The sequence below is a fragment of the Narcine bancroftii genome, chromosome 3, assembly GCF_036971445.1.
Source record: "Narcine bancroftii isolate sNarBan1 chromosome 3, sNarBan1.hap1, whole genome shotgun sequence".
NCBI lineage: Eukaryota > Metazoa > Chordata > Chondrichthyes > Torpediniformes > Narcinidae > Narcine > Narcine bancroftii.
In genome coordinates this window covers 2,308,731-2,448,216 of record NC_091471.1, presented here as the reverse complement: position 1 = coordinate 2,448,216, position 139,486 = coordinate 2,308,731, and the positions used below count along the sequence as shown (strand labels likewise).

At 54.7% G+C, this 139,486-nt stretch overlaps 1 protein-coding gene across 9 annotated transcripts; it reads left to right on the top strand.

The window, feature by feature from the left end:
- Nucleotides 1-28,286: 28,286 nt before the first annotated feature.
- Nucleotides 28,287-133,987, top strand: idh3b (isocitrate dehydrogenase (NAD(+)) 3 non-catalytic subunit beta). Of its 9 annotated transcripts, XM_069923363.1 has the most exons (15): nt 28,288-28,525; nt 46,445-46,684; nt 46,809-46,898; nt 63,292-63,483; nt 77,148-77,257; nt 115,304-115,411; nt 117,212-117,332; nt 117,575-117,635; nt 117,807-117,939; nt 122,310-122,443; nt 124,546-124,648; nt 125,000-125,146; nt 131,443-131,537; nt 131,805-131,865; nt 133,487-133,987. In XM_069923363.1, the coding sequence occupies exons 1-15, from the start codon at nt 28,312-28,314 to the stop codon at nt 133,562-133,564; spliced, it is 1,887 nt and encodes a 628-aa protein (XP_069779464.1). In that variant the 5' UTR covers nt 28,288-28,311; the 3' UTR covers nt 133,565-133,987. The 9 variants fall into 9 exon arrangements, with proteins under 9 accessions (XP_069779466.1, XP_069779464.1, XP_069779465.1 ...); XM_069923365.1 differs by lacking the exon at nt 63,292-63,483 and having other exon boundaries at nt 28,287-28,525; XM_069923364.1 differs by lacking the exon at nt 117,807-117,939 and having other exon boundaries at nt 122,270-122,443.
- The last annotated feature ends 5,499 nt before the right edge of the window (nt 133,988-139,486 follow it).

Here is a 139,486-nt window from a genome sequence, read left to right as displayed (position 1 = left end):
GGAAGGAGTCGTGGAGGGGAGGGAGTCGTGGAGGGAGGGAGTCGTGGAGGGAGGGAGCCGTGGAAGGAGGGAGGGAGGGAGTCGTGGAGGGGAGGGAGTCGTGGAGGGGAGGGAGTCGTGGAGGGGAGGGAGTCGTGGAGAGAGGGAGTCGTGGAGGGAGGGAGTCGTGGAGGGAGGGGAGGGAGTCGTGGAGGGAGGGAGCGAGTCGTGGAGGGAGGGAGGGAGTCGTGGAGGGAGGGAGTCGTGGAGGGAAGGAGTCGTGGAGGGGAGGGAGTCGTGGAGGGAGGGAGTCGTGGAGGGAGGGAGCCGTGGAGGGAGGGAGGGAGTCGTGGAGGGAGGGAGTCGTGGAGGGGAGGGTGTCGTGGAGGGGAGGGAGTCGTGGAGGGGAGGGAGTCGTGGAGAGAGGGAGTCGTGGAGGGAGGGAGTCGTGGAGGGAGGGTTGGGAGTCGTGGAGGGAGGGGAGGGAGTCGTGGAGGGAGGGAGCGAGTCGTGGAGGGAGGGAGCGAGTCGTGGAGGGAGGGAGGGAGTCGTGGAGGGAGGGAGGGAGTCGTGGATGGAGGGAGTCGTGGAGGGGAGGGAGTCGTGGAGGGAGGGAGTCGTGGAGAGAGGGAGTCGTGGAGGGGAGGGAGTCGTGGAGGGGAGGGAGTCGTGGAGGGGAGGGAGTCGTGGAGAGAGGGAGTCGTGGAGGGAGGGAGTCGTGGAGGGGAGGGAGTCGTGGAGGGGAGGGAGTCGTGGAGGGGAGGGAGTCGTGGAGAGAGGGAGTCGTGGAGGGAGGGAGTCGTGGAGGGAGGGTTGGGAGTCGTGGAGGGAGGGGAGGGAGTCGTGGAGGGAGGGAGCGAGTCGTGGAGGGAGGGAGCGAGTCGTGGAGGGAGGGAGGGAGTCGTGGAGGGAGGGAGGGAGTCGTGGAGGAAGGAGTCGTGGAGGGGAGGGAGTCGTGGAGGGAGGGAGTCGTGGAGGGAGGGAGTCGTGGAGGGAGGGAGTCATGGAGGGGAGGGAGTCATGGAGGGAGGGAGTCGTGGAGGGAGGGAATCGTGGAGGGAGGGAATCGTGGAGGGAGGGGAGGGAGTCGTGGAGGGAGGGGAGGGAGTCGTGGAGGGAGGGAGCGAGTCGTGGAGGGAGGGAGGGAGTCGTGGATGGAGGGAGTCGTGGAGGGGAGGGAGTCGTGGAGGGAGGGAGTCGTGGAGGGAGGGAATCGTGGAGGGAGGGAGTCGTGGAGGGAGGGAGTCGTGGAGGGAGGGAGTCGTGGAGGGGAGGGAGGGAGTCGTGGAGGGAGGGAGCGAGTCGTGGAGGGAGGGAGGGAGTCGTGGAGGGAGGGAGCGAGACGTGGAGGGAGGGAGGGAGTCGTGGAGGGGAGGGAGTCGTGGAGGGAGGGAGTCGTGGAGGGAGGGAGTCGTGGAGGGAGGGAGTCGTGGAGGGGAGGGAGTCGTGGAGGGAGGGGAGGGAGTCGTGGAGGGAGGGGAGGGAGTCGTGGAGGGAGGGAGCGAGTCGTGGAGGGAGGGAGCGAGTCGTGGAGGGAGGGAGGGAGTCGTGGAGGGAGGGAGCGAGTCGTGGAGGGAGGGAGGGAGTCGTGGAGGGAGGGAGTCGTGGAGGGGAGGGAGTCGTGGAGGGAGGGAGTCGTGGAGGGAGGGAGTCGTGGAGGGAGGGAGTCGTGGAGGGAGGGAGGGAGTCGTGGAGGGAGGGAGTCGTGGAGGGGAGGGAGTCGTGGAGGGAGGGAGTCGTGGAGGGAGATATCGTGGAGGGAGGGAGTCGTGGAGGGAGGGGAGGGAGTCGTGGAGGGAGGGGAGGGAGTCGTGGAGGGAGGGAGCGAGTCGTGGAGGGAGGGAGGGAGTCGTGGAGGGAGGGAGGGAGTCGTGGAGGGAGGGAGTCGTGGAGGGGAGGGAGTCGTGGAGGGAGGGAGTCGTGGAGGGAGGGAGTCGTGGAGGGAGGGAGTCGTGGAGGGGAGGGAGTCGTGGAGGGGAGGGAATCGTGGAGGGAGGGAGTCGTGGAGGGAGGGAGTCGTGGAGGGAGGGGTGGGAGTCGTGGAGGGAGGGGAGGGAGTCGTGGAGGGAGGGAACGAGTCGTGGAGGGAGGGAGCGAGTCGTTGAGGGAGGGAGGGAGTTGTGGAGGGAGGGAGGGAGTCGTGGAGGAAGGAGTCGTGGAGGGGAGGGAGTCGTGGAGGGAGGGAGTCATGGAGGGAGGGAGTCGTGGAGGGAGGGAGTCATGGAGGGGAGGGAGTCGTGGAGGGAGGGAGTCGTGGAGGGAGGGAGTCGTGGAGGGAGGGAATCGTGGAGGGAGGGGAGGGAGTCGTGGAGGGAGGGGAGGGAGTCGTGGAGGGAGGGAGCGAGTCGTGGAGGGAGGGAGGGAGTCGTGGATGGAGGGAGTCGTGGAGGGGAGGGAATCGTGGAGGGAGGGAGTCATGGAGGGAGTGAGTCGTGGAGGGAGGGAGGGAGTTGTGGAGGGTGGGAGTCGTGGAGGGAGGGAGTCGTGGAGGGAGGGAGTCGTGGAGGGAGGGAGTCGTGGAGGGAGGGTGTCGTGGAGGGAGGGAGGGAGTCGTGGAGGGAGGGAGTCGCGGAGGGGAGGGAGTCGCGGAGGGAGGGTGTCGTGGAGGGAGGGAGTCGTGGAGGGAGGGTGTCGTGGAGGGAGGGTGTCGTGGAGGGAGGGTGTCGTGGAGGGAGGGAGTCGTGGAGGGAGGGTGTCGTGGAGGGAGGGTGTCGTGGAGGGAGGGAGTCGTGGAGGGAGGGAGTCGTGGAGGGAGGGAGTCGTGGAGGGAGGGTGTCGTGGAGGGAGGGAGGGAGTCGTTGAGGGAGGGAGGGAGTTGTGGAGGGAGGGAGGGAGTCGTGGAGGAAGGAGTCGTGGAGGGGAGGGAGTCGTGGAGGGGAGGGAGTCGTGGAGAGAGGGAGTCGTGGAGGGAGGGAGTCGTGGAGGGAGGGGTGGGAGTCGTGGAGGGAGGGGAGGGAGTCGTGGAGGGAGGGAGCGAGTCGTGGAGGGAGGGAGCGAGTCGTGGAGGGAGGGAGGGAGTCGTGGAGGGAGGGAGGGAGTCGTGGAGGAAGGAGTTGTGGAGGGGAGGGAGTCGTGGAGGGAGGGAGTCGTGGAGGGAGGGAGTCGTGGAGGGAGGGAGTCATGGAGGGGAGGGAGTCGTGGAGGGAGGGAGTCGTGGAGGGGAGGGAGTCGTGGAGGGGAGGGAGTCGTGGAGGGGAGGGAGTCGTGGAGAGAGGGAGTCGTGGAGGGAGGGAGTCGTGGAGGGAGGGGTGGGAGTCGTGGAGGGAGGGGAGGAGTCGTGGAGGAGGGAGCGAGTCGTGGAGGGAGGGAGCGAGTCGTGGAGGGAGGGAGGGAGTCGTGGAGGGAGGGAGGGAGTCGTGGAGGAAGGAGTCGTGGAGGGGAGGGAGTCGTGGAGGGAGGAGTCGTGGAGGGAGGGAGTCGTGGAGGGAGGGAGTCATGGAGGGAGGGAGGGAGTCGTGGAGGGAGGGAGTCGTGGAGGGAGGGAATCGTGGAGGGAGGGGGAGGGAGTCGTGGAGGGAGGGGAGGGAGTCGTGGAGGGAGGGAGCGAGTCGTGGAGGGAGGGAGGGAGTCGTGGATGGAGGGAGTCGTGGAGGGGAGGGAGTCGTGGAGGGAGGGAGTCGTGGAGAGAGGGAGTCGTGGAGGGAGGGAGTCGTGGAGGGAGGGAGTCGTGGAGGGAGGGAGTCGTGGAGGGAGGGAGTCGTGGAGGGGAGGGAGGGAGTCGTGGAGGGAGGGAGCGAGTCGTGGAGGGAGGAGGGAGTCGTGGAGGGAGGGAGCGAGACGTGGAGGGAGGGAGGGAGTCGTGGAGGGGAGGGAGTCGTGGAGGGAGGGAGTCGTGGAGGGAGGGAGTCGTGGAGGGAGGGAGTCGTGGAGGGGAGGGAGTCGTGGAGGGAGGGGAGGGAGTCGTGGAGGGAGGGGAGGGAGTCGTGGAGGGAGGGAGCGAGTCGTGGAGGGAGGGAGCGAGTCGTGGAGGGAGGAGGAGTCGTGCAGGGAGGGAGCGAGTCGTGGAGGGAGGGAGGGAGTCGTGGAGGGAGGGAGTCGTGGAGGGGAGGGAGTCGTGGAGGGAGGGAGTCGTGGAGGGAGGGAGTCGTGGAGGGAGGGAGTCGTGGAGGGAGGGAGGGAGTCGTGGAGGGAGGGAGTCGTGGAGGGGAGGGAGTCGTGGAGGGAGGGAGTCGTGGAGGGAGATATCGTGGAGGGAGGGAGTCGTGGAGGGAGGGGAGGGAGTCGTGGAAGGAGGGGAGGGAGTCGTGGAGGGAGGGAGCGAGTCGTGGAGGGAGGGAGGGAGTCGTGGAGGGAGGGAGGGAGTCGTGGAGGGAGGGAGTCGTGGAGGGGAGGGAGTCGTGGAGGGAGGGAGTCGTGGAGGGAGGGAGCCGTGGAGGGAGGGAGGGAGTCGTGGAGGGAGGGAGTCGTGGAGGGGAGGGAGTCGTGGAGGGGAGGGAATCGTGGAGGGAGGGAGTCGTGGAGGGAGGGAGTCGTGGAGGGAGGGGTGGGAGTCGTGGAGGGAGGGGAGGGAGTCGTGGAGGGAGGGAGCGAGTCGTGGAGGGAGGGAGCGAGTCGTTGAGGGAGGGAGTCGTGGAGGGAGGGAGGGAGTCGTGGAGGAAGGAGTCGTGGAGGGGAGGGAGTCGTGGAGGGAGGGAGTCATGGAGGGAGGGAGTCGTGGAGGGAGGGAGTCATGGAGGGGAGGGAGTCGTGGAGGGAGGGAGTCGAGGAGGGAGGGAGTCGTGGAGGGAGGGAATCGTGGAGGGAGGGGAGGGAGTCGTGGAGGGAGGGGAGGGAGTCGTGGAGGGAGGGAGTCGCGGAGGGGAGGGAGTCGCGGAGGGAGGGTGTCGTGGAGGGAGGGAGTCGTGGAGGGAGGGCGTCGTGGAGGGAGGGAGTCGTGGAGGGAGGGGAGGGTGTCGTGGAGGGAGGGAGTCGTGGAGGGAGGGAGTCGTGGAGGGAGGGAATCGTGGAGGGAGGGAGTCGTGGAGGGAGGGAGTCGTGGAGGGAGGGAGTCGTGGAGGGAGGGAGTCGTGGAGGGAGGGGAGGGAGTCGTGGAGGGAGGGAGCGAGTCGTGGAGGGAGGGAGGGAGTCGTGGAGGGAGGGAGGGAGTCGTGGAGGGAGGGAGTCGTGGAGGGAGGGCGTCGTGGAGGGAGGGCGTCGTGGAGGGAGGGCGTCGTGGAGGGAGGGCGTCGTGGAGGGAGGGGAGGGAGTCGTGGAGGGAGGGAGCGAGTCGTGGAGGGAGGGAGGGAGTCGTGGAGGGAGGGAGTCGTGGAGGGAGGGAGTCGTGGAGGGAGGGAGTCATGGAGGGAGGGAGTCGTGGAGGGAGGGTGTCGTGGAGGGAGGGCGTCGTGGAGGGAGGGAGTCGTGGAGGGAGGGAGTCGTGGAGGGAGGGAGTCGTGGAGGGAGGGAGTCGTGGAGGGAGGGAGTCGTGGAGGGAGGGAGTCGTGGAGGGAGGGTGTCGTGGAGGGAGGGCGTCGTGGAGGGAGGGAGTCGTGGAGGGAGGGTGTCGTGGAGGGAGGGCGTCGTGGAGGGAGGGAGTCGTGGAGGGAGGGAGTCGTGGAGGGAGGGAGTCATGGAGGGAGGGAGTCGTGGAGGGAGGGTGTCGTGGAGGGAGGGCGTCGTGGAGGGAGGGAGTCGTGGAGGGAGGGAGTCGTGGAGGGAGGGAGGGAGTCGTGGAGGGAGGGAGGGAGTTGTGGAGGGAGGGAGTCGTGGAGGGAGGGAGTCGTGGAGGGAGGGAGTCGTGGAGGGAGGGAGTCGTGGAGGGAGGGAGTCGTGGAGGGAGGGAGTCGTGGAGGGAGGGGAGGGCGTCGTGGAGGGAGGGGAGGGAGTCGTGGAGGGAGGGAGCGAGTCGTGGAGGGAGGGAGGGAGTCGTGGAGGGAGGGAGGGAGTCGTGGAGGGAAGGAGTCGTGGAGGGGAGGGAGTCGTGGAGGGAGGGAGTCGTGGAGGGAGGGAGCCGTGGAAGGAGGGAGGGAGGGAGTCGTGGAGGGGAGGGAGTCGTGGAGGGGAGGGAGTCGTGGAGGGGAGGGAGTCGTGGAGAGAGGGAGTCGTGGAGGGAGGGAGTCGTGGAGGGAGGGGAGGGAGTCGTGGAGGGAGGGAGCGAGTCGTGGAGGGAGGGAGGGAGTCGTGGAGGGAGGGAGTCGTGGAGGGAAGGAGTCGTGGAGGGGAGGGAGTCGTGGAGGGAGGGAGTCGTGGAGGGAGGGAGCCGTGGAGGGAGGGAGCCGTGGAGGGAGGGAGGGAGTCGTGGAGGGAGGGAGTCGTGGAGGGGAGGGAGTCGTGGAGGGGAGGGAGTCGTGGAGGGGAGGGAGTCGTGGAGAGAGGGAGTCGTGGAGGGAGGGAGTCGTGGAGGGAGGGGTGGGAGTCGTGGAGGGAGGGGAGGGAGTCGTGGAGGGAGGGAGCGAGTCGTGGAGGGAGGGAGCGAGTCGTGGAGGGAGGGAGGGAGTCGTGGAGGGAGGGAGGGAGTCGTGGAGGGAGGGAGGGAGTCGTGGAGGAAGGAGTCGTGGAGGGGAGGGAGTCGTGGAGGGAGGGAGTCGTGGAGGGAGGGAGTCGTGGAGGGAGGGAGTCGTGGAGGGAGGGAGTCATGGAGGGGAGGGAGTCGTGGAGGGAGGGAGTCGTGGAGGGAGGGAATCGTGGAGGGAGGGGAGGGAGTCGTGGAGGGAGGGGAGGGAGTCGTGGAGGGAGGGAGCGAGTCGTGGAGGGAGGGAGGGAGTCGTGGATGGAGGGAGTCGTGGAGGGGAGGGAGTCGTGGAGGGAGGGAGTCGTGGAGGGAGGGAGTCGTGGAGGGAGGGAGTCGTGGAGGGAGGGAGTCGTGGAGGGAGGGAGTCGTGGAGGGAGGGAGTCGTGGAGGGGAGGGAGGGAGTCGTGGAGGGAGGGAGCGAGTCGTGGAGGGAGGGAGGGAGTCGTGGAGGGAGGGAGCGAGACGTGGAGGGAGGGAGGGAGTCGTGGAGGGGAGGGAGTCGTGGAGGGAGGGAGTCGTGGAGGGAGGGAGTCGTGCAGGGAGGGAGTCGTGGAGGGGAGGGAGTCGTGGAGGGAGGGGAGGGAGTCGTGGAGGGAGGGGAGGGAGTCGTGGAGGGAGGGAGCGAGTCGTGGAGGGAGGGAGCGAGTCGTGGAGGGAGGGAGGGAGTCGTGGAGGGAGGGAGCGAGTCGTGGAGGGAGGGAGGGAGTCGTGGAGGGAGGGAGTCGTGGAGGGGAGGGAGTCGTGGAGGGATGGAGTCGTGGAGGGAGGGAGTCGTGGAGGGAGGGAGTCGTGGAGGGAGGGAGGGAGTCGTGGAGGGAGGGAGTCGTGGAGGGGAGGGAGTCGTGGAGGGAGGGAGTCGTGGAGGGAGATATCGTGGAGGGAGGGAGTCGTGGATGGAGGGGAGGGAGTCGTGGAGGGAGGGGAGGGAGTCGTGGAGGGAGGGAGCGAGTCGTGGAGGGAGGGAGGGAGTCGTGGAGGGAGGGAGTCGTGGAGGGGAGGGAGTCGTGGAGGGAGGGAGTCGTGGAGGGAGGGAGCCGTGGAGGGAGGGAGGGAGTCGTGGAGGGAGGGAGTCGTGGAGGGGAGGGAGTCGTGGAGGGGAGGGAATCGTGGAGGGAGGGAGTCGTGGAGGGAGGGAGTCGTGGAGGGAGGGGTGGGAGTCGTGGAGGGAGGGGAGGGAGTCGTGGAGGGAGGGAGCGAGTCGTGGAGGGAGGGAGCGAGTCGTTGAGGGAGGGAGGGAGTTGTGGAGGGAGGGAGGGAGTCGTGGAGGAAGGAGTCGTGGAGGGGAGGGAGTCGTGGAGGGAGGGAGTCATGGAGGGAGGGAGTCGTGGAGGGAGGGAGTCATGGAGGGGAGGGAGTCGTGGAGGGAGGGAGTCGTGGAGGGAGGGAGTCGTGGAGGGAGGGAATCGTGGAGGGAGGGGAGGGAGTCGTGGAGGGAGGGGAGGGAGTCGTGGAGGGAGGGAGCGAGTCGTGGAGGGAGGGAGGGAGTCGTGGATGGAGGGAGTCGTGGAGGGGAGGGAATCGTGGAGGGAGGGAGTCATGGAGGGAGTGAGTCGTGGAGGGAGGGAGGGAGTTGTGGAGGGTGGGAGTCGTGGAGGGAGGGAGTCGTGGAGGGAGGGAGTCGTGGAGGGAGGGAGTCGTGGAGGGAGGGTGTCGTGGAGGGAGGGAGGGAGTCGTGGAGGGAGGGAGTCGCGGAGGGGAGGGAGTCGCGGAGGGAGGGTGTCGTGGAGGGAGGGAGTCGTGGAGGGAGGGTGTCGTGGAGGGAGGGTGTCGTGGAGGGAGGGTGTCGTGGAGGGAGGGAGTCGTGGAGGGAGGGTGTCGTGGAGGGAGGGTGTCGTGGAGGGAGGGAGTCGTGGAGGGAGGGAGTCGTGGAGGGAGGGAGTCGTGGAGGGAGGGAGTCGTGGAGGGAGGGTGTCGTGGAGGGAGGGTGTCGTGGAGGGAGGGAGTCGTGGAGGGAGGGTGTCGTGGAGGGAGGGTGTCGTGGAGGGAGGGAGTCGTGGAGGGAGGGAGTCGTGGAGGGAGGGAGTCGTGGAGGGAGGGTGTCGTGGAGGGAGGGAGGGAGTCGTGGAGGGAGGGAGTCGCGGAGGGGAGGGAGGGAGGGAGTCGTGGAGGGAGGGAGGGAGTCGTGGAGGGAGGTAGGGAGTCGTGGAGGAAGGAATCGTGGAGGGGAGGGAGTCGTGGAGGGAGGGAGTCGTGGAGGGAGGGAGTCGTGGAGGGAGGGAGTCGTGGAGGGAGGGTGTCGTGGAGGGAGGGGTGGGAGTCGTGGAGGGAGGGGAGGGAGTCGTGGAGGGAGGGAGCGAGTCGTGGAGGGAGGGAGCGAGTCGTGGAGGGAGGGAGGGAGTCGTGGAGGGAGGGAGGGAGTCGTGGAGGGAGGGAGGGAGTCGTGGAGGAAGGAGTCGTGGAGGGGAGGGAGTCGTGGAGGGAGGGAGTCGTGGAGGGAGGGAGTCGTGGAGGGAGGGAGTCATGGAGGGGAGGGAGTCGTGGAGGGAGGGAGTCGTGGAGGGAGGGAATCGTGGAGGGAGGGGAGGGAGTCGTGGAGGGAGGGGAGGGAGTCGTGGAGGGAGGGAGCGAGTCGTGGAGGGAGGGAGGGAGTCGTGGATGGAGGGAGTCGTGGAGGGGAGGGAGTCGTGGAGGGAGGGAGTCGTGGAGGGAGGGAGTCGTGGAGGGAGGGAGTCGTGGAGGGAGGGAGTCGTGGAGGGAGGGAGTCGTGGAGGGAGGGAGTCGTGGAGGGGAGGGAGGGAGTCGTGGAGGGAGGGAGCGAGTCGTGGAGGGAGGGAGGGAGTCGTGGAGGGAGGGAGCGAGACGTGGAGGGAGGGAGGGAGTCGTGGAGGGGAGGGAGTCGTGGAGGGAGGGAGTCGTGGAGGGAGGGAGTCGTGGAGGGAGGGAGTCGTGGAGGGGAGGGAGTCGTGGAGGGAGGGGAGGGAGTCGTGGAGGGAGGGGAGGGAGTCGTGGAGGGAGGGAGCGAGTCGTGGAGGGAGGGAGCGAGTCGTGGAGGGAGGGAGGGAGTCGTGGAGGGAGGGAGCGAGTCGTGGAGGGAGGGAGGGAGTCGTGGAGGGAGGGAGTCGTGGAGGGGAGGGAGTCGTGGAGGGAGGGAGACGTGGAGGGAGGGAGTCGTGGAGGGAGGGAGTCGTGGAGGGAGGGAGGGAGTCGTGGAGGGAGGGAGTCGTGGAGGGGAGGGAGTCGTGGAGGGAGGGAGTCGTGGAGGGAGATATCGTGGAGGGAGGGAGTCGTGGAGGGAGGGGAGGGAGTCGTGGAGGGAGGGGAGGGAGTCGTGGAGGGAGGGAGCGAGTCGTGGAGGGAGGGAGGGAGTCGTGGAGGGAGGGAGTCGTGGAGGGGAGGGAGTCGTGGAGGGAGGGAGTCGTGGAGGGAGGGAGCCGTGGAGGGAGGGAGGGAGTCGTGGAGGGAGGGAGTCGTGGAGGGGAGGGAGTCGTGGAGGGGAGGGAATCGTGGAGGGAGGGAGTCGTGGAGGGAGGGAGTCGTGGAGGGAGGGGTGGGAGTCGTGGAGGGAGGGGAGGGAGTCGTGGAGGGAGGGAGCGAGTCGTGGAGGGAGGGAGCGAGTCGTTGAGGGAGGGAGGGAGTTGTGGAGGGAGGGAGGGAGTCGTGGAGGAAGGAGTCGTGGAGGGGAGGGAGTCGTGGAGGGAGGGAGTCATGGAGGGAGGGAGTCGTGGAGGGAGGGAGTCATGGAGGGGAGGGAGTCGTGGAGGGAGGGAGTCGTGGAGGGAGGGAGTCGTGGAGGGAGGGAATCGTGGAGGGAGGGGAGGGAGTCGTGGAGGGAGGGGAGGGAGTCGTGGAGGGAGGGAGCGAGTCGTGGAGGGAGGGAGGGAGTCGTGGATGGAGGGAGTCGTGGAGGGGAGGGAATCGTGGAGGGAGGGAGTCATGGAGGGAGTGAGTCGTGGAGGGAGGGAGGGAGTTGTGGAGGGTGGGAGTCGTGGAGGGAGGGAGTCGTGGAGGGAGGGAGTCGCGGAGGGAGGGAGTCGTGGAGGGAGGGTGTCGTGGAGGGAGGGAGGGAGTCGCGGAGGGGAGGGAGTCGTGGAGGGAGGGAGTCGTGGAGGGAGGGTGTCGTGGAGGGAGGGTGTCGTGGAGGGAGGGTGTCGTGGAGGGAGGGAGTCGTGGAGGGAGGGTGTCGTGGAGGGAGGGTGTCGTGGAGGGAGGGAGTCGTGGAGGGAGGGAGTCGTGGAGGGAGGGAGTCGTGGAGGGAGGGAGTCGTGGAGGGAGGGTGTCGTGGAGGGAGGGTGTCGTGGAGGGAGGGAGTCGTGGAGGGAGGGTGTCGTGGAGGGAGGGTGTCGTGGAGGGAGGGAGTCGTGGAGGGAGGGAGTCGTGGAGGGAGGGTGTCGTGGAGGGAGGGAGGGAGTCGTGGAGGGAGGGAGTCGCGGAGGGGAGGGAGTCGCGGAGGGAGGGTGTCGTGGAGGGAGGGAGTCGTGGAGGGAGGGTGTCGTGGAGGGAGGGTGTCGTGGAGGGAGGGAGTCGTGGAGGGAGGGAGTCGTGGAGGGAGGGAGTCGTGGAGGGAGGGTGTCGTGGAGGGAGGGAGTCGTGGAGGGAGGGAGTCGTGGAGGGAGGGAGTCGTGGAGGGAGGGAGCGAGTCGTGGAGGGAGGGTGGGAGTCATGGAGGGAGGGAGTCGTGGAGGGGAGGGAGTCATGGAGGGAGGGAGTCGTCGAGGGAGGGAGTCGTGGAGGGAGGGAGTCGTGGAGGGAGGGAGTCATGGAGGGAGGGTGTCGTGGAGGGAGGGAGTCATGGAGGGAGGGTGTCGTGGAGGGAGGGAGTCGTGGAGGGAGGGAGTCGTGGAGGGAGGGTGTCGTGGAGGGAGGGAGTCGTGGAGGGAGGGTGTCGTGGAGGGAGGGAGTCGTGGAGGGAGGGAGTTGTGGAGGGAGGGTGTCGTGGAGGGAGGGAGTCGTGGAGGGAGGGTGTCGTGGAGGGAGGGAGTCGTGGAGGGAGGGAGTCGTGGAGTGAGGGTGTCGTGGAGGGAGGGAGTCGTGGAGGGAGGGAGTCGTGGAGGGAGGGAGTCGTGGAGGGAGGGAGCGAGTCGTGGAGGGAGGGTGGGAATCGTGGAGGGAGGGAGTCGTGGAGGGGAGGGAGTCGTGGAGGGGAGGGAGTCGTGGAGGGAGGGAGTCGTGGAGGGAGGGAGTCGTGGAGGGAGGGTGTCGTGGAGGGAGGGAGTCGTGGAGGGAGGGTGTCGTGGAGGGAGGGAGTCGTGGAGGGAGGGAGTTGTGGAGGGAGGGTGTCGTGGAGGGAGGGAGTCGTGGAGGGAGGGAGTCGTGGAGGGAGGGAGCGAGTCGTGGAGGGAGGGTGGGAGTCGTGGAGGGAGGGAGTCGTGGAGGGGAGGGAGTCGTGGAGGGAGGGAGTCGTGGAGGGAGGGAGTCGTGGAGGGGAGGGAGTCGTGGAGGGGAGGGAGTCGTGGAGGGAGGGAGTCGTGGAGGGAGGGAGTCGTGGAGGGAGGGAGTCGTGGAGGGAGGGAGCGAGTCGTGGAGGGAGGGAGCGAGTCGTGGAGGGAGGGTGGGAGTCGTGGAGGGAGGGAGTCGTGGAGGGAGGGAGTCGTGGAGGGGAGGGAGTCATGGAGGGAGGGAGTCGTGGAGGGAGGGAGTCGTGGAGGGAGGGAGTCGTGGAGGGAGGGAGTCGTGGAGGGAGGGAGTCGTGGAGGGAGGGTGTCGTGGAGGGAGGGAGCCGTGGAGGGAGGGAGTCGTGGAGGGAGGGTGTCGTGGAGGGAGGGAGTCGTGGAGGGAGGGTGTCGTGGAGGGAGGGAGTCGTGGAGGGAGGGAGTCGTGGAGGGAGGGTGTCGTGGAGGGAGGGAGTCGTGGAGGGAGGGAGTCGTGGAGGGAGGGAGTCGTGGAGGGAGGGAGCGAGTCGTGGAGGGAGGGTGGGAGTCGTGGAGGGAGGGAGTCGTGGAGGGGAGGGAGTCGTGGAGGGAGGGAGTCGTGGAGGGAGGGAGTCGTGGAGGGAGGGAGTCGTGGAGGGAGGGAGTCGTGGAGGGAGGGAGTCGTGGAGGGAGGGTGTCGTGGAGGGAGGGAGTCGTGGAGGGGAGGGAGTCGTGGAGGGAGGGAGTCGTGGAGGGAGGGAGTCGTGGAGGGAGGGAGTCGTGGAGGGAGGGAGCGAGTCGTGGAGGGAGGGTGGGAGTCGTGGAGGGAGGGAGTCGTGGAGGGGAGGGAGTCGTGGAGGGAGGGAGTCGTGGAGGGAGGGAGTCGTGGAGGGGAGGGAGTCGTGGAGGGGAGGGTCATGGAGGGAGGGAGTCGTGGAGGGAGGGAGTCGTGGAGGGAGGGAGTCGTGGAGGGAGGGAGCGAGTCGTGGAGGGAGGGTGGGAGTCGTGGAGGGAGGGAGTCATGGAGGGGAGGGAGCGAGTCGTGGAGGGAGGGTGGGAGTCGTGGAGGGAGGGAGTCGTGGAGGGGAGGGAGTCGTGGAGGGAGGGAGTCGTGGAGGGAGGGAGTCGTGGAGGGAGGGAGTCGTGGAGGGGAGGGAGTCGTGGAGGGGAGGGTCATGGAGGGAGGGAGTCGTGGAGGGAGGGAGTCGTGGAGGGAGGGAGTCGTGGAGGGAGGGAGCGAGTCGTGGAGGGAGGGTGGGAGTCGTGGAGGGAGGGAGTCGTGGAGGGGAGGGAGTCATGGAGGGAGGGAGTCGTGGAGGGAGGGAGTCGTGGAGGGAGGGAGTCGTGGAGGGAGGGAGTCGTGGAGGGAGGGAGTCGTGGAGGGAGGGTGTCGTGGAGGGAGGGAGTCGTGGAGGGAGGGTGTCGTGGAGGGAGGGAGTCGTGGAGGGAGGGTGTCGTGGAGGGAGGGAGTCGTGGAGGGAGGGAGTCGTGGAGGGAGGGAGTCGTGGAGGGAGGGAGTCGTGGAGGGAGGGAGCGAGTCGTGGAGGGAGGGTGGGAGTCGTGGAGGGAGGGAGTCGTGGAGGGGAGGGAGTCGTGGAGGGAGGGAGTCGTGGAGGGAGGGAGTCGTGGAGGGGAGGGAGTCGTGGAGGGGAGGGAGGGAGGGAGTCGTGGAGGGAGGGAGTCGTGGAGGGAGGGAGTCGTGGAGGGAGGGAGCGAGTCGTGGAGGGAGGGTGGGAGTCGTGGAGGGAGGGAGTCGTGGAGGGGAGGGAGTCATGGAGGGAGGGAGTCGTGGAGGGAGGGAGTCGTGGAGGGAGGGAGTCGTGGAGGGAGGGAGTCGTGGAGGGAGGGAGTCGTGGAGGGAGGGAGTCGTGGAGGGAGGGAGTCGTGGAGGGAGGGTGTCGTGGAGGGAGGGTGTCGTGGAGGGAGGGAGTCGTGGAGGGAGGGAGTCGTGGAGGGAGGGTGTCGTGGAGGGAGGGAGTCGTGGAGGGAGGGTGTCGTGGAGGGAGGGAGTCGTGGAGGGAGGGAGTCGTGGAGGGAGGGAGTCGTGGAGGGAGGGAGTGAGTCGTGGAGGGAGGGTGGGAGTCGTGGAGGGAGGGAGTCGTGGAGGGGAGGGAGTCGTGGAGGGAGGGAGTCGTGGAGGGAGGGAGTCGTGGAGGGGAGGGAGTCATGGAGGGAGGGAGTCGTGGAGGGAGGGAGTCGTGGAGGGAGGGAGCGAGTCGTGGAGGGAGGGTGGGAGTCGTGGAGGGAGGGAGTCGTGGAGGGGAGGGAGTCATGGAGGGAGGGAGTCGTGGAGGGAGGGAGTCGTGGAGGGAGGGAGTCGTGGAGGGAGGGAGTCGTGGAGGGAGGGAGCGAGTCGTGGAGGGAGGGTGGGAGTCGTGGAGGGAGGGAGTCGTGGAGGGGAGGGAGTCATGGAGGGAGGGAGTCGTCGAGGGAGGGAGTCGTGGAGGGAGGGAGTCGTGGAGGGAGGGAGTCATGGAGGGAGGGTGTCGTGGAGGGAGGGAGTCATGGAGGGAGGGTGTCGTGGAGGGAGGGAGTCGTGGAGGGAGGGAGTCGTGGATGGAGGGTGTCATGGAGGGAGGGAGTCGTGGAGGGAGGGAGTCGTGGAGGGAGGGAGTCGTGGAGGGAGGGAGCGAGTCGTGGAGGGAGGGTGGGAGTCGTGGAGGGAGGGAGTCGTGGAGGGAGGGAGTCGTGGAGGGAGGGAGTCGTGGAGGGAGGGAGTCGTGGAGGGGAGGGAGTCGTGGAGGGGAGGGTCATGGAGGGAGGGAGTCGTGGAGGGAGGGAGTCGTGGAGGGAGGGAGTCGTGGAGGGAGGGAGCGAGTCGTGGAGGGAGGGTGGGAGTCGTGGAGGGAGGGAGTCGTGGAGGGGAGGGAGTCATGGAGGGAGGGAGTTGTGGAGGGAGGGAGTCGTGGAGGGAGGGAGTCGTGGAGGGAGGGAGTCGTGGAGGGAGGGAGTCGTGGAGGGAGGGTGTCGTGGAGGGAGGGAGTCGTGGAGGGAGGGAGTCGTGGAGGGAGGGTGTCGTGGAGGGAGGGAGTCGTGGAGGGAGGGTGTCGTGGAGGGAGGGAGTCGTGGAGGGAGGGAGTCGTGGAGGGAGGGAGTCGTGGAGGGAGGGTGGAAGTCGTGGAGGGAGGGTGGGAGTCGTGGAGGGAGGGAGTCGTGGAGGGGAGGGAGTCGTGGAGGGAGGGAGTCGTGGAGGGAGGGAGTCGTGGAGGGGAGGGAGTCGTGGAGGGGAGGGAGTCATGGAGGGAGGGAGTCGTGGAGGGTGGGAGTCGTGGAGGGAGGGAGTCGTGGAGGGAGGGAGCGAGTCGTGGAGGGAGGGTGGGAGTCGTGGAGGGAGGGAGTCGTGGAGGGGAGGGAGTCATGGAGGGAGGGAGTCGTGGAGGGAGGGAGTCGTTGAGGGAGGGAGTCGTGGAGGGAGGGAGTCGTGGAGGGAGGGAGTCGTGGAGGGAGGGTGTCGTGGAGGGAGGGAGTCGTGGAGGGAGTGAGTCGTGGAGGGAGGGTGTCGTGGAGGGAGGGAGTCGTGGAGGGAGGGTGTCGTGGAGGGAGGGAGTCGTGGAGGGAGGGAGTCGTGGAGGGAGGGAGTCGTGGAGGGAGGGAGTGAGTCGTGGAGGGAGGGTGGGAGTCGTGGAGGGAGGGAGTCGTGGAGGGGAGGGAGTCGTGGAGGGAGGGAGTCGTGGAGGGAGGGAGTCGTGGAGGGGAGGGAGTCGTGGAGGGGAGGGAGTCATGGAGGGAGGGAGTCGTGGAGGGAGGGAGTCGTGGAGGGAGGGAGCGAGTCGTGGAGGGAGGGTGGGAGTCGTGGAGGGAGGGAGTCGTGGAGGGGAGGGAGTCATGGAGGGAGGGAGTCGTGGAGGGAGGGAGTCGTGGAGGGAGGGAGTCGTGGAGGGAGGGAGTCGTGGAGGGAGGGTGTCGTGGAGGGTGGGAGTCGTGGAGGGAGGGAGTCGTGGAGGGAGGGAGTCGTGGAGGGAGGGAGTCGTGGAGGGAGGGTGTCGTGGAGGGAGGGAGTCGTGGAGGGAGGGAGTCGTGGAGGGAGGGTGTCGTGGAGGGAGGGAGTCGTGGAGGGAGGGAGTCGTGGATGGAGGGAGTCGTGGAGGGAGGGAGTCGTGGAGGGAGGGAGTCGTGGAGGGAGGGAGTCGTGGAGGGAGGGAGTCGTGGAGGGAGGGAGTCGTGGAGGGAGGTAGTCGTGGAGGGAGGGAGTCGTGGAGGGAGGGAGTCGTGGAGGGAGGGAGTCGTGGAGGGAGGGGAGGGAGTCGTGGAGGGAGGTAGCGAGTCGTGGAGGGAGGGAGGGAGTCGTGGAGGGAGGGAGGGAGTCGTGGAGGGAGGGAGTCGTGGAGGGAGGGAGTCGTGGAGGGAGGGCGTCGTGGAGGGAGGGCGTCGTGGAGGGAGGGCGTCGTGGAGGGAGGGGAGGGAGTCGTGGAGGGAGGGAGCGAGTCGTGGAGGGAGGGAGGGAGTCGTGGAGGGAGGGAGGGAGTCGTGGAGGGAGGGAGCGAGTCGTGGAGGGAGGGAGGGAGTCGTGGAGGAGAGGGAGTCGTGGAGGGAGGGAGTCGTGGAGGGAGGGAGTCGTGGAGGGAGGGAGTCGTGGAGGGAGGGAGTCGTGGAGGGAGGGAGTCGTGGAGGGAGGGAGTCATGGAGGGAGGGAGTCGTGGAGGGAGGGTGTCGTGGAGGGAGGGCGTCGTGGAGGGAGGGAGTCGTGGAGGGAGGGAGTCGTGGAGGGAGGGAGGGAGTCGTGGAGGGAGGGAGGGAGTTGTGGAGGGAGGGAGTCGTGGAGGGAGGGAGCGAGTCGTGGAGGGAGGGAGGGAGTCGTGGAGGGAGGGAGGGAGTCGTGGAGGGAAGGAGTCGTGGAGGGGAGGGAGTCGTGGAGGGAGGGAGTCGTGGAGGGAGGGAGCCGTGGAGGGAGGGAGGGAGTCGTGGAGGGAGGGAGTCGTGGAGGGGAGGGAGTCGTGGAGGGGAGGGAGTCGTGGAGGGGAGGGAGTCGTGGAGAGAGGGAGTCGTGGAGGGAGGGAGTCGTGGAGGGAGGGGAGGGAGTCGTGGAGGGAGGGAGCGAGTCGTGGAGGGAGGGAGGGAGTCGTGGAGGGAGGGAGTCGTGGAGGGAGGGAGTCGTGGAGGGAGGGAGTCGTGGAGGGAGGGAGTCGTGGAGGGAGGGAGTCGTGGAGGGAGGGAGTCATGGAGGGAGGGAGTCGTGGAGGGAGGGTGTCGTGGAGGGAGGGCGTCGTGGAGGGAGGGAGTCGTGGAGGGAGGGAGTCGTGGAGGGAGGGAGGGAGTCGTGGAGGGAGGGAGGGAGTTGTGGAGGGAGGGAGTCGTGGAGGGAGGGAGTCGTGGAGGGAGGGAGTCGTGGAGGGAGGGAGTCGTGGAGGGAGGGAGTCGTGGAGGGAGGGGAGGGCGTCGTGGAGGGAGGGGAGGGAGTCGTGGAGGGAGGGAGCGAGTCGTGGAGGGAGGGAGGGAGTCGTGGAGGGAGGGAGGGAGTCGTGGAGGGAAGGAGTCGTGGAGGGGAGGGAGTCGTGGAGGGAGGGAGTCGTGGAGGGAGGGAGCCGTGGAGGGAGGGAGGGAGTCGTGGAGGGAGGGAGTCGTGGAGGGGAGGGAGTCGTGGAGGGGAGGGAGTCGTGGAGAGAGGGAGTCGTGGAGGGAGGGAGTCGTGGAGGGAGGGGAGGGAGTCGTGGAGGGAGGGAGCGAGTCGTGGAGGGAGGGAGGGAGTCGTGGAGGGAGGGAGTCGTGGAGGGAAGGAGTCGTGGAGGGGAGGGAGTCGTGGAGGGAGGGAGTCGTGGAGGGAGGGAGCCGTGGAGTGAGGGAGGGAGTCGTGGAGGGAGGGAGTCGTGGAGGGGAGGGAGTCGTGGAGGGGAGGGAGTCGTGGAGGGGAGGGAGTCGTGGAGAGAGGGAGTCGTGGAGGGAGGGAGTCGTGGAGGGAGGGGTGGGAGTCGTGGAGGGAGGGGAGGGAGTCGTGGAGGGAGGGAGCGAGTCGTGGAGGGAGGGAGCGAGTCGTGGAGGGAGGGAGGGAGTCGTGGAGGGAGGGAGGGAGTCGTGGAGGAAGGAGTCGTGGAGGGGAGGGAGTCGTGGAGGGAGGGAGTCGTGGAGGGAGGGAGTCGTGGAGGGAGGGAGTCATGGAGGGGAGGGAGTCATGGAGGGAGGGAGTCGTGGAGGGAGGGAGTCGTGGAGGGAGGGAATCGTGGAGGGAGGGGAGGGAGTCGTGGAGGGAGGGGAGGGAGTCGTGGAGGGAGGGAGCGAGTCGTGGAGGGAGGGAGGGAGTCGTGGATGGAGGGAGTCGTGGAGGGGAGGGAGTCGTGGAGGGAGGGAGTCGTGGAGGGAGGGAGTCGTGGAGGGAGGGAGTCGTGGAGGGAGGGAGTCGTGGAGGGAGGGAGTCGTGGAGGGAGGGAGTCGTGGAGGGGAGGGAGGGAGTCGTGGAGGGAGGGAGCGAGTCGTGGAGGGAGGGAGGGAGTCGTGGAGGGAGGGAGCGAGACGTGGAGGGAGGGAGGGAGTCGTGGAGGGGAGGGAGTCGTGGAGGGAGGGAGTCGTGGAGGGAGGGAGTCGTGGAGGGAGGGAGTCGTGGAGGGGAGGGAGTCGTGGAGGGAGGGGAGGGTGTCGTGGAGGGAGGGGAGGGAGTCGTGGAGGGAGGGAGCGAGTCGTGGAGGGAGGGAGCGAGTCGTGGAGGGAGGGAGGGAGTCGTGGAGGGAGGGAGCGAGTCGTGGAGGGAGGGAGGGAGTCGTGGAGGGAGGGAGTCGTGGAGGGGAGGGAGTCGTGGAGGGAGGGAGTCGTGGAGGGAGGGAGTCGTGGAGGGAGGGAGTCGTGGAGGGAGGGAGGGAGTCGTGGAGGGAGGGAGTCTAGGAGGGGAGGGAGTCGTGGAGGGAGGGAGTCGTGGAGGGAGATATCGTGGAGGGAGGGAGTCGTGGAGGGAGGGGAGGGAGTCGTGGAGGGAGGGGAGGGAGTCGTGGAGGGAGGGAGCGAGTCGTGGAGGGAGGGAGGGAGTCGTGGAGGGAGGGAGGGAGTCGTGGAGGGAGGGAGTCGTGGAGGGGAGGGAGTCGTGGAGGGAGGGAGTCGTGGAGGGAGGGAGCCGTGGAGGGAGCGAGGGAGTCGTGGAGGGAGGGAGTCGTGGAGGGGAGGGAGTCGTGGAGGGGAGGGAATCGTGGAGGGAGGGAGTCGTGGAGGGAGGGAGTCGTGGAGGGAGGGGTGGGAGTCGTGGAGGGAGGGGAGGGAGTCGTGGAGGGAGGGAGCGAGTCGTGGAGGGAGGGAGCGAGTCGTTGAGGGAGGGAGGGAGTCGTGGAGGGAGGGAGGGAGTCGTGGAGGAAGGAGTCGTGGAGGGGAGGGAGTCGTGGAGGGAGGGAGTCATGGAGGGAGGGAGTCGTGGAGGGAGGGAGTCATGGAGGGGAGGGAGTCGTGGAGGGAGGGAGTCGTGGAGGGAGGGAGTCGTGGAGGGAGGGAATCGTGGAGGGAGGGGAGGGAGTCGTGGAGGGAGGGGAGGGAGTCGTGGAGGGAGGGAGGGGGTCGTGGAGGGAGGGAGGGAGTCGTGGATGGAGGGAGTCGTGGAGGGGAGGGAATCGTGGAGGGAGGGAGTCATGGAGGGAGTGAGTCGTGGAGGGAGGGAGGGAGTTGTGGAGGGTGGGAGTCGTGGAGGGAGGGAGTCGTGGAGGGAGGGAGTCGTGGAGGTAGGGAGTCGTGGAGGGAGGGTGTCGTGGAGGGAGGGAGGGAGTCGTGGAGGGAGGGAGTCGCGGAGGGGAGGGAGTCGCGGAGGGAGGGTGTCGTGGAGGGAGGGAGTCGTGGAGGGGAGGGAGTCATGGAGGGAGGGAGGTGTGGAGGGAGGGAGTCGTGGAGGGAGGGAGTCGTGGAGGGAGGGAGTCATGGAGGGAGGGAGTCGTGGAGGGAGGGTGTCGTGGAGGGAGGGAGTCGTGGAGGGAGGGAGTCGTGGAGGGAGGGTGTCGTGGAGGGAGGGAGTCGTGGAGGGAGGGTGTCGTGGAGGGAGGGAGTCGTGGAGGGAGGGAGTCGTGGAGGGAGGGAGTCGTGGAGGGAGGGAGCGAGTCGTGGAGGGAGGGTGGGAGTCGTGGAGGGAGGGAGTCGTGGAGGGGAGGGAGTCGTGGAGGGAGGGAGTCGTGGAGGGAGGGAGTCGTGGAGGGAGGGAGTCGTGGAGGGGAGGGAGTCGTGGAGGGAGGGAGTCGTGGAGGGAGGGAGTCGTGGAGGGAGGGAGTCGTGGAGGGAGGGAGTCGTGGAGGGAGGGAGCGAGTCGTGGAGGGAGGGTGGGAGTTGTGGAGGGAGGGAGTCGTGGAGGGGAGGGAGTCATGGAGGGAGGGAGTCGTGGAGGGAGGGAGTCGTGGAGGGAGGGAGTCGTGGAGGGAGGGAGTCGTGGAGGGAGGGAGTCGTGGAGGGAGGGTGTCGTGGAGGGAGGGTGTCGTGGAGGGAGGGAGTCGTGGAGGGAGGGAGTCGTGGAGGGAGGGTGTCGTGGAGGGAGGGAGTCGTGGAGGGAGGGAGTCGTGGAGGGAGCGAGTCGTGGAGGGAGGGTGTCGTGGAGGGAGGGAGTCGTGGAGGGAGGGAGTCGTGGAGGGAGGGTGTCATGGAGGGAGGGAGTCGTGGAGGGAGGGAGTCGTGGAGGGAGGGAGTCGTGGAGGGAGGGAGCGAGTCGTGGAGGGAGGGTGGGAGTCGTGGAGGGAGGGAGTCGTGGAGGGGAGGGAGTCGTGGAGGGAGGGAGTCGTGGAGGGAGGGAGTCGTGGAGGGGAGGGAGTCGTGGAGGGGAGGGTCATGGAGGGAGGGAGTCGTGGAGGGAGGGAGTCGTGGAGGGAGCGAGTCGTGGAGGGAGGGTGGGAGTCGTGGAGGGAGGGAGTCGTGGAGGGGAGGGAGTCATGGAGGGAGGGAGTCGTGGAGGGAGGGAGTCGTGGAGGGAGGGAGTCGTGGAGGGAGGGAGTCGTGGAGGGAGGGAGTCGTGGAGGGAGGGTGTCGTGGAGGGAGGGAGTCGTGGAGGGAGGGAGTCGTGGAGGGAGGGTGTCGTGGAGGGAGGGAGTCGTGGAGGGAGGGTGTCGTGGAGGGAGGGAGTCGTGGAGGGAGGGAGTCGTGGAGGGAGGGAGTCGTGGAGGGAGGGAGCGAGTCGTGGAGGGAGGGTGGGAGTCATGGAGGGAGGGAGTCGTGGAGGGGAGGGAGTCGTGGAGGGAGGGAGTTGTGGAGGGAGGGAGTCGTGGAGGGGAGGGAGTCGTGGAGGGGAGGGAGTCATGGAGGGAGGGAGTCGTGGAGGGAGGGAGTCGTGGAGGGAGGGAGTCGTGGAGGGAGGGAGCGAGTCGTGGAGGGAGGGTGGGAGTTGTGGAGGGAGGGAGTCGTGGAGGGGAGGGAGTCATGGAGGGAGGGAGTCGTGGAGGGAGGGAGTCGTGGAGGGAGGGAGTCGTGGAGGGAGGGAGTCGTGGAGGGAGGGAGTCGTGGAGGGAGGGAGTCGTGGAGGGAGGGTGTCGTGGAGGGAGGGTGTCGTGGAGGGAGGGAGTCGTGGAGGGAGGGAGTCGTGGAGGGAGGGAGTCGTGGAGGGAGGGAGTCGTGGAGGGAGGGAGTCGTGGAGGGAGGAAGGGAGTCGTGGAGGGAGGGAGTCGTGGAGGGGAGGGAGTCGTGGAGGGAGGGAGTCGTGGAGGGAGATATCGTGGAGGGAGGGAGTCGTGGAGGGAGGGGAGGGAGTCGTGGAGGGAGGGGAGGGAGTCGTGGAGGGAGGGAGCGAGTCGTGGAGGGAGGGAGGGAGTCGTGGAGGGAGGGAGGGAGTCGTGGAGGGAGGGAGTCGTGGAGGGGAGGTAGTCGTGGAGGGAGGGAGTCGTGGAGGGAGGGAGCCGTGGAGGGAGCGAGGGAGTCGTGGAGGGAGGGAGTCGTGGAGGGGAGGGAGTCGTGGAGGGGAGGGAATCGTGGAGGGAGGGAGTCGTGGAGGGAGGGAGTCGTGGAGGGAGGGGTGGGAGTCGTGGAGGGAGGGGAGGGAGTCGTGGAGGGAGGGAGCGAGTCGTGGAGGGAGGGAGCGAGTCGTTGAGGGAGGGAGGGAGTCGTGGAGGGAGGGAGGGAGTCGTGGAGGAAGGAGTCGTGGAGGGGAGGGAGTCGTGGAGGGAGGGAGTCATGGAGGGAGGGAGTCGTGGAGGGAGGGAGTCATGGAGGGGAGGGAGTCGTGGAGGGAGGGAGTCGTGGAGGGAGGGAGTCGTGGAGGGAGGGAATCGTGGAGGGAGGGGAGGGAGTCGTGGAGGGAGGGGAGGGAGTCGTGGAGGGAGGGAGCGAGTCGTGGAGGGAGGGAGGGAGTCGTGGATGGAGGGAGTCGTGGAGGGGAGGGAATCGTGGAGGGAGGGAGTCATGGAGGGAGTGAGTCGTGGGGGGAGGGAGGGAGTTGTGGAGGGTGGGAGTCGTGGAGGGAGGGAGTCGTGGAGGGAGGGAGTCGTGGAGGTAGGGAGTCGTGGAGGGAGGGTGTCGTGGAGGGAGGGAGGGAGTCGTGGAGGGAGGGAGTCGCGGAGGGGAGGGAGTCGCGGAGGGAGGGTGTCGTGGAGGGAGGGAGTCGTGGAGGGGAGGGAGTCATGGAGGGAGGGAGTCGTGGAGGGAGGGAGTCGTGGAGGGAGGGAGTCGTGGAGGGAGGGAGTCGTGGAGGGAGGGTGTCGTGGAGGGAGGGAGTCGTGGAGGGAGGGAGTCGTGGAGGGAGGGTGTCGTGGAGGGAGGGAGTCGTGGAGGGAGGGTGTCGTGGAGGGAGGGAGTCGTGGAGGGAGGGAGTCGTGGAGGGAGGGTGGGAGTCGTGGAGGGAGGGAGTCGTGGAGGGAGGGAGTCGTGGAGGGAGGGAGCGAGTCGTGGAGGGAGGGTGGGAGTCGTGGAGGGAGGGAGTCGTGGAGGGGAGGGAGTCGTGGAGGGAGGGAGTCGTGGAGGGAGGGAGTCGTGGAGGGGAGGGAGTCGTGGAGGGGAGGGAGTCATGGAGGGAGGGAGTCGTGGAGGGAGGGAGTCGTGGAGGGAGGGAGTCGTGGAGGGAGGGAGCGAGTCGTGGAGGGAGGGTGGGAGTTGTGGAGGGAGGGAGTCGTGGAGGGGAGGGAGTCATGGAGGGAGGGAGTCGTGGAGGGAGGGAGTCGTGGAGGGAGGGAGTCGTGGAGGGAGGGAGTCGTGGAGGGAGGGAGTCGTGGAGGGAGGGTGTCGTGGAGGGAGGGTGTCGTGGAGGGAGGGAGTCGTGGAGGGAGGGAGTCGTGGAGGGAGGGTGTCGTGGAGGGAGGGAGTCGTGGAGGGAGGGTGTCGTGGAGGGAGGGAGTCGTGGAGGGAGGGTGTCGTGGAGGGAGGGAGTCGTGGAGGGAGGGAGTCGTGGAGGGAGGGTGTCATGGAGGGAGGGAGTCGTGGAGGGAGGGAGTCGTGGAGGGAGGGAGTCGTGGAGGGAGGGAGCGAGTCGTGGAGGGAGGGTGGGAGTCGTGGAGGGAGGGAGTCGTGGAGGGTAGGGAGTCGTGGAGGGAGGGAGTCGTGGAGGGAGGGAGTCGTGGAGGGGAGGGAGTCGTGGAGGGGAGGGTCATGGAGGGAGGGAGTCGTGGAGGGAGGGAGTCGTGGAGGGAGCGAGTCGTGGAGGGAGGGTGGGAGTCGTGGAGGGAGGGAGTCGTGGAGGGAGGGAGTCGTGGAGGGAGGGAGTCATGGAGGGAGGGAGTCGTGGAGGGAGGGTGTCGTGGAGGGAGGGAGTCGTGGAGGGAGGGAGTCGTGGAGGGAGGGTGTCGTGGAGGGAGGGAGTCGTGGAGGGAGGGTGTCGTGGAGGGAGGGAGTCGTGGAGGGAGGGAGTCGTGGAGGGAGGGAGTCGTGGAGGGAGGGAGCGAGTCGTGGAGGGAGGGTGGGAGTCGTGGAGGGAGGGAGTCGTGGAGGGGAGGGAGTCGTGGAGGGAGGGAGTTGTGGAGGGAGGGAGTCGTGGAGGGGAGGGAGTCGTGGAGGGGAGGGAGTCATGGAGGGAGGGAGTCGTGGAGGGAGGGAGTCGTGGAGGGAGGGAGTCGTGGAGGGAGGGAGCGAGTCGTGGAGGGAGGGTGGGAGTTGTGGAGGGAGGGAGTCGTGGAGGGGAGGGAGTCATGGAGGGAGGGAGTCGTGGAGGGAGGGAGTCGTGGAGGGAGGGAGTCGTGGAGGGAGGGAGTCGTGGAGGGAGGGAGTCGTGGAGGGAGGGAGTCGTGGAGGGAGGGTGTCGTGGAGGGAGGGTGTCGTGGAGGGAGGGAGTCGTGGAGGGAGGGAGTCGTGGAGGGAGGGTGTCGTGGAGGGAGGGAGTCGTGGAGGGAGGGTGTCGTGGAGGGAGGGAGTCGTGGAGGGAGGGAGTTGTGGAGGGAGGGAGTCGTGGAGGGAGGGAGTGAGTCGTGGAGGGAGGGTGGGAGTCGTGGAGGGAGGGAGTCGTGGAGGGGAGGGAGTCGTGGAGGGAGGGAGTCGTGGAGGGAGGGAGTCGTGGAGGGGAGGGAGTCGTGGAGGGGAGGGAGTCATGGAGGGAGGGAGTCGTGGAGGGAGGGAGTCGTGGAGGGAGGGAGTCGTGGAGGGAGGGAGTCGTGGAGGGAGGGAGTCGTGGAGGGAGGGAGTCGTGGAGGGGAGGGAGTCATGGAGGGAGGGAGTCGTGGAGGGAGGGAGTCGTGGAGGGAGGGAGTCGTGGAGGGAGGGAGTCGTGGAGGGAGGGAGCGAGTCGTGGAGGGAGGGTGGGAGTCGTGGAGGGAGGGAGTCGTGGAGGGGAGGGAGTCATGGAGGGAGGGAGTCATCGAGGGAGGGAGTCGTGGAGGGAGGGAGTCGTGGAGGGAGGGAGTCATGGAGGGAGGGTGTCGTGGAGGGAGGGAGTCATGGAGGGAGTGTGTCGTGGAGGGAGGGAGTCGTGGAGGGAGGGAGTCGTGGAGGGAGGGTGTCGTGGAGGGAGGGAGTCGTGGAGGGAGGGAGTCGTGGAGGGAGGGTGTCGTGGAGGGAGGGAGTCGTGGAGGGAGGGAGTCGTGGAGGGAGGGTGTCGTGGAGGGAGGGAGTCGTGGAGGGAGGGTGTCGTGGAGGGAGGGAGTCGTGGAGGGAGGGAGTCGTGGAGTGAGGGTGTCGTGGAGGGAGGGAGTCGTGGAGGGAGGGAGTCGTGGAGGGAGGGAGTCGTGGAGGGAGGGAGCGAGTCGTGGAGGGAGGGTGGGAGTCGTGGAGGGAGGGAGTCGTGGAGGGGAGGGAGTCGTGGAGGGAGGGAGTCGTGGAGGGAGGGAGTCGTGGAGGGAGGGAGTCGTGGAGGGAGGGAGTCGTGGAGGGAGGGTGTCGTGGAGGGAGGGAGTCGTGGAGGGAGGGTGTCGTGGAGGGAGGGAGTCGTGGAGGGAGGGAGTCGTGGAGGGAGGGTGTCGTGGAGGGAGGGAGTCGTGGAGGGAGGGAGTCGTGGAGGGAGGGAGTCGTGGAGGGAGGGAGCGAGTCGTGGAGGGAGGGTGGGAGTCGTGGAGGGAGGGAGTCGTGGAGGGGAGGGAGTCGTGGAGGGAGGGAGTCGTGGAGGGAGGGAGTCGTGGAGGGGAGGGAGTCGTGGAGGGGAGGGAGTCATGGAGGGAGGGAGTCGTGGAGGGAGGGAGTCGTGGAGGGAGGGAGTCGTGGAGGGAGGGAGCGAGTCGTGGAGGGAGGGTGGGAGTCGTGGAGGGAGGGAGTCGTGGAGGGGAGGGAGTCATGGAGGGAGGGAGTCATGGAGGGAGGGAGTCGTGGAGGGAGGGAGTCGTGGAGGGAGGGAGTCGTGGAGGGAGGGAGTCGTGGAGGGAGGGAGTCGTGGAGGGAGGGTGTCGTGGAGGGAGGGAGTCGTGGAGGGAGGGAGTCGTGGAGGGAGGGAGTCGTGGAGGGAGGGTGTCGTGGAGGGAGGGAGTCGTGGAGGGAGGGTGTCGTGGAGGGAGGGAGTCGTGGAGGGAGGGAGTCGTGGAGGGAGCGTGTCGTGGAGGGAGGGAGTCGTGGAGGGAGGGTGTCGTGGAGGGAGGGAGTCGTGGAGGGAGGGAGCGAGTCGTGGAGGGAGGGTGGGAGTCGTGGAGGGAGGGAGTCGTGGAGGGGAGGGAGTCGTGGAGGGAGGGAGTCGTGGAGGGAGGGAGTCGTGGAGGGAGGGAGTCGTGGAGGGAGGGTGTCGTGGAGGGAGGGAGTCGTGGAGGGAGGGTGTCGTGGAGGGAGGGAGTCGTGGAGGGAGGGAGTCGTGGAGGGAGGGTGTCATGGAGGGAGGGAGTCGTGGAGGGAGGGAGTCGTGGAGGGAGGGAGTCGTGGAGGGAGGGAGCGAGTCGTGGAGGGAGGGTGGGAGTCGTGGAGGGAGGGAGTCGTGGAGGGGAGGGAGTCGTGGAGGGAGGGAGTCGTGGAGGGAGGGAGTCGTGGAGGGGAGGGAGTCGTGGAGGGGAGGGTCATGGAGGGAGGGAGTCGTGGAGGGAGGGAGTCGTGGAGGGAGGGAGTCGTGGAGGGAGGGAGCGAGTCGTGGAGGGAGGGTGGGAGTCGTGGAGGGAGGGAGTCGTGGAGGGGAGGGAGTCATGGAGGGAGGGAGTCGTGGAGGGAGGGAGTCGTGGAGGGAGGGAGTCGTGGAGGGAGGGAGTCGTGGAGGGAGGGTGTCGTGGAGGGAGGGAGTCGTGGAGGGTGGGAGTCGTGGAGGGAGGGTGTCGTGGAGGGAGGGAGTCGTGGAGGGAGGGTGTCGTGGAGGGAGGGAGTCGTGGAGGGAGGGAGTCGTGGAGGGAGGGAGTCGTGGAGGGAGGGAGCGAGTCATGGAGGGAGGGTGGGAGTCGTGGAGGGAGGGAGTCGTGGAGGGGAGGGAGTCGTGGAGGGAGGGAGTCGTGGAGGGAGGGAGTCGTGGAGGGAGGGAGTCGTGGAGGGGAGGGAGTCGTGGAGGGGAGGGAGTCATGGAGGGAGGGAGTCGTGGAGGGAGGGAGTCGTGGAGGGAGGGAGTCGTGGAGGGAGGGAGCGAGTCGTGGAGGGAGGGTGGGAGTCGTGGAGGGAGGGAGTCGTGGAGGGGAGGGAGTCATGGAGGGAGGGAGTCGTGGAGGGAGGGAGTCGTGGAGGGAGGGAGTCGTGGAGGGAGGGAGTCGTGGAGGGAGGGAGTCGTGGAGGGAGGGAGTCGTGGAGGGAGGGAGTCGTGGAGGGAGGGTGTCGTGGAGGGAGGGAGTCGTGGAGGGAGGGAGTCGTGGAGGGAGGGAGTCGTGGAGGGAGGGAGTCGTGGAGGGAGGGTGTCGTGGAGGGAGGGAGTCGTGGAGGGAGGGTGTCGTGGAGGGAGGGAGTCGTGGAGGGAGGGAGTCGTGGAGGGAGGGAGTCGTGGAGGGAGGGAGTGAGTCGTGGAGGGAGGGTGGGAGTCGTGGAGGGAGGGAGTCGTGGAGGGGAGGGAGTCGTGGAGGGAGGGAGTCGTGGAGGGAGGGAGTCGTGGAGGGGAGGGAGTCGTGGAGGGGAGGGAGTCATGGAGGGAGGGAGTCGTGGAGGGAGGGAGTCGTGGAGGGAGGGAGCGAGTCGTGGAGGGAGGGTGGGAGTCGTGGAGGGAGGGAGTCGTGGAGGGGAGGGAGTCATGGAGGGAGGGAGTCGTGGAGGGAGGGAGTCGTGGAGGGAGGGAGTCGTGGAGGGAGGGAGTCGTGGAGGGAGGGTGTCGTGGAGGGAGGGAGTCGTGGAGGGAGGGAGTCGTGGAGGGAGGGAGTCGTGGAGGGAGGGAGTCGTGGAGGGAGGGAGTCGTGGAGGGAGGGAGTCGTGGAGGGAGGGTGTCGTGGAGGGAGGGAGTCGTGGAGGGAGGGTGTCGTGGAGGGAGGGAGTCGTGGAGGGAGGGAGTCGTGGAGGGAGGGAGTCGTGGAGGGAGGGAGTCGTGGAGGGAGGGAGTCGTGGAGGGAGGGAGCGAGTCGTGGAGGGAGGGTGGGAGTCGTGGAGGGAGGGAGTCGTGGAGGGGAGGGAGTCATGGAGGGAGGGAGTCGTGGAGGGAGGGAATCGTGGAGGGAGGGAGTCGTGGAGGGAGGGAGTCGTGGAGGGAGGGAGTCGTGGAGGGAGGGAGTCGTGGAGGGAGGGAGTCGTGGAGGGAGGGTGTCGTGGAGGGAGGGAGTCGTGGAGGGAGGGAGTCGTGGAGGGAGGGTGTCGTGGAGGGAGGGAGTCGTGGAGGGAGGGAGTCGTGGAGGGAGGGAGTCGTGGAGGGAGGGAGTGAGTCGTGGAGGGAGGGTGGGAGTCGTGGAGGGAGGGAGTCGTGGAGGGGAGGGAGTCGTGGAGGGAGGGAGTCGTGGAGGGAGGGAGTCGTGGAGGGGAGGGAGTCGTGGAGGGGAGGGAGTCATGGAGGGAGGGAGTCGTGGAGGGAGGGAGTCGTGGAGGGAGGGAGCGAGTCGTGGAGGGAGGGTGGGAGTCGTGGAGGGAGGGAGTCGTGGAGGGGAGGGAGTCATGGAGGGAGGGAGTCGTGGAGGGAGGGAGTCGTGGAGGGAGGGAGTCGTGGAGGGAGGGAGTCGTGGAGGGAGGGTGTCGTGGAGGGAGGGAGTCGTGGAGGGAGGCAGTCGTGGAGGGAGGGAGTCGTGGAGGGAGGGAGTCGTGGAGGGAGGGTGTCGTGGAGGGAGGGAGTCGTGGAGGGAGGGAGTCGTGGAGGGAGGGTGTCGTGGAGGGAGGGAGTCGTGGAGGGAGGGTGTCGTGGAGGGAGGGAGTCGTGGAGGGGAGGGAGTCGTGGAGGGAGTCGTGGAGGGGAGGGGGAGGCTGGGAATCCGAGCGCTGCCCCTTTAAAGGCGGGAAACTGGGCTGGGACTCTCTACATGAACACCCATGGCTGACAGTACAGAGCCACTTCCCAGCAGGACCATGCAGGTGTCTGAGCTGGGTGGTCAGCTCCTTGCCCTCGCCTCCCACCCCGTCTGGCCGCTGCTGGCAGCCCTCCTATATCTGTTGGTCCGGCTGCAGCAGAGGGGCTGGTGGAGACCGTCTCAGTGCAACGTGGATCTCACCGGCAAGACGGCGATCGTCACCGGAGCCAACACAGGTAGGGACACGGGGTGGATGGAGGGGGGGAGAGGTGTGGAGGGGGGAGAGAGAGAGATGGGGAAGGGGGGGGGGAGAGAGATGGGGAGGGGGCGAGAGAGGGATATGGAGGGGGGAGAGAGAGATGGGGAGGGGGGAGAGAGAGATGGGGAGGGGGGGAGAGAGAGATGGGGAGGGGGAGAGAGAGATGGGGAGGGGGGGAGAGAGAGGTGTGGAGGGGGGGAGAGAGAGATGGGGAGGGGGGGAGAGAGAGATGGGGAGGGGGGGGAGAGAGAGATGGGGAGGGGGGGAGAGAGATGGGGAGGGGGGGAGAGAGATGGGGAGGGGGGGAGAGAGATGGGGAGGGGGGGAGAGAGATGGGGAGGGGGGGGAGAGAGATGGGGAGGGGGGGGAGAGAGATGGGGAGGGGGGGGAGAGAGATGGGGAGGGGGGGGAGAGAGTGGGGAGGGGGGGAGAGAGTGGGGAGGGGGGGAGAGAGATGGGGAGGGGGGGGAGAGAGATGGGGAGGGGGGGGAGAGAGATGGGGAGGGGGGGGAGAGAGATGGGGAGGGGGGGAGAGAGAGATGGGGAGGGGGGGAGAGAGAGATGGGGAGGGGGGGGAGAGAGAGATGGGGAGGGGGGGAGAGAGATGGGGAGGGGGGGAGAGAGATGGGAGGGGGGGGAGAGAGATGGGGGAGGGGGGGAGAGAGATGGGGAGGGGGGGTGAGAGATGGGGAGGGGGGGGAGAGAGATGGGAGGGGGAGAGAGATGGGGAGGGGGGAGAGAGATGGGGAGGGGGGGGAGAGAGATGGGAGGGGGGGAGAGAGATGGGGAGGGGGGGAGAGAGATGGGGGGGGGGAGAGAGATGGGGAGGGGGGGGAGAGAGATGGGAGGGGGGGAGAGAGATGGGGAGGGGGGGAGAGAGATGGGGAGGGGGGGGAGAGAGATGGGGAGGGGGGGGAGAGAGATGGGGGGGGGGGAGAGATGGGGAGGGGGGGAGAGAGATGGGGAGGGGGGGAGAGAGATGGGAGGGGGGGAGAGAGATGGGGAGGGGGGGAGAGAGATGGGGAGGGGGGGAGAGATATGGGAGGGGGGGGAGAGAGATGGGAGGGGGGGGAGAGAGATGGGGAGGGGGGGAGAGAGATGGGGGGGAGTGAGAGAGATGGGGGGGGAGTGAGAGAGATGGGGGGGGAGTGAGAGAGATGGGGGGGAGTGAGAGAGATGGGGGGGAGTGAGAGAGATGGGGGGAGTGAGAGAGATGGGGGGGAGTGAGAGAGATGGGGGGGGAGTGAGAGAGATGGGGGGGAGTGAGAGAGATGGGGGGAGTGAGAGATGGGGGGGAGTGAGAGAGATGGGGGGAGTGAGAGAGATGGGGGGGAGTGAGAGAGATGGGGGGAGTGAGAGAGATGGGGGGAGTGAGAGAGATGGGGGGGAGTGAGAGAGATGGGGGGAGTGAGAGAGATGGGGGGATGTGAGAGAGATGGGGGGAGAGTGAGAGAGATGGGGGAGTGAGAGAGATGGGGGGAGTGAGAGAGATGGGGGGAGTGAGAGAGATGGGGGGAGTGAGAGAGATGGGGGGAGTGAGAGAGATGGGGGGAGTGAGAGAGATGGGGGGAGAGTGAGGAGAGATGGGGGGGGAGTGAGAGAGATGGGGGAGTGAGAGAGATGGGGGGAGTGAGAGAGATGGGGGTGATGAGTGAGATGGGGGGAGTGAGAGAGATGGGGGGAGTGAGAGAGATGGGGGGAGTGAGAGAGATGGGGGAGTGAGAGAGATGGGGGGAGTGAGAGAGATGGGGGGAGTGAGAGAGATGGGGGGAGTGAGAGAGATGGGGGAGTGAGAGAGATGGGGGAGTGAGAGAGATGGGGGAGTGAGGAGATGGGGGGAGTGAGAGAGATGGGGGGAGTGAGAGAGATGGGGGAGTGAGAGAGATGGGGGGAGTGAGAGAGATGGGGGGATGAGTGAGAGTGATGGGGGGAGTGAGAGAGATGGGAGGAGTGAGAGAGATGGGGGGAGTGAGAGAGATGGGGGGAGTGAGAGAGATGGGGGGAGTGAGAGAGATGGGGGGAGTGAGAGAGATGGGGGGAGTGAGAGAGATGGGGGGAGTGAGAGAGATGGGGGGAGTGAGAGAGATGGGGGAGTGAGAGAGATGGGGGGAGTGAGAGAGGTGGGGGGAGTGAGAGAGGTGGGGGGAGTGAGAGAGGTGGGGGGAGTGAGAGAGGTGGGGGAGTGAGAGAGGTGGGGGGAGTGAGAGAGGTGGGGGGAGTGAGAGAGGTGGGGGGAGTGAGAGAGGTGGGGGGGGGCGGGGCGGGGGGGGGCGGGGGCGGGGGGGGGGCGGGGCGGGGGGGGGCGGGGAGGGGGGGGGCGGGGAGGGGGGGGGCGGGGAGGGGGGGGGCGGGGAGGGGGGGGGCGGGGAGGGGGGGGGGCGGGGAGGGGGGGGGCGGGGAGGGGGGGGCGGGGAGGGGGGGCGGGGAGGGGCGGGGAGGGGGGGGAGGGTGTGCGAGCGGGGGGAGGGGGGGCGGGGGGGGCGTAGGAGGAAGTCTGTGTTGGGAATGTGTTGCAGTTGATGGTTAAGGATGAGCTTATGGAGGAGTGAGAAATTTGTGCCATTTAAATGGTGATTCTTTTTTAAATTCTGTATAATCCACGTTACTCATTTGCATCGCTTCTTTTTTTATTTGCGTTGATCTTGAACCCCAATATTTCTCCATATTCCTTCAATTTCTTATGTAATTCTTTTATTGATATTTCTGGTTCTGTTAAGTATACTCTAATGTCATCTGTAAATAAACTGATTTTATACTCCTTCTCCTTTATTTTTTTCCCTTTTATTTTATTTTCTGTTATTCTCAGTTCTGCCAATGGTTTTGAGTGAGGGAGACAATGGACATCCCTGTCTAGTTGACCTACTTAATTTAAATTGGTTCAATACATATCCATTTACTGTAACCTTCGCCAGTGGTCCATTATATAATGCTTTAATCCAATTAATATATTTTTTTGGTAGATTGAACCTCTGTAATACTTTGAATAAATAATTCCATTCTACTCTGTCAAAGGCTTTTTCTGCATCTAAAGCAACAGCCACTGCTGTTGGCTTCTTATTTCCTTGAACTGCATGAATTGGAATAATAAATTTACAGACATTATCCACTGTTAATCTTTTCTTAATAAATCCAGTTTGATCTTGTTTTACTATTTTTGGTTCACAGTCTGTTTGCTAATAATTTCGCTATTATCTTATAGTCTGAGTTAAGTCGAGATATTGGCCCATATGATGCTGGTGTTAATGGATCCTTCCCCGTCTTTGGTATTACTGTAATTATCACTGTCTTACACGAATCTGACAAGTTTTGTTTCTTTTCTCTGGTTCATTACTTCCAGGAGAGGAAGAATTAATAATTCTTTAAATGTTTTATAGAATTCTAATGGGAATCCATCCTCTCCAGGTGTTTTATTGTTCGGCACCTTTTTTAATGTATCCTGTACTTCCTCTATTTCAAATGGTTTTATCAGTTTGTTCCTTTTCTTGCAATTTCGGCAGTTCAGTTTTAGCTGAAAACTCTTCTATTTTATCATATTTCCCCTCGTTCTCAGTTTGGTATAATTGATCATAAAATGCCTTAAAGTTCTCATTAATCTCTATTGGGTAAAATACTCCAACAACTCCCACATCCAATATTACATTAACCCCAAATACCCCCCCCCCCTGAGTTGCCCCTTATCCCTTGCTGGGCAACCACAACTCCCCTTTCCATTTGGATTGCGATCCCGCTTGCAAGCATCAACTGATTTCGCAGTGACGGTTATTTCCCCCCCCGAAAACACTTTTTTTTAGACATATGACAAAGTTCTTCCTTTTTTTCCCCTTACTTAATTCCTTCCCTTTTCTTTTCCCTCTTTAGTTCTTTACATATACATTGTCTTTATATCTTTATATATACTTTATTGCCATTCTTCATTCTTGTTACAACTCTTCATCTCTCCTTCTGTCCTGCAAACATTCTGCAAATTCTTGTACTTCCTTCGGATCCGAGAACAGTCTGTTTTGTTCCCCGGGGATAAATATTTTAAGCAGGGCTGGATGTCTTAACATGAATTTATAACCTTTTTTCCATAAAATCATTTTCGCTGTATTAAACACCTTCCTCTTCTTCAAGAGTTCAAAACTTGTGTCTGGGTAAAAAAATATTTTTTGACCCTTGTATTCCAATGGTAACTTGTGTCTGGGTAAAAAAATATTTTTTGACCCTTGTATTCCAATGGTTTATTATCTTCTCTAACTTTATTCCTTGCCCGCTCCAGTATATTTTCTCTTGTATATCCCAAAAATTTTACTAAGATGGATCTTGGTTTTTGATGCGCCTGTGGTTTCGGGGCTAGTGCTCCGTGTGCCCTTTCTATTTCCATTCCTTCCTACATTTCTGTCGTTCCCAGGACCTTTGGGATCCATCCTTTTATAAATTCCTTCATATCTGTGCCTTCTTCACCCTCCTTCAGGCCCACTATTTTGATGATGTTTCGCCTACTATAATTTTCCAACATATCAATTTTCTGAGATAACAACTCTTGTGTCTCTTTAATTCACTTTCTTCCAATTTTCCTCTTAAGTCGTTCACTTCCATTTCTACAGCCATTTCTCGTTCTTCCACATTTTCTACTCTTTTCCCTATTTCTGTCATGACTAGTTCTAATCTTTGCATTTTATCTTCTGTTCTTTTCATTTTTCTTGCAATTCCACTAAATTCTAATGACAACCATTCTTTTAGTAATCTCATTTGTTCTTGGGGGGAAAAAAAGCTTTATCAATATACTGTCCATCTCTTTTACCTTCTATCTCTGTGTGAAGATCTAGGTCTTCTTCTTCCTCTTTTGTGTCTGTACCTGTGTTTGTGTCGTCGTCTTCTCTTCCTTGTATCTGTGTCTCTACTGACTTTCCTGATGAGTTGCTTGTCTCACTTTGCTGGGCCTCTTCTTGCTTGGCCTCTTGCTGTTGGTCCTTCTTCTGGGCTACTCATCTGTTGGGCCTCCTGCTGCTGCTCTTTCCTTTAACTCCCTCTCCTGCCACTTTCCTCTTCTTCCAGCTGAGAGCCCTGGTGTCGGGCATCCCTCAGCTGGTCGCGCTGTGGTTGCCCGCTCCTCAGCTGAGCACTTTTGTTAGCCATTTTTGCAGTGCAGTGGTCGTGGGGGTGGGGGGGGGGGGGTCGCGACTCCGCAGGGCTGACACCAACCTCTGAGATTGGGCGCTCTTCGCCACCATGGCTCCCTGTTCTTTCGTGCAGGTAAGGCCTTCTGCTTTAATTTCCGGTGTCTTTCCTTTTTCCCATTGTTTTTACTTTTTCCTTCTTAGGTGCCATTTTCTTTCTCTTCTGCAACTTTATCTTTTATTTCTTATATTTTGTAATTATTGAACTTTGTATTTTCTTTTTTCTTCTTTTCTGAAGAGGGCTGGTTTTACGCTACCGGCCACTACTCCATCACGTGACTCCTCCTCCTGCTCAAATTCTTTGAGGAGGTGACCAGCAGCTAGGTAAGGGAGAAGATGTGGGTGTTTGGATTTTCAGAAAGCCTTTGACAAGGAGCTGCTTGTGAGGTTACTTAAACAAGACAAGAGCTCGTAGTCCAACAGGAAAAACAACTAGTGTGGGGAGTGTCAGCTGACTGGCAGGAAGCAGAGAGTTGGAATGCAGGGATCCCATTGGCCGCTTGTTGCTAGCTCCGTGATAAGAAAGGGAGAGACGGGGATGGAGAGACAAGGAAAGAGAGACTGGTTGCTATGGAAATTCCAAAACGTCGACTATCTATTGTCTTCAACGGATGCTGTTGGATCTGCTGAGTTTCTCCAGCACTGAAGTGTTGCTCCAGGGTTCCAGTATAGTACGCTACAGCACAGTACATGCCCTTTGGCCCTCCATTTGGTACCATCCCATATCTTCTTCTTTGGCTTGGCTTCGCGGACGAAGATTTATGGAGGGGGTAAATGTCCACGTCAGCTGCAGGCTCTTTTGTGGCTGACAAGTCCGATGCGGGACAGGCAGACACGGTTGCAGCGGCTGCAGGGGAAATTTGGTTGGTTGGGGTTGGGTGTTGGGTTTTTCCTCCTTTGCCTTGTGTCAGTGAGGTGGGCTCTGCGGTCTTCTTCAAAGGAGGTTGCTGCCCGCCAAACTGTGAGGCGCCAAGATGCACGGTTTGAGGCGATATCAGCCCACTGGTGGTGGTCAATGTGGCAGGCACCAAGAGAAAAGGTACAAGGACCATCCCATATATTCCTTAAAAAAATTACTAAACCCTCCCCACTCAATAACTCTATATTTTCTTCCATCCATGTGCCTGTCTTCAGAGTCTCTTAACCATTCCTAATGTTCCAGCCTCCACCACCATCCCTGGCAATGCATTCCAGGCCTCCACCACTCTATGTGTGTTTTAAAAAAAAATTAAAAAAATGATCCCTGACGTCTCCCCTAAACTTCCCTCCCTTCACTTTGTACACACATCCTCTGGTGTTTGCTGATCCTGCCCTGGGAAACAGGCCCTGACTGTCCACCCACTCCATGCCTCTCATAATCTTGTAGACCTCTCAAGTCTCCTCTCATCCTTTTACGCTCCAAAGAGAAAAGTCTTAGCTCTGCTCACCTTGCCTCATAAGACATGTTCTCCAATCTAGGCAACATCCAGGTGAATATCCTCTGCCCCCTCTCCATAGCTTCCACATTCTTCCTGTAACGAGGTGACCAGAACTGAAGACCATTTTCCAAGTGGGGTCTCACCAGAGATTTGTAGCGTTGCCACATGAGCTCTCGACTCCTGAATTCAACCTCCCTATTAATGAACCCATAGACCTTATTAACTGTCCTAACTGTCTGCACTCCCTGTCCTTCAGGACCTCTCTGTTACTTCTTATCCCCCGGGGATCAGTCGAGGACCCTTACTTTCCAATCAGCAGTAGGCTGCCTCTTGTCAAACTGTTCTTGGACGTGAAACATTACAGTACAGGCCCTTCATCCCACAATGCTGTGCTCACCTCAAATTACTCCACAAAAATCTCCCTCCACCCATAACCCACTTTTTCTTACATTGATGTGCTTAAGGGTGTCTTAAATGCCCCTAATGTACCAGTCTCCAGCACTGCTCCAGATCCCCAGAACTTTTTTTATATAAACGCATACCCCTGATGTCTCCCTGAAATTGTCCTTCCTTCATGTTAAATAGATGTCTTCTGTTTGCTATTGTTGCCTTGGGAAACAGGCGCTGGCCGTCCACCCTATCTATGCCTCTCATAATTGTATAGACCTCTATTAAGTCCCCTCTTATCCTACGCTCCAGAGAGACAAGCTTGGTCAACCTTGTTTCATATGACACATGCTCCAATCCAGGCAATGTCCTGGTAAAGGAATGAAATGCGAAAGTCTGCAGACGCCGTGATTGTAGTAAAAAGACAGCTGCTGGAAGAACTCGGCAGGTCCCACAGCATCTACAGGAGGTGAAGATATATTAACGACATTTTGGGCCTGAGCCCTTCGTCAAGGTGTGAGTGACAGGCAGATGGCTGAATTAACCACCTGGTGGAAAGTGGGGGGGGGGGGTGGGGGGGTGGCCTCCAATGTCGAGGAGACCACAACCGAATGTAGCGGACGAACCCTGCAGATTCACAAGTGAAGTGTCGCTTTACATGGAAGGACTGTTTGGGGCCTTGAATGTTGGTGAGGGAGGAGGGGTGGGTGCAAGTGGAGCATCTCCAGAGGCCACAGGGGACGGTTGGTGGGAAGGGGAGGGGGTCACAGAGGGAGTGGTCCCCATGGAAGGCAGACTTAGGAGGAGAAGTGAAGATGTGTCTGGTGGTATCTGGTAAATCTATGCAAATCTGCATCCTTCCTGTAACGAGGTGACCAGAACAGAACACCATATTCCAAGTGTAGTCCGACCAAAGTTTTGTGGAGTTTCAAAGCACTTGAACATAAAGTCCTGATTTATTATTAGAGAACAGGCATGACACATAACCCTTTCCAGGCCGGATTTCTATTTATCAGTAACTGTGAAATGTATTCAAGGTAAAGATCTATATTCAAAAGAGAGAATGTAAACAAAGGAAGAAAGATAAATATTCAGTAAGTAATAAAGTGCACAAGTCTGAGTTGTTAACCGAGTCCCTGAGTGAGTTTGTCGTTGATGGTGGAGGGGGAGCAGCTGTTCCTGAACCTGGTGCTGCCAGTCTTGTGGCCCCTACACCTCTTTCCTCAGAATCCAAATTCATTGTCAGGAACAGGCCACGACATTTGTTGTTTTGTGGCAGAATTACAGTGCAAATATTGCTATAAATAACATTTTAAAAATGAATAACTTGGTGCAAAAGTTAGAGAAAGTGAGTTTGTGTCTGTGGTTCATTGTCCATGATCTGCTGGGTGCTTGTCTTCGGGCTCTTGTACCTCCTTCGTGATGTTAGCAGAGTGAAGAGGGCATGGCCTGGGTGGTGGTGGGGTCCTTGAGGATGGAGGCTGCTTTCTTAAGATGCTGCCTCTTGTAGACATCCTTGTTGGAGTGGAGACTGACCGAATAATAGGACTGGCCGAATTAACAACTCTCTGTTGAACATGACAGCACAGAAACAGGGTCCTCCTCGTCTGAGTTGAACTATTTTTCTGCCTAGTCCCACTAACTGGCACCCAGACCACAGCCCTCGATACCCCTCCCATCCATGGACCTATCCAAATCTTCAATGTTAAAATTGAGCCCGCGTTCACTACTTCAGCTGACGGCTCATCACACACCCCCACCTCTCTCTGAGTGAAGAAGTTCCCTCTAAACATTTCCCCTTTCATCCTTAACTCATGTCCTCTGGTTTGTATCTCACTGCCCTCAGTGGGAAAAGCTGACCTACATTTACTCTGTCTGCCCCCTCATAATTTTAAACACCTCTATCAAATCTCCCCTCATTCTTCTACACCCCAGGGAATAAAGTCCTAACCTGTTTAACCTTTCCCTGTAACTCAGTTCCTGAAAACCAGGCAACATCCTAGAACATCTTCTCTACAAGACTGGATGAACACAACCAATCACACACAAAGCCATGTTGACTTTCCCTAATCAGTCCCTGACTATTCAAATAATTGTATATCTGATGTCTTCAAACACCTTCCGATAAACGTCAGGCTCACTGGGCTATAAGTTCCAGGATTACTTTTGGATCCTTTTTTTAAACAACAGAACAAAGTGAGTTCCCCTCCAATTGTCCAGCACCTAACCTGTGGTCAAAGACATTTTAAATATTTCTGACAGAGCCCCTTCAGTTTCTACACTCTCAAGGTCCGAGGGAATATATTTTCAGGCCCTGGTGATTAATCCACCCTTATTTTCTTTCAGACAGCAAGCACTGCTGATAGGGAAGGTTTAAACTAGTTTGGCAGGGGGGTGGGGAACAGAGTGCGAGAGCAGTGTCAAGGGAGCATGGCCACCTAGATAGGAAAAATAACGATAACAAAGGTAGGATGGAGATTAAGGTAGAAGGTAGAAAAGAGAATGTATGTGAGGGTCTTTCTCTGAAATGCATATATTTTAATGCAAGAAGCATCGTGAACAAGGTAGATGAGCTTAGAGCATGGACAGATACTTGGGGTCATGATATTGTGGCAATTAGTGAGACCTGGCTACAGGAGGGGCAGGACTGGCAACTTAATATTCCAGGATACATTTGTTTTAGATGTGATAGAGCAGGGGGTAAAAAAAGGGGGAGGAGTTGCTCTGCTTGTTAAGGAGGACATTACTGCCGTGAGGTGGCAGGATGGTCTGGAGGGATCGTCCAGTGAGTCTGTTTGGGTGGAATTGAGGGGTGAAGGAGGCATGAGGGTGCTAATAGGGGTGTATTACAGACCACCAAATGGGCCAAGAAAATTAGAGGAACAAATTTGTAGGGAGATAACGTATATGTGTGAGAATCATAGGGTAGTGATCATGGGAGATTTTAACTTCCCTCACATTGATTGGGATACCCATACAGTTAGAGGGCTGGATGGGCTGGAGTTCGTTAAATGTGTTCAAGATTGTTTTCTGAATCAATTAGTAGAAGAACCGACTCGAGACAGTGCAATACTAGGTCTCCTGTTAGGAAACGAGCTAGGTCAGGTAGCGGACATTAATGTTGGAGAACCAATTGGGTCTAGTGATCATAACTCTGTTAGTTTTCGGGTAGTTTTAAGGAAGAGCAAGGAGGGGCCTAAAGTTGAGGTTCTGGATTGGAAAAGAGCAAATTTCAAAGGAATAAGAAGGGATTTGGGGAGTATTGAGTGGGACAGGATATTTTCAGGTAAGGATGTTAATGAAAAATGGAGGATATTCAAAAAAGAAATTTTGAGGGCACAGAGTAGATATGTCCCAGTGAGGATCAAAGGAAAGACTGGAAGTCATAGGGAGGCTTGGTTTTCGAGGAATATTGGAAATTTGGTTAGGAGAAAAAGGGAGGTGTACAAGAGGTATAAAGAGCAGGGAGCTGAGAGTTTGAAGGAGGACTACAAGGAGTGTAGAAGGAATCTTATAAAATAAATTAGAAAGGCCAAAAAAAGGCACGAAGAGGCTTTGGCAGACAGAGTAAAAATAAATCCGAAGGGTTTCTATAGGTACATTAAAAGTAAAAGATTAGTGAGGGATAAAATTGGACCCCTTGTAGATAGCGAGGGTAGGCTGAGTGAGAAGTCTGAGGAAATGGGGGAAATTTTGAATGATTTCTTTGCCTCGGTATTCACTAGGGAAAAAAATATTGAACCAGTTGAAGTAAAGAAAAATAGTGGGGAGGCCATGAAGCATATAAGGATAACCGAGGAGGTAGTGATGGCTGTGTTGCAAAAGATAAAGGTGGATAAATCTCCGGGACTGGACAAAATATTCCCAAGGACACTCAGGGAGGCTTGTGGACAGATAGTGGGGCCATTAACAGAGATATTTAGGATGTCACTGGTCACGGGGGTAGTGCCAAAGGAGAAATGGCTGATGGAATTTAATACAGATAAGTGTGAGGTGTTACATTTTGGAAAGGCAAATCTAAATAGGTCATATGCATTAAATGGTAGGCTATTGAGGAGTGCAGAGCAACAAAGGGATTTAGGAGTTATGGTAAATAGTACCCTCAAGGCTGATACTCAGGTAGATGGTGTGGTGAAGAAGGCATTTGGAATGTTGGCCTTCATAAATCGGAGTATTGAATTCAAGAGTAGGGAGGTTATGATGAAATTGTACAAGGCTTTGGTGAGGCCAAATTTGGAGTACTGTGGACAGTTTTGGTCACCAAATTATAGGAAAGATATAAACAAAATAGAGAGAGTGCAGAGAAGGTTCACGAGAAGGTTGACAGGATTTCACGGTTTGAGTTACAGGGAAAGGTTGTGCAGACTGGGGCTTTTTTCTCTGGAGCGTAGAAGATTGAGAGGGGACTTGATAGAGGTATTTAAGATTTTAAAAGGGACAGACAGAGTAAACATGGATGGGCTTTTTCAATTAAGAGTGGGGGAGATTCAAACTAGAGGGCATGGTTTAAGATTGAAGGGGGAAAATTATAAGGGGAACCATGAGGGGAAATTTCTTTATGCAGAGGGTGGTGGGGATGTGGAATGAGCTTCCGGCAGACATGGTCGAGGCGGGATCATTGGTTACATTTAAGGAAAGACTGGATCGTTACATGGATAGGAGGGGACTAGAGGGGTATGGACCGGGTGCTGGTCAGTGGGACTAGGAGGGTGGGGATTTGCTACAGCATGGACTAGTAGGGTTGAACTGGCCTGTTCTGTGTTGTAAGTGGTTATATGGTTACTTCCTCCTCTTTAATCTGTACAGGTTCCATGACCTCACTGCTTGTTTTCCTGACTTCCTACGACTCTGTGCCCATTTCCTGAGTGAATAATGATGAAAAACAAATTAAAATCTCCCCACCTCTTTCTGTTCCATACAAACCCGACCACTCTGATCTTCAATGGGACCAATTTTATCCCCTACACTCCATTTGCTCTTAATATACCTGTAGAAACCCTGAGGATTTTTCTTCACATTGTCGCCAAACCAACCTCATGTCTTTTTTCCTTCCTGATTTCTTTCTTGAGGTTTTCTTGCATTTTTTATTCTCCTCCAGTCCCTCATTTGCTCTGTGTGCCTCTACTTGTTCTACACCTCTCTGTTCTTCGGAACCCGATCTCCAATATCCCCCGAAAACCAAGGTTCCCTCTGCCTGCTAACCTCGCCTTTAATCCTGATGGGAACATACAAACTCTGTACTCTCAAAATTTCCCCTTTGAAGAACCTCCACTTACCTTGCACATCCTTGCCTGAAACAACTTATCCCAATCCACGCATTCTAGATCCTTCCTCATTTCCTCAAAATTAGCCTTTCTGCAATTTAGAATCTCAACCCGAGGCCCAGACCCATCCTTCTCCATAATTAACTTGAAACGAATGGCATTATGATCACTGGGCCCACATACTTCAGTCACCTGTCCTGTCTCATTCCCTAATAGGAGATCCAGTATTGCACTCTCTCGAGGTGGCACCTCTATATATTGATTTAAAAAACTTTCCTGAACACATTTGACAAACTCCAACCCATCCAGCCCTTTTACAGTGTGGACGTCCCAGTCAATATGTGGAAAGTTAAAATCTCCCTCAATCAGAACCTTATGTTTCTGAAATGCCAGTTGATGAAGTCGACAAAGACGATGTGGTCAAACAATAATCATGGCTTTTATTAGCAGAAACTCATGGTACAATAATAAAGTACAATAGATGCATATACAGTTATACCCAAAGGGAATGTCCTTAACAGTAGAGATAAGGTACAGCCAATGTTAGTACAGCAAGGCTCACCAGAGGGCGGAGACAGGTAGCTTGGCAGACATTTACCACAGTCTCCCCCCTGCAGAAGGGTTAAAATCAAAAGGACAGCTGCTAGGAAAGACTGAAGCAACCGATAATACCATGTTTGGCCTTGAGATACTCTAACAGCCAAAATACACTAGCAAGCAATGGAAATATAATGAGATGTTTTATGAATATGTCAGCCTATCAGGTTGTTCACGAATTCTGGTGATTCGTCTCAACATAGGTGGCTCCTTTGCAACCTTGGGAACTGGTACAGGTCCTGGATCTGTAGTGTGGGAAGGACTGACTTCTGGACCCGCTCCAGAATCACCAGCGTGAGGCAGTGGAGCCTCAGCATGGCCATCTGAAAGCTGACTAGGGGTCACAGGCTGGGGGTGGGGGGGTGAGTCCAACCTCTCAGGCTCACTCTGAGAAGGGGTGTGAGGAAGGGGCGAACCAGGCAAGGCCAGATCTCTTTGGGTACAATGTCAGTACTCCTGTCTGGGAATCTAACACGAGCGTAGTTGGGGTTAGTATGCAGTAGCTGAACTGGTTGGACTAAGGGGTCTGTTTTACGTGCCTGAGCGTGGCTGTTCAGCAGCACGGTTCCAGGCTCAGATAAACAGGCTGGCCAGTCCGTCACAGTTCCTGATTTCCTAGGAAAGGCAAACATATGTTCATGAGATGTTTGATTTGTGGCAGTACACAATAAAGACTGAATAGAATGTAGTTCCTCAGGCAGCACCTCCTGCCACCGGGTAACAGGGTAACCATGTGTTTTTAAAGGAAGATTAACAGTCTTCCAGACTGTAGCATTAGCCCTTTCAACCTGCCCATTGCCCTGCGGGTTGTAGCTCGTGGTACGGCTGGTGGCAATCCCCTTCTGTAGCAGGGCTCGCCACAGTTCAGCACTCATGAATGCTGAGCCCCTATCGGTATGAATGTAATTGGGAAAACTAAAAATGCTGAAAATTCTGTCGTGACTTAACGCCAGACGCTGACGAGACGTCAGGGCAGGGTATCGCAAAGGGAAACCTGGAATATTCGTCATTAAGTATACATTTGTGTTGTTGGAAGGTAACGGTCCTTTAAAATCTAAGCTAATCCTCTCAAAAGGTCGGGTTGCCTTGATGAGAGTGGCCTCTGGAGCTTTGACGTATTGCGGTTTGCATTCTGCGCAAACAGGACAGCTTTTAGTCAGTTTCCTGACTTCTTCCAGAGATTAAGGAAGGTCGTTATGTAGTGGAAGAATCTCATGACTCCTGGGTGGCACAGTCTGCTATGGATCTGTTTTAGCCCCTCCAGCTGCTGCCCAGCAGCAGATCGTCACAATGCGTCAGAGGGATCGTTTAACCTGCCCGGTCTGGACTGGATCTCATAATTATAAGTTGAGAGTTCTATTCCCCAGCGTGTCATCTTATTGTACGGTTCCCAAATTTGTTCAAATAATGTGACTTTATTTTTCAAATTATGTTATTTTTTCCAATGCAATACATTTATTCATTTCCATGTACCATTGCTGTATTCTCAGTCTCTCTTCTGACTTCCAGGTTGACATTATACATTTTTTTGCTACAGGTAAGGCTATCATAATAAATCTTTTTTGTGCTTCATCCAGTTTGAGGCCTAATTCTTTACTTCTTATATTACTTAGAAGAAAGATCTCTGGATTTTTTGGGATGTTGCTTTTTGAGATTTTATTTAATACCTGATTTAGATCTTCCCAAAACTTATCCACTTTCTCACTTACCCAAATTGCATGAACTGTTATTCCCATTTCCTTCTTACAGCGAAAACATCTGTCTGATACTGTTGGGTCCCATTTATTAACTTTTGAGGCGTGATATATAGCCTGTGTAACCAATTATATTGTATCATGCGTAACCTCGTGTTTATTATATTCTTCATAGTTTCAGAACATAACTTATCCCATGTTTCATTTTTTATCTTTGTTTAAATCTTTTTCCCACTTTTGTTTGGGTTTACAGCTTATTTCATCATTTTCCTTATCTTGCAGCTTGATGTACATGTTCGTTATAAATATTTTTATTATCACTATGTCTGTAATCACATATTCAAAGCTGTTTCCTTCTGGTAACCTCAGTCTGCTTCCCAATTTGTCCTTTAAGTAGGTTTTCAGTTGGTGGTATGCAAACATTGTACCGTGAGTTATTCCATATTTGTACTTCATTTGTTCAAATGATAATAAATTATTTCCCAAAAAACAATTTTCTATTCTTTTAATTCCTTTTCTCTCCCGTTCTCTAAAGGAAATGTTATCTATTGTAAAAGGGATTAGTGGATTTTGCGTCAATAGCAATTTTGGTAGTTGGTAATTTGTTTTTTTTCCTTTCTAAATGAAAAGCACCAGCTTTTCATCCCACTTATAAAGTATATGTTCCGGTACCTTCTCCCCTATTTTATCTAGCTCTTTCTTAGTCCAATCTAGTTTTTCCCTTGTCCGATTTTTAAAAAAAAAAAAAAAAAAAAAATCTGATAAATACCTTAATTGTGCTGCTCTATAATAATTTTTAAAGTTTGGTAACTGCAAACCACCTTGGTTGTACCTCTCTGTTAATTTATCTAACGCTATCCTTGGTTTCCCCCCCCCCCCCCTTTCCATAAGAATTTCCTTATTATTCTCTTTAGTTACTTCGCCGTCATTTGAAGTCGATTCAGCCTGCTTGTCTGACGATTCCCCCTTTTCACAGTTGTCTTCCATTCCTGCAGCCCCAGGACACATTTTCTTGGTGCTTTTCTTCTTCTTCTTATCAGTGGGAGTACTTTTGGCCTTACACGGTTTAGTGAAGTGGTCGAGTTTCCCACAATAGCTGCAGGTAGCAAATCGAGCCGGGCACTTCTGTCTGGGGTTCCAGCTCTTATCACAGAAGTAGCATTTTTCAGTTCACCCTTTTCTTTCCTTCCGGTTTCCAGCTCTCCTGGATGTTTCCTTTTCGGTTTCTAGCATTTCACTGGACCACATGGCACTTCTCAGTGTTTTGACTAGAGTGACTGCCTGGTCGTAGGTTAAGGGCTCCGTCTCAAGCAGCCTCTGTCGGATGTAACTGGAGTCAATAGGAACATAGGAACATAGGAAGTAGGAACAGGAGTAGGCCAAAAATGGCCCATCGAGCCTGCTCCGCCATTCAATACGATCATGGCTGATCTAATTTATGACCTAACTCCACCTACCTGCCTTCTCCCCATATCCCCTCATTCCTCTATCATGTAAAAATTTATCTAACCGAATTTTAAATATGTTTAATGAGGCAGCCTCAACCACTTCCCTGGTTAGAGAATTCCAAACATTCACTACTCTCTGGGAAAAACTATTTTTCCTCATCTCTGTCCTAAATCTACTCCCCCGAATCTTGAGACTGTGTCCTCTCATTTTAGTTTCACTGCACAGCTCAAAAAACCTTCCTACATCTATCCTATCCATACCCTTCATAATCCTATATGTTTCTATAAGATCTCCTCTCATTCTTCTGAACTCGAGCGAATACAATCCTAGACGATTTAATCTTTCATCCTAAGTCAACCCCTTCATCCCAGGGATCAACCTAGTAAACCTCCTCTGGACCGTCTCCAAAGCCAGTATATCCTTCCTCAAATATGGAGACCAGAACTGGACACAGTACTCCAGGTGCGGTCTCACCAGTACCTTATACAGTTGCAACATGACCTCCCTACTCCTGAATTCAATTCCTCTAGCGATGAAGGCCAACATTCCATTTGCCTTCTTAATAACCTGCTGCACCTGCAACCTAACTTTTTGCGATTCATGCACAAGCCCTTCCAAGTCCCTCTGCACAACAGCATGCTGTAGTTTTAAATAATATTCAGCTCTTTTATTTTTCTTGCCAAAGTGGATAACCTCACACTTACTAACATTGTACTCCATCTGCCAGACCTTTGCCCACTCATCCAGCTTAACTCTATCCCTCTGCAGACTCTCCACATCCTCATTACAATTTGCTCTTCCACTCAATTTGGTGTCATCCACAAACTTGGCTACACCACATTTTGTCCCCTCCTCCAAGTCATCAATGTAAATGATGAACAGTTGTGGGCCTAACACTGACCCCTGCGGCACCCCACTTACCACTCTCTGCCCACCTGAAAAACTCCCATTTATCCCGACTCTCTGCCTCCTGTCAGACAACCAATTTTCAATCCAGGCCAATGGACTTCCCCGGACTCCACTTTGCTGTAACTTACTGAGAAGTCTCTTGTGCGGCATCTTATCAAAGGCTTTCTGGAAATCCAAATATACAACATCAACCTGTTCCCCTCTATCCACTGCACCCATTATATCCTCAAAGAATCCCGTTGACAAAAGCATCCAGCTTCAAGGTGTTGTTGCACATTGACTGCCCTGACATCACATTAATTTGCCAGTGAGTCGAGGGCCAGTACACAGGCAGCATCACTTTCCCCGGGTTTCTGGCATCTAGTCAGCAACTGGTGTTGAGGAAGCACCACGTTCCGTGGCGCCGCATAGTAAGTAGTCGGACGTTCCCGGGCTATAGCCAGAGTGGTAGCTCATTGTGTTACGGCTAAAGGGACCTCACCCAGCAGAGAGTTCAGGTGGCCCCACTGTATCGCCTCATCGACCACATTGTTTCGAGCCATGTAGTAATCGAAACAAGCAATCCAGTGGTTGAAAATTTCTCTGGCCCTCAGGGCAGACTGTTCAATTATCAGCCACTCTGGCTTGAGGGCTGCATCCATTTCTGTTAATAAAATTGAAGTGCCAGCTGATGAAGTAGACAAAGACGATGTGGTCAAACAATAATCATGGCTTTTATGAGCAGAAACTCATGGTACAATAATGAAAGACAATAGATGCATATACAGTTATATCCAAGGAGAGTGTCCTTGGATATATGTAGAGATAATGTAGAGCCAATGTTAGTACAGCAAGGCTCGCCAGAGGGGAGACAGGCAACTTGGCAGACATTCACCACAGTTTCCTGTAGGTGGAGGGAGGAGGGGTGATGTGGATGTGGGATGAGGGAGGCTTGGAGGAAGGAGGGGGGAATTTGGGAGGGGTGGGGAGGGGGACCCTTCATCAGCCAGACAGGTGATGACGGACCATGCTGTGCCCAGGGATCGGACGCCATATCGCCCAGGACCTGGCGCAGAGGAATGCCCGTGTGATCCTGGCCTGCCGCAGTGAGGCTCGGGGTCGCAGAGCCGAGCGGGAGATCCGGGAGCAGACAGGCAACAGCAACGTCCACCTGTGTCTCCTGGACACCAGCAGCATGGAGTCAGTGCAGAGGTTCGCCGAGCGCATCCGGGGCGAGGAGAAACGGCTCGATATCCTGGTCAACAATGCGGCGGCTTCAGGTAAACCCCTTGCCCTACCCTCTGTGTCCTAACCCCCCACTTCTGTTGTTTCAGTGATGACTGTGTTCCCCCCATGGTTATTCATGATTCAGTGACAACTGTGTCTCCCCTCCACTCCTCCCAGGTCTGCCACCGTCTGTCACCGACGAGGGTCTGGAACGAACCATTGCCACCAACCACCTTGGGCCCTTCCTGCTCACCAACCTGCTGCTAGGTGAGTGGGGGGGTGGGGGTGCAGGGGGGAAGGGGGAGGAGGAATGAGTTGGGGAAGGTTGAGGAAGTAAAGGGCAATAGGGAGGGCATGGGATGGAGCGGGGGAGGGGGCAGGCATGGGATGTGGAGGGTCTGGGGTGGGGGATGTGTGGGAGGGGGGAGGGTGGCATCGAGGACTGAGATGAGGAGAAACCTCTTCACTCAGAGCTGTGAACTTGGGGAGCTCTCTCCCTCACCATCCGGTGCTCCAGCTGTGGTTTCCTTTACGTCAGAGAGACTGAGCGCAGACTGGGGGGATTGCTTCGTTGAGCTCTTCAGCTCTATTCCCCATAATATTGTGGATTCACCCCTGTGGCCACCCATTTCAATTCCCCATCCCATTCCCTTGCTGACACGTCAGTCCATGGTATCGTGCATGGCTAGACTGAGACGATCCGCAAATTGGAGGAACAACATCTCATCTTCCAATCAGGAGGCATTAACTCAGGTTTCCATTAAACCTCTCTCCCGGGTCTCTCTCCCTATCCCTCTGTCTCCTAACCCATGCGTTCTTGTTCATGTCTCAGCGAATCCAGTGGAAAAAGCCGACTTGCATTTACTCTCTCTATCCCCCTCCTAATTATTTATCTATGTATTGGTCGTCCTTTAGTTCGAAGAAGTCACATTGTTGCTCAGTTCATCTGTGTCCCAGTCTGGAAGCCCGAAGTCTAGCATAATGGGGACACTGGAAATCCATTTTATAATAACCGTGGCTGCTGCCTTGTGTCGCTGTTCACCGTTTTCCATCAGTTTTTGGCAATGCCTGTCCTCTAAACTGGTGTAGGCTTCTATCAAATCTCTTAATTTACACTCTAGAGAATAAAGTCCTAAAGTAAAACTTTCCCTGTAACTCAGCTCCTTGAGTCAATCTTCTCTGCACTCTTTCTAACATTGATATCCTTCCTGTAGTTCAGAGACCAAAACTGCACACAATTCTCCAAATTTGGCCTCACCAATGTCTGATACAACTTTACCATAACATCCCAATTCCTGTACTCCATACTTTGATTTATGAGACCACGATGCCAAAATCTCTCTTTACAACCCTGTGACACCACTTTCAGGGAATTATGTATCTGTATTCCCAGATCCCTCTGTTCTACCGCACCCTTCAGTGCCCGACCATTCACCGTGTACGTCCTTCCTTGGTTGGACATTCCAAATTGCAACACCTCACCCTTGTCTGCATTAAACTCCATCGCCATTTTTCAGCCCATTTTTCCAGCTGGTCCAGATTCCTCTGAAAACTTTGAAAACCGTCCTTACTGTCCACAACGTCTCCAATCTTAGTGTCATCTGCAAACTTGCTGATCCAATTGACCACATTATCATCCAGATCATTGATATAGACGACAAACAACAATGGTCCCAGCTCCGATCCCTGAGGAAAGATCCTTAGCGAAGGACTGGACACAGAACGCCACACTGGAGGTGGTGTCTCCGTGGGTGAGATCAGATGAATGGAAAGTGCCAGGGCTGCTGTGTTGGCTGCACGGCCACTAGTGTGGGCCCGTGGAGAGCAAGGAGCGTAGACACAGTGCTCCCATGGGGCACATTAAAGGGGCCGACAGTAGTTTTATTTAAAACCCCGTGACTGTGGGGTCTAGATCCAAGATGGTGGTGCCCATGAGTGGCAGCAGCCAAGAGGGGTTACAATCTGGGCAAGCGAAGTACCAGTGCAGGGTACGGTAAAACAGGAACACCCCCCCCACTGACCACCGGTTTGAAAAGGAGAAGCAGAGTAGATGGTAACCATAGTGACCAGTGAGTGGTTCTGTAGCTGAAGGACCCACAAAGACAGTGATGTGTAGTGATTTGAGGCGGACGGTCCCGGCGGCGGACGGTCCCGGCGGCGGACGGTCCCGGCGGCGGACGGTCCCGGCGGCGGACGGTCCCGGCGGCGGACGGTCCCGGCGGCGGACGGTCCCGGCGGCGGACGGTCCCGGCGGCGGACGGTCCCGGCGGCGGACGGTCCCGGCGGCGGACGGTCCCGGCGGCGGACGGTCCCGGCGGCGGACGGTCCCGGCGGCGGACGGTCCCGGCGGCGGACGGTCCCGGCGGCGGACGGTCCCGGCGGCGGACGGTCCCGGCGGCGGACGGTCCCGGCGGCGGACGGTCCCGGCGGCGGACGGTCCCGGCGGCGGACGGTCCCGGCGGCGGACGGTCCCGGCGGCGGACGGTCCCGGCGGCGGACGGTCCCGGCGGCGGACGGTCCCGGCGGCGGACGGTCCCGGCGGCGGACGGTCCCGGCGGCGGACGGTCCCGGCGGCGGACGGTCCCGGCGGCGGACGGTCCCGGCGGCGGACGGTCCCGGCGGCGGACGGTCCCGGCGGCGGACGGTCCCGGCGGCGGACGGTCCCGGCGGCGGACGGTCCCGGCGGCGGACGGTCCCGGCGGCGGACGGTCCCGGCGGCGGACGGTCCCGGCGGCGGACGGTCCCGGCGGCGGACGGTCCCGGCGGCGGACGGTCCCGGCGGCGGACGGTCCCGGCGGCGGACGGTCCCGGCGGCGGACGGTCCCGGCGGCGGACGGTCCCGGCGGCGGACGGTCCCGGCGGCGGACGGTCCCGGCGGCGGACGGTCCCGGCGGCGGACGGTCCCGGCGGCGGACGGTCCCGGCGGCGGACGGTCCCGGCGGCGGACGGTCCCGGCGGCGGACGGTCCCGGCGGCGGACGGTCCCGGCGGCGGACGGTCCCGGCGGCGGACGGTCCCGGCGGCGGACGGTCCCGGCGGCGGACGGTCCCGGCGGCGGACGGTCCCGGCGGCGGACGGTCCCGGCGGCGGACGGTCCCGGCGGCGGACGGTCCCGGCGGCGGACGGTCCCGGCGGCGGACGGTCCCGGCGGCGGACGGTCCCGGCGGCGGACGGTCCCGGCGGCGGACGGTCCCGGCGGCGGACGGTCCCGGCGGCGGACGGTCCCGGCGGCGGACGGTCCCGGCGGCGGACGGTCCCGGCGGCGGACGGTCCCGGCGGCGGACGGTCCCGGCGGCGGACGGTCCCGGCGGCGGACGGTCCCGGCGGCGGACGGTCCCGGCGGCGGACGGTCCCGGCGGCGGACGGTCCCGGCGGCGGACGGTCCCGGCGGCGGACGGTCCCGGCGGCGGACGGTCCCGGCGGCGGACGGTCCCGGCGGCGGACGGTCCCGGCGGCGGACGGTCCCGGCGGCGGACGGTCCCGGCGGCGGACGGTCCCGGCGGCGGACGGTCCCGGCGGCGGACGGTCCCGGCGGCGGACGGTCCCGGCGGCGGACGGTCCCGGCGGCGGACGGTCCCGGCGGCGGACGGTCCCGGCGGCGGACGGTCCCGGCGGCGGACGGTCCCGGCGGCGGACGGTCCCGGCGGCGGACGGTCCCGGCGGCGGACGGTCCCGGCGGCGGACGGTCCCGGCGGCGGACGGTCCCGGCGGCGGACGGTCCCGGCGGCGGACGGTCCCGGCGGCGGACGGTCCCGGCGGCGGACGGTCCCGGCGGCGGACGGTCCCGGCGGCGGACGGTCCCGGCGGCGGACGGTCCCGGCGGCGGACGGTCCCGGCGGCGGACGGTCCCGGCGGCGGACGGTCCCGGCGGCGGACGGTCCCGGCGGCGGACGGTCCCGGCGGCGGACGGTCCCGGCGGCGGACGGTCCCGGCGGCGGACGGTCCCGGCGGCGGACGGTCCCGGCGGCGGACGGTCCCGGCGGCGGACGGTCCCGGCGGCGGACGGTCCCGGCGGCGGACGGTCCCGGCGGCGGACGGTCCCGGCGGCGGACGGTCCCGGCGGCGGACGGTCCCGGCGGCGGACGGTCCCGGCGGCGGACGGTCCCGGCGGCGGACGGTCCCGGCGGCGGACGGTCCCGGCGGCGGACGGTCCCGGCGGCGGACGGTCCCGGCGGCGGACGGTCCCGGCGGCGGACGGTCCCGGCGGCGGACGGTCCCGGCGGCGGACGGTCCCGGCGGCGGACGGTCCCGGCGGCGGACGGTCCCGGCGGCGGACGGTCCCGGCGGCGGACGGTCCCGGCGGCGGACGGTCCCGGCGGCGGACGGTCCCGGCGGCGGACGGTCCCGGCGGCGGACGGTCCCGGCGGCGGACGGTCCCGGCGGCGGACGGTCCCGGCGGCGGACGGTCCCGGCGGCGGACGGTCCCGGCGGCGGACGGTCCCGGCGGCGGACGGTCCCGGCGGCGGACGGTCCCGGCGGCGGACGGTCCCGGCGGCGGACGGTCCCGGCGGCGGACGGTCCCGGCGGCGGACGGTCCCGGCGGCGGACGGTCCCGGCGGCGGACGGTCCCGGCGGCGGACGGTCCCGGCGGCGGACGGTCCCGGCGGCGGACGGTCCCGGCGGCGGACGGTCCCGGCGGCGGACGGTCCCGGCGGCGGACGGTCCCGGCGGCGGACGGTCCCGGCGGCGGACGGTCCCGGCGGCGGACGGTCCCGGCGGCGGACGGTCCCGGCGGCGGACGGTCCCGGCGGCGGACGGTCCCGGCGGCGGACGGTCCCGGCGGCGGACGGTCCCGGCGGCGGACGGTCCCGGCGGCGGACGGTCCCGGCGGCGGACGGTCCCGGCGGCGGACGGTCCCGGCGGCGGACGGTCCCGGCGGCGGACGGTCCCGGCGGCGGACGGTCCCGGCGGCGGACGGTCCCGGCGGCGGACGGTCCCGGCGGCGGACGGTCCCGGCGGCGGACGGTCCCGGCGGCGGACGGTCCCGGCGGCGGACGGTCCCGGCGGCGGACGGTCCCGGCGGCGGACGGTCCCGGCGGCGGACGGTCCCGGCGGCGGACGGTCCCGGCGGCGGACGGTCCCGGCGGCGGACGGTCCCGGCGGCGGACGGTCCCGGCGGCGGACGGTCCCGGCGGCGGACGGTCCCGGCGGCGGACGGTCCCGGCGGCGGACGGTCCCGGCGGCGGACGGTCCCGGCGGCGGACGGTCCCGGCGGCGGACGGTCCCGGCGGCGGACGGTCCCGGCGGCGGACGGTCCCGGCGGCGGACGGTCCCGGCGGCGGACGGTCCCGGCGGCGGACGGTCCCGGCGGCGGACGGTCCCGGCGGCGGACGGTCCCGGCGGCGGACGGTCCCGGCGGCGGACGGTCCCGGCGGCGGACGGTCCCGGCGGCGGACGGTCCCGGCGGCGGACGGTCCCGGCGGCGGACGGTCCCGGCGGCGGACGGTCCCGGCGGCGGACGGTCCCGGCGGCGGACGGTCCCGGCGGCGGACGGTCCCGGCGGCGGACGGTCCCGGCGGCGGACGGTCCCGGCGGCGGACGGTCCCGGCGGCGGACGGTCCCGGCGGCGGACGGTCCCGGCGGCGGACGGTCCCGGCGGCGGACGGTCCCGGCGGCGGACGGTCCCGGCGGCGGACGGTCCCGGCGGCGGACGGTCCCGGCGGCGGACGGTCCCGGCGGCGGACGGTCCCGGCGGCGGACGGTCCCGGCGGCGGACGGTCCCGGCGGCGGACGGTCCCGGCGGCGGACGGTCCCGGCGGCGGACGGTCCCGGCGGCGGACGGTCCCGGCGGCGGACGGTCCCGGCGGCGGACGGTCCCGGCGGCGGACGGTCCCGGCGGCGGACGGTCCCGGCGGCGGACGGTCCCGGCGGCGGACGGTCCCGGCGGCGGACGGTCCCGGCGGCGGACGGTCCCGGCGGCGGACGGTCCCGGCGGCGGACGGTCCCGGCGGCGGACGGTCCCGGCGGCGGACGGTCCCGGCGGCGGACGGTCCCGGCGGCGGACGGTCCCGGCGGCGGACGGTCCCGGCGGCGGACGGTCCCGGCGGCGGACGGTCCCGGCGGCGGACGGTCCCGGCGGCGGACGGTCCCGGCGGCGGACGGTCCCGGCGGCGGACGGTCCCGGCGGCGGACGGTCCCGGCGGCGGACGGTCCCGGCGGCGGACGGTCCCGGCGGCGGACGGTCCCGGCGGCGGACGGTCCCGGCGGCGGACGGTCCCGGCGGCGGACGGTCCCGGCGGCGGACGGTCCCGGCGGCGGACGGTCCCGGCGGCGGACGGTCCCGGCGGCGGACGGTCCCGGCGGCGGACGGTCCCGGCGGCGGACGGTCCCGGCGGCGGACGGTCCCGGCGGCGGACGGTCCCGGCGGCGGACGGTCCCGGCGGCGGACGGTCCCGGCGGCGGACGGTCCCGGCGGCGGACGGTCCCGGCGGCGGACGGTCCCGGCGGCGGACGGTCCCGGCGGCGGACGGTCCCGGCGGCGGACGGTCCCGGCGGCGGACGGTCCCGGCGGCGGACGGTCCCGGCGGCGGACGGTCCCGGCGGCGGACGGTCCCGGCGGCGGACGGTCCCGGCGGCGGACGGTCCCGGCGGCGGACGGTCCCGGCGGCGGACGGTCCCGGCGGCGGACGGTCCCGGCGGCGGACGGTCCCGGCGGCGGACGGTCCCGGCGGCGGACGGTCCCGGCGGCGGACGGTCCCGGCGGCGGACGGTCCCGGCGGCGGACGGTCCCGGCGGCGGACGGTCCCGGCGGCGGACGGTCCCGGCGGCGGACGGTCCCGGCGGCGGACGGTCCCGGCGGCGGACGGTCCCGGCGGCGGACGGTCCCGGCGGCGGACGGTCCCGGCGGCGGACGGTCCCGGCGGCGGACGGTCCCGGCGGCGGACGGTCCCGGCGGCGGACGGTCCCGGCGGCGGACGGTCCCGGCGGCGGACGGTCCCGGCGGCGGACGGTCCCGGCGGCGGACGGTCCCGGCGGCGGACGGTCCCGGCGGCGGACGGTCCCGGCGGCGGACGGTCCCGGCGGCGGACGGTCCCGGCGGCGGACGGTCCCGGCGGCGGACGGTCCCGGCGGCGGACGGTCCCGGCGGCGGACGGTCCCGGCGGCGGACGGTCCCGGCGGCGGACGGTCCCGGCGGCGGACGGTCCCGGCGGCGGACGGTCCCGGCGGCGGACGGTCCCGGCGGCGGACGGTCCCGGCGGCGGACGGTCCCGGCGGCGGACGGTCCCGGCGGCGGACGGTCCCGGCGGCGGACGGTCCCGGCGGCGGACGGTCCCGGCGGCGGACGGTCCCGGCGGCGGACGGTCCCGGCGGCGGACGGTCCCGGCGGCGGACGGTCCCGGCGGCGGACGGTCCCGGCGGCGGACGGTCCCGGCGGCGGACGGTCCCGGCGGCGGACGGTCCCGGCGGCGGACGGTCCCGGCGGCGGACGGTCCCGGCGGCGGACGGTCCCGGCGGCGGACGGTCCCGGCGGCGGACGGTCCCGGCGGCGGACGGTCCCGGCGGCGGACGGTCCCGGCGGCGGACGGTCCCGGCGGCGGACGGTCCCGGCGGCGGACGGTCCCGGCGGCGGACGGTCCCGGCGGCGGACGGTCCCGGCGGCGGACGGTCCCGGCGGCGGACGGTCCCGGCGGCGGACGGTCCCGGCGGCGGACGGTCCCGGCGGCGGACGGTCCCGGCGGCGGACGGTCCCGGCGGCGGACGGTCCCGGCGGCGGACGGTCCCGGCGGCGGACGGTCCCGGCGGCGGACGGTCCCGGCGGCGGACGGTCCCGGCGGCGGACGGTCCCGGCGGCGGACGGTCCCGGCGGCGGACGGTCCCGGCGGCGGACGGTCCCGGCGGCGGACGGTCCCGGCGGCGGACGGTCCCGGCGGCGGACGGTCCCGGCGGCGGACGGGGGCTTTGGGAACAAGCCTGGTGTGGGATGGAGTCTGTGCATGAGCCCGGCTTTGGATGAGGTTTGTGGGAGGTCCAGGCAGGGGACGGGATTGGTGCTGAGCTGGGCGGGGGACAGATTTGGGAATGGAAATGGTGGGGGATGAAATTGGATATGGACCCCGTGGGGCATGGGATTGGAGATCGACCCCGTGGGGCATGGGATTGGAGATCGACCCCGTGGGGCATGGGATTGGAGATCGACCCCGTGGGGCATGGGATTGGAGATCGACCCCGTGGGGCATGGGATTGGAGATCGACCCCGTGGGGCATGGGATTGGAGATCGACCCCGTGGGGCATGGGATTGGAGATCGACCCCGTGGGGCATGGGATTGGAGATCGACCCCGTGGGGCATGGGATTGGAGATCGACCCCGTGGGGCATGGGATTGGAGATCGACCCCGTGGGGCATGGGATTGGAGATGGAGAACACCCCTTGATTTACCCCTTCAGGGTAATGGTTTTGTTGATTCTTTTCTATCTGCTTTAGATTTGCTGGTTTTACGGGATGAGGACGTGAAGGAATTTGAATCCCCATTTACAGATTTTGAAATTAAGGAGGCTATACAGACTCTGCCAAATGGGAAATCTCCTGGAGATGATGGGTTTCCTGCAGAGTTTTATGAAGTTTTGTCCCCTATATTTATGGACCTGCTTAAACAGGCAACAGAAGAGGAATCATTTCCAGATTATTTTCCAAAAGCAATAATTACAGAAATTCCAAAGAAAGACAGAAACCCTTTGAAAGTAGCTTCATATGACCTTGCTCTGGTTAAAGAGAATGAGGCTATTGTTGACAGGAGCTACAGGCAGGTGGTCGCACAGGGGCCATGGGAGGAGGGGCAGTGGGTTACTGTTAGGAGGAGGAAAGGGAGGGGTCAGATTCATGTGCAAGCACCCGAGTCCAAAAAGCTCAGAAATTGGTACTCCACCTTGAGTACTGAGGAGAGGGATAGTCAGACTATGGTGGGCAGAGGTCTGGTGTCGACCTCTGTGGCCCAGAAAGGAAGGGATAAAAGGAAAAGGAAAAGGGTGAAAGTCGGGGGGGCGGATTCAATGGTTTGGAGGACTGACAGAGGTTTTTGTGGATGTGATAAGGAAATCCATATGGTGGTTTGCCTCCCTGGTGCCATGGTCTGGGATGTGACTATGCACGTTCAGAACATGAAAACATCCTAAAAGGGAAGGGTGAGGAGCCTGAGGTTGTGGTACATGTTGGTACCAATGAAGTTGGAAGGAAGAAGGAAGTGGTCTTGCAGAATGAGTATAGGGGGATGGGTAGGGAGCTTAAAAGAAGGACCACAAAGGGAGTAATCTTTGAATTGCTTCCTGTGCCATGTGACAGTGAGGGCAGAAATAGAATCAGGTGGAGGTTACGAATGTGGCTGAAGGGGTGGACTAAGAGACAGGGTTTCAAGTTCTTGGACCACTGGGACCTTTTTTTGGGGGAGATGGGATGGTGGGTTACATCTTAATCCCAGAGGGACCAATCTGGCGGGGCCATTTGCTAGAGCTGCCAGAGAGGGTTTACACTAGTATGGTTGGGGACAGGGTTTTAAATTAGGCAGGACAGCAGGGAGAGGGTTTGTAAGCTAAAGAAAGAGGCACGGTTAAATAATTTGAGGGAGGAACAGCAGGAAGTAGGAAAAAAGATGTTTTTGTGACAATTGTGAGAATGGTAGAGAGCAGGATAGGCAGAAGGTAGGATGTGGGAGTTCCCTGAGGTGTATTTATTTTAATGCGAGAAGCGTAGTAAGGAAGCTGGATGAGCTAAAGGTGTGGATTGACATGTGGACGTGGTTGAAGGAAGGTTGTGGCTTGCAGTTAAATATTCCAGGATTTTGCTGCTTTAGATGTGACAGAGTTGGTGGATTAAGAGGGGGAGGTGTGGCATTACTTGTCAGGGAGGATATTACAGCAGTGCTGAGGCAAGGTAGACTGGAGAGCTTGTCGAGGGAGACAGTGTGGGTAGAGCTGAAAAATAAGAAGGATGAGGTTACTATTATTGAGGTATATGGGGGAGAGGGAACTAGAGCAAATGTGCAAGGAAATAGATGAGATGTGCAGGAGAAGTAGGGTGGTGTTGGTTGGGATTTCAATTTTCCAACATAGATTGGGAAACGCAGTCAGTGAGAGGGCAGGATGGCTTAGTATTTATACAATGTCTTCAGGACTGCTTTTTACACCAATATGTTGAGATGCCAACTAGAGGGGGAGCAGTTTAGATTTGTTGTTTGGGAACAAAATAGGGCAGGTGACGGAGGTCATCTGCATTGGAGAGAACTTTGGATCAAGTGATCAAGGGTCCATTAACTTTAGCTTAATTATGGAAAGGGATAGGTCAGGTCCGAGGTTGAAGGTCTTCGAGTGGGGGAAAGACAAGATTTGGAGAAATGAGAAGGGATTTGCAGAGAGTTGAGTGGAATGATCTTTTTGCCAGAAAGGATGTAGAGAAAATATGGAGGGCATTTAGGGTTGAGATTTTGAGTGTACAGGATCTTTATGTTCCAGTCAGGCTGAAAGGGAAGACCAAAGGTTTGAGGGAGCCCTGGTTTTCTGGTGAAATTAAGAATTGGTTTGGGACAAGAGGGAGGCCTATACTAAATATAAAAAAAACAAGGGATTGAGATATAGGGTTGTTACTTAGATTGCAGGAAGAACCTTGAGGGAAATTAGAAAGGCAAAAAGAAGGTATGAGGAGTCCATAGCTAATAAGGCGAAGGTGAATCCTAAGGGTTTTTACAGATATGTGAACAGTAAAAGAAGGGTTAAGGATAGACTAGGTCCACTGGATGATGGGACTGGCGAACTATGTCAGGCACCGTATGAGATGGGAGAAATATTGAATGATTTTTTTTCTCGTCCGTATTCATGTGGGAAAGGGACATTGACCTATGTGAGATAAGAGAAGCCAAGGGCTTAGTTATGGAAAGGATAGGGATTAGTAAAGCGAGAGTTTTGGAGCTTCTAGGGTCAATTAAGGTGGGTAAGTCTCCTGGTCCTGATGGGATTTTTCTCAGGATGTTAACGGAGGTCAGGGAACAAAAACGGGGGCACTGACAGTGATTTTTCAAAGATCAGTGGAGGAAGGTGTGGTTCCGTGGGATTGGAAGGTTGCGAATGTAGTTCTGTTGTTTTAAAAAAGGCATTAGGTGTAGGCCAAGTAATTATCAGCCAGTAAGTTTGACTTCAGTGGTGGGGAAGGTTATGGAGGGTATGCTTCGAGATAGTACATACGCATATCTGGATGGGCAGGGATTGATTAGGGGCACCCAGCATGGGTTTGTAAAAGGAAAGTCATGTTTGACGAATCTTGTTGAGTTTTTTGAGGAAGTGACAGAAAAGGTGGATGAAGGTAGAGCAGTGGATGTGGTCTATTTGGATTTTAGTCAGGCTTTTGATAAGGTTCTGCATGGAAGGTTAATAAGGAAGGTTCAGTCACTAGGAGTTAGTAGAGAGATTGTGACATGGGTTCAGAGGTGGCTGGGAGATAGACAGCAGAGAGTCATGGTGGACAACTGTCTGTCAGGTTGGAAGCCTGTGACAAGCGGGGAGCCTCAGGGATCGGTGCTGGGTCCCTTCTTGTTTATCATTTATATAAATGATTTAGAGGAGGGTGTTGTTAACTGGGTAAGTAAATATGTGGATGATATGAAAATAGGGGGAGTGGTGGATAGTGAGGTAGATTTTTTTGGATTACAGAAGGATTTGGTTTGTTTGGAAGAGTGGGCTGAAAGATGGCAGATGGAATTCAACGTAGACAAGTGTGAGGTGTTGCATTTTGGTAACGATAACCTGAATAGGACATATACAGTTAAGAGGAGGGCATTGAGGCCCACAGAGGAGCAAAGGGACCTGGGGGTTATGGTACAGAGTTCACTGAAGGTGGATTCCCATGTAGACAGGGTGGTTAAGAAGGCATATGGTATGCTGGCCTTCATAAACCATAGTATAGAGTATAGGAGCTGGGAGATGATGCTGCAGCTGTTTGAGGCCTGGTTTGGAGTACTGGGCTCAGTTCTGGTCTCCAAATTATAGGAAGGATATAGATAAGGTGGAGAGGGTGCAGAGAAGGTTTACAAGGATGTTGCCTGTCTTACAGCATCTGGATTACAGGGAGAGATTAAGGAGACTGGGACTTTATTCATTAGAACGTAGACGACTGAGAGGGGATTTGATAGAGGTATTTAAAATTATGAAAGGAATAGATAGACATAAACAGACTCTTTCCCCCCCGAGGTCAGGGGAGGTTGGAACAAGAGGGCATGAGTTAAGGGTAAGAGGGCAAAAATTAGGAGAAATGTTAGAGGTGGCTTCTTTACTCAGCGAGTGGTGGCCGAATGGAATGATCTTCCAAATGAGATAGTTGCGGCAGGGTCCCATCTGTCATTCAAGAGAAGATTGGATGTGAGGGGGTTGGAGGGTTATGGGTGGAGAGCGGGAGGGTTGAGTTAGTGGAGTTGTTCAAGTGAACCGGTGCAGATTCAAAGGGCCGACACGGCCTGTTTCCGTGCTGTAGACGGTTATATGAATGTGGATTATAAAATAGTAGCTAAAGTACTAGCAAACAGACTTGCTAAATATTTACCACAACTGGTACATGTTGACGAGGCAGGTCTCATTAAGAATAGATATGCTTTGGATAATATTCTTAGACTGATGGGCTTCGGCCCATCAACCCAACCAAGCAATGATAGTCCCACTTTGACCGAGTGGAATGGCATTTTTTATTTAAAGGACTAGGAATAATTAAGGTTGGGCCACTTTTTACTGGTTGGATAAAGGCAGTATATAAAAATCCAGTTGCTAAGGTGATGACGAATGAACAAACTTCTTCTTTCAGTTTTATCGAGATCCACAAGTCAGGGTTGCCCATTGTCACCTGCCGTATTTGCATTGATCATAGAGCCGTTAGCTCAAGCAATTAGACAAAATGGTAAATATTAAAGGAATAAAAATTGCCAAAGATGAGGTAATAATATTAATTTATTTGCAGATGATGTGTTGATATATTTAACACATCCTGAACAATCTTTGAGACATTTGCAAGATTATTTAGAACAATATGGAGCAATGTCTGGATGCAAAGTTAATTGGGACAAGAGCAAAATATTACCAATTTCAGATGTGGACTGTACTGTACAAAAACAAAGGCGAGAAATCAGACTGCTCAAACTACAGGGGAATCACGCTGCTCTCCATTGCAAGCAAAATCTTCACTAGGATTCTCAAATAGAATAATACCTAGTGTCGCCCAGAATCACAGTGCGGCTTTCGCTCAAACAGAGGAACTACTGATATGGTCTTTGCCCTCAGACAGCTCCAAGAAAAGTGCAGAGAGCAAAACAAAGGACTCTACATCGTTGTTGACCTCACCAAAGCCTTCAACACCGTGAGTAGGAAAGGGCTTTGGCAAATACTAGAGCGCCTTAGATGCCCCCCAAAGTTCCTCAACATGTTTATCCAACTGCACGAAAACCAACAAGGTCGGGTCAGATACAGCAATGAGCTCTCTGAACCCTTCTCCATTAACAATGGCGTGAAGCAAGGCTGTGTTCTCGCACCAACCCTCTTTTCAATCTTCTTCAGCATGATGCTGAACCAAGCCATGAAAGACCTCAACAATGAAGACGCTGTTTACATCCGGTACCGCACGGATGGCAGTCTCTTCAATCTGAGGCGCCTGCAAGCTCACACCAAGACACAAGAGCAACTTGTCCGTGAACTACTCTTTGCAGATGTTGCCGCTTTAGTTGCCCATTCAGAGCCAGCTCTTCAGCGCTTGACGTCCTGTTTTGCGGAAACTGCCAAAATGTTTGGCCTGGAAGTCAACCTGAAGAAAACTGAGGTCCTGCATCAGCCAGCTCCCCACCAAGACTACCAGCCCCCCCACATCTCCATCGGGCACACAAAACTCAAAACGGTCAACCAGTTTACCTATCTCGGCTGCACCATTTCATCGGATGCAAGGATCGACAACGAGATAGACAACAGACTCGCCAAGGCAAATAGCGCCTTTGGAAAACTACACAAAAGAGTCTGGAAAAACAACCAACTGAAAAACCTCACAAAGATTAGTGTATTCAGAGCTGTTGTCATACCCACACTCCTGTTCGGCTCCGAATCATGGGTCCTCTACCGGCATCACCTACGGCTCCTAGAATGCTTCCACCAGCGTTGTCTCCGCTCCATCCTCAACATTCATTGGAGTGACTTCATCCCTAACATCGAAGTACTCAAGATGGCAGAGGCCGACAGCATCGAATCCACGCTGCTGAAGACACAACTGCGCTGGGTAGGTCACATCTCCAGAATGGAGGACCATTGCCTTCCCAAGATCGTGTTATATGGCGAGCTCTCCACTGGCCACCGTGACAGAGGTGCACCAAAGAAGAGGTACAAGGACTGCCTAAAGAAATCTCTTGGTGCCTGCCACATTGACCACTGCTAGTGGGCTGATATCGCCTCCAACCGTGCATCTTGGGGCCTCACAGTTTGGCGGGCAGCAACCTCCTTTGAAGAAGACCGCAGAGCCCACCTCACTGACAAAAGACAAAACACCCAACCCCAACCTACCAATTTTCCCTTGCAACCGCTGCAACCGTGTCTGCCTGTCCCGCATCGCATATGCAGCTGACGTGGACATTACCCCTCCATAAATCTTCGTCCGCGAAGCCAAGCCAAAGAAAAGAATATTATACATTGTTGCAAGACACTATGGATAAAGTAAATTTAGATAAATTTAAATGGGAATCATTGTGGGCCATGATCAGGCCGATTGGGAGATTGTGTGCCATGATCAGGCCGATTGGGAGATTGTGTGCCATGATCAGGCCGATTGGGAGATTGTGTGCCATGATCAGGCCGATTGGGAGATTGTGTGCCATGATCAGGCCGATTGGGAGATTGTGTGCCATGATCAGGCCGATTGGGAGATTGTGTGCCATGATCAGGCCGATTGGGAGATTGTGTGCCATGATCAGGCCGATTGGGAGATTGTGTGCCATGATCAGGCCGATTGGGAGATTGTGTGCCATGATCAGGCCGATTGGGAGATTGTGTGCCATGATCAGGCCGATTGGGAGATTGTGTGCCATGATCAGGCCGATTGGGAGATTGTGTGCCATGATCAGGCCGATTGGGAGATTGTGTGCCATGATCAGGCCGATTGGGAGATTGTGTGCCATGATCAGGCCGATTGGGAGATTGTGTGCCATGATCAGGCCGATTGGGAGATTGTGTGCCATGATCAGGCCGATTGGGAGATTGTGTGCCATGATCAGGCCGATTGGGAGATTGTGTGCCATGATCAGGCCGATTGGGAGATTGTGTGCCATGATGGTGTAACCAAGTTGCTCAATGTAAGATACAGTAAGGATAATTATAATTTTTTTTACATCAGTTGTATCTGACCCCTGAGAAATTGAAGAAATCTGGATTTAGTAATTTGGAGTTGTGTTTTAGATGTGGACATTCAGTTTGGCTTTGTGATAAGGTTCAACCATTTTGGCAAAAAATTAGAGAATTACTTCAAAAACTGTTTTAAGATTAAATTTTTATGAGATCTGAAAATTTTTTTGTTGGGTTATGTTGTTCTATTTAGTGATTTGGGGTTGGATAAGTTTTAGAGCTTTTTGTTTAGCATTGGCTGTAGCATGTAAATGTGTGCCAATTTTCTTGGAAGGATGACGTACAAGTGAATATCGTTTGTTGGCAATAATGAGTTGAGAGCTTGTATTTATATGTAACATAATTTTTATCTTCAGATGTGGTCGCCTTATTTGAAATGTATGGGTTTAGTCACATCTTAAATGTTGTAATTTTTTAAACTGTTTTTTAATGCTCCCCTTGAGGGGTTTGTTGAGGGTGGGTGGGTTGGATTTTTAGATTTTTAGTCTATGTATTCTTTGCTAAATATTTTGAAAAATTTTAAATAAAGTTTGGAAAAAAAAAAGATGTGGGATTCACACTGGAATGTTTTACATGCAGTTTGGTCTTATGACAAAGTTCAATCATTTTGAATAAAAATTAAAAACTTTTTGGAAGATTTATTCAAGGTTAAATTACTATTGGATCCATTAATTTTTTTGTTGGGCTAGAGACCATCTTTAACTTCTGGTTTCAGATGGCATTGGCTCGTCTGGTATTGCCGTTAGCGGGGAAATGTTTTGTGATTACGTGGAAGGATAATGTGGAATTGAATATAGTTTCTTTGGGCTTTAATGAGTTAAGTTCCTGTACTTATCTGGAGAAGATAACGTATAACTTGTTTAATAATTAATCTTTCTTTGTTAAGATGTGATCGCCTTAATTGAAATTTATGAGTTTGGAAATATCTTAATTTTTTTTCTCTCTGGTATTGTTAGTTTGGCACGTCATACGGCGTATGTCGTTAACTGATTAATGTTTTTTGGGCTCCCCTGGAGGGGTTAGTTGGGGTTGGTGGGTGGGGAGGGGGTGGGAGGGTGGAGTGGGGTTCATTGTTTTTTTTAATGTATGTATCTTAAATTTATAAATAAAGTTTTCAAAAAAAGGGAAATTTCATGCAAAATACGACACTTTTTAATCACGTGACACGAATCTCGAATCTCAGCTCAAGTGCTGAAGGGTTTCCGAGTCTGTCGCTACAGGTTCTGAGGGGGGCTGCAGAAAGGTAGGGGCCAATGTGGACATTTGGGAGTCATTGAAATTTCAGGGAATTCTGTCTCAAGCTTGCTCCCAATTCCAGGTCTGTTGAAAGAATCACCGAGTGCCCGGATAGTCAACGTCTCATCGATGGTTCATAAATGGGGGAAGATCGACTTCCGTCAGATGAGAGGCGAGAATGTGGAATGGTGTTCGTTCGACTTTCTGTACAACTGCACCAAGCTCATGAATGTGCTGTTCACACTGGAATTGTCCAATCAACTCCGACACACAGGTAGAGGCGGGGCAGAGGGCAAGGGGCAGGGGGGCTGCGGGAAGATCCTACCTTGGAGTTCTTCTCCAGTTAATGTTATGCAGTGGGTAAAAGAACCAAGACTCAGCGATTTCTTGGGTGGGGGGGATGGTGTGTAAGCTGTAGGGGAACCTGCAGACCAGCCCCTCTCCTGGCCCCACAGGGTGAGTTTGGGAGGCTCTGCCTGAGTTTTTGAGTGAGCAATGTGTGTCTGCACTGACACAATGAGGACTCCGAGACCTAGTGCTTTCTCATTCTTTAATACCATCAGTGAACATGGCTACTGACATACAGAGGGGGTAGGGGTGACATCATGACATGGGCTTGTACCCAAAACTCATGACAGCCGGATGGGTTTATTCCCAACACTCTTCCCCCTTGTGTAATAAATGTTGAATGGGCCCTCACTATGACCATTGCTACATCGGGCCCGTGACTTACCAGTGAGAATTAGGGTACATGGACTGCAGAAAGGCATTTAATAATTATGGGACATGATCCTTAAAGTGCTCAGGTGGTCTTCTTTCTCTCTTGGACCACCTTGGCATGCTATGTTGTACCGGTATTTGCTCGGGGCTGTTCTAGTTGAGACCTATAGATGGTCAGTCCGACAGTGACTCTTGGCCTTCACTGGCCTCCAGGGTTCTACGTGCTGGGCTGCTTAATGCAATTACTGGGCTATCTGTCTCCACTCCCCAACCCCCCCCACCCTTTCACTTGGCCAAAGGGGTTGGATTGCCGTGGTTGTGAGACATTTCGTGGACCTTAGTGTCAGACAATGCTCGTGATTGGTCAATGTGTCGTTTCCACAGTCTGTCACCCACTAGAACAGAGTATGAGCAGGGGCTAAACTTTTGTAGGATCACCCCTGCCACCCGTGGGTCTTTGTATTGACTGTAATCTTGTGCCAGTGCTCTCTCGCCCACTTCCAGTGCTCCAGGTAAAATTTGTGGTGATGTTGATTTTTCTAAACAGAGGCTCGGATCTGGGTGAACAGTAGACAGCCTTGTCCGCAGGTTGAGGCCAAAACTTAATTCTTCTGGGGTAATTTTTGTGGTAGAATGCGGTGTGTTTCTGTACCCCAATAGGAACTCTGCAATCTTGTGAGTCCAGGAGGCATTTAGAAGTTTCTTGGTTTTTGTTGCCTCCTTGAATGTTTGCACAAAACGTTCTGCCTCCCCATGAGTACTTGGGTGATAGGGTGTGGACAAAATGTCGGATATCATTGTTGCACAATAAATCTTTTCAAAGGTTCCAATGTAAATTGGGGTGTTGTTCGTAACTAATTCATGAGGCAATCAGGAGGTGGCAAAGAGAGCTCGTAGACAGTCAATCGTGGGATCTGCTTTGGTGTTTTTCAGCTGTGAAACTACTGGCCATTTGCAGTGTGCGCCCACCGCTATTAGGAAAGTCTCGCCCGTGAATGGTCCAGTGAAGTCGACATGAATCCGATGTCATTTCCGTGGGTTAGCTTCAGCCTGCAGCATTTTTGGCTGCATTGACTGACATACTTTCCATTCTCTTACTGTTGTTTCAATGGCATTATCTATGGAGGGCCACCAGACATGCATCCGGGCAGTGCCTTATTCATACCAGAGTTCATGGCGTCGTGTGGTAAGGTTTTAGATCTTCTGGGATGACTTCAAATTCGGGCCACCCATTAAGGGTGAAGTATAGGATCTTGCTTAATGTTGCTTCTTTTCGGGTTTCCTTTCTGATCATCAGGGCTGTAATGGGCAGTTATTGAAGTTGTTCTTGGTTGATGGCTGCTGCCTCGGCTGTCCATTTAATAATTTCTTCTCGTTCTGTCTCGGGTAGTGGTAGGCGTGATAAGGCATCTGCATGGTTGTTGAGTGTTCCTGGTTTATGTTTTAGATCATAGTTATATGCCGCTAGTAGCATGGCCCGTCTTTGAATTCTGGCCGCAGCTAATACTGGTCTACCTTTGTGTGGCCCCAGGATTAAAGAGGCTTGTTATCTGTGATCAGGGTGAATTTTTTTCCGTAAAGATATTGGTGGAATTTATTTTACACCAAAAATTATTGCCAATCCTTTTTTTAGTTGGGCGAAATTGCGTTCACTTAAGATTAATGTTCATGAAGCAAACGCTACAGGTTGCTCACCTTTTTCTGTGATTTGGGCTAGTACTGTTCCTAGTCCCACTGGTGAAGTATCCACGGTGGGTGTAACCTCTTTACTAGGGTCGTCGTGGAGCAGCACCTTATTTGTTGACGTTAGTATTTCCTTTAGTTGATCGACTGTGTTTTTAGTTTCTGTGTTCCAATATCATGTTTGATCTTTCTTGAGTAATTGGTTCAGCGGCCTACATAGTCATATGAGGGATATGTTTTCGGTTGTGATTAACAAGTCCGAGGAAGGACTGTAATTCCGATTTGTTGGTTGGGTATGGGGCCTTCTGTTCCTGCTGGATTCATTCGCACCCCCTCGTTGTCGATTGTAAACCCAAGATATGTTACTGAGGGGCACATGAAGATACATTTGCTCTTTTGTAATTGTAGTCTGGTTAAGACCTTTTCAAGGTTTTGTAAGTGTTCATTGTTGTTTTGGCCCGTGATGATGATATCATCTAGGGTAACACCCAACGGAGAGTCCACGTAGTAATTTGTCCATTGTTGCTTGAAAAATCGCTGAGGCTACTGAAATTCCGTAATGAATGCGTGTATAGGTGAATAGTCTCAGATGGGTATTGATTGTCATATTCCCTTGATTTTTTTTGTCCAATTTTATCTGTTGATTTTCTTTCTCTTTGGCTTGGCTTCGCGGACAAAGATTTATGGAGGGGGTAAATGTCCACGTCAGCTGCAGGCTCGTTTGTGGCTGACAAGTCCGATGCGGGACAGGCAGACACGGTTGCAGCGGTTGCAGGGGAAAATTGGTGGGTTGGGGTTGGGTGTTGGGTTTTTCCTCCTTTGTCTTTTGTCAGTGAGGTGGGCTCTGCAGTCTTCTTCAAAGGAGGTTGCTGCCCGCCGAACTATGAGGCGCCAAGATGTACGGTTGGAGGCGATATCAGCCCACTGGCGGTGGTCAATGTGGCAGGCATCAAGAGATTTCTTTAGGCAGTCCTTGTACCTCTTCTTTGGTGCACATCTATCACGGTGGCCAGTGGAGAGCTCGCCATATAACACGATCTTGGGAAGGCGATGGTCCTCCATTCTGGAGACGTGACCCACCCAGCGCAGCTGGATCTTCAGCAGTGTGGACTCGATGCTGTCGGCCTCTGCCATCTCGAGTACTTCGATGTTAGGGATGAAGGCGCACCAATGAATGTTGAGGATGGAGCGGAGAAAACGCTGGTGGAAGTGTTCTAGGAGCCGTAGGTGATGCTGGTAGAGGACCCATGATTCGGAGCCGAACAGCTCAGTGCGGACATTGGCGACTTCAGGGGTTTCTACGAGGCTCTAAAGGCTCTGTACGGCCCCTCACCCCAAGTCCAAAGCCGGCTGCGCAGCTCAGATGGCAAAGTCCTCCTCAGCGACAAGATCTCCATCCTCAACCGATGGTCAGAACACTTCCAATCTCTTTTCAGTGCCAACCGCTCAGTCCAAGATTCCGCCCTGCTCCAGCTCCCTCAACAGCCCCTAAGGCTAGAGCTGGATGAGGTCCTCACCCGGGAAGAGACATATAAGGCAACTGAACAACTGAAAAGTGGCAAAGCAGCAGGTATGGATGGAATCCCCCCAGAGGTCTGGAAGGCTGGCGGCAAAACTCTGCATGCCAAACTGCATGAGTTTTTCAAGCTTTGTTGGGACCAAGGAAAACTGCCTCAGGATCTTCGTGATGCCACCATCATCACCCTGTACAAAAACAAAGGCGAGAAATCAGACTGCTCAAACTACAGGGGAATCACGCTGCTCTCCATTGCAGGCAAAATCTTCGCTAGGATTCTTCTAAATAGAATAATACCTAGTGTCGCCGTAAATATTCTCCCAGAATCACAGTGCGGCTTTCGCTCAAACAGAGGAACTACTGACATGGTCTTTGCCCTCAGACAGCTCCAAGAAAAGTGCAGAGAGCAAAACAAAGGACTCTACATCACCTTTGTTGACCTCACCAAAGCCTTCGACGCCGTGAGCAGGAAAGGGCTTTGGCAAATACTAGAGCGCGTCGGATGCCCCCCAAAGTTCCTCAACATGGTTATCCAACTGCACGAAAACCAACAAGGTCGGGTCAGATACAGCAATGAGCTCTCTGAACCCTTCTCCATTAACAATGGCGTGAAGCAAGGCTGTGTTCTCGCACCAACCCTCTTTTCAATCTTCTTCAGCATGATGCTGAACCAAGCCATGAAAGACCCCAACAATGAAGACGCTGTTTACATCCGGTACCGCACGGATGGCAGTCTCTTCAATCTGAGGCGCCTGCAAGCTCACACCAAGACACAAGAGAAACTTGTCCGTGAACTACTCTTTGCAGACGATGCCGCTTTAGTTGCTCATTCAGAGCCAGCTCTTCAGCGCTTGACATCCTGTTTTGCGGAAACTGCCAAAATGTTTGGCCTGGAAGTCAGCCTGAAGAAAACGGAGGTCCTCCATCAGCCAGCTCCCCACCATGACTACCAGCCCCTCCCACATCTCCATAGGGCACACAAAACTCAAAACAGTCAACCAGTTTTTCCTATCTCGTCTGCACCATTTCATCGGATGCAAGGATCGACAACGAGATAGACAACAGACTCGCCAAGGCAAATAGCGCCTTTGGAAGACTACACAAAAGAGTCTGGAAAAACAACCAACTGAAAAAAAAACAACTTATCTGTTGATAGGCTTGTGACAAATCTAGTTTTGTGAATTTTTGCCCTCCATTTAGTGCTTGGAACAATTCTTCTGCCTTAGGCATGGGGTTTCGGGTATTTTGAGGGATGAATTGATGGTGATTTTGGAATCGCCGCAAATGCGAATCTTCCCATTTGCTTTTCGTATGGGTACGATGGGCGCTGCCCAATCGCTGTATTGTACTGGTTCTAATCTGCCTTCATGTTTTAGTCTGTTTAATTCAGCCTCCATTTTCCCTTCATAGAAGTGGGACTGTTCTGGCTGAAGAATTTTGGTTCTGCATTATCTTTTAATTGCAGTTTGGCTTGAAAACTTTTGATTTTCCCTAATTCTTGTTGGATAACCATGTGTGGTTGTTGAGGATTTGGTCGAGTTCTGGCTGGGAGGTGTCCGTGTGGTTTACATTTAGCATTGAACCGATTTCCAGCCAGTCTAGGGGAATGTGTTGTAGCCAGTTTCGTCCAGAGTGCTGGTCCTTGGGTATCTATGATATAGAGAGAGAGTGTTTTTGGTTCCTGTTGATTATATTGTACTTGGACGTACATTTTCCAAACTCTGATTCTGTCTCCTGTAACAGATCTTAGAGTTATTTCACTTGTTTTTACCGGGAAGCATGGTAGTAAGCGTTCCTTTACATGTAACGGCATTAGGGAGACCTCTGCCCCTGTGTCTAACTCCATCTTCAGGGGGTGTCTGTTTATTTTTAGCTGTATAAAGATTGCTGTGCTTCCCCCATTTATTCCTCCAATGTGTAATATCTCAGGAGCTGAAATTTCAGGAACTTGAAGGTCAGCTGTTGGGCTGCAATCATCCATCGTTGTTAGGTTGCCTCTCTCTCTCTCTCTCTCTCTGCAGTTGTTTTGACTTTAGCTGCCTGTTTATTTGCAGGCCACCTGCGCTTTAAAAGCAGACATTTAGCTTTGATATGTCCTTCTGCTTTGCAATGGTTGCATTTAGAATTTTTAAGAAACAGTTTTCTGGTTGTATTTCCCACAACAGAAGCATTGTTGCGGAAAGACCTCCGTCCAGAAGGTCTGGTTGACCGTCATCCAAGTTTTTAGCTGCCATTTCAGATCTGCAGGTAGTTCTGCATGCAATCTGAAACGTAATGTCTTCATCCATTCCTAATAATTTTTGCCTTGCTTGGCGATTTTCCAGCTCCGTCACTCATCTGTCTCATGGTGCCTGATTTAGAAACTGCGCGAAATGAGAGTGCTCCGCCAGTTTACGCAACGGTGCCAGGTATTCACTTACTGTTTTTCCTGGTCCTTGTTTCCTTTCATAGAATCATTGCCTTTCTGCCATAAGTGGTGGTTTGGCACTTAAATGGTTCCTTAGAGCTGTACATTATTCGTTGAATGTCTTCGTCCCTGGATTCTCTGGGGTCAGCAAGGACTTAAGGAGGTCGAAGGTTTTGCTGGCCCTCCTAGCTTAGTGTCATCTGCAAATTTGGAGATATTCCATCCAATCCCCTCATCCAGATCATTAATGTAAATTGTGAACAATTGGGGTCCCAGTACAGATCCCTGTGGCACCCCACTGGTCACCGCATGCCACTCAGAAAACGAGCCATTTATCCCAACTCTCTGTCTTCTACCTGCCAGCCAGTTCTCAATCCACATCAATACTTTGCCCCCGATCCCATGAGCCTTGATTTTGGAAGCCAGTCGTTTATGCGGGACCTTATCGAAGGCCTTTTGGAAGTCCAGGTACACCACATCCACTGGCTCTCCCCCATCTATTTTACCTGTCACCATCTCAAACAATTCCAATAGATTTGTCAAGCACGATTTACCTTTTGTAAATCCATGTTGACTCCGTCCGATTCCTTCTCTGCTAGTCATATGCTCCGCTATTACATCCTTAATAATGGATTCCATCATTTTGCCCACTACTGATGTAAGGCTCACCGGCCTATAATTCCCCGCTTTTTCTCTACCCCCCTTTTTAAATAGTGGGGTAACATTAGCTACCCTCCAATCCATGGGTACTGATCCTGAGTCTATCGAGTTCTGGAAAATAATTCTTAAAGCATCTGCTATCTGAATGGCCACTTCCTTAAGTACCCTAGGATGTAGATTATCAGGCCCTTGGGATTTATCGGCCTTCAATCCCTTCACTTTCCCCAAGACCATGTCCTTAGAGATGCTGATTTCTTTCAGTTCCTCCCTTGCATTAGTCTCTATGTTTCCCAACATCCTTGGGAGGTTATTTGTATCCTCTTTTGTGAAAACAGAACTAAAGTAAGAATTTAATTGGTCTGCCATTTCCATATTCCCCATTATATATTCCCCTGATTCTGACTGCAAGGGACCTACTCTGGATTTCACCAATCTTTTCCTCTTGACGTATTTATAAAAGCTTTTGCAGTCGGTTTTTATATTTGCCGCAAGCTTACTTTCGTAATTTATTTTTGCTCTCTTGATTAATCCCTTTGTCCTCCTTTGGTGCATCTTGAACTGCTCCCAGTCTTCAGTTGTGGTACTTTTTTTGGCCATTTGATATGCTCTCTCTTTGGACCCAATGCTGTCTCTAATTTCCCTTGTTATCCACGGTTGAGTCACCTTTTTTGGTTTATTTTTATGCCAAACCGGTATAAACGATTTTTGCAATTTCTCCATTAGATCTGTGAATGCTTTCCATTGTCTATCCACAGTCGACTCCCCCATAAACACCACCCAATCAATCTTACTCAACTCCCGTCTCATACCATCATAATTCCCTTTATTTAAATTCAGGACCTTAGTCTCGGTTTTAATTTCGTCACTCTCCATGTCGAGTGAGAATTCGATCATATTGTGATCGCTCCTACCCAAAGGGCCTCGTACAACAAGATTGTTGATTAGCCCCTTATCATTGCATAATACCCAATCTAAAATGGCCTGCTCCCGAGTTGGTTCCTCGACATATTGGTCTAGATAACCGTCCCGTAAACATTCAAGGAATTCCTCCTCCTCAGTATTTTTACTAATTTGGCTGGTCCAATCTATATGCAAATTAAAGTCTCCCATGATGACGGCTGTTCCCTTATTGCACGCTTTTCTAATTTCTCTTTTAATGCCTTCCCTCACCTCTACACTACTATTTGGAGGCCTCTATACCACCCCCACTAACGTTTTCCGCCCTTGCTATTCCTCAGTTCTACCCATATAGATTCGGCATCTTCTGAGTTAATATCCTTCCTGTCAATCGTGTCGGTCCCTTCTCTCACCATCAAGACTACCCCACCCCCTTTTCTTTCTTGCTGATCCCTCCTAAATATCGTATACCCCGGGATGTTAAGTTCCCATGCTTGCCCACCCTGCAGCCATGTTTCTGTAATCCCAATCAAATCATATTTGTTTATCTCAATTTCCACAGCTAATTCATCTACCTTGTTCCGAATGTTTCCTGCATTAAGATAGGGCGTCTGGGGGATTGTTGAGTTTACTTGGTCGGTACAAGATGTCATAATTATAGGTGGAGAGCTCGATCCTCCACCTAAGAATCTTATCATTCTTGATTTTACCCCGCTGCTTAGTATTAAACATGAAGGCCACGGCCCTCCGGTCTGTCAGTAAGGTAAAATGTTTACCGGCCAGGTGCGAAATCAGACACATCGCACTCCACCTGAATAGGGAAGGACTCCTCCACAGCATGCATCATGGCCTTTGCGATGTCTCCTCAGATCTGGAAGAATGCAGCAAGGGCTTCCGCCGATAACGGGAAAGTTGTGGACTTAATCAGGGGGTGGGCTTTATCGGCGTAATTGGGCACCCATTGTGCGAAGTAGGAAAACTGCCCCAGGCACCTTTCCAGCTCCATAAGGGGTCGCATGCGGTCGGGGTCCGGGGCTATGACACCAGGTGCCACAACACAACCGAGAAGGGCCAGACGATCTGTGTCGAACACACACTTGTCCTTATTGTAGATCAAGTTGAGAGCCTTGGCTGTACTTAAGAATTTAGCGAGGTTTGCCGTGGTCCTGTTGATCGTGGCCGCAGATGGTGACATTGTCAAGATATGGGAACGTCGCCATCAACTTGTGCTCCTCCATCATCTGATCCATGACCCTCTGAAAAGCAGTGACACCATTAGTCACACCGAAAGGCACCCGCAAGATGTGAAAAAGTTTATCCTCGGCCTCGAAACCCATGTAGAGCCGGTCGTTCGGGCGGAGGGGAGTTGATGGTAAGCCGACTTGAGGTTAATGGTCGAGAAGACTCTGTATTGTGTGACCTTATTGACCAAGTCGGCTATCTGGGGTAAGGGGTACGCATCCAATTGGGTGAAGCGGTTGATGGTTTGACACTAGTCAATCACCGTCCGGGGCTTGCCCACTCCCTCCCCCCACCCCCGACCATGAGGACCTGCACCCTCCAGTGGCTGGAACTATGATCCCCTCCACCAAGAGTTGCTGAACCTTCAGTGCTATAGCGCATACTCTTGGTGGCGATTGGCTTCCAGTCTGGGGTGAGGTTTGCAAATAGTGATAGAGGGGCCACTTGCAGGGTGGTGAGGCTGCAGGACAGTACCGAAGGCTGGGCACTCGATTGGGGGGGGGGGGTGGTCTGTAAGCAGCAGATTATACACGGTGAGGTTGAGGATCCCAAACCCCATCGTCACACTCCTGAACTGACTCTGGAATTCGAGGCCCAGGAGGATCGGCGCACAGAGCTGGGGCATGACCAACAATAAGAAGTCCTTGTAACACTCCCCCCCCCCCCCCGGATACAAGTCTGCTGGTCTTTCGCCGCCATTAACACGGATGGGTGGATGGGGATCAAGAGTCTACGGGCCACCTCAGGGTGGATAAAACTTTTGGTACTGCGAACTATCAGAGGCAGTTTGTTTTGTGCCCATTCACCTCGATCTGCATCACAGAATTCTTGATCGGGTGAAGGCTGGCTTGGTCCAAGGTGATAGATGCCAGGATAGATGTGTTGTCTTTGTCATGGGTGGGGAGGCTCAGTGCCCAATATGGTGGCCTCCATATTGACCACGCTGCCAATGCCAGTGAAGAAGACAGAAGTGATGTCGTCAGGGGCAGAAGTGATGTTGCCGGTGAGGGTTGCTGCTGTGTAGAGGACGGGAGCAGGTAAAATGGTGCTCGCCTTACCATGCACGCGGACGGCACCAGAGGCTTCTCTGCCATCCATGCTGCGCTGCTCTGAGATGAGGCTCTGGACCAGCAGACACATTGGTAGTGACTCTTTATCCCACAGCCCGAGCAGGTTGATCCTTTCACGGGGCAGAGATGTCTTGGGTGACTTGCCTGCCTGCAGAAGTTGCACCTCGATGATCCCAGTGCTACTGTAGCCCCAGTCGGGTCGGCAGTCCCCAATGCCAACTCCCAGGATGGCGCCCTCTTCTTCTTCTTCTTCTACTTCTTCCTTTTCGTCGTCTTCTTCTTCTTTATCTTCCTCTTACCATATAACCTCTTCTACTTTTTCTTCTACTTCTTCGTCGTCTTCTTCTTTGTCTTCATATTAATTTTTGTCGTCTTCTTCTTCTTCTTCTTTCTTCTTCGTACTGGGTAGGCCCACTTCTGCCTGCGATCAACTCCACGTGGCGCTGGGCCAAGTCTAAGGTTCTGGCCAGTTGGATCGCCCGTTTCAGTGGAAGTTGATCCTCCTCGAGGAGATGTTGTCGGATATAATCCAACCTCAACCCTGACACACACTGGGCCCCCGACACCAAAACCGTGGGTTCCTCAAACAGTCTTTTCCCAGTGTGATCAGGTCTTGGACGAACTCTTCCACCAACTCTCTAGGCTGCTGTTTTCTGGACACCAGGAGTTAACGGGAGTAGACCTCACTGATCTTGGGCTTATATGGTGCCCATAATTTAGCCATCGCCTCTGAGTAGGTTGTGCAACTTCTGATGGCCTGGAAAGCCCTCTGGCCGACTCTTGCCTGTAGGACCTTCAGCCTCTTTTCTTCCGTATTGACCACTCCAGCAGCGGCCTCCAGGAAGTTATTAAAGCAGTTCGAAGAGGTCCGATGCACCCGGGACTTGGGGATCCACTTCTAGCCGATCAGGGTGCAGCAACTTCTCCATTACTGGAGATGTTAAAATTTCTGTGTGATAATTACAAGGTCCAAGACTGAGGGGAACGATAGGCTTTATTGTACAGAAGACTTGAGCTGGTCCGGATCCAAACTAGGGAAGTGCAGGGAAGGGAGAGGTGGCCCGACCTTTATGGCCTGGGTCCCAGGGGAGGAGTCCAGGTAAATGTCATCAGGGGGCGGGCCAGCCCGAGCCAATTAGCATATACAATCCATACCATTACATGTCCCACATGGGAGGTTAATCAGGAAGGTTCAGACGTTGGGTATTCATGGCGAAGTAGTGAACTGCATTCGACAATGGCTGGATGGGAGAAGCCAGAGAATAGTGGTGGATGATTCTTCTCAGACTGGAGGCCTGTGATGAGTGGGCCTCAGGGATTGGTGCTGGGACTATTGTTGTTTGTCATCTATATCAATGATCTGGATGATAATGAGGTCATTTGGATCAGCAAGTTTGCAGATGACACTAAGATTGGAGACATGGACAGTGAGGAAGGTTTTCAAAGGTTCAGAGGGATCTGGACCAGCTGAAAAATGGCAGATGGAATTTAATGCGGACAAGTGTGAGTTGTTGTATTTTGGAAGGACAAACCAAGAAAGGATGTAAACAGTGAACAGTCGGGCACTGAGGAGTGCGGTAGAACAGAGGTGGATAGGGTTGTAAAGAGAACTTTTGGCAAATTGGCCTTCGTAAACCAGAGTATTGAGTACAGGAGTTGGGATGTTATGGTAAAGTTGTATAAGGCATTGGTGAGGCCAAATTTGGAGTATTGTGTGCAGTTTTGGTCACCAAACTGCAGGAAGATATCAATAAGATGGAAAGAGTGCAGAGAAGATTGACTAGGATGTTGCCCGGACTACAGGAACTGAGTTACAGGGAAAGGTCAAACAGGTTAGGACTTTATTCCCTGGAGTGTAGGAGAATGAGGGGAGATTTGTTAGAGGTGTTTAAAATTATGAGAGGGACAGACAGTAAATGGAGATAGGCTTTTTATACTGAGGGTAGTTGAGATACAAACCAGAGGACATGGGTTAAGGGTAAAAGGGGCAAAGTTTAGGCGGTACATGGGGGGAACCATACAGAGAGGAGTGGGAGTGAAATGGTGAATGCAGGCTCAATCTTAGCATTTAAGAAGAATTTGGACAGGTACATGGATGGGAGGGGTATGGAGGGCTATGGAGTGGGTGTAGGTCAGTGGGACCAGGCAGAATAATAATTCAGCACAGACTAGAAGGGCCAAAGGCCCTGCTTCAGAGCTGTAATGTTCTATGGTTGTCAGTGTGGTCTGACGAATGCCTTGTAAAGCCTCAACATTACATCCCTGTCTTTATTCCATATACCTCTCAAAATGAACCCCAGTATTGCATTGGCCTTCCTTACCACCGACTCCATGTGCAAGCTGACCTTCAGGGAGCTTTGCACGAGGACTTCCATGTCCCTCTGTGCCTCTTAGCTCTGAACTCATCCATTTTGAAAACAGTGTTCACCTTTGCTCCTTCCATCACAGTGAATGATCATACACTTCTTCACACTGTGCTCCATCTGCCATTTCCTTCCCAATCTCCCAACCTGTCCAATTCCTTCTGTAGACTCGGTGCTTCATCAACACTACTTGCTGCTCCTCCCATCTTTGTATCGTCTTCAAACCTGGCCACGCATTTGTCGAATATCTTGGGCCTTCATGTTGCGAGCAGGATTAAGGAATCTTTAGTTCTATCTAAAGCCTTTCTTGACCTATTTCCTGGCAATCGTGTAATTCTTCAGATCCCCAACAGTTCCTATCTTTTTAAACCTCTCGTAACCTTTATTTTTTTTAATCAGATTTTTTTTTAACCAGCCAACAATGAAGAAGGCGAATGAAATGTGGGATTCATTTCTAGAGGGATAGCAGACAAGAGCAGGGAAGGTAAGACCTCACTTGGAGTACTGCGTACAGTTTTGGCCGCCGTGTTTGAGAGAACTCGTGCTGGCGTTGGAGAGGGTTCAGAGAAGAACTTCTAGAATGATACCAGGAATGAAAGGGTTAATATATGAGGAACGATTGTCGGTTCTAGGACTGTACTCGTTGGAGTCCAGAAGGGTGGGTGAGAGGGGTGGGGGGGGAACCTCGGAGAGACATTTCAAATGCTGAAAGGCCTGGACAGCATAGATAGGCAAGGTTGTTTCCCATGGTAGGGGAGTTCGAGACAAGAGGGCATAATTTCAGGATAAAAGGGCATCAATCTAAAAAAGAACGTGGAGAAATTTCTGTGGAACTTGTTGCCACAGGCAGCTGTGGAAGGGAGGTCGTTGGGTGTATTTAAGGCAGAGTATTTGATTAGGGCATCAAGGGTTATGGGGAGAAGGCCGGGGAGTGGGGCTGTTGTAAAAATCAGCTCATGATTAAATGGCGGAGCAGACCTGATGGGCCAATTGGTCTCCTCCTCTTTTATCTTGTGATGGCTTCCACACCATGGTTCTTTCACCTTAACATCCATTCCCTGCTTCAGGGGAACATACTTGTGCAGAGCGCCAACTTCTCTGAATATTTGCTACATTTCTACTGTACAATTCCGAGTGAATCCTCTCGCAATCTCCTGCCGACCAGCATCGATTCCCTGCTCCGACCCAATGTTTTCTCAAATGGCCCATAGATGTCCTTCCCGAGCCCTGTGAGAGAGGTGATATCAGACACATTTGTCTGCAGAAAGACCTGGATGACGTGGGAGGTCAGGAGGGGTCAGACGAAGGTGAAGTAAGGGGTTGCTATGGGCAGTGGAGGGATTGGTGGGTGGACCCTGAGCCTCTGTTCGACTCGTGCAGATGTGACCGTGAACGCGGTTCACCCTGGCGTGGTGAAGACAGATATCATGCGGAACAGCAAAATGTGCATTCAGCTCATCTTCCATCTCATTGGATTCTTCTTCTTCAAGGTGAGGAACAGAGGCCACGCCTCCGCCACTGAGAGCCCCTTCCTGCATGGGGTCCCAGCTGCTCTCAGTCCCCTCCCACCCCCCCACCCCCCACAAGGAGACCTGCCCTTTCTCCTGGGCACCTTTCCCACACCCGTGGACTAGTCCCGACCCCCACCCCTGGCAGTCTCCTCCACATCCCAATGAAACTGGAGGGTAATTTGAGACAGCATGGGTGAGGAGGGGAGAATGGTTGGGGTGCAGGACAAGAGCATCAGAACCTCTTCCATGGGGGGAGAGTGGCTTGGGAACAGGACAGGAGCATCACCACAGAGTGAAGATTACAGGATGAAATAGGATGCAGGGTTGGGCAGAAAAGTGGCGGATGGAGTTCAATCCAGATAAGTGAGAGGTGATGCATTTTGGAAGGACAAACCAGAAGGCTGAGTTCAGGGTTAATGGCCAGTTACTTAAGAGTGAGGATGAACAGAGGGACCTTGGGGTTTAAATCCAGAAATCCCTCAAGGTCACTGCACAGGTTGATAGGATGGTTAAGAAGGCTATGGGATTCTGGGCTTTATTAATAGGGGGATTGAGTTCAGGAGTAGAGAGGTCATGTTGCAACTCTACAAATCTCTGGTGAGACCCCACTTAGAGTATTGTGTTCAGTTCTTGTCATTTCATTACAGGAAGGATGTGGAAGCTGTGGAGAGGGGGCCAGAGGAGATTTACCAGGATGTTGCCCGGATTGGAAAATAAGTCTTATGAGGCCAGGTTAGCAGAGCTGGGACTTTTCTCTTTGGAGCAAAGAAGGATGAGAGGAGACTTGATAGAGGTCGAGAAGATTCTGAGAGACATAGTTAGGATGGACAGTCAGCACCTGTTTACCAGGGCAGGATCAGGAAACACTAGAGGACGTGTGTACAAAGTGAAGGGAGGGAAGTTGTAAGGTTTTTTTTACACAGAGAGGTGTGGGGGCCTTGAATGCATTGCTGGGGTGGTGGTGGAGGCTGGAACATTGGGGGCATTTCAGAGACTCTTTGACATATGGATGGAAGGAAAATAGAAGGTTATGAGGTGGGATGTGGTGTCTGGAAAGTGAGAAGGAACCACTGGGGGCAGGAGGGGGAGGGAATGAGATGAACGGGGTAGAGGATGGACAGGGGGAAGGGCAGGTGGGGGGAGGGGAAGATGGGGAGGGAAAGGGGGAGGCGTCTGAACAAAAAGGTAAGGGTGGGATGGATGGATGGGGGGAGGGGGATGGATGGGGGAGGGAGATGGTCCTGAAGGCAGGAGGTTAGAGGTGGAGAAGGGAGGGAGGGGAAAGCAGCCAATGGGGGGGGGGGAAGGATGGCTGGGTGAATAGTGAGGGAAGGGAGTGGGGGGGAAGGAGAGCAGGTTCGCAGTAACCGGAGAAGTTATGTTAATGCCAACTGGTCGAAGAGGGCCCAGATGGAAAATCAGGGGGTGTTCCTCCAATTTCCGGGTGGTCTTGGTGTTATAGTACATGAGGCCATGGAGAGACATGTGAATGTGGGAGTGGGGTGCGGAATTGAAATGGTTGGCTATTGGGAGGTCTCTGTCACTGAGCACCTTCACTCCATCCACACCAGTGACAAAGACCTCCCAATAGCCAACCATTTCAGTTAAGTTCAGTCTCTGCAATGTGGAGAAGGCCACAAAGAGAGCATCGGATACGGATACACAAGTGAAACGTTGCTTCACTTGAAAGGCCTGTTTGGGGCCCTGGATCATAGTGATGGAGGAGGTGTGGGCACAAGTGTGGCCTGGAGGGATCGGTCCCTGCAGAAGGCAAAGAGGGGAGGAGATGTGTCTGGTGGTGGGATCATGCAGTGTGCTGGAAATTCCAGCGGATAATGTGTTGGGTGTGGGGGCTGGTGGGGAGGTAGGGGAGGATGAGGGGGATCCTATGTTGGTTGTGTCTGGGGCAGAGGGAACCAGGGCAGATGAGCAGGAGATGAAGGAGATGTGGGCGAGAGCTGAGTTGATGGTGGTGGAGGGGAAGCCTCCTTTGTAGAAGGCAGATATTTCAGAAGATCTAGACTAGAAAACCTCATCTTGCGAATAGATGCAGCAGAGAGTGAGGAATTAAGAAAAGGGAATAGAATCCTTTCAGGGGAACAAGGTATGAGGATGTGCAGTCAAGGTGGTTTGGGCTTGTAATATATATTAGTGGAAAGCTTGTCTCCTGAGATGGAGACAGAAATCCAGGAAGGGGAGTGTTGACGGAGATGGACCAGGTGAGTTTGAGATTGGGGTGGAAGTTGGCTGCAAAGTGGAAGTTGACAGGCTCATCACAGGTGCATGAGGCAGCCCCAATGTAGTCATTGAAATAATGGAGGAAGAGTTGGGGGGTCTTGCCTGTGTAGGCTTGTAGCACGGATTGCTCCACAAAGCCCCACAAATAGGCAGGCAGAGCTGGGACCCATGTCGGTACCTATGGCCACCACCTTCCCTCTCTATTCACATGTTATTACAGCATCTGCAGTGGTGGTGTTCAGTTTACATACCTCTGGATACAGGGAGTAATAGTCTGTGACTACAAGATAGTCCTTCCCTTGACATTCAAATAGGTCAGTGTCTACCTTCTGGTAAGGTGTGTATGGTGCAGTGTGTGCAGGATTGCTTGCTTGATATTTCAGGTATATTGTACAGTTTGATGCTTCATTTGTTATTTCATTTTTGATTCTTGGCCAGTACATCACTCTTACACTTACAAAGAGTGCTCTTTTCTTACACTTTACGATTCTGAGATGTCCTCCATGGATCCTTTTTAGCATCTCTTTTCTCAGACTCTTTGGGATAAGGATTTTGCTTCCTTTGTAGATGATGTCTTTAACCACTGATAGTTCTGCCCTGCAGTTCCAGTACTGTGCAATGTCAGGTGAGCAGCCCTGCTTCATGTTGGGCCATCCATCCAAGATGTTTTTTCTCAGTTGTCTCAGTGGTTCATCTTTGTTTATTTCTGTCTTTATGAGCTCCATTTTTGCATCTGATATGGGCCATGCACTTGTGATCATGTCCACCAAGGTGTTCACGTCTTCATCCATTTTGGTGTTTGCGGGCTCTCTCGTGTCAACAGCTCGAGACAACGTGTCTGCTGTGTACATGAGCTTATCCAGAGTGTTCGCCAGATCCAGTGTATAGTGTTGCATCATTCTTGGTATTCTCAGTGGACATTTATTTAATGGCTTTTGGAGCAATGCAATCAGGGCTTATGGTCAGTCTCTACACTGATTGCTTGTCCAGACACAAACTGATGAAATCTTTCACAGGCGTATCTGATGGTGAGCAGCTCCTTTTCAATTTGAATGTATCAAGTCTCTGCGTCTGTCATCGACTGTGATGCAATGGGTTGCCAGTCATCATATTTTTGCAGAAGAACTGCACCGAGCCCACTATGTGATGCGCCAGATGATATCTTGATGGGTCTCGCTGGGTCGTAAAACCTCAGAACCGGTTCCTCTGGGAGCAGTTTCTTTAGTTCCCTCCATGACTTTTCATTCTCATGAATCCACTCCCATTCAATGTTCTTTTCTGTTCATCTTCTCAATGGAGCCATCTTTTCTGAGAGGTTGGATGTGAATTTACCCCTATAGTTGACCATTCCATTAAACCTCTGTAGCTCCTTTGTGTACTGGGCCTTGGCATCTTCCCAATGGTGGACACCTTTCTGGGATCTGGTCTGATGCTCTCACTGCCAATAATATCTCCAGTCTTTCCTTAGTCTCTCATCATGCTCCATTCTCGTGGTTCCCCAGACTATCATTGAGGTAACAAACTCCGTCCAGATTCTCATAGACCATATGGATAGTTTTGAGATACATTTCAGAAGCTGAGACAATTCTGAATGGTCACCTTAGGAATCTGGATCTGCCCAATGGACTATAAAATGTGCACAGTCTTGAACTTGCTTGATCCGATTTCAACTGCCAAAATCCTGATGACGCATCTAACTTTGCTGAAAAACTTTGCATTTGCAAACTATGACATGATTTCTTTATGCGTCAGAAGCTTAAAGTTTTCTCTCTTTATTGCTCTGTTTCGATCTCTTGGATCCAGGCAAATTCTAAGCTTTCCATTCTTTTTGTCCACAACAACGAGTGAACTCACCCACTCCGTTAACTCATCTATCTTCTGAATCACGTTCAGGGTTTCCATCAAGTCCGACTTGGCCTTCAGTTGCTTTTGAAGTGCAAATGGAACTTTTCTGCATGCATGTATTATCGGTGGCACAAGTTTATCCACTCTGATCGTGTGTTCTCCTGGAAGGTAGCCTAAACCCTGAAAAAGGTCATTGTACTCTTTCATGAGTTCATCACAGACTGTCTATCCTTTGCTTTCCACAAAGAGGACTCTTTTTTTTTAACCAGGTTTAGTTTCTCACAGGCTGTTAAACCTAGTATGGCCTGTACATCCTTTGGTACCATGATGAATGCTAGCATGTGCTCTCTGTCCTAGTGTTTCACTTTGACTGTGCATTCTCCTTGCACTGATATCTCGGTACCTGAATATCCTGTCACCTTCACTTTTGTTCCATACGTCTCTGGTCTGGGTCTAATATTCTTAAAATCAGTCTCTGATATTACATGAATTTGTGCTCCAGTATCCAATTTAACTGAAATGTCTATGTCATTCACTTTTAATCTCAACGTCCAGTCTCTGTTTTTTTTCTTGTTTTCAGTCACAACATCTACATAAAATTCCTTGATCTTCCTTTCATCTACTGCATGAACCTTGCTTTGTTGCACTTGGTTCCTACAGCAACGGGTATAATGGTTGCTTTTATTGCACATATAGCATGTTTTACCATACACTGGACACTTTTTTGGTAGGTGTTGTGCACCGCATCGATGACATGGCTTTTGATTGTCCCTTTCATTTTTGTTCACTGGCCACGCCTCTCTTTCCACTTTGGCGCACTTTTTGTTAAACGGTCTAGGTCTGTTCTTGTTCACTGCATCCACGATGCAGCTAGTTTCACTGAACTGCTCTTTTACCTGAGTTTTTCCAGTTTCTGCAGCCCTACAGAGTGCTATGGCTTTTTCCAGATCTTGATTTTTCTCTCTTAGCAGTCTTTTCCTTAGACTATTATCTGGAATACCGCACAAGTCTCTTTTATCAGCGAGTCGGTCAGTCCACCAAATTCACACGTTTTGCTTGTTTCTCAATTCAGTCACATACTGATCAATATTTTCTTCTGTTTTCTGTACACGTGAAAAATCTGTGCCTCTTAAATGTCACATTATGTTTAGGTATGCAGTATGCCTCAAACTGTTCCATTATTTTTTCCAGTTTCATTTTGTCTCCTTCAGCCGCAAATGTGAAGTTATTATACACGTTCAGGGCTTCATCACCCACGACATGTAAGAAAACTGACTCTTTCACTTTATCACTTTTCTCATCAGCTCTGACTGCCACTAAATACAATCCAAAATGCTGTTTAAATCTGTTCCAATTTTCAGCCACATTACCTGCCAGCAGAAGTTTCACTGGTGGATGTAATCCTTCCATTTTTCACTGTGTTGGCTTCTCTTCACTGATCAGTTGCTGACTTTAGATTTTCCTTTTAAAGCATTTCCTTCATCCCACTTCTGACACCATGTTTCATCTTGTATTCGTATGTGTGAGTTCTTAGACAACACATGGATGGAGGAAAAGGTTCTTTACTTTAAAGTTGTTGTAAACAGCACCATGAGGCCATGAGGCTGAAAGTCTCCATTGCAGATCTGCATACTGTGTGTCAGCCCCCTGCTGGCAGCCAAGACTAATCACACAGTAAGGCATTGCTAGTTGCCTTGCAAACATGATAACTGTCATTACAACAGGTTCTGTGGGATTTGTTGCCATCACTCTTCACATGGCCACAACTGTGCACAACCATCAGGCGCTCCTGTTCTATATTCTCCGGACTCCATGTACAGTCTAAGCAGAGATTTCTAGAGCTGCAATGTAAAACTGAACTCATGGAACCCAGCATAACTACCCTAGCAACCTGCACAGCAGCCTTGAGAGATCTAGGAATTTCGACCGCAAGATCTCTCTGTCCCTCCACACTGTTACGAATCCTACTATGAACCATGTTCTCTAGCTTCAAGTTCAACCTTCCAAAATGCCTCTCCTCACACTCATCCAGATTGAACTCCCATCGATTTAGAAGAGGGGACTGTGTGTGGCTGAAGAGGATGTGGAGAGTCTGCAAAGAGATATCGATAGGATAAGTGAATGGGTAAGGAGGAGAACACTGCTGTGAGATCATCCACTTGGGAAGAGAAAAAAGACAAGATTATTATTTAAATGGTGAAGGATTGCAGAAGGACTTGGGAGTGTTTGTGCATGAATAACAAAAGGTTGCTTTGCAGGTGCAGCAGGAGATCAAAAAGGTAAATGGAATGTGGGCCTTTATTGCTGGAGGGATTGAATTTAAGAGCAGGGAGGTCATGTTGCAACTGTGAGCCGCATCTGGAGAACTCCATGTAGTTCTCGTCTCCTTACCTGAGGAAGGATAGACTGGCTTTGGATGTGGTGCAGAGGAGGTTCATTAGGTCGATTCCAGGGGTGAGGGGGTTGACCTATGAGGAGAGATGGAGTCATCTGGGGCTGTACTCTCTGGAATGAGAGTGGATCTCATCGAACCTTATGAAAGGTGTAGATAGAGGTGGGGCTGGAAGAGTAGATTTAGGATGAAGATGAAGAGGAACTGCTTCTCCCAGAGAGCAGTGAATCTGTGGGGTTCACTGTTCATGGAAGCAGCAGGGGCTGCATGAATGAATGTATCTTGGACCATGAGATTTTGGGGGTAATTGAGGGTTACAGGGGACTGGTGGGGAGGGATTGTGTACACAGCCAGATCTCTTTGAATGGCAGAGGAGACTGGTTGGGCTGGGTACCAACTCCTGCTCCTGTTACCCATGTCCCAAACCCAGTGTGAATGTCCCTAGTTGGTGAACACCCCTCTCTGTTCACCTCCTCTGTCTCCTACCTCCTTTCCATGTCCCCTCACGACCCCCCCTCCCTGTCCGTAGGTATGGCTGGGTATGGCCGTTGTGCTGTTGCTAATGTTGTTTATGTTCCAGTCGGCAGCCGAGGGGGCAGTCAGCACCATCTACTGCTCCGTGTCCAAGGAGATGGAAGGTGTCAGTGGCAAGTACATCGACAGCGACTGCTCCCTCACCTTGCCCCATCCCAAGGCACAGGACCCCGCCCTGGCCCGCAAGCTCTGGGACATCAGTGTCCAGCTCACTGGGCTAAAAGCGGCCAAGGACTGATAGGGGGCTGCTTAGAGTGATGAGGATGGCCTGAGGCTCCCTCCTTCCCTCTCCCCCTTCCTCCCTACTCCTCCTCCTCATTCCCTCTCCCCATCTCCCTCCTCCCCCCTTCCCTCTCCCCCCTCCTCCTTCCCCCCCAGGTTAACAACTTGCTCTATTTCTACAAGATGTGAAGGAAGCGTGAGCACGAGAAATTTTTCTTTAAATGTTTTTGTGTATCTTTTCAAATATCATTATGTATTTCTTTAAAGTTTGAGTATCTCTATATACATTTTATAATCTTCATTATACAGTATATACTTTGTTATTCACCATTATGAAAGTCTTAATGTGAAGCTATGCAAAATGTTTATCTGTTTTATCAACGAATTACAGCTACATAGAGTAACAGCCACAGAGTTTGATTTGTTGGATTAAAGGGATCAAAATTCAGAATATTGCTCCTTGCACTTTGGAGGAAGACACGTTGAAATTAGGATATATTAGAATAAGGAAGCTGTTGTCTACAGGCACGGATTTGTGGGCCGAAATGGCCTCATGCCGTGTTGTATGTCTAAATTTAAATTAACATTACATTTCAAGATTCCTTTACTGTCATGTAATAGTACAGAACATGCAATATTAAACAAAATTTCATTCTCCCTGCTGTTAGGCAAGGAGTCTCCATGAGTGTTGCCCAGGTCCCCTTACAGAACGAGAGAAAAAATTGGAGTCCCTTCGGAGTCACTGAGTGTCCGTGAATTTGCCTCCAGTCCTCCCGCAGCCTCTGCAACCGCACAGATTCCTGTTCAATCCATCAGCTGCCCGAGCTCCAAATCCAAACCTCCAACGCAGTCAGAAAACCTTCAGCACCTGAGGCCTTTCGAGAGCCCTTCTTACTATCAGCCCCCTCTCAAATCCTGACTCCAATACCTGGATCCCTTGAGACATTCTCCAGGGCGTTGGAGTGGAGGGGGGTGGGGTGGTTGGGACGGGGGTGGGGTGGTTGGGACGGGGGGGGGGGGGGTCTGCAGCCAGAACGGGAGAGATGGGCTCCAAGCTGGGCAGCTCTGGGTCCTCGGGGTGCAGGTGCTGTGGGTTCTCCCACTTCCCTCTAGACCCACTCCCCATGGATCCAAGGCCCTTCTCTGCCCAAATCCTCCTCCAGGACCCCCTGTTTTGCCCCTCCTTCCCCATCCCCACCTCCAGGCCTGCCCCCCCCTCCATTGTGCTGTCCCAATGAGACAACCTCTGGTGGGATCTGGGGAATGGCTGTGGAGCAATTACATCATGGCTGCAAGCCCCTTCGGCAGGTCCCCGTCTGCCTTGTGAGGGACCGGAGGAATCTTATCTGCCCCATAGTAAGACACGAAAGTCTGCTGACCCTGTGGTTGAAGTAAAAATAAACAATGGAGGAGAAACTCAGCAGGTCCTTTATATAGCAAAGATAAAGGGGGTGGAGAGCTGACGGGGGTAGGGGGGTAGAGCATGTTCGCAGAAACCGGAGAAGTCCATGTTAATGCCATCTGGCTGGAGGGGCCCAGACGGAAAATCCAGTTTTGTTCCTCCAACTTTCAGGAGGTCTTGGTGGGATAGTACACGAGGCCGTGAACAGATGTGTAGGAGTGGGGCACAGAACTGAAATGGTTGACCGCTGGGAGGTCTGTGTCACCGGTGCGGACAGAGCGAAGGTGCTTAGTCTGCGCAGTCCCTCCACCAGCCCACTGCCTACAGCCCAGACTACAGTTACTCCCCACCCTGCTGCTTTTTTAAACATACAAACTTTATTCAAATGACACGTTACAAACATAAAACACATGTAGAGCTACAACTAAAAACCAAAAACTGCCATAATATGGCAACAAAACCACAAGAGGTAGTAATTACGACCACCTGTCCGTTGGACAGTGTTACGTGTCAGTGGGGTGTCGCAGGGAACAGGGCCGGGACCACTGTTGTTTGCCATTCAGGTTAATGACCTGTGTGACAGTGTGGTTTGTGGATGACACTAGAATTGGTGGTGTAGTCACCACTGAGGAAGATTGCAAGTAAAACATCTAAATCTGCAGACGCCATAGGTGAAGTAGAAACACGACGTTGGAGAAACTCAGCAGGTCAAATATGGTAAAGATACAGGTTATTTTTTAAAGTTGACAAGCTCGTTGCGGGTGTATGAGGCAACCCTGATGTAGTTGTCAATGTACCAGAGGAAGAGTTGGGGAGGTCTTGCCTGTGTGGGCTTGCAACATAGGGGGTACCCATGACGACGCTGTGGATTTGGTGGAAGTGGGACGAGTTAAAGGAGAAGTTGTGTCTTCTACCTTTGCTACATGGAGGACATGGTTTGACCTGCTGAGTTTCTCCAGTGCTGTGTTTTCACTCTCTGAGATCACACCACCATCTCGAGGAACTGGGGAAGCGGCCCAAGGAATGACAGGTGGGATTTCACTCGGACGAGGGTGAGGGTAAACCAAGGCAGAACTTACAGTGAATGACAGGGCTCTGGGGAGTTTGTAGAACAGAGACAGAGGGGCCCCATGTGACACAGAGGGGCCCCATGTGACACAGAGGGGCCCCATGTGACACAGAGGGGCCCCACGTGACACAGAGGGGCCCCACGTGACACAGATGGGCCCCACGTGACACAGAGTGGTCCCCACGTGACACAGAGTGGTCCCCACGTGACACAGAGTGGTCCCCACGTGACACAGAGTGGTCCCCACGTGACACAGAGTGGTCCCCACGTGACACAGAGTGGTCCGGGGTGGGGGAAGGCTGGGTGAGGAATGCACTTGACACACTTGCCTTCATTGCGGAGGTCGTCAGCACTCATTGTGTTTCATCGAGCCCCTAAATTAAAAGTCCCAAATTTCATCAAGCCTCTAGTTCACTTTTAATGTAGATGGAAACAGGCCATTTCGGCCATGAGTCCGTGCCCCCCCAATTACACTTTGAAGTGTGAGAGGAAACCGGAGCCCCCGGGGAAAACCCACACAGACACAGGGAGAACTTACAAACTCCTCACAGACAGCATGGGATTTGAACCCTGGTCCGGATTGCCGACACTGCAACCGCAACTGTGCCGTCATGTGTCTGCTGCCTGCAACACCAAGGACCTGTAGAGATACACTACGCAAACAATGAAAACGACTCAGTCCAGGGTCTCAACACAAAACCTATGTCAACATGCACGTTACAGTTCCTGACCGTCAGCATGGACGTGCCCTACTCCAGGCACGTGTAAGTGTGAGACCACGACATAACCTCCCGTGGTCAAGCATTCCCACATCGACATGGTCTCATGCATGGCCGAACCATGGCAACCTGAAAATTGTAGGAAGCAACACCTTGGGCTGGGCCCACTGGGCCCACTCCAACCAGGCAGCATTCACACTAGCTCCTCCAGTTTCTGTTAAACTCCTCCACCGAGTCCTCTTTCCCTATATCCCTTTATCCCAGCTCGCCACCCCTTTCCTCTCCATTCAGAGAGCTTTCCCCTCCCCGCTTCACTTCTCAGCATTATTCTCTTCTACCCTCCCCATGACCTCTCACCTGATGGCCTCTGCCCTTCTGCCTGCTCCCTCTTCCCCCTCCCACCTGTGACCTCTCACCTGTTAGCCTCTACCCTTCTGCCTGCTCCCTCCTCCCGTCCCCTCCCACTTGTAACATCTCACCTGTTGGCCTCTGCCCCTCCACCTGCTCCCTCCTCCCCTCCCCCTCCCTCTGCCTGAATTTTTCTCCTACTTTGATGAAGGGCTCAGGCCTGAAACGTTGGTTACCCGTTACTTCCTTTAGGCGCTGGCTGACCACCTGCACGTTTATGTGCTGTGCAGAAGCCATGATGTCAAGTTACTGGATGCTGGTGAGACCACATGGAGGGCAGTGACCGGGCCTGGTCTCTGCTTCAGGGAAGCTGTGAGAGCGACGAAGTTTGCAGTGTGTATGGATGGTTGTGAGGAGAGCCTGGAGGGGCTGGCTTTAGAACATAGAATACAACAGCACAGTACAGGCCCTTCAGCCCTCAATGTTGTGTTGACCCATATATTAATTCCTTAAAAAAAGTACAAAACCTTCTCTTCCTCATAACTCTCTATTTCTCTTCCATCCATGTGCCTGTCTAAGAATCTCTTGTATATCCTCAATGTTTCATCCTCCACCACCATCCCCGGCAAGGCATTCCAGGCCCCCACAACTCGTTACATAAAATAGTCTTTAACTTCCCTCCCTTCACTTTGTACATATGTCCTCTGGTGACGCTGATCCCTGGGAAACGTGCGTTGACTGTTGTGACAGAGTGTTTAGAGGTGGTTTGGGAGGAATTGTTAGAGCAGCTTGCACACAAATACATTTTAAAACACAGACTTTTTGCAGGACTTTTGCAGAGTGCTTTTTGCAAAGAGAGCAACAAAGTTGCAGAATACAGTTTGCCTGCGAGAGCATGTGATTTTTGCAGGTAGAGGAAAACAGTTTTGGCTCTCAGAGAGGGAGGGTGTGAAAGCAGAGAGAGAGGAGACAGAAATCCATTCCAGAGGGGCAAGCTGGCAAACTTTGGAAGGCTGTCTTGTCAAAGAAGAAGACTGGTGACCTGAAAGAAAGAGGATCATCTGGAGAACCCTGAAGGAGGCAAGTTTTGTCAGCAAGACTGATTGAGAAGGAATCAGTGGTGGATGTTGTGGAAAAAGAATCTCTAAAAACCAACAAGAACCCTCCTGAGTGGTAACCCTTTGCCTGTGAAGCACCAAAGCCTGGTGAACTTTGTCAATGCTAACTTCTGTGCACAGAACAAGAACGGCCTGCAACCAGAGAGATTGGACTGTGATCCACAGAACTTTTCTAATCTTAAATAAACATTATACACACACACACACCTGCACTTAGTATTAGAGGGGAGGATTAAGAGGGTTAGATAGGATTAAGTAAAAAGTTAAAGTTTAATTCTGTTTTCTTGTTCAAATATAATTAAAAACTACTTTTGTTTAAATAATCCTGCGTTGTGGTGCGTACCTATTGCTGCTGGGTTTTGGGGTCCTCTGGACTCTAACACTGTCCACCCTATCTATGCCTCTCAGAATCTTGTAGACCTCTATCAAATCAAGTGAGGTTACCAAGGTTTATGAAAGGTGGAAGAAACGTGATGAAGATTTGACATTGTCATTAACATAATTGATGTCAAATCTGTGAAAGAAGGTTTGTGCTGACAGCTTTCACATTAACAGTAACATCGCTGGCGAATGGCCCATTTTAATTCACCATCTGTTCAGTGAGATTAAAGCCTTAACTAAAGTCAAGGACATTAACAGAGGTTATTGATTCATCCTCTTCAGAGTAAATAAAAGAAGGAGTTGCCATAAAGGTCAATGTATTTCTCTGTGATGTAATCCTATTTCTGTAACAGTTTGTCTCTCTGTATCAGAATTTATTGTCATAAACAGGTTGCAAAATTGCAGTGGCCTCACAGTGCAAACATTTCTATAAACCACTTCAGACTAACATTCTTTTAAATGCCCCTAATGTTCCACCACCATGCCAGGCATTCCAGACCCCCACAACTCTCTAAAAAACAATCAACACCCCTGACATCTCCTCTAAACTCCCCCCCCCCCCCCTTCACTTGTACACAGGTCCTCTGGTGTTTGCCAATGCTGCCCTGGGAGACAGGTGCTGACTGTCCACCTTGTCTATGCCTCTCAGAATCTTGTCGACCTCAATCAAGTCTCCTCTCATCCTTCTACGCTCCAAAGTGAAAAGTCCCAGCTCTGCTCACCTTGCCTCATGAGACTTATTTCCCAATCCAGGCAACAATCTGCCCCCTCTCCGTAGCTTCCACATCCTTCCTGTAATGAGATGAAAAGAACTGAACACTATACTCTAAGTGTGGTCTCACCAGAGATTTGTAGAGTTGTAACATGTCCTCTCGACTCCTGAACTCAATCCCCCTATTAATGAAGCCCAACATCCCAGAGGCCTTCATAACTATCCTATCAATATGTACAGTGACTTTGAGGGATCTATGGATTTGGACCCCATCCTTGCACGCCTTCATCCAGGTCCTTTATAAACATCACAAAGAGCAGGGGTCCCAGAACAGATCTCTGCGGCCCCTCCACTAGTCTCCGACCTCCAGGCAGATCCTTTCCACTACTACTCTCTGCTTTCTTCCTACAAGCCAATTGTTTTATCCACATGGCCAAGTTTCCACTGATCTCGTCCCTCATGACATCCTGGATGAGTCTTGCATGAGGGACCTTGTCAAATGTCTTGCTAAAATCCATGGCCAGTGCTGGGGGGGGGGACGATTCGCGAGCATTTCCCCCCAACCCAAAATAGCATCACATAATTTCGCCTCCACATGCTATAAGCACACGTGTTTGTTACATCGGAGGGAGGGGAAGTGTGATGGTGGCATACGGAGTAGGTTCATGGCAGGAATAGCATCTGCTCCCCCATCCAATTTGTACTTGTCGTGTTGGGAAAAGAATCCGGTCGAGTGGTTCCCAGAGAGACGAGTCTGGACTCAAGTTTTACAATCACGCGTAACTTTAGCATACAGGAGACGACCAGGGTCGTCTTGCTACCGAGGTCAGGTAGCAAGAGCCGTGTCCGTACTGGTCAAGGTGTAGGGGCACATAGTATCACCCTGACCCTGACTGTTGAATGTGTATGTTCATGTAATTTCCCCCAGTCTCTGTCGGTTCCTCTCCCATTATCCAAAGTGTACATTTACCTCCAGCGTATTGTGATAGAGCTACTCTTTGCAGACGATGCCGCTTTAGTTCCCCATTCAGAGCCAGCTCTTCAGCGCTTGACGTCCTGTTTTGCGGAAACTGCCAAAATGTTTGGCCTGGAAATCAGCCTGAAGAAAACGGAGGTCCTCCATCAGCCAGCTCCCCACCATGACTACCAGCCCCCCCACATCTCCATCGGGCACACAAAACTCAAAACGGTCAACCAGTTTACCTATCTCGGCTGCACCATTTCATCAGATGCAAGGATCGACAACGAGATAGACAACAGACTCGCCAAGGCAAATAGCGCCTTTGGAAAACTACACAAAAGAGTCTGGAAAAACAACCAACTGAAAAACCTCACAAAGATAAGCGTATACAGAGCCGTTGTCATACCCACACTCTTGTTCGGCTTCGAATCATGGGTCCTCTACCGGCATCACCTACGGCTCCTAGAACGCTTCCACCAGCGTTGTCTCCGCTCCATCCTCAACATTCATTGGAGCGACTTCATCCCTAACATCGAAGTACTCGAGATGGCAGAGGCCGACAGCATCGAGTCCACGCTGCTGAATATCCAGCTGCGCTGGGTGGGTCACGTCTCCAGAATGGAGGACCATCGCCTTCCCAAGATCGTGTTATATGGCGAGCTCTCCACTGGCCACCGTGACAGAGGTGCACCAAAGAAGAGGTACAAGGACTGCCTAAAGAAATCTCTTGGTGCCTGCCACATTGACCACCGCCAGTGGGCTGATATCGCCTCAAACCGTGCATCTTGGCGCCTCACAGTTCGGCGGGCAGCAACCTCCTTTGAAGAAGACCGCAGAGCCCACCTCACTGACAAAAGGCAAAGGAGGAAAAACCCAACACCCAACCCCAACCAACCAAATTTCCCCTGCAACCGCTGCAACCGTGTCTGCCTGTCCCGCATCGGACTTGTCAGCCACAATCGAGCCTGCAGCTGACGTGGACTTTTACCCCCTCCATAAATCTTCGTCCGCGAAGCCAAGCCAAAGATTGTGATAGAGTATATAGATATGTTTTTAGGAGATAAATTGGGGCAGGTTTTTTAGTGTAGGTCACATACAAACACTTTAAAACAGATCTTATTTAAAATACTGGAGCTCTGCCTCATGGTAGACCTATCAGCTCTACAGCTTTTGCAAGAGCTTTTGAAGAGTGCTTGTGAAATATAAAGTGTTCACAATCACTACTCTGGAGACAAAGTCTTGGAGAACAGGTTCAGCTTTATTTCGGGTCTGCAGAGCCGGGTATCTCTTAGTCCCAAGACACACCGGAGGTCCAAAATCACCACTCTTTTGTACAGTCTCGCACTGAACGTCACCACACCTCCTTATGGTTCCTTCCAATCGGGACTTCAATACTTTACAGTCTTCCACTTTCTACTCCCATCCCTGCAGATACTGCACAGTCCCTCCCTCATCAAACATTGCATGTTATGTTAATCAGGCAGTCTCATCACTGGGGGCGTCTAAGTTAATATTCATGCCTTCATTAAGCAAGCCCAATGGTTACTATTGGATACCCTAGGTCAGGGGTGTCAAACTCAAATTCATGGAGGGCCAAAATTAAAAACTTGGACTAAGTCGAGGGCCGAACTAAATATTTATTGAAAATTTTCAACAACATCTGCATGTTTTCTCTTCTTTCAACATATGTAATGTTAAACTTTTTCTTATTAAAATAAATGTTTAATAATAGTTTTGGATAAACTCTTTCCAGAAGCATTAACAAATGAGAAATAAAATATTCAATAAACAATATTTCTCTCTAGAGGATTTGTCAAATGTTGCTAGTGTGCTGTCGAATAGTAAAATCTGAGGGCTATTGAGAATGTGGGAGAAGTACATGATTCCTGAAACAATCAAATGGGTGACTGATTGTGGGCATGAACTCTAGCAGGGTTATTTGCCACTTTTCAAGTTTTATGCCTAATGAGCTTGTATCCAGGTGCAGGACCATTTTTAACCAGGAATATATTTATCACTGTGACATGAAACTATTGGAAGATCGTTTTATCCTGAGATTAAAGTTCATAATACCTACTCAGGCCTGTGTGCGGGAGGGCGGGGTTTGCGGGCGATCAGGTTGGACAACGACAGAGCGGGGGCATTGGCTCTCGCTGCAGGGGGCGGCATCTCGGTGGATCAGCGGCCCCATCACCGTGAGTCGCGGGTCGGCCTGCGGCAGGGAGGGGGAGTGGGCAACGGTCCTGGCGAGGTCAGGCCCCCCTGAGTTTCTCCCGGACCTCCCTTGACCTGCTGAGTTTCTCCCGGAACCCCCTTGACCTGCTGAGTTTCTCCCGGACCTCCCTTGACCTGCTGAGTTTCTCCCAGACCCCCTTGACCTGCTGAGTTTCTCCCGGACCCCCTCCCCTTGACCTTCTGAGTTTCTCCCGGACCCCTCCCCCTTGACTTGCTGAGTTTCTCTCGGACCCCCCTTTACCTGCTGAGTTTCTTCCTGATCCTCCTTTGACCTGCTGAGTTTCTCCCAGATCCCCCTTTGACTGCTGAGTTTCTCCCAGACCCCCCTTGACCTGCTGAGTTTCTCCCGGACCTCCCTTGACCTGCTGAGTTTCTCCCGGACCCTCCTTGACCTGCTGAGTTTCTCCCGGACCCCCTTTTCTTTCCTTGCCGGTGTCCCAGGACCTTTCCAGGGCAGTCTCCGCGCTCAGGACCGCGCTGGGATTCCGGTCAGCGGTGGAGGAGCAGGTGAGCGCGGCTAATCCGATCCAGCCCACGCCACTCCCGAGATTGGCAGGGGGTTCCACCCTACCTGCCCGACCAGCCTCGCTTTCCACGTGTACTCCGGGCACCCGCCGCTGGTCTGGTGGGAAGGCGCAGGGTGGCCGGCGCCCGGAGCCCCCATCGCCCGGCGAGGAGCCCCAATTTTCCCTCTGGCGTCCCGACTCCATCTGCAGCTCCAAGGAACGCTGTGCAACTGGGGTTCTGGGCGCTGGGAAGCGGTCTTGGCTTCCCCTGACACCGGCCAGGCCGCGTTGCGGTGGGGGGGGGATGGGCGGGGGGACACGACAGCGTGTTTATAAAACCACCCACCACTACTTTTCAAGGACCAGGATTTTTCTCTCTCTCTCTCACCCTGGGACACAGCGGTTACTGTGCATGCGCTATACTGGCGCGGCGGCCAGCGGGCCACCTCTAATACATTTTTGATATGATCTTGCGGGCCAAATATAATTATATTGGCCCGCGGGCCAGAGTTTGACATGTGTGCCCTAGGTCATCTTGCCAGTTTAAATTAGATTCCGTTATCCTTGAGGCTTCTGATAAGAAAGGCGCCCACTAACTGGTGGCTAACTATTTTCAAGCTCTAATTTACATATATTGCATTCCATTACCCTTCGCAGAGCGGTAAGTTTAAACATCTCCAGCCATTTTTCACAATCCATCCTTTTTCTTTTTACCATGTATCTTTGATTAAACCTCATCAAACCCTGCTGCTATCTGATGCGTGCCTAAAATTCGTTAGGCACCCCAATTGAATCAATATAAATTTGGTTGTTGAAAAACGTCCCAAGGAACTCTTTTTACTTTTCTTTATCCCTATTACCTTCTCCCATTCAAATGCCAAGGTGAAGGGTCTGGCCAATTGAATGGCCATATCTAATTGGCCCAGGTGAATCCCCTGGCGCTCTTCCAATTGGGAGGAAGGATTGGTCCAAGGATTCTGCCTCCGCAGAACCACCATAGATCCGCTCCATGGCTTTCTTTGGTCCTTTGTGAACTGTCTTCCTTGTCTTGAAATGCAGCCTGTGTGATTCCCTGACACAGCCCAGAATGCCAGCGGAATCCAGACATCCTTCCTCTTCAGAGGAGGGAACATCAAGACCAGAGATTTACAGGACTGGTTACCCCAGGCCTCTCTATCCTGATACAAAGCCATCGTGCACCTCATTCCTTGTCCGTCTTTTTCCCACCCCAACGGAAGTTGAACCACCTGTGCTATCGGACGTCCAGAAGTGCATGTATAGCAATTGCTCTTGTTTAAACTCTTCACCGTATATTTTATCCATTCTATCCAGGCATTTGTATCCCCATATCCTGTCTCACTCTCAATCATCTGTCTAAGGTCCTCTACCTCTACAATCTGTACTATTTTTGGATCATTGGGTGAAGTTAGGGTTTCACCTTGGGCATTATTGTGAAGGTACTATCAATTAGATTAGTCTTGGATCCTTCTACAATTATTCTAAAACAACACGCCAACAAGTCCTTTCCACTGATGTTTATCTCATTCCAAATTTTTCCCATTTACCCCTTTCAAGTAGGTTTTTCTGGGTAGACCACCATTTTTTCTTTTTTTCTTTGGCTTGGCTTCGCGGACAAAGATTTATGGAGGGGTATGTCCACGTCTGCTGCAGGCTCGTTGGTGACTGACAAGTCCGATGCAGGACAGGCAGGCACGGTTGCAGCGGTTGCAAGGGAAAATTGGTGGGTTGGGGTTGGGTGTTAGGTTTTTCCTCCTTTGTCCTTTGTCAGTGAGGTGGGCTCTGCAGTCTTCTTCAAAGGAGGTTGCTGCCCGCTGAACTGTGAGGCGCCAAGATGCACGGTTGGAGGCAAGATCAGCCCACTGGCGGTGGTCAATGTGGCAAGCACCAAGCAGTCCTTGTACCTCTTCTTTGGTGCACCTCTGTCTCAGTGGCCAGTGGAGAGCTCGCCATAGAACACGATCTTGGGAAGGCGATGGCCTCCTCCATTCTGGAGACATGACCCACCCAGCGCAGTTGGGTCTTCAGTAGCATGGATTCAATGCTTGCGGACTCTGCCAGCTCGTGTACTTCGATGTTGGTGAAGAAGTCATTCCAATGAATGTTGAAGATGGAGCGGAGACAATGCTGGTGGATGCATTCTAGGAGCCGTAGGTGATGGCGGTAGAGGACCCATGATTTGGAGCCAAACAGGAGTGTGGGTATGACAATGGCTCTGTACGCACTGATCTTTGTGTGTTTCTTCAGGTGGTTGATTTTCCAGACTCTTTTGTGTAGTCTTCCAAAGGCGCTATTTGCCTTGGCGAGTCTGCTGTCTATCTCTTTGTCGATCCTTGCATCAGATGAAATGGTGCAGCCGAGATAGGTAAACTGGTTGACCGTTTTGAGACCACCATACATCACTCCAATAGGGGCAGTATCTATTAAGACACTATATTTCTTCTGAACACTACATCATCTCGGACTCTCAATCCTTCCACATTTTATTAAACTTCAAGCATTGAACCGTATCACCTGCACTTTAGAATTCTCGGGAATGGGAATAGTGAACTTTACTGGCCCTGAGGGCTTGATGTTGGATTCCATTCCTCTCCTTACTGGGGTATGAATCCCAATAGCCCAACCCTGGTTCCCACTTACCAACTCTATTCAGCATATCCACCACCATCTCATGTTTCTTTCTACTGAAGGAGGAGGGTTGTACATTGATATTTAACTTGTGCTTCACCAACTCTTCAAAGTCCTGTTCTAATGACATCAATGTCTTTTCAACTGGATCTTGAGAGGGTTTTCGGTGGGATGTATGTGCAAAGTTGGTGACTCAGCAGGGGTCCTCATCGGACCTTTCACTCTGGTGTGATGTGTCCACCTTTTTCTGCAGTTCTATTCACTGTCTCAGTGGTCAAGGGGGTTAGAAATGGTCCCTCCCAACTTGGATGAAGCTTAGCATGCTTTCACGTCTTAACCAGAACCCAATCACTTGGTTGTATTTTGGGAACAGCAAATTCCAGTGGCAGTGTCTGGGCCAACAGACTCTTTTCCTAAGAACAAATAAAGAAGAAGCGAGCGCCAAGACATAGTTTCTTAGAAATTTGTCGGTGACTTCAACAGTTGGCAATTCCCCTTCTCTTCCCAAAAATGGCAGTCTGAATAGTATCTCATAAAGGGACAATCCGACATTCTTTCGAGGTGCTGTTCGGATTCGCAGTAATGCTATAGGCAGGCATTTAGTCCAGGGTAGCTTTGATTCTAGCACCAATTTGGACAATGTCTGATTCATTCGTTCTACCCATCCGGAGGAAGGGGAATGCCATGGGGTATATAATTTTGCATTGTTTCTTGAAGTATCCTTGAGGTGAAGTATAAGTTTCTCGTCTTTTGTGCATATGAATCAATCCACAGTCGACAATAACCCATTACTCCAGGTGGATTTACGACTCAATCGAATAACTGCTCTTTTTGGGGTAATTGACATGGACGTCGGGAGTTTTTCTGCAGCTGTTCAACGGGTTGTGGCCTTCTCTACAATGTTGGCCAAAAAAAGTCATGTTATTCAAATGGAAAGACTCTTGACCTCCTTACAGTGATTCAATGGTTTTCTCATATTATGTCCTGTTTAAGTTCAGAAAAAAATTAGATATTATGTATTTGATTCTTCAGTGAGATTTGAGACCTTTTATGTCTTGTTTTCATTTGATGTAAATGTCTTTAACGTGATTCAATGTCACTCGCTCTTCCAGATGAGATCTAGTCTTACCTTTGCTTGTTGATTCACATCAGAAGCTACAAAATAATATGTCACTCTCAGGAGAAGTTGCTTAAATGTTTTTTATAAGATTTTTACAATTTTAATACAATACTTTTGATGTTTTTATTCACCAAGAGCAGTTCGGGGGGACATTAGGGGACCTCCAGGCCCCCTCTGCCCCCCGGCCCCCCCTCCACCCCGAGACCTCTCCGGACCCCCTCCTTCCCCTCCCCCCTCCCCACCCCCCTGGCTCCCGGCCCCTCTCATGCCCACCTTCCCTCCCTTACCCCCCTACTCCCACCGGCCTCCCTCATCACTCCCCCGTCCCCCGGGCCCCTCTCCGGCCCCCCCTCCAGCCCCGACCCCTGGATAATGCATCCCCTCCCGCCCCGACCCCTGGATAACGCATCCCCTCCCGCCCCGACCCCTGGATAATGCATCCCCTCCCGCCCCCGACCCCTGGATAACGCATCCCCTCCCGCCCCGACCCCTGGATAATGCATCCCCTCCCGCCCCGACCCCTGGATAACGCATCCCCTCCCGCCCCGACCCCTGGATAACGCATCCCTTCCCGCCCCGACCCCTGGATAACGCATCCCCTCCCGCCCCGACCCCTGGATAACGCATCCCTTCCCGCCCCGACCCCTGGATAACGCATCCCCTCCCGCCCCGACCCCTGGATAACGCATCCCCTCCCGCCCCGACCCCTGGATAACGCATCCCCTCCCGCCCCGACCCCTGGATAACGCATCCCTTCCCGCCCCGACCCCTGGATAACGCATCCCTTCCGGCCCCGACCCCTGGATAACGCATCCCCTCCCGCCCCGACCCCTGGATAACGCATCCCTTCCCGCCCCGACCCCTGGATAACGCATCCCTTCCCGCCCCGACCCCTGGATAGCGCATCCCTTCCCGCCCCGACCCCTGGATAGCGCATCCCTTCCCGCCCCGACCCCTGGATAACGCATCCCCTCCCGCCCCGACCCCTGGATAACGCATCCCTCCCGCCCCGACCCCTGGATAACGCATCCCCTCCCGCCCCGACCCCTGGATAACGCATCCCCTCCCGCCCCGACCCCTGGATAACGCATTCACGTACCGGAAGTGAATCAATGGTGAGGAGATGGCGGCGCTCAGAGCGGCCCTGGGGACGGCGAGGAAGGTGAGGGAATGACTCGGGTTTATACCCAGGGGAATGGGAAGAGGGGGAGTGAAGGTCAGGAGGGGGAGTGAAGGGGTCAGGTAGGGGAGTGAAGGGTCAGGAGAGGGGAGTGAGGGGTCAGGAGGGGAGTGAGGGGTCAGGAGGGGGAGTGAAGGTCAGGAGGGGAGTGAAGGGTCAGGAGAGGGGAGTGAGGGGTCAGGAGGGGGAGTGAAGGGGTCAGGTAGGGGAGTGAAGGGTCAGGAGAGGGGAGTGAGGGGTCAGGAGGGGAGTGAGGGGTCAGGAGGGGGAGTGAAGGTCAGGAGGGGAGTGAAGGGTCAGGAGAGGGGAGTGAGGGGTCAGGAGGGGGAGTGAAGGGGTCAGGTAGGGGAGTGAAGGGTCAGGAGAGGGGAGTGAGGGGTCAGGAGGGGAGTGAGGGTCAGGAGGGGGAGTGAAGGTCAGGAGGGGAGTGAAGGGTCAGGAGAGGGGAGTGAGGGGTCAGGAGGGGGAGTGAAGGGTCAGGTAGGGGAGTGAAGGGTCAGGAGAGGGGAGTGAGGGGTCAGGAGGGGAGTGAGGGGTCAGGAGGGGGAGTGAAGGTCAGGAGGGGAGTGAAGGGTCAGGAGAGGGGAGTGAGGGGTCAGGAGGGGGAGTGAAGGGGTCAGGTAGGGGAGTGAAGGGTCAGGAGAGGGGAGTGAGGGGTCAGAGTAGGGGAGTGAGGGGTCAGGAGGGGGAGTGAAGGTCAGGAGGGGAGTGAAGGGTCAGTTGGAGGGGAGTGAGGGGTCAGGAGGGGGAGTGAAGGGGTCAGGTAGGGGAGTGAAGGGTCAGGAGAGGGGGAGTGAGGGGTCAAGGGTCAGGAGGGGGGAGTGAAGGGTCAGGAGGGGGAGTGAAGGGTCAGGAGGGGGAGTGAAGGGGTCAGGAGGGGTAGTGAGGGGTCAGGAGGGGAGTGAAGGTTCAGGAGGGGGGAAGTGAGGGGGTCAGGAGGGGGAGTGAAGGGTCAGGAGGGGAGTGAGGGGTCAGGAGGGGGAGTGAAGGGGTCAGGTAGGGGAGTGAAGGGACAGGAGAGGGGAGTGAGGGGTCAGGAGGGGAGTGAGGGGTCAGGAGGGGGAGTGAAGGTCAGGAGGGGAGTGAAGGGTCAGGAGAGGGGAGTGAGGGGTCAGGGAAGGGGAGTGAAGGGGTCAGGTAGGGAAGGGTCAGGAGAGGGGAGTGAGGGGTCAGGAGGGGAGTGAGGGGTCAGGAGGGGGAGTGAAGGTCAGGAGGGGAGTGAAGGGTCAGGAGAGGGGGAGTGAGGGGTCAGGAGGGGGAGTGAAGGGGTCAGGTAGGGGAGTGAAGGGTCAGGAGAGGGGAGTGAGGGGTCAGGAGGGGGAGTGAAGGGTCAGGAGGGGGAGTGAAGGGTCAGGAGGGGGAGTGAAGGGTCAGGAGGGGTAGTGAGGGGTCAGGAGGGGGAGTGAAGGTTCAGGAGGGGGGAGTGAGGGGTCAGGAGGGGGAGTGAAGGGTCAGGAGGGGGAGTGAAGGGTCAGGAGGGGGAGTGAAGGGTCAGGAGGGGGAGTGAAGGTTCAGGAGGGGGAGTGAAGGGTCAGGAGGGGGAGTGAAGGGGTCAGGAGGGGGAGTGAAGGGTCAGGAGGGGTAGTGAGGGGTCAGGAGGGGAGTGAAGGTTCAGGATGGGGGGAGTGAGGGGTCAGGAGGGGGAGTGAAGGTCAGGAGGGGAGTGAAGGGTCAAGGAGAGGGGAGTGAGGGGTCAGGAGGGGGAGTGAAGGGGTCAGGTAGGGGAGTGAAGGGTCAGGAGAGGGGAGTGAGGGGTCAGGAGGGGAGTGAGGGGTCAGGAGGGGGAGTGAAGGTCAGGAGGGGAGTGAAGGGTCAGGAGAGGGGAGTGAGGGGTCAGGAGGGGGAGTGAAGGGGTCAGGTAGGGGGAGTGAAGGGTCAGGAGAGGGGAGTGAGGGGTCAGGAGGGGAGTGAGGGTCAGGAGGGGAGTGAAGGTCAGGAGGGGAGTGAAGGGTCAGGAGAGGGGAGTGAGGGGTCAGGAGGGGGAGTGAAGGGGTCAGGTAGGGGAGTGAAGGGTCAGGAGAGGGGAGTGAGGGGTCAGGAGGGGGAGTGAAGGGTCAGGAGGGGGAGTGAAGGGTCAGGAGGGGGGAGTGAAGGGTCAGGAGGGGGAGTGAAGGGTCAGGAGGGGTAGTGAGGGTCAGGAGGGGAGTGAAGGTTCAGGAGGGGGAGTGAAGGGGTCAGGAGGGGGAGTGAAGGGTCAGGAGGGGGAGTGAAGGGTCAGGAGGGGGAGTGAAGGGTCAGGAGGGGGAGTGAAGGTTCAGGAGGGGGAGTGAAGGGTCAGGAGGGGGAGTGAAGGGTCAGGAGGGGGAGTGAAGGGTCAGGATGGGTAGTGAGGGGTCAGGAGGGGAGTGAAGGTTCAGGAGGGGGGGAGTGAGGGGTCAGGAGGGGGAGTGAAGGTCAGGAGGGGAGTGAAGGGTCAGGAGAGGGGGAGTGAGGGGTCAGGAGGGGGAGTGAAGGGGTCAGGTAGGGGAGTGAAGGGGTCAGGAGAGGGGAGTGAGGGGTCAGGAGGGGAGTGAGGGGTCAGGAGGGGGAGTGAAGGTCAGGAGGGGAGTGAAGGGTCAGGAGAGGGGAGTGAGGGGGTCAGGAGGGGGAGTGAAGGGGTCAGGTAGGGGAGTGAAGGGTCAGGAGAGGGGAGTGAGGGGTCAGGAGGGGAGTGAGGGGTCAGGAGGGGAGTGAAGGTCAGGAGGGGAGTGAAGGGTCAGGAGAGGGGAGTGAGGGGTCAGGAGGGGAGTGAAGGGGTCAGGTAGGGGAGTGAAGGGTCAGGAGAGGGGAGTGAGGGGTCAGGAGGGGAGTGAGGGGTCAGGAGGGGGAGTGAAGGTCAGGAGGGGGAGTGAAGGGTCAGGAGAGGGGAGTGAGGGGTCAGGAGGGGGAGTGAAGGGGTCAGGTAGGGGAGTGAAGGGTCAGGAGAGGGGAGTGAGGGGTCAGGAGGGGGAGTGAAGGGTCAGGAGGGGGAGTGAAGGGTCAGGAGAGGGGAGTGAGGGGTCAGGAGGGGGAGTGAAGGGTCAGGAGGGGGAGTGAAGGGTCAGGAGGGGGAGTGAAGGGTCAGGAGGGGTAGTGAGGGGTCAGGAGGGGAGTGAAGGTTCAGGAGGGGGGAGTGAGGGGTCAGGAGGGGGAGGTGAAGGGTCAGGAGGGGGAGTGAAGGGTCAGGAGGGGGAGTGAAGGGTCAGGAGGGGGAGTGAAGGTTCAGGAGGGGGAGTGAAGGGTCAGGAGGGGGAGTGAAGGGTCAGGAGGGGGAGTGAAGGGTCAGGAGGGGTAGTGAGGGGTCAGGAGGGGAGTGAAGGTTCAGGAGGGGGGAGTGAGGGGTCAGGAGGGGGAGTGAAGGGTCAGGAGGGGGTGTGAAGGGTCAGGAGGGGAGTGAAGGGTCAGGAGGGGGAGTGAAGGTTCAGGAGGGGGAGTGAAGGGTCAGGAGGGGGAGTGAAGGGTTAGGAGGGGGAGGAAGGTTCAGGAGGGGGAGTGAAGGGTCAGGAGGGGGAGTGAGGGGTCAGGAGGGGAGTGAAGGTTCAGGAGGGGGGAGTGAGGGGTCAGGAGGGGGAGTGAAGGGTCAGGAGGGGGAGTGAAGGGTCAGGAGGGGGAGTGAAGGGTCAGGAGGGGGAGTGAAGGTTCAGGAGGGGGAGTGAAGGGTCAGGAGGGGGGAGTGAAGGGTCAGGAGGGGGAGTGAAGGGTTCAGGAGGGGGAGTGAAGGGTCAGGAGGGGGAGTGAGGGGTCAGGAGGGGAGTGAAGGTTCAGGAGGGGGGAGTGAGGGTCAGGAGGGGGAGTGAAGGGTCAGGAGGGGGAGTGAAGGGTCAGGAGGGGGAGTGAAGGGTCAGGAGGGGGAGTGAAGGGTCAGGAGGGGGAGTGAAGGTTCAGGAGGGGGAGTGAAGGGTCAGGAGGGGGAGTGAAGGGTCAGGAGGGGGAGTGAAGGGTCAGGAGGGGGAGTGAAGGGTCAGGAGGGGGGAGTGAGGGGTCAGGAGGGGGGGAGTGAGGGGTCAGGAGGGGGAGTGAAGGGTCAGGAGGGGGAGTGAAGGGTCAGGAGGGGAGAGTGAAGGGTCAGGAGGGGAGTGAAGGGTCAGGAGGGGGAGTGAAGGGTCAGGAGGGGTAGTGAGGGGTCAGGAGGGAGTGAAGGTTCAGGAGGGGGGAGTGAGGGTCAGGAGGGGGTGTGAAGGGTCAGGAGAGGGAGTGAAGGGGTCAGGTAGGGGAGTGAAGGTCAGGAGGGGGAGTGAAGGGTCAGGAGGGGGAGTGAGGGGTCAGGAGGGGGGAGTGAGGAAGGTCAGGAGGGGAGTGAGGGGTCAGGAGGGGGGAGTGAGGGGGTCTGGAGGGGTAGTGAAGTTCGAGGGTCAGGAGGGGGGAGTGAAGGGTCAGGAGGGGGAGTGAGGGGTCAGGAGGGGGAGTGAAGGGTCAGGAGGGGGAGTGAAGGGTCAGGAGGGGGAGGAGGGGAGTGAAGTGTCAGGAGGGGGGGAGTGAAGGGTCAGGAGGGGGGAGTGAGGGGTCAGGAGGGGGAAGTGAGGGGTCAGGAGGGGGGAGTGAGGGGGTCAGGAGGGGGAGTGAAGGGTCAGGAGGGGGAGTGGAGGGGAGTGAAGGGTCAGGAGGGGGAGTGAGGGGTCAGGAGGGGGGGAAGTGAGGGGGTCAGGAGGGGGAGTGAAGGTTCAGGAGGGGGAGTGAAGGGTCAGGAGGGGGAGTGAGGGGTCAGGAGGGGGAGTGAAGGGTCAGGAGGGGGAGTGAAGGGTCAGGAGGGGGAGTGAAGGGTCAGGAGGGGGAGTGATGGGTCAGGAGGGGGAGTGAAGGGTCAGGAGGGGGAGTGAAGGTCAGGATGGGGAGTGAAGGGTCAGGAGGGGGAGTGAGGGGTCAGGAGGGGGGAGTAAGGGGGTCAGGAGGGGAGTGAAGGGTCAGGAGAGGGGAGTGAAGGGTCAGGAGGGGGAGTGAAGGGTCAGGAGGGGGAGTGAAGGGTCAGGAGGGGGAGTGAAGGGTTCAGGAGGGGGAGTGAAGGGTCAGGAGGGGGAGTGAGGGTCAGGAGGGGGAGTGAAGGGTCAGGAGGGGAGTGAAGGGTCAGGGGGGGAGTGGGGTCAGGAGGGGGAGTGAGGGGTCAGGAGGGGGAGTGAGGGGTCAGGAGGGGGGGAGTGAGGGGGTCAGGAGGGGGAGTGAAGGTTCAGGAGTGGGAGTGAAGGGTCAGGAGGGGGAGTGAGGGGTCAGGAGGGGGAGTGAAGGGTCAGGAGGGGAGTGAAGGGTCAGGAGGGGGAGTGAGGTCAGGAGTGGGAGTGAAGGGTCAGGAGGGGAGTGAGGGGGTCAGGGAGGGGGAGTGAAAGGTCAGGAGGGGGGAGTGAAGGTCAGGAGGGGGGGTGAAGGGTCAGGAGGGGGGAGTGAAGGTCAGGAGGGGGGAGTGAAGGGGTCGGAGGGGGAGTGAAGGGTCAGGAGGAGGGAGTGTGGGGTCAGGAGGGGGGAGTGTGGGGTCAGGAGAGGGAGTGAAGGTCAGGGAGGGGGGGAGTGAAGGGTCAGGAGGGGGAGTGAGGGGTCAGGAGGGGGAGGTGAAGGGTCAGGAGAGGGAGTGAAGTGTCAGGAGGGGGAGTGAAGGGTCAGGAGGGGGAGTGAAGGTCAGGAGGGGGAGTGAAGGTCAGGAGGGGAGTGAGGGTCAGGAGGGGGGAGTGAGGGGGTCAGGAGGGGGAGTGAAGGGTCAGGAGAGGGAGTGAAGGGTCAGGAGGGGGAGTGAAGTGTCAGGAGGGGGAGTGAAGGGTCAGGAGGGGAGTGAAGGGTCAGGAGGGGGAGTGAGGGGTCAGGAGGGGGAGTGAAGGGTCAGGAGGGGGGAGTGAAGGTCAGGAGGGGGGTGAAGGGTCAGGAGGGGGGAGTGGTCAGGAGGGGGGTGTGAAGGGGTCAGGAGGGGGAGTGAAGGGTCAGGAGGAGGGGAGTGTGGGGTCAGGAGGGGGATTGTGGGGTCAGGAGGGGGAAGTGAAGGGTCAGGAGGGGGAAGTGAGGGGTCAGGAGGGGGGAGTGTGGGGTCAGGAGGGGGAGTGAGGGGTCAGGAGGGGGAGTGAAGGTCAGGAGGGGGAGTGAAGGGTAAGGAGGGGGAGTGAGGGGTCAGGAGGGGGAGTGAGGGGGTCAGGAGGGGGAGTGAAGGGTCAGGAGAGGGAGTGAAGGTCAGGAGGGGGAGTGAAGGGTCAGGAGGGGGAGTGAGGGGGTCAGGAGGGGGAGTGAAGGGTCAGGAGAGGAGTGAAGGGTCAGGAGGGGGAGTGAAGGGTCAGGGGGAGGGGGAGTGAAGTGTCAGGAGGGGGAGTGAAGGGTCAGGAGGGGGAGTGAGTGGTCAGGAGGGGGGAGTGAGGGGTCAGGAGGGGGAGTGGGGGTCAGGAGGGGGGAGTGAGGGGTCAGGAGGTGTAGTGAAGGGTCAGGAGGGGGGAGTGAGGGGTCAGGAGGGGGGAGTGAGGGGTCAGGGGGGAGTGAAGGGATTTGGAGGGGGAGTGAGGGGGTCAGGAGGGGGAGTGAGGGGTCAGGAGGGGGGAGTGAGGGGGTCAGGAGGGGGGTGTGAGGGGTCAGGATGGGGGAGTGAGGGGTCAGGGGAGTGAAGGATCAGGAGGGGGAGTGAAGGGTCAGGGGAGTGAAGGATCAGGAGGGGGAGTGAAGGGTCAGGAGGGGAGTGAAGGGTCAGGAGGGGGGGAGTGAGGGTCAGGAGGGGGGAGTGAGGTGTCAGGAGAGGGGGGAGTGAGGGGGTCAGGGGGGGAGTGAAGGGATCAGGAGGGGAGTGAGGGGTTCAGGAGGGGGAGTGAGGGGTCAGGAGGGGGGAGTGAGGGGTCAGAGTGGGAGTGAGGGGTCAGGTGGGGGAGTGAAGGGTCAGGAGGAGGGAGTGAAGGGTCAGGAGGGGGAGTGAAGGGTCAGGTGGGGGGATGAAGGGTCAGGAGGGGAAGGGTCAGGTGGGGGAGTGAAGGGTCAGAAGGGAAGTGAGATTCATGAGGGAGGAGTGAGGGTCAGGAAGGAGGAGTGAATGGTCAGGAGGGGGGAGTGAAGATGGAGTGAAGGGTCCGGAGGGAGAGTGAAGGTTCAGGATGGGGGATTGAGGAGGTAGTGAAGGGTCAGGAGGGGGAGTGATGGGTCAGAAAAGGGGGTAGAAGCGTAGGACACTGTGGAGTGAGGGGATCTGATGGAGGAGTGGGAGAGGAGATGGTGGGGAGGGAGAAGAGGAGAGGGACAGGGGAGAGGGGTGGATGCAGGAAGCCCTCCCTGTGATCAGCTAGTGTTGTTTTGACCACTGTTGTGTCAGGCAGGGACTGAGGGTGGGGTGATAGGTATTGTTTCCGGTACTGGATCCTTGGGCAGGTGGGAAGGCAGAGAGGGTGCAGGGGAGCTTTACTGAAAATGCTGTTGGAGTTTTCTGTGCTGCAAAAGTGTGGTTGACCTCCCTGGGTCAGAGGGATCTGCACAGGGACAGAGCTGGTCGTTAGAGTCTTGCTGTTTCCAGCGGATGTGGGAATACAGAATGAAGATGGAGTTGAGGTAACAAGGCGTGAGAACAAGAGGCTGATTGGACGGTAATATTTAACAGTAAGCTGGGTGAATTTCTGAGGAACCTGGTGGGGGTGGGACCGACGAGAGTTCCTGTGGAAATGGGTCAGATTTGCATGGCCCTGCACGCTGCAACCATTCTGATCCCCACCTTACACCTGCCACCACATCCTAGAGAGGGGTTAATGAGACTCTATGGGGTACTGGTGAGACCCCATCTAGAGAACTGTGTCCAGTTTTGTGCCTCCTATCTTAGAAAGGATGTGAAGTTGTTGGAGAGGGTGCAGAAGAGATTTACGAGGATGATTCCTGGAATGCAGGGACTGGCGTAAGGGGAGCGTTTGGCAGCTCTTGGGTTGTATTCGTTGGAGTTTAGGAGAATGAGACATTTTGACTATTGAAAGGTTTTGACAGAGTAAATGTGGATAAGATGCTTCCCTTGGTGGGTGAATCAAGGACAAGGGGTTATAGACTTAAATGAGAAGTTGTCCAATTAGAACAGAGAGGAGGAAGAACTTCTTGAGTCAGAGGGTCATGAATCTGTGGAACTCAAAGCAGTGGAGGTCAGATCACTGGGAGTATTTAAACAGGAAATGAATAAGTATCTCATTAGTAGGGGTATCAAAGGATATGGAGAAAAGGCTGGAAATTGCTTCGTGTAGAGTCATGGAACAGACTCGATGGGCCTAGTGGCCTGTTTCTGTTTCTTTATCTTGTGATGTAGAAATCTGGTTGCTGGAGAGGGAGTAGGGGTGGAAGGTTCTGTCCCATCGTCTCTGATCCCTCGTGACACAAGTTGAAGGCTTTGGAATCACGTGTAGGTTTTCACACAAGTAGATGGGTGGTGAGGAGAAGAGGGATTCCTGTTCAAGATTCAAGACAGTGAAATATTACCTGAATCTGTTTTCATTGCTGTTGAGGCAGATTCACCCTCAGCAGAAATTGTCTGAAGTGCCCCTTAAGTCCGCAGCCGCACAGAGTCCAGTCCAAACCATCGACAACCCAAGCTCCAGATCCGAACCTCTGAGATGATCAGGAACCCTTCGATACCTCCTTGCGTCCTGGTTCCAATATTTGGTACCCCTTCAGCCAGTTTTGAGCCAGTCTCCAGCAGCCCACAGCCTGCATGGGCTCCTCGCCTCGTGTCGCCCGCTGCCTATGTGGGTTCTTCATGGTCATTGTTCCATGCTTCTCCTTCTCAGACAGGGATAGTCTCCCTCTTTTCTGGTGCCCTGCACCAGTCCTCCATTTCCCCGGTGTCTGTCACCCCTCATGGCTGCTGCCGATCAGAGGTGCAAGCCCTGCGGTTGCAGGATTTTAAATAAAACTACCGTCGGCTCCTTTAACAGGGTGCTTAAAGCCTGTACGGAGCTGACGGCAGTCGGACTGGGCGGTAAGACCATGCGGAGGAGCGCTGTGTCTCCACTCCCCACTCTCTGTGGGTCCACACCAGCACTAATCCTAGTCAGGATTTATGGGATGAGTTCCCTCTGAACCAGGAAAGCCCCCTTGCCCGTGTGGACATGGTTTAACAGGATGGGGGAGGAGGTTACTCGAGATGTCAGCAGTCAGCAGCAGGAAACAATGAAGTTGGGGGAGTACTGATGGGTTGGGAGCAAATGGTTACAAAGCAGGAGAATGAGGAAGGAATTCAACACAGTGCATGAGGAGAGTTTCTTGGAAATGAATCAGCAAGAACACAGAACGCTGGAGCAAGTTAGCCGTGTGTGACTCCAGTTTTCCAGCGTCTCTCATGATCAGAATGGGAAGATCACTGAGGCTTCAGAAAAGGTGGTACGGTTAGTGTAGCGGTCAGCGCAACCCCTTTACAGCGCTGGGCTTCAAATCTCCCGCTGTCTGTGAGGATTTCTACGTTCTCCCTACATCTGCGTGGATTTCCCCCGGGGGCTCCGGTTTCATCCCACCCTTCAAAAACGCACCGGTGGGGGGGGGGGGGTTTTGGTCAATTGGATACCATTGGGCAGCATGGGCTTGTGAGCCGAATGGGCCTGTTACCGTGCTGTATGTCTAAATTTAAATTAAAATCTTGTGGAGAATAACACTTTGCATGGTGTTATTAGAACATAGAACATTCCAACACAGTAAAGCCTTTCAGCCCACAATGCTACGCCGACCTACTCAACAATCTAACCCTTCCCTCCCTCACCCGTAACCTTCTATTTTTCTTTCATCCATGTGCCTGTCTTTTGAGCTCCTCTAATGTTCCAGCCTCCACCGCTATCTCCAGCAAGGCATTCCAGGCCCCCACAACTCTCTGTGTAAAAAAATTTATCCCTAAACTTCCCTCCCTTCACTTTGTACACACGTCCTCTGGTGTTTGCTGATCCTGCCCTGGGAAACAGGTGCTGACTGTCCACCCTCTCTATGCCTCTCATAATCTTGTCGACCTCTACGCTCCAAAGAGAAAAGTCCTAGCTCTTGCCTCATAAGATTTATTTCCTGGTAAATTTCCTTTGCACCCTCTCCATAGCTTCTACATCCTTCCTATAATGAGGTGACCAGAAATGGACACAATATTCTAAATATTCTGGAGCTTTGTAGAGCTGCAACATGATTTCTCAGTTGTCGAACTCAATCCCCCTATTAATGAAGCCCAACATCCCATAGGCCTTAACTATCCTATCAGTCAGTGAGGTGACTTAGAGGGATGTACGGATATCAGAATTTATTGTCACAAAATTTGTTCTGCAGCAGGTTTACAGGTACAGGATAAAATTACAATTTAAAAAAATGGAGTGCTAAAGAAGGAGAAAGTGAAGTAGTGTCTGCGGTTCATTGTCCATTCGGAAATCTGATTTCTGAATCTGGACACCAAGTTCCCCCTCTGTTCCTCCACACTTATAAGAATCCTTCCATTAGCTTCAAGTTTGCCCTTCCAAAATGCATCACCTCAAACTTATCCAGATTGAATTCCATCTGGCATTTCTCTGCCCAGCTCTGCATCCTGTCTATATCCTTTTGTAACCTACGACAACCTTCAGCTCCATCCGCAACGACTTCAATCTTTGTAACCTCTTCAAACTTACTGACCCATCTTTCTGTCTCTTCACACAGGGCATTTATAAAGAGCAGGGGTCCTGGAACAGATCCCTGTGGAACTTCACTAGTCACCGACCTCCAGGCAGAATCCTTTCCTTCCACTACTATTCTCTGCTTTCTACCTGCAAGCCAATTTTTTATCCACACAGCCAAGGTTCCATTGATCCCATACCTGATGGCTTTCTGAATGAGTTTACCTTATCAAATGTCTTACTAAAGTCCATATAGACCACATCTTACCGCCCTACCTTCATCAATTTCCAGATGAAATAGCGAGACATTTTCATGAATATTTTCTTGAATATCAGGCAGGCACAGCATGGATTCAGAAAGGGCAGGTCTCGTTTGACAAACTTGCTGGAGTTCTTTGAGGATATAATGGGTGCAGTAGATAGAGGGGAACAGTTTGATGTATATTTGGATTTCCAGAAGGTGTTTGATAAGGTGTTGCACAAGAGACTTATCAATATGATACAGATGAATGGAGTTGGGGGAAGTATATTGGCACGGATTGAGGATTGGTTAACTGACAGAAGGCAGAGAGTCGGGATAAATGGGTGTTTTTCTGATTGGCAGACAGTGGTCGGTGCTGGGCCCTCAGCTGTTCACCATTTACACTGATGACTTGGAAGAGGGGACAGAGGGTAGTGAAGCCAAATTTGCGGATGATACTAAATTGAGTGGAAAAGCAAATTGTACAGAGCATGTGGAGAGGCTACAGAAGGATAGAGTTAAGTTAGGTGAGTGGGCAAAGGTCTGGCAGATAAAGTACAATGTTAGTAAATGTGAGGTCATCCATTTTGGCAGGAAAAATAAAAGAGCAGATTTTAAATAGTGAAAAACTGCAGCGCGCTTCAGTGCAGAAGGACTTGGGAGGGCTTGTGCATGAATCGCAAAAAGTTGAGTTGTAGGTTATTAAAAAGGCAAATGGAATGTTAGCCTACATCGCTAGAGGAATTGAATTCAAGAGCAGGGAGGTCATGCTGCAACTGAACAAGGTCCTGGTGAGGCTGCATCTGGAGAACTGTGTACAGTTCTGGTCTCCATACTTAAGGAAGGATGTACTGGCCTTGGAGGCAGTCCAGAGGAGGTTCACCAGGTTGATCCCGGAGATGATGGAGTTGGGCTATGAGGAGAAACTAAATCACCTGGGATTATACTCACTTGAATTCAGAAGAATGAGAGGAGATCTTATAGGAACATATAAAATTTTGAAAGGGAGAGATAAGATAAAGGCAGGAAAATTGTTTTCACTGGTAGGTGAGACCAGAACTAGGGGACACAGCCTCAATATTCAGGGAGTAGATTTAAGACGGAGATGAGGAAAAACTGTTTTTCCCCCAGAGAGTCATGAATCTGAGGAATTCTCTGCCCAGGGAAACGATTGAGGTGATTTCATTAAACATAATTAAGGTTCAATTAGACATAAAAATGGAATGAAGGGAGATGGGGAAAAGGCAGGTGGATGGAGATGAGTCAATGCTCAGACCAGCCATGATCTTATTGAATGGTGGAGTAGGCTTGATGGGCCAGATGGCCGACTCCTGCTCTGATTTCTTATGTTCAAAGAACTCAATTCGACTTGTGAAGCACAATCTGCCCCTCAGAAGGCCATGCTATCCCTGAGAAGACTGTACTTCCATGTATTGAGATGATGAGAAGGAGGAGGGGGAACCACCTGTATCTTCAGGGTCTTCCCCCAACAGGGAGGCGCAAACTAAACACTCCTATCTGAATGGATGAACAATAGCACCGGGAGCAGCTGCGAGACTGAGGCCACAGTTCATCAAGCCCCCCCCCCCACCGTGGCCGATCTCTACATTGGCCTGGATTTCTGTGCTATTTCTCAACCTTTCAAATATTTATCCACTTCCACTTGGCCCATATCCAATGATCTGTCCTCCAGCACCTTGAGCAGAGGATTCCAGATTCACTCCCTCTGAGAGAAGACATTTCTCTGCACCCCAGTGTTAAATGACCAGCCCCTTCCAATCAGTCCAGGAGAAGAGGGGCTGCAGAAGCAATCAGGAAGGCAAGGGGAACAGTGGTAATGGGTGATCAAGAAGCGTAAAAAAGTCCAAAGTAGGGAAAGCTGAGCTGGGAAGATGTGGAGGAGATCGCCCCACTGTTGGGAGATGATGGAAGTAATCAAAGTTTATTTCTTCTCAGTCGTTCCCTGCACACCGAATAGTCAGCCATGATGATGGCTGGTGTTTAATGAGGTTAGTTTGCTTCCAATAGAGAAGGCACGATGCTGTTAGAGCGCGCTAGTGATCGGGACCGGGGTTCGAATCCCATGCTGCCTGAAAGGAGTTTTTATGTTCTTCCCGTGTGTGTGGGTTTCCTCCAGGGGCTCCGGCTTCCTCCCACCCTTCAAAACGTACCGGGGTGTAGGTTAAATGGGGGGATAATTTGGCGGTATGGGCTCGTGGGCTGGAACTGCCTGTAACCGTGCTGTATGTCTAAATTTAAATTTAAAATCCATAAATTATTTGTATATATATTAATTTTGGATCGTTATGTAGATACGTCATTTGTGTGCAGGGTGTACTGTGTGTCTGTACTTTGGAGATACACTGTTTCGTCAGGTGATAGATCAGATGACAATAAAGTTGAGGGACGGGAGACACGCTGAACTTCTTTAATCTGAAACATTAAAGGCATTTGCTGCATTTCCTTGACCATCGCATCAATGTGATTATCCCAGAGATATTTATTCCCAAGAGCTTGAAGCTGTCTCGGGATAGGTCTCTGTCCCATCTCCTGAAGTTAGTGATCTCCTTTTTCTTACTGATGCTGAGAGAGGTTGTTACCTTGGCACCCTACCACGAGACATTCAATCTCACGACTCATCACTATTTGATACCCGGCCCACTACTGTGGTATTGTCAGCAAATTTGTATCATCATGTTTAGAGAGTTACATTTGAGTTAATATAGTAGTTGTATTTTCTCAAGTTGAGCTTATTGTACAAGTGCAACCCAATGAAACAGTCATGTCCGGTCCTCGGTGTAAAACACACAGACACTCAACCAGACATAACACACACAGACAAATAATACACATGAAGGACAAGAAATCTTCCTTCGTGAAATCTCCCTTTCCCATGGGAAATTTCTCTGGAGTTTCAGAAAGTTCTTCCAAGACCAAAGATCTCAAGTTGATAGAGTGGTTAAGAATGCATGGGGTGTGCTGGTTTTCATTCATCGGGGGATTGAGTTCAGGAGCCACGAGGCGATGTTGCAGCTCTAAAACTCTGTTGAGACCGCACTTGGAATATCGTGTTCAGTTCTGGTCACCTCATTACAGGAAGGATGTGGAAGTTATGGAGAGAGGGTGCAGAGGAGATTTACCAGGATGTTACCTGGATTGGAGAGCGTGTCTTGTGAAGCAAGGGTTTTCTTTTGAATGTTTAATTTTTCCAAGACTCATAGAACATTATACATACATCATATGAATAGTATTTTAAAATTACAGCCTCTTTATGATTGCCCAAATCTCACCTTCTACCCCGCACCCCCCCCCCCCCCCCCCCGCCAACTGCTAAAATAAAACAGAAGGGGTGTTTGAGCATGTCTTCTTTATTTAGTCCATTATCTTGATCTTCAGAAATTCAACACTAGTAACCTAACAATGTTATTTAAACCTTTCTGGGAAAGTTAATTACATCTTTAAGCCAGGACAATTCAAATAAGGTTCCCATATTTTAACAAATATGTCCTATTTCTTTCCAAGATTATAAGGTGAGTGGCACAACTTTGCATTTCCACGTCGGGATGGCATTGACAAACACTACAGATACAGATTAGTTCAATATAATTTTTTACATCAATTTTATCTCACGCCACAGAAGTTAAATAGATTGAAGACAGACTTATCAGACCAGTGTTTTAGATGTGGCCAGGAGACAGGTACGTTTTTTGCACTCGGCCCTGCCCTAAAGTGAGACCCTTTTGGATAAATTTGGCAACTTTTTTAGAACAGGTTATAGATGTTTTCCCTAAACTTTGAAACCTCCTTAACCTCCTCAGAGTCGTGTGGTGAGGGGTGTCCTCTGGCCACCAAGTCTCCTTCTTCTTCCTATTTTTCCTTATCTCTCATTTTCTATGATTTTTCTTATTTCTTTCTTTTCTTGGGGTTTTGTTAAGGGGGGAGGTTTGGGGGTTTATACCATCATGTATAATGAACTTGATCTTAACATTTGATTATTGATTTTTACATTTGTCTATGATTACATGTATGGGAAATATTTTAAAATATAATTTATAAACAAACTTTGCATTTCCTTATTCCAGTGAGTAATAAGTAGGGGAAAGTCGGATTGTGATACATCTCCTGCCCACCGCTAGTGCAATCCTCACAAACTGGAGTTGATATTTTGAGAAGTTTTGGGCCAATAACCTGATTGATCAATAAATAGAGATCTGGTTCCAATGGAAAATCCAGTTCTATAACTTTTGTCAAAATTTCTGTCAAATCAGACCAAAAGGATCTTACTTATTTTCCTTTTCCCCAAGTCCGTCTCCCACCCTTCCATCGGTTTGTACGAGCCCGGTTTTGGGCAATAGGAAATACGTCGGAGATATAAATTTACTTTTGAAGAAGTCTCCCAGTCACTGCACGTGGACAGGGCCATGGCTGGTCCTAAACTTGCTCTTAGAAAAGACAGCAGAAGAAAGTTCTATTTGACAAATCATATCTATTTTTTAGCTGTTGAAATGTCATAAATTGTCCTTGTTCATAACAATCCTCGACACACTTGATCCCGTGGCGATGCCAAGTATCCAGGATTTTATTTTCTCATGTCACTAGTATTAACTAATTTTGAGACAAGGGTGATCCCCACTTTTAGACCTATACATTTATTAATTTGTTGCCCTACCCAAATGATGTGCATTAGAATGGGGTTATCTGTCTTTCCAGACAATAAGTAATTTCCCATTTGTAAATGAAATCTTCTGCCATCTTCTTATCCTCCAAGTGTCGACCAATTTGAACCCCAATCAGGAAACCCCTCTCCCTCAAAAACCTCATGAACTAAGATTGACAGAGCTGGGACTTTTCTTCGGAGTGACGAAGACTCAGAGGAGACTAACCATGTTGCCCCTGTTCAGCAGATCAATGGGAACAAGGGTGAGAAGAAGGCTTCTCTTTCTCTCGTACTGTAAGGGGCACCAGACTAATGACGACTCTTTGCCTTATGGCTGGCAGACAGAATTTCATATAACGTTCTGTACATGGCAGGGGTGGTGGTGGAGGCTGGAACAATAGGGGCATTTAAAAGACTTGGGCACATGGATGAAAGAAAAATAGAAGGGAGGGTTCAGTGTTTTCTCGATAGGTACATATCAGCTTGGCATAACATCATGGGCTGACGGCCCTGTACATTACAGGAGGCTGAGCAACAGGGAGATGGCAGAGCATGTATATCGCCCAGGGCAAGGAGATCAAATAAACAAATGGGCTGATCTGGGGGGTGGGGGGGGGTGAGAGGAGAATGAGACTGGATGAGGGGATTGATGCTGAGACTACATGTGGAGCCCTGTACTGTCTGATGGACCATGGGGAATGATAGCAAGGAGCTGGGGATTCACATGAGATTCAGAAGTGTTGGTGCCAGGATGCAGTGAACAGAATGGCTCTTGGGGATGCCTGAGGGATAGGGGCATCTTCACCAGGGATTCCTAGAGGGGATTCTGAGGATCCTTCTCTTGGAATGCTGTGGGACCTAGTGCATGGGGAGCGGCTGTTCAGGCCAGGGAGGATTTTCACAGTGACCGGCCTGTTCATGCACCCCCATGTAATCCCCTTTCCCCATCTCTCTGTCCTTTGCTCCACCCTACTCGTGCTGCACCCACCTGGGCCACGTCTCCCTCCAGTTGAGTATTCCAGCCGTGAACAGGACCGACAGGAATTTCCGGGTCACGATGATCCCGGGGGATGGAGTGGGTCCGGAACTGATGCACGTTGTTAAAGAGGTGTTCAAGGTAAGAGGAGGTGGGGTTGGTGGGCTCAAGGGAGACTGAGCAGGTAGCACCAGGATGGCATGAAACAGGCCCTTCGGCCCAATGTCCGTGCTGACCAAGTTGGTATTCTGGGCGAATCCCATTTAACTGCATTTGGATCGTACACTTCTGTATGTCTGTCCAACTGCTTCTACATTACCCTCAGGCAGCATATTCCAGATGCAGACCACCCTCTGAGGGGAAAAGTTACCCCTCAGGACCTCTGAAATCTCTCACCCTAAACCTATCCCTCTAGTCCTGGGATCATCTATCCGGGGAAAAGACTGAACATTCACTTTATTCATGCCCCTTATGATCACCCCCCCCCCCCCCCACCCCAGCCTCCTATACCCCAGGGAATGAGGACCCAGCCTGTCTATCCTCTCCCTATAACTCAGCCCCTCCAGTCCTGGCAACATCCTAGTGAATCTCCTCTGCACCCTTTCCTTCAGCTGGGCAACCAGAACTGAACCCATCATCTGTGTGGTCTCACCTTTACCTGGCCCAGCTGAATCACGTCCCAACTCTTGTCCTCAATACCCACCCAATGAAGGCCAGCATGCCAAACCCCACCTTACCCACCTTGTTCATTGGAGTCACCACTTACAGGGAATTTTGTTCCTGTAACCCTCAGTCTCTGTTCTACAGGGCCCGAGCATTCACTGTGTAAGTCCTGCCCGGGTTTGACTTCAACACCTCACACACTTAAATTCCATTTGCCACTCCTTGGCCCACCTTCCCAGCTGATCCAGATCCTGTTATAAACTTAAGCCTCTTTTCCACTGGCGCCCTGTCCCAGGAAATACTGTTAACTGGGAATTTATTGGGACGGGGTCCAGTGGAAAAGGAACACTGTCCGAACACTGGTGTCAAATGACATCTTTTCAGGCCAGGGATTGACCGCCTCAACCCCTACTCATATCCCCGGCGTTTGCTGACACCGGCATGCTGACAAAACAAGTGGAAAAGGGACAGCAGAAAGTTTCCAGTTGAACACTCCGATCCCCGGGGGTGAGGGTGTTCAGTGGAAAAGCAATGAGTGTCCTGGTGAAGGGTGGCCCAGGGGAAATTGCACAAAGGACTTCCTATCCCGGGACACTCCACGGCCAATTAACCGGGATGCCAGTGGGGAAGGGGTTAGAGTTATCCGTCCTCACTGTCCACCACACCACAAACTCAGGTCACTGGCAAATTTACCAATCTCGTTAACTACATTGCGGTCCAAATCATTAAAATGTAGACAACCAACAGCAGTGGAGCCAGTACCAACCCCTGTGGAACGTCACTGGTTTCTGGTCTCCAACCAGGAAATCATCACTCCACCACTTTCCTCTGCCTCCTTCCACTGTGCCAGATTTGGATCCAACCGACCAGCTCTGTTTGGAATCTGTGTGGTGTAACCTGCCAGACTACCCTTCCATGTAGCACATTGTCAGAGTAAAACACAATGGTGGAGAAACTCAGCAGGTCAAACAGTGGACTTTATATAGCAAAGGTAAAGATACAGAACCAACGTTTCAGGCTTGAGCCCTTCATCAAGGTTTGGAAAAATGTCGGCAGGTGCCCTACTGAGTTTCTCCAGCATTGTGCTTCTACTTCAACCACGGTGACTCTTGTTTTACCTTGTTCAAAGGGTGGTGAAGTTTGGGAGAGTTGATGGATTTGGTGGGGGGTGGGGGGGGGCATGTGGGAATTAGAGGTCTCAGGGGTGGGGTAGGGTCAGGGGGAGCTGTGGGTATCCTTTGGTTACATGTTATCCCCACCCCTTCCAACTCTCAAAAGGCGGCGGAGGTTCCGGTGCAGTTTGACGAACACCATGTGAGTGAGGTGCAGAACCTGGCGTCGAAGGAGAGATTGGAGCAGCTCCTCACCTCCATGAGGACCAACCGGGTGGCCATTAAAGGTGAGAGGGCGTGGGGGAAGGGTCAAAGGGTGGGTGCCAACCTTCCCCCACACCCTTTGCTCTGGACCCCCCATCCCCTTCCCTCCACCCCCACTCCGTCATTCTCCATCCCTATCACCCCCCCTCCCATGAATGACCCCTCTCCTGGTGACCTGCTACTCCCTGTTGACCCCTTCTCCCTGTGACTCCTCCTACTGGTGATCTCCCTGTAACTGACCACCCCCTCCCCCATCCTGTTTCAGGGAAGATCTATGCTCCGATGGAGAACAAGGGCGAGCTTTCTTCATACGAGATGAAACTGAGGTGAGGCCAGGGTCAGGCAGGGGTCGTTGCTGGGGTTGGGTGGGGGGGGGGGTCATCGGGTGGGGTGTCATCGGGCGGGGTGTCATCGGGCGGGGGTTGTTGCCAGGGTCGGGTGGAGATGCTGTTTCCTGATTGATGGGGAGCTGGCTCCTGATTGGCTGGTCCCTGCAGGAAGAAGCTGGACCTGTTTGCCAACGTGGTCCATGTGCGGAGTCTTCCCGGCTTCCCCACCCGGCACCACAACCTGGACCTGGTCATCATCCGCGAGCAGACCGAGGGCGAGTACAGCTCGCTGGAGCACGAGGTGACCCCCTGACCCCGGCCCCCGACCCATACCCCTGATCCCGACTCCAGTCCCGAACACTGATGTTCTGACCCCCGTCGCCCAACCTCCTTTGACCCCCCGACTCAGATCCCAACCCCCAGCTCTGATTCGATCTTGACCCTGATCCCCGACGTCCAACCTCCCCAGTTTCCCCATCTTGTTGGGGGCTGCAAGAGCAAGACGGTGACCTAGAGGAGGAGCGTTTACAAAGCAGTGGGAAAGATGGGTGCTTGTTTAAATCTCTCTGTCAGATAATTAGCTGTCGCCAATAAAGGGAAGGTAAGCTCAAGCAAAGCGGACAGTGTTGAAGTGGGAATCTAAGGCTTTGGTGAGAAGAGGTGGAGGTTCAGAAGCTGGGGCATGGTAAGGACAGGTTTTTCCAACTCTTTCCTCTTGAATAGTGGGAATGGCAGGCAAGGCAGGGGTCCGTGGGTCGCCAGGGAAGCCAGCAGTAACCCTGATGACTTCATCTGCGAGAGGTGCATTCAGCTGCAGCTCCTGACAAGCCAAGTTAAGGAGATGGAGCTGGAGTTGGATGAACTCTGGACCATTCAGGAGGCAGAGGGGGAGATAGACAGGAGTTACAGGGACATTATCACACCAAGGAGATAGGAAGAGGGTAGATGGGTGACAGACAGGAGAGGGAAAGGGAATAGGCAGGCAGTGCAGGGCACCCATGTGGCCATTCCCCTCAGGAACAAGTGTACCCCTTTGGGCACTGTTGAGGGGGATGACCTATCTGGGCAAGGCAGCAACATCTAGACCAATAGCAGCATGGTCAGCTCAGAGCCTGAGAAGGAAGGGTGAAGTTCAGTGGAACAATCGTCACAGGGTCTCGATAGTCAGGGGAACAGTAGGAGATTCTGCAGCTGCAAAAGAGAAAGTGCGTTGCCTCCCAGGTGCTCAGGTCCAGAATGTCTCTGAGCAGGTGCAGAATATTCTTAAAGGGGAGGGTGATTTTATTATTGGGCAATGAACATAAGGAATATGTTCTTAGAGTTTGGTAATAGAGATGACTGCCCCAATTGGATGGAAATAGAATTGAAATCCTTACGGGCGGTATTGGCCTCACCTTTACCCCTCTCTATTCCAAAACTAACAAAGAATTTTATAATGAGACAGATTGAAGATTTGGAGTCAATTAGGAAATTGTTTGGACTCATCCAATTCTACGCAATTGTTTACTCCAACTTGCCATTTTGGATGCAAATTATGAAGAATCGAATGGGCTAGGAATTAAAACTTTTAAGGATCTTTTTATCCAACAAAACTTTGCATCTTTACAACAGTTGATGATGAAATGTAATCTGCCAAATAGACACTTTTTAGATATTATCAAATTCAACGTTTTATTTGTTTCCATATCTTCTAGATTTCATGGGTGTAGGAAACAGGAAGGACTCATTAGAAGTACATGGTAGACTGAAAGGAGCTTAAGAAAGGACGTAGGTGAGCTCGAGGGACATGAGAAGGCCTTGGAATGTAGGATTAAGGTGAATCCAGAATGTTCTATGTGTATGTGAAGAACAGAAGGATGACGAGAATGAAGGTGGGGCCACTAAAGGATAAAGGAGGCCACATGTGCCTGGAGGCGGAGGAGGTCCTAAATGAATACTTGGTCAGTATTCACAAAAGGACCTTGATCAGGGTGAACAGGCCTGTGTGCTGGACAATATGGAGATTGAGGAAGTGTTGGATCTTAAAAACATAAAGATTGATAAGTCCCTGGGGCCAGACGTGATATACCCCAGGCTGCTGTGGGAAGTGAGAGAAAAAATAGCTATGATCTTTGAATCTTCTTTGGACACAGGGGAGGTGCCAGAGGATTAGAGAAAAGCAAATGTAGTTGCCTTGTTTAAAAAAGGTAATGGGGAGAATCCTGGGAATTCTAGACCAGTGACTCTTACGTCAGTGGGGTGTCAACTATCGGAGAGGATTCTTAAGGATAGGATCTGTGAGCATTTGGAGAAGTCCCGTCTACTCAGGGATAGCCAGCAGGGCTTTGTGAAGGGAAGGTCGTGCCTTATGAGTCTAATTGAGCTTTTTGAGGGGGTAACAAAAGAAATTGATGAGGGTCGGGCGGTAGATGTGGTCGACATTGATTTTAGCAAAGTATTTGACAAGGTCCTCACAAGAGACTCGTCCAGAAAGTCATGAGGGATGGGATCAGTGGAACCTTGGCCGTGTGGATAAAAAAATGGCTTGTAGGAAGAAAGCAGAGAGTAGTAGTGGAAGGAAAGGATTCTGCCTGGAGGTCGGGGACTAGTGGAGGGGCCGCAGGGCTCTGTTCTGGGACCCCTGCTCTTCATAATTTTTATAAATGATCTCGAAGAGACAGAAGTTTGTGGATGGGAGAGTTGTGGGTGGAGCTGAAGGTTATCGAAGGTTACAACAGGATATTGACAGGATGCAGAGTTGGGCGAAAATAGTGGCAGATTGAGTTCAATCTGGATAAGTGTGAGGTGATGCATTTTGGAAGGACAAGCCAGAAGGCTGAGTACAGGGTTAATGGCCAGTTACTTAAGAGTGTGGATGAACAGAGGGACCTTGGGGTTCAAATCCATACATCCCTCAAGGTCAGCACACAGGTTGATAGGATGGTTAAGAAGGCCTATGGGATGCTGGGCTTCATTAATAGGGGGATTGAGTTCAAGAGAGGTCATGTTGCAACTCTACAAATCTCTAGTGAGACCACACTTAGAGTATTGTGTTCAGTTCTGGTCACCTCATTACAGGAAGGATATGGAAGCTACAGAGAGGGTGCAGAGGGGATTCACCAGGATGTGGCCTGGTTTGGGAAACAAGTCTTATGAGGCAAGGTTAGAAGAGCTGGGACTTTTCTCTCTGGAGTGTAGAAGGATGAGAGGAGATTTAATAGAGGTCTACAAGATTCTGAGAGACATAGATAGGGTGGACAGTCAGCGCCTGTTTCCTCAGGTACGAATAGCGAACACCAGAGGACATATGTACAAAGTGAAGGTAGGGGAGACGTCAGGGGTCAGGAGTGTTGTGGGTGCCTGGGTTGCTGGGGGTGGTGGTGAGGGCTGGAACATGGAACAATAGGGGCATTTAAGAGACTCTTATACCCCTTTTACACAACCATTAAAAGACAGGAATTAACCACCTTTTAACTTCTTCACTTACCCGTGTGAACGTGATGAAACCGGGATGGGTTTCTGTCCAGTTGTTACCCGTGAAGGTAGGAAGTATCAGAGCCCATGCATGCAGGTTCAGCAAGCGGTGAAGGCGGCGAACAGGATGTTGGCTTTCATAAAGAGGGGATTGGAGTATAGGAGTAGAGAAGCCCTCCTGCAGTTGTACAGGGCCCTGGTGAGACCTCACCTGGAGTATTGCGTCCATTTCTGGTCCCCATATTTAAGAAAGGACATACTTGCTATAGAGGGAGTGCAGTGTAGGTTTACAAAGTTAGTTCCCGGGATGGCAGGATAGGTTAGAAAGACTGGGCTTATATGCGATGGAGTTTAGAGGGATGAGGGGAGACATGATTGAGGTATTTAGGATTATCAAAGAGCTAGACTGGGTGAAATCAGAGTACATGTTCCCAATGATGGGTGAGACTAGGACAAGAGGGCATAGTTTAAGAATACAGGGAAGGCCATTTAACACAGAATGAGGAGAATTTTTTTACTCAGAGAGTTATGGGTCTGTAGAATGCATTGCCACAGAGGGTAGTGGGGGTGGATTTTCTGGATAGATTTAAGAGAGAGTTGGATAAGGCTCTTGTGGGCAGGGGAGTTGAGGGTTATGGGGATAAGGCTAGGATTGGTTTATTAAAAGGGAAAGATCAGCCATGATCCGATAAATGGCGGCTGGCTCGAAGGGCCAATTGGCCTACTCCATTGTCTATTGCTATGTAAAAGGCTTTCCTGGGATGCCAGGTGTAATGCAGGCCCTGCCTCCTTTTGCACTGGGTCGGTATGTAAAAGGTCACAGTGACCCGGCTTTTCTTAGTGAACGACCTGAACTGGCTTTAAACACAGGTCGTTCACACCACAATTAAGTGGGATCTCTGTGTAAAAGGGTTCTTAGACAGGCATAATGATGGAAGAAAAATTAAGGGTTACAGGATAGGGAGGGTTTATTTAGTTTGTTGAATAGATTTATATAGGTTGGCACAACATTGTGGGTTGAAAAGCCTGCACTGTGCCGGAATGTTCCATGTACCCTGGACCTGGTCATCACTGAGCAGACTGAGAGCGAGTGCAGCATGCTGGAGCATGAGTTGAGACCCGGCCATGACCCCTGACCTCCGACCCCACCTCTCTGTCCCATACCTTGACCCGTCCAGCTCTGCCTCAGCTGGCTCTGACTGTATCTCCCTGGGTCAGAGTGTTCCGGGGGTCATCGAATGTCTGAAGATCATCACGAGGGAGAAGTCCCGGAGAATCGCCAAGTTCGCCTTCGACTACGCCACCAAGAATGGACGCAGCAAGGTCACGGCTGTCCACAAGGCCAACATCATGTCAGTGTCATCCTCAGCCCTTCCCTCGACCACCCCCAGCCTTCCTTCTCCCCTTGTCACTGTTCCTCCTTCCCTCTCCCTCCCCACTCCCCCTGTTCCCTCTAGCCCACCCCCCTTTTCTCGTTCCCCCAGCAATTCCCTCTCTTCCCCTCATCTCCCCAGTCCTTCCCCTCTTCCCCTCTTCACCCACTGGCCCTTTCCCTCCTATTCCTTTCCCCTGCACTCCCCCAGCACTTCCCCTTTTCCACCTGCCTCCACTTCCCCTTCCCTTCCTGCCCCCTCTTCCCCTTCCACCTCCACCCCTCCTTCCATCTTCCCCCTTCCTCTTCTCCCTCATTTTTACCTCCTTAGTATGGACCATAGAACATTACAGCTCAGAAACAGGCCCCTTCACTCCTTCTAGTCTGGGCTGAACCATTTTTTCTACCTCGTCCCACTGACCTGCACCCAGTCCATATCCCTCCATACCCCTCCCATCCATCTACCTGTCCAAACTCTTCTTAAATATTAAAATTTAGTTCATGTTCACCACTTCAGCTGGCAGCTCGTTCCACACTCCCACCACTCTCTTCATGAAGAGGTTCCCCCTAAACTTTCCCTTTCACTCTTAACCCATGTATCTCACCTCCCCTCAATCACATTCATTCAGGTGCCTTGCCTTTCGGCGTGGGCAATCATATCTCTCCATCTGTCATGATCTCTGCCTCTCTGAATTGTAGTTGTTGCCTCCCCTGTTCTCCTTCGGTGAAGGCTCTATCTTTGAGCTGAGACCGTAGTCGATGTTGAGTTCATAATTATATAAGGGAAAAACACTGAAGTGGTTTCCCGTTGCCTTCTTCAGTTGTAGTGTCCGTACTGGACGGGTAACCCTGGCCAGAGATCATCAGATTCATCTGCCCAGCGGTTTTAGTTTTACAACCATAAATTCCAGTTTGTAGAGTATGCTTGTAAAAACCATCTACAACCCATAGCTTCACATGACCCTGATTGGGGGGATAAACAGGTGCGACACCTTGTCCAAGGGGGGCCTGCAGGCTATCGGATGGTAGGAACACCTTACACCTCCTTTTGCTGAGATGTGCTGCAATGACACTGAAATAATTTAAATTTTAAATACCTCGATCAAATCTCCCCTCATTCTCCTACACTCCAGGGAATAAAGTCCTAACCTGTTTAACCTTTCCCTGTAACTCAGTTCCTGAAGTCCAGGCAACATCCCAGTAAATCTTCTCTGCACTCCTATCTTATTGATATCTTTCCTGTAGTTCGGTGACCAAAACTGCACACAATCCTCCAAGTTTGGCCTCGCCAATGTCTGATACAACTTTACCATAACATCCCAACTCCTGTACTCAATACTTTGATTTATGAAGGCCAAGATGCCACAAGCTCTCTTGACAACCCTGTCCACCTGTGACACCACTTTCAGGGAATTATGTATCTGTATTCCCAGATCCCTCTGTTCTACCGCACTCCTCAGTGCCCGACCGTTCACCGTGTACGTCCTTTCTTGGTTTGTCCTTCCAAAATGCAACAGCTCACACTTGTCTGCATTAAATTCCATCGGCCATTTTTCAGCCCATTTTTCCAGCTGGTCCAGATCCCTCTACAAGTTTTGAAAACCTTCCTCACTGTCCACAACGCCTCCAATCTTAGTGTCATCTGCAAACTTGCCGATCCAATTGACCACATTATCATCCAGATCATTGATATAGATGACAAACAACAATAGTCCCAGCACCGATCCCTGAGGCTCCACCACCAGTCACAGGCCTCCAGTCTGAGAAGCAACCATCGGCCATTGTCAAATCCAGTTCACTACTTCACCATGAATACCGAGTGTCTGCCCCACCTCCCATGTGGGATCTTGTCAAAGGCCTTATTAAAGTCCATGTAGACAACATTCACAGCCTTTCCTTCATCAGAATTTAAAAAAAAATAAATTAAACTTTCTTGGCAACTTCTTTGAAAAACTAAAAAATTGGTTAAACATGACCTAACACATACCTGCACCTCTTCCCTCTCCACTCTTCCCCCAGCCTTTTATCCCTCCTTTCTTGCCCCCCCCCCTTCTCCACCTGACCTCTTCTGTTCCTGTGCAGGAAGCTGGGTGATGGTCTCTTCCTGCAGTGCTGTGCAGAGATGGCCAATCTCTACCCCAACATTGAGTACCAGTCAGTGATCATCGACAACTGCTGCATGCAGGTAACCCAGAGGTCTGCTCCCTCCCTACACCCCAACACTCTCTCCTGTCCCACCGCCCCCACCCTCTTCACCAACCCTCCCTTCCCACCCCTTCCCTCCCTACCACCCGCCTTCCCCATTGCCCTCACCTGTTCTACCGTCCCCACCACCTCTCCTTCCCCACTGCCCACCGTCTCGCCACTACCGCACCCTCCCTCCTCCCTGCCCCCCTCCATCCCCACTACCCCTAGCCTTCTAATCATCGCCACCTTTCCCAACCCTCCTCCCCCACCCTCGACTCTGCCCTCTGCCCTACAGTGGTGTCAGATCCCATCACCTCCCACACCCCTGATTCTGCCCTCTGCCCTACAGCTGGTGTCGGACCCCCATCAGTTTGATGTGCTGGTGATGCCGAACCTGTACGGTAACATCATCGACAACCTTGCAGCTGGGCTGGTGGGAGGCGCTGGCGTCGTGCCGGGTGAGAGCTTCAGTTCCGAGATTGCTGTCTTTGAAACGGTGAGTGGCACCCCCCCCGGGTGGGGCCTGGCATCTCAGCCACACTACGGATTCATGCTGATGTTCCCAGGCCTGGTGGTGAGGGGAAAGGCAGGTGCAGTTCCCTCTGCCATGAGGGAGGCTAAGGCCCTTCAACCCAGTCTGATAATGCTGACCCAGATTGACCTACATTCCGCTGAACATTTCCTATCCCGTGGACCAGTCTAAACGCCTGTCACTGCCTCTACCCCTTCCCCCAGCAGCTCGTTTCTCACACACACACAACCCCCCCCCCCACCCTCTGTAGAAAAAAGGTGCTCCTCAGGCTCCTTTTAAACCTTGCCCTGTAATTTTAGACCCCTGACTCCAGGAAAAATCTCATGCCCCTCATGATCTCAGAAACAAGGTCCCCTCTCAACCTCCTATGGTCCAGGGAGAAAAGTCCCGGCCTCTCCCTCCTTGCAGTTTACACCAACAAGTCCAAACAACTCGAAAATAATCTCTCTGCCCTTTTTCTCTTCCTAGTGTTTGTGCTATAGCTGGGATCCAACTGGTACACAATCTCTTCTCCGTGTGGGAGGGAGTCCCACATTGATCCCTTACACCCCACATCTGTGTGGAGGGGGAGGTCCCAATCCCCCTTACACCCCACATCTGTATGGAGAGGGGGTCCCTCATCCCTCTTACACCCCACATCTGTATGGAGAGGGGGTCCCACATCCCCCTTACCCCCTACATCTGTATGGTGGGGGTCCCACATTGTTCCCTTACACCCCACATCTGTGTGGAGGCGGGGGGTCCCACATTTGTGTGGAGGGGTCCAACATCATTCCCTTACATCCCACATTTGTGTGGAGAGGGTCCCTCATCCTCCTTACACCACACATCTGTGTGGAGGGGATCCCTCATCCCCCCCTTGCACCGCACATCTGTGTGGAGGGGGTCCCTCATCCCCCTTATACCCCACATCTGTGTGGAGGGGGGTCCAACATCGTCCCCTTATACCTCACATCTGTGTAGAGGGGGTCCCACATAAATGACCTGGATGAAGGGGTGGAAGGATGGGTTAGTAAGCTTGTAAATGACACAAAGGGTGTTGAAGGTTACAGGGTGATATAGACAGGATGTAGGGATGGGCAAGCTCTTCAGCGCTTGACGTCCTGTTTTGCGGAAACTGCCAAAATGTTTGGCCTGGAAGTCAGCCTGAAGAAAACTGAGCTCCCCACCATGACTACCAGCCACCCCACATCTCCATCAGGCACACAGAACTCAAAATGGTCAACCAGTTTACCAATCTCGGCTGCACCATTTCATCAGATGCAAGGATCGACAATGAGATAGACAACAGACTTGCCAAGGCAAATAGCGTCTTTGGAAGACTACACAAAAGAGTCTGGAAAAACAACCAACTGAAAAAGCTCACAAAGATAAGCGTATACAGAGCCGTTGTCATACCCACACTCCTGTTCGGCTCCAAATCATGGGTCCTCTACCGGCATCACCTACGGCTCCTAGAACGCTTCCACCAGCGTTGTCTCCGCTCCATCCTCAACATTCATTGGAGCGCTTTCATCCCTAACGTCGAAGTACTCGAGATGGCAGAGGTCGACAGCATCGAGTCCACGCTGCTGAAGATCCAGCTGCGCTGGGTGGGTCACGTCTCCAGAATGGAGGACCATCGCCTTCCCAAGATCATGTTATATGGCGAGCTCTCCACTGGCCGCCGTGACAGAGGTGCACCAAAGAAAAGGTACAAGGACTGCCTAAAGAAATCTCTTGGTGCCTGCCACATTGACCACTGCCAGTGGGCTGATATCGCCTCAAACCGTGCATCTTGGCGCCTCACAGTTTGGCGGGCAGCAACCTCCTTTGAAGAAGACCGCAGAGCCCACCTCACTGACAAAAGTCAAAGGAGGAAAAACCCAACACCCAACCCCAACCAACCAATTTTCCCCTCCATCCGCTGCAACCGTGTCTGCCTGTCCCGCATCGGACTTGTCAGCCACAAACGAGCCTTCAGCTGACGTGGACTTTTACCCCCTCCATAAATCTTCGTCCGCGAAGCCAAGCCAAAGAAGAAAGAAAGAGAGGGATGGGCAGAGAAGTGGCAGGTGGAGTTCAATCTGGATATGTGTGAGGTGATGCATTTTGGAAGGACAAACCAGAAGGCTGAGTACAGGGTTAATGGTCGGTTACTTAAGAGTGTGGATGAACAGAGGGACCTTGGGATTTAAATCTATACATCCCTCAGGTTTATGGGATAATTAAGAAGGCCTATGGAATGTTGGGCTTCATTAACAGGGGATTGTGTTCAAGAGTCGAGAGGACATGTTACAACTCTACAAATCTTTGGTTAGACCACACTTACAGAATTGTGTTCAGTTCTGGTCACCTCATTACAGGAAGGATGTGGAAGCTATGGAGATTTACCAGGATGTTGTCTGGATTGGAAAATAAGTCATGAGGCAAGGTCTGTTTGGAGAGGGTCCCACATCATCCCCTTGCACCCTACGTCTCGAGCGTAGAAGGATGAAAGGAGACTTAATAGAGGTCTACAAGATTCTGAGAGGCATAGACAGGGTGGACAGTCAGCACCTGTTTCCTAGGGCAGGATCAGCAAACACCAGAGGACATGTGTACAAAGTGAAGGGAGGGATGTTTAGGGGAGACATCAGGTTGTTTCTTTATACAGAGAGTTCTGGGGGCCTGGAATGCCTTGCTGGGGATGGTGGTGAAGGCTGAAACTTTGGGTACATTTAAGAGATTCTTAGACAGACACATGGAGGCAGGAAAAATAGAGGGTTACGGGGTAAGGAGGGTTTAGTATTAAGGAACACTGTATAAAGGTCAGCACCACATTAAGGGCCTGTACTGTGCTGTCGTGTCCTATGTTCTATGAATCTCCCCTCTCAACCCTGCTTCAGAGTAAAGACATTCACAAAATATTCATTAAAAATGCACCTAAATGCTGGAAGAACTCAGTTGGTCTTTTCATCCATATGAGACAAAGATATATTGCTGACATTTGGACCTGAGCCGTTCAAGGAATAGGCAGAATGAGCCAGAAGCAGGAAATCCCAGAATTCAGTCAGTTCTGGCTGGGGGCAAAAGGTGTTAATTGGATATGATAGGGATGAGGTGGGAATTGATTGCGAAAGGAGATGGGGAAGGGGATGGGAGAAGAATGGGAGGGGGGTGGTTAACGGAAGCCAGAGAAGTCGATGTTAATGCCGTGTGGTTGGAGGGGGCCCAGTCGGAAGGTGAGGTGTTCCTCCAATTTGTGGGTGGTCTCAGTCTGGCCATGGATTCTTTGTACATGGTGCCAAACCCAGTTCCATTCTGTGCTGACTGATCCGATCAGGTTATGACTGGTTGAAACTGACCTGCCTTGCAGGTTCTCACATCCTGGGGTAGACATCGGTGTTGTACCTTAACTGGAACTGCTTGGGCGAGAGCCGCTGTCAGTTCTGGTGATGGAGTCACAGCAATGTGCAACACAGAAACAGCCTTGGTGCCTCGTTGTCCAGCTGACCACGACGAACACGAATCCCCTGTCCTGGGTAAACTTGTACCTCTCACTTTGTTCGTTTTAGATTGGTCTAGGTGCAAGGGAGACAGTGCACAGGGAGACAGCGCACAGGTACTCTTAAGCAGGGGATTGGAACTGGGTCGCTGGCACTGTGATAGAGTAATGTGAACCCTAGAACGTTACTGCACAGGAACAGGCCCCTTTGGCCCTTCTAGTCTGCGCTGAATTACTCTGCCTAGTCCCACTGACCTGCACCTAGACCATAGCCCCCCATACCCCTCCAATGCATGTAAATAAGCAAATAAGGGTGGATAAATCCCCAGGGCCTGATAAGCTATTCCCTCGGACCTTGAGGGAGGTGAGTGTGGAAATTGCAGGGGGTCTGGGAGAAATATTTAAAATGTCCTTCGCCACGCGTGTGATGCCGGAGGATTGGAGGAGAGCTCACGTTGTTCTGTTGTTTAAAAAAATGCTCCAAATATAACCCTGGAAGTTATAGGCCAGTGAGCCTGACGTCAGTAGTCGGTAAATTATTGGAAGGTGTTCTAAGAGATCGGATGTACATTATTTGGATAGTCATGGACTGATTAGGGAAAGTCCACATGGCTTTGTGTGGCATAGGTCGTGTTTAAGAGTTCTTTGAGGAAGTTATTATGAAAGTTGATGAAGGAAAGGCTGTGGATGTTGTCTACATGGACTTTAGGAAGGCCTTTGACAAGGTCCCACATCAGGAAGGTTCAGACGCTGGGTATTCATGTGAGGTAGTGAACTGGATTCGACACTGGCCGGACGGGAGAAGCCAGAGAGTAGTGGTGGATGATGCTTCTCAGACTGGAGGCCTGTGACTGGTGGTGGGGCCTCAGGGATCGGTGCTGGGGCCATCGTTGTTTATCTTCCTCTTTCTTTTTAAATTATTTTTATTGATATTCAATAGAAAAAAATGAACAAAACAATTATGATGTGTTGTGGAATGAGTAAAAAAGTTATAACTGATCCATTTGTAGAAATTGAGAAGTACAATGGCACAAACATAATGAACAAAAAAGAAAAAAAGAGATAAATTCGAACCCCCCTTCCCCTCAGCAAGGTTGAAGGTTGATGTTTTAAAAAATCCAAGTGGCATCACCTTGGAGAGAGAGAGCACGGTGCCAAGATTCCAAATCAACACCGACTCTTGAGGTGACCACCATAGTCCATAAATGAGCCCTGTATCGTTTGGAATTTGATATTTGAATCAATGACCGCATCTCCAATTATTCCAAGTTTAAACAAGACATAATATCCCTGAGCCATGGGCATGTGGAGATGAAATAATGCCTTTCCGTTTAACCACAATTGCATGTCTGGCCATTAACGAAGAACAGGATTGAAATGAAGTTACTATATTAGTATTCCAGAAAGAGCTAATCTGGACAGGTTCCATGACCTCACTGGTTGTTTTCCTGACTTCCCATGACTTTGTGCCTGTTTCCTGAGTAAAAAAAACATTTAAAATCTCCCCATCTCTTTTGTCTCCGTACAAAGCCGACCACTCTGATCTTCAACGGGACCAAGTTTATCCCTTACTCTCCATTTGCTCTGAATATACCTGTAGAAACCCTGAGGATTTTCCTTCACGTTGTCACCAAACCAACTTCACATCTTTTTTCCTTCCTGATTTCTTTCTTGAGGTTTTCTTGCATTTTTTATTCTCCTCCAGTCCCTCATTTGCTCCATGTTGCCTATACCTGTTCTACACCTCTCTCTTCTTCCAAACCTGATCCCAGTATCCCCCAAAAAAAAGGTTCCTTCTGCCTGCTAACCATATAACCATATATAACAATTTGCAGTACGGAAACAGGCCATATTGGCCCTTCTAGTCTGCACCGATTTACGTGAAACTCCACTAGTTCCACCTACCCACTCCCATCCCCATAACCCTCCAACCCCTCACATCCATGTACTCATCTCGCCTTTAATCCTGACATACAAACTCTGTACTCTCAAAATTTCCCCTTTGAAGATCCTCCACTTACTTCACACATCCTTGCCCGAAAACAACTTATCCTAATCCACACATTCTAGATCCTTCCTCGTTTCCTCAGAATTTGGCCTTTCTCCAATTTAGAATCTCAACCCGAGGCCAGACCCATCCTTCTCCATAATTAACTTGAAACTAATGGCTTTATGATCACTGGACCCAAAATGTTCCCTGACACATACTTCTGTCACCTGTCCTGTCTCCTTCCCTAGTAGGAGATCCAGAATTGCACTCTCTCTCGTTGGTACCTCTATATATTGATTTAGAAAACTTTCCTGAACACATTTGACAAACTCCAAGCCATCCAGCCCTTTTACAGTGTGGGCGTCCCAGTCAATATATGGAAAGTTAAAATCCCCGACTATCACAACCTTGAGTTTCCTGCAACTGTCTGCTCTCTCTCTACAGATCTGCTCCTCCAATTCTCACTGATCTGGTCGACAATACAACCCCATGAGTGTGGTTAGACCTTTTCTGTTCCTCAGCTCCACCCATATACCTTCAGTAGACAAGCCCTCTGGTCTGTCCTGCCTGATATTTTCCCTGATGACCAATGCCACTTCTTCCCCTTTCATTGCCCATCTGTTCTATTGTGGCTGTACACACAGAAGCCAGGAACATTGAGCTGCCAGTCCTGCCCCCATGCAGCAGTGGATTGGAACCGAGTGGCTGTGATAGTGTAGCTTGAACTACTATGTTAACTATGTGATCCATTGGCATCACCTCAGGGTGGGGGTACATTCCGTAACTGTCTGCGTCTCATTGCAGGGAGCGCGACACCCATTCTCACAGGCGATGGGAAGGAACATCGCCAACCCCACAGCCATGCTGCTCAGCGCAGCCAACATGCTCAAACACCTCAAGTAAGTGTTGGTGCCCCTTTCCCCATCCGCCGGACCCCTCCCTGTCTGCCAGATCCCCTCGAACCCTCCCCATCTACCAAATCCCAGGGACCCCTCCCCATCCACTCATCCTGTTCCCTGTCCCCAGGACCCTTCGCCAGGAACACCCATCTCCCCACCCGCCACTCTACCCGCTGTTGGAGGGAGGGTGCCAGGACAGAGGGTCCCCCCCAGCCCGCGTTGGGGAGCTGTGGTTTGGGGGATCTGATTGTCTCGTGTCCGTTACAGCCTGGATCTTCACTCAAGCCAAGTGTCCGATGCCGTGAGGAAGGTCATCAAGGAGGGAAAGGTGGGTGTGATGAGGGGGGGGGGGACTCAGTCCTCACCCTAATCGCTGTTTCCCCACCCCCCCCCCATCCCACATCCCCCACCCTGACCACTGAGTGCAACGGCAATCAAGGGTCGGAAAGAGGCGGGGAGCCATCACTGTGAAGGGAGCTTTATGGGGGGGTGGAATGTGTGGACAGGGGATGAACCACTGGGAGGGGGGGTTGTGTGGAAATGGGGGAGGAGGGACCTTTTTTCATTTGAAATCTTCCTCTTGTTTATATCTTGACATTTCAAGATCCCTTTACTGTCATGTAATAGCACAGAATGTAATATTACACAAGACTGCCTTCTCCCTGCTGTAAGGCAGTCTCCATGAGCATCGCCCAGCACCTCTTACAGAATGAGTAAAAGGGCGTCCCTTCAGAGTCACTGAGTGTCCGTAGATTTTCCTCCAGTTCTCCCGCAGCTAGACAATCTCCTGTTCGATCCATCGGCCGCCCGAGCTCCAGATCCAAACCTCTCTCACGGTCAGGAAGCCTTCAGCACCCGAGGCCCTTCGGGAGCCCTTCCTGCCCTCAGTGCCCTTTCGAAATCCAGCTCCAATACCTGGTTCCCATAAGCCAGTCTCCAGCAGCCCGTGCGGGTCCTCCCCCCACCACAAGTCGCCCGCAGCCCGTGTGGGTCCCTCAGCCGCTGAGCACCTCGCTGGCCCGTCGCTGTGGTCACCATCCCTGTAGGGTTGTCTGTTCTGCTTCTCCTTCTGAACGGAGGGGGTGGGGGTTGTTCTCCCCATTTCTGGTGCCCTGTGCTGGTCCACTCTTCCCTCGGTGTCTGCAACCCCTCATGGCCGCTGCCAAACACAAGCGACACCATCTTGAACACAGACCCCATGTTGACAGAATTTTACTCACAAACACCATTAGCTGCAGGCATTAGCACTGGGCGGTTGGACCCTGCAGAGCTGCAGTTTGTCTCTGCTCTTTTGGGTCCACACCAGTGGCAGCGCAGCACAAGGACGGCTTCATCCCCCATTGCCATCAGATTCCTGAATGATCAATAAACGAGGCACTGAATTATTTTGTAAGATCATTGTGAATATTTTCACTCCTGATACTGCTGCAAACACTAAATTTCAAAACGTTCATGACCAACAAATCCTGATTTTGAAAGTCCAGACCCCCACTGGCAGTGATCGATGGAACTCTTGCTGCAAATGCCCAACATCAGGAATATTTGTGATCCCAGAGTGTCCGTCTGGGTGCTGTGTGATTGCTCAGACAAGGGTCTGTCTGGGTGCAACCCTGTGGAAGTGAGGAATATTCATGACCCCAGGCCGCCCCAGGCTGTATGTGACTCCTCAGGGAAACCTTTGTCTCAACACAACCCTGCAGAAATGCGGGCTGCCCCCTGAGCTGGGACTTCGGGGAGGTGGTGTGGGAAGGTTGGCGGGTAGAAATGGGGGAGCTGCGGTTGCCATGGTGAGAGGTGCCCAAACACTCAAGTCAGAGGTTAGCATCTCCCACTGGCATGGGGATGGGGGTGAATGCTCCAGACCCACCCTCAGCTGGAGTGCTGAGCTCAGGGGGGTGTGGGCAGAACTCGGCTGCTGTTAACAGGCTTCGGTTCTGATCTCTCCACAGGTCCGCACCACCGACATGGGTGGATACTCAACGTCAGCAGAATTCACAGCGGCTGTCATTGCCAACCTTGGCACGTGAGCATGGTTGAAACCCCAGGACCATGACTCACTGCGCCCTATGACTGGAGCCCCAGGTCCACATCCCACCCCCATGGCTGGAACCTCACATCTCACCACAACAGCTGGAACCCCTTTTCCCACCCCCACCCCACAGGTGAAACCCCACGTCTCACCCTCACCCCATGATTGGAACCCCACAGTCCCACCCCACGACTGGAACCCCACGTCTCTCTCCCACACCCCCACCCCATGGCTGGAACCCCCCCCCCAAGTCTCTCTTCCAAGGCTGGAACTCCACATCCCACCCTCACCCCATGGCTGGAGCCCCACATCTCACCTCCACGGCTGGAACCCCAGAACCACATCCCACTCCCAGCCCGGTCCTGCTCTGCACCTTAGGAATTTAATCTCCAAAATGTTAATAAAACATGAGATCAACTCACTGCTTTACATGTGAACTTTAACATGTCGTGGGGAAGTCCAAAGTTCTTTAGATCACTGCTTGGTCTGGCAGTGGGGCCCTGGTCAGAGGTTATGGTTCTGCTATACACTGGGGTCAGTTGGTGGGCCCCGAGGTTAGAGGTTACAGCCCTACACACAGGTCAGTCGATGGGGCTGGAATCAGTGCGAGTTCCGTGACTGCAGGCGTGGACACTCACCCTGGGGAAATTATGGCAGAGTGGATGTGGGAGGAGGCAGGGCTCTCCACGAACGCCGACTGACAGGTCATCATGCGGGGGGTAAATGGCCTGTAGAAGGGACGGCTGCTGGAACATTGAGAAACCCAGAGAGGTCTGTGCCCAAGCAGAGAGCACCCATGGTCAGCAGCACAGCAATGAGGAGGACCAGTGGCCCCCACCAAGACGACTGGGAGAGGAGCCAACAGGGAGGAAGACCACAGCAGTGGACCAGTGCAGCCCTTGGCAGCTGGAGACTGGCTCAGGGGAACCAGGTATTGGTACTGGGAGCTGTGAGGGTCCCTGTGGTGAGCAGGGCTCCTGTAGGGTCTTGGGTGTCTGCAACCTCCTAATCGTATCTGGGATGAACCAGGAGCTCCACTTTTCCCCATCTTCGGGGTATCTGCCCCACGATGTCCAGCCTTAAGTTCAAAGTGATCACTATTCCTCAAAAACTCCCCAACTGGTATAGAATCTCACCCTCCCCCCTTTCTGGTTCGACTAATTATGTGCATATTCACAATTAAATTCTGCCCCATCTCAGCCCCTGACACCAAGGACCTCCCATCAATACTGGGGCAATTATAGTCCCCCAGAGCAACAACACTGGCACTTTAATAATCTATCCACACATTTGTTCCTCGGCCTCCTCGTGCCCTCCTGTAGTACAGCCCTGTCACAGTGCTCCCTGCCAGGAGATTGGTCCTTGTATGGTTAAAGTGCAACCCATCCCTCTTGAACAAGTTCCCCCTCCTCCCAGAAAGATCCCAGTCATCCAAAAACCTGAAACGCCGCCTCTACTCTTCAACCCCAAGGATTTATCCATCTGAATGTTTTTCATGAACTGTTAACCTTGATGTGCACAAGCACATTTGTCTACGTGGTTGGTCAAGTAGGAAAGTGCACACAAGATTCAGGAAGCAAAAATCCAGATGGGGCTCGAGAATTGGGTTAGCATCTGAGGAATGTTTGTCAGCTCTTGGACTGTACTTGTTGGAGAACATAAGGATGAAGGGGGAACTCCAAGACATTTTGAATGCTGAAAGGCCTGGACAGAGTAGATGTGGCAAGGTGGTTTCCCATGGTGGGGGAGTCCAGGACAAGGAGGCACAACTTCAGGTTAAAAGGGCGTCAATTTAAAACAGGTGCGGAGAAATTTCTTTAGGCAGGGTTGTGAAGTCAGTGGACCTTGTTGCCACAGGCAGCTGTGGAAGTGAAGTAATTGGGTATATTTAAGACAAATGAACAAGTATTTGATTGATTAGTCAGTATCATGGGTTATGGAGAAGAAAGCTAGGGAGTGGGGCTGAATGATAAAAATCAGCTCATGATTAAATAGCAGAGCAGATCTAATGGGCTGATTGGCCTACCTCTACTTTTATACCTTGTGTGAATTGCAAAGGGGCCAAGAAGGAACTTATGAAAGGACAGAAGGGGGCAGCAGAACCCTAGACCATGACAGCACAGAAACCGGCCCCTTCGGCCCTTCTAGTCTGTGCCAAACCATTTTTTTGGTCTCATCCCACTGACCTGCACCCAGTCCATGCCCCTCCCATTTATGTCCCAGTCCAAATTCCTCTTACTTTGGACACCTCAGCTGGCAGCTCGTTCCACTCTCCCTTTCACCCTTAACCCATGTCCTCTGGTTTGTATCTCACCCACCCTCAGTGGGAAAAGCTGATCTATATTTACTCTGTCCGTCCCCCTCATAATTTTAAATGCCTCGATCAAATCTCCATTATCATTTTCAAAGAGCTGAGCAGTCTTCTCTGGGAGGGTGTGCTTTGTTCTGAGAGGCATGCCATGCCTCACGAGCCTGATTTGGACATTGATGAGGGCAGGTCATTTGACAAGGTGTCGTTCTCCCCCCCCCCCCCCCCCCCCAACCCGCCCTGGTAGGCTCAGAGTCAAGAGATCCAAGGAACCTCAGCTGTGGATTCCAAATAGCCTTGACTTCAGAAAGCAGAGGGTAGTAGATGGAAGGTGAGTGACCAGTGGAGTACCACAGGGATCTGTTTTGGGTCCCCTGGTGTTTGTGATTTTTATAAATGACCTGGAAAGGAAGTAGATGGATGGGTCAGTAAGTTTGAAGAGGATATAAAAGTGAGGGTTGGCATAAGTTATGACAGGATGCAGTGTTGGGCAGAGGAGTGGCAGATGGAGGCCGACCCAAATAAATGTGTGATTTATAAGCAGGATTCTTAAAAGAGATCTTTGGGTCCAGGTCCATAAATCCCTCATGTTAAGGCTTATGTAGTGCTGGCCTTATCCTTGCTGCCCTGCTGGTGGGGGGGTTGGGGGGGGGGGGGGGAGTTAAATTGGGTGGCACCGACTCTTGGGCTGAAATGGCCTGTTAATATGCTGTGTATCTAAATAAAAAAATTAGCCTGTAGATTGAGTTCAAGAGCCATGAGGTAATGTTGCACCTCAAAAAAAACTGGTTAGACCACACTAGCCCCTTAAGCTGCAGCGCCTGAGTCACCCTCCTGGGACCCAGGTGTGATTACTGGGCAAAAGGTGCTGGCTGGAAACATTTTTTAAACTGCAGGGGGAAATTGACTCATTAAATTGCAAACCCGGTGATTTAAGGAGGGGATCTCACCCCGCAAGACCGTGTCGCACTCACTGGAAGTCCTGCCAGATGTTCAGATGCTGGTTGCCCGGTGACACACGCGCTATCACCAGAATGAGCAGATCGGCAATTTTCCTGTTCAAATCACCTGTCGACATGACCTAGGTAAGTTTAACTGACTGAGGTAGGTTTGGGACCCAGTTGGACCCTTTCAAACTGCCGCATAACTGGGATGTTAACCATGCAAATTGCCTGGTTAACCCCATTTTATATGGCAGTTAAAAAAAAAGTTCTGGTCACCTCATCACAGGAAGGATGAGGAAGCTATGGAGAGGGTGCAGAGGAGATTCACCAGGATGTTGGCTGGATCAGAGAACGTCATATGAAGCAAGGTTGCTAGACCTTTTCTCTGGAGCAAAGGATGAGGTGAATTTGGATCTTGACTTGGGATTGTGTGAACAAGCTATAAGTGAGGGTGGACCAAGCAAGTTTCAAGCAGATAAATCTTCATTGGGATTGGTAAGTCTTTTGGATCTCTCCATTGGCCAATGGAATCCATCCAGTAAAGAGGGGAAGCACAATCAGAGAGGTCAGTGTGTGAGTGGCTCAGGTTAGGAGTGGAATTTTGAGGCTTTAATGTGAGATGTTTCAATAAAGAGGAAACCTATTCGAGGTCAAAAAAGATTCAGCAGGTAGCCAGAGGTAAGGGCAGGTTTTATTTATTTATTTTTCCTCTAGTCAGGGCAGGGGAACGTGTAGAATGTGGGTTGTCAGGGAAGCCGGCAATATCAATGATGACTTCATCAGCGAGAAGTGCATCCAGCTGCAGCTCCTAACAAGCCGAGTTAAGGACTTGGATGAACTCCGGATCATTCAGGAAGCAGAGGGGGTGATAGACAGGAGTTACAGGGACACTTACACCAAGGAGGCAGGAGGATAGATGGGTGACAGGAGGGAAAGGCAGGCAGTGTAGGGCACCCCTGTGGCCATCCCCCTTAATTACACATACCATTTTGGATACCATTGGGGGGTGGGTAAGACCCACCACGGACAAGCTATAGCTGAAACCTCACCATCCCACCCTCACCCCATGGCTGGAACCCCACGTCACACCCCACTCCACAGCTGGAGTCCAGTCCTGTGCCTAAGAAGGGAAGAGAGAAGAGGCGAGCTGTAGTGATAGGGGATGCCATAGTTATGGGAACAGATAAGAGGTTCTGTGGAAGAGATCGAGTATCCTGGATGGGTTGTTGCCTCCCTGGTGTCAGAGTCTGAGATATCTCAGATAGAGTTCACGGCATTCTCAAGGTGAGCAGTCAGAAGTCGTGGTCTATGGAGGGACCATGTTGTGGGTTGGAAAGATGAGGAGGTCCTGAAAGGAGAGTTCAAGGAGTTAGGGGTTAGGTTGAAGGACAGGATCCCCAGTCCAACAGAGGTGCACCAAAGAAGAGGTACAAGGACTGCCTAAAGAAATCTCCTGGTGCCTGCCACATTGACCCCCGCCAGTGGGCTGATATCGCCTCAAACCGTGCATCTTGGCGCCTCACAGTTTGGCGGGCAGCAACCTCCTTTGAAGAAGATCGCAGAGCCCACCTCACTGACAAAAGGCAAAGGAGGAAAAACCCAACACCCAACCCCAACCAACCAATTTTCCCTTGCAACCGCATCTGACTGTCCCGCATCGGACTTGTCAGTCACCAACGAGCCTGCAGCTGACGTGGACATTACCCCTCCATAAATCTTCGTCTGCAAAGCCAAGCCAAAGAAAATAAAGCAAGAATAATGTCTGATCATTCCCCATTATGAATGGATTGGATTTTTATAAAAAACAGCAATTAGTATGTAGATGGAGATTAAATTCTGTTATTAAAAAGGAAAGATTTTCATGATTTCATAAGTCAACATATTAAACTGTTTTGTGATATTAATTTACAATCGATGGATGTTGTTTGGGATACATTAAAAGCATATTTGAGAGAACAAATAATAAGTTTTACTTCAAAAATTAAAAAGGCGTGGCGGCACACCATTAGGCAGGAGAACCGGCCCCGCATGTCACGCGGGGCAGCCGACCAAAGTGGCACCGTTGGGGGTTTCTTCCCGACCTCAGCATCGGGCTTAGAAGCCTGCAGTGTGCGGCCCACGTGACACTCTGACGACGTCAGGGCCCACGGCGCGGTTCTCAGCCAGGTCCGGGCTGGGAGTACAAGACCAGCCAGGCAGACCCCAATAAATCAGTTTTACTCACTGAACTCAACCCGTCTGGTTGTGCGATCCTTCAGTGAGCAGAATAGCTGCCGCTACATTGGTGACCCCGACAAGTTCAAATGTCTTTGAATCCAATATGAACGACTTCGATCAACGCTACAACCATCAAGCTTCCTGACTTCTGGGTTCAGGAGCCTGAGACCTGGTTCAGCCACACAGAAGCTCAGTTTCACCTCCGCCAGATTTAATCAGATATGACCAAGTTTTATCATGTGGTCGCCACCCTGGACCAGACCACTGCCAAACGAGTGCTGCTCCTCGTTCAGCACCCACCCGCAGAAGTACGGGACCATCAAGCAGGTGCTTACCGGCTCCCTCGGCCCCTCCAGGCGCCAGCGTGCTGCTCGATTGACTCATAACCTACTTAAGCCCCTCTAATTCTAAGTGCACATGTGTGTAATGTGTATCTAGGTTTAAATGTTAT

Bases quoted from the DNA above. Each gene is read 5' to 3' on its own strand.
- idh3b (XM_069923363.1), top strand. From the start codon at position 28,312: ATGGCTGACAGTACAGAGCCACTTCCCAGCAGGACCATGCAGGTGTCT. The intron at 46,685-46,808 runs GTAAACCCCTTG...CACTCCTCCCAG, and splicing joins CAACAATGCGGCGGCTTCAG to GTCTGCCACCGTCTGTCACC. The intron at 117,333-117,574 runs GTGAGAGGGCGT...ATCCTGTTTCAG, and splicing joins CAACCGGGTGGCCATTAAAG to GGAAGATCTATGCTCCGATG.